The sequence below is a fragment of the Nuphar pumila genome, chromosome 7, assembly GCF_984573655.1.
Source record: "Nuphar pumila chromosome 7, dmNupPumi1.hap1.1, whole genome shotgun sequence".
NCBI lineage: Eukaryota > Viridiplantae > Streptophyta > Magnoliopsida > Nymphaeales > Nymphaeaceae > Nuphar > Nuphar pumila.
In genome coordinates, this window is record NC_143255.1 from 32472247 (window position 1) to 32585908 (window position 113662).

A 113662-nucleotide genomic window follows, 5' to 3' on the forward strand; every position below is an offset into this window, starting at 1 on the left:
ATTGCTACTATACATATACATTTAATAATTAATTAGTTTAATGTTGCTACTATTCATTAAAAATAACTTATTTCAGAAAAATTAATTTGGATTACAAGTATCTCAACCAATTGATTCAGACGAGCCAACAACTTGCATGCACTCATTTTATTAGAACCAATCATACCAAAGGTTTTTAACACTAATGGAGGAAGCAAATGAGTTGTTAAATCAAATGCATTTTCGTAAATTCTTGAAGATCACACCATGGAACATCAGTTACCCCCCACCTAGAGGTTGTTGTGCAATTTTGAAATCTGACAACCAACATATTTCGGTTCAAAGATCTTGAGATGACCATCATGTTGGAGGACATGGCACAAATCATTAGACTGAAGTATCATGGAGAGCTAATTAGTCAACATTGATGAAGAGATTTTAAACAATTGTGTGATATTTATTTGCAAGCAAATAAGGATGCGTTCAAAGGCAATAAGATCAAGTTTTCACGACTTATGAGCTATTATGACCATAGAAGGCGAGGAGGATGAAGGGAAAACTATCGTGCGTTGGAGGAAATAATGGTAGTAGGGTAGACAAGCCGGTAAGAACATTCTCGCTATACTTTTTTGGCTCATGTTTATTCATCGACACTGGTGGAAAGTTGATTCATGCATCGCACATCAAATTGTTGAAAGACTTAGATCACATCGATCAATACGCATGGGGAGCAACCACACTTGTACACATGTATGCTAGTTTGTGTAGCATGAAGAATGAAAGAAAAAACATTGCTAGGATGTTGGTGTTATTGGAGGTATTTATTTCTTTATTGTACCTAAACTTTTGATTTATAGTTATTCTTATACTTACATACTATGTTTTAATACATATTATGTATTAATATTTGTTAATCATTGTTATGCAAGTTTGGATATGGGAGCACATATCTATGGAATTGCTCAAGATACGGGACGTTGGCCATAATTTTTTACGTGTTGCAATATGAGTCGGTCATGCAACAAAGAGGGTCATGATTGAAGATTAGTGGGTCATCACATGTCGAATGTGTTGGATCGTTTCACAGGCTGACTAGGGCAAACATAAGTATTTTTGTTGATATTTTTTATATATTTTTAATAAATGCATGTTTGCAGAACTAACCATAAAGAAAATGTACATAAATTGGCGCCCCTATGAAGGCACGTTGGAGGAGAAGGATAATGCCAATGTAGTTGTGAGTGCAAAGGACATCACAATAAAAGATATTTGGTTGTGCAACATGAATAAAGTTGAGTGCCAAATGGCTATCCGAGCCATTCGACATTTTGAATTTATTCAACAACTAACCAGTCTCTCTCGCACAGTTAGCAAATTTCTATCGCATACCATGAATGATCGAGTGAAGTATTACCCCACGATATTCTTCTCCCAACTTCAAGCTTGGCATGAGGGTGATGAAGACATCATCTTGTAGTCCATGGCATGTGCCACCAATGTTGATTTTGTAGCCGCCCAACAGGTTGCATGTTCTTCAACAACAAAAGAGGGCTTTTTAGAGGGAAGAGAGAGTTGGAGAGAAGCTTAAAAAGACTGTAAGTAGATAAGAGGAGAAGTTTTCTCTTACACTTAAAAAAATATGCATGTTGAAGAATATGATATGTATTCAAAAGGATATTATACACACTCAAACTGACCTTCTAGAGAACACAAATAAGGTCATCAAGGAGCTACGATCGAGACAATCACAACATCCTTAATTGTAGGAATTCATTTGATTTTTTTTTGTATGTATTTGAAGATCAACATTGTGACTCATTGATTTGTATATAATGTCATTTGAATGTTTCTATGAATGAATTTTTATATAAAGTCAGTTAAATGTCATTGATTGGATGCTTCTATGAATGATTTTTTATATAAATTCATTTGAATGTCATTAAATGATTTGAATGTTTAAACTGAAAGCACTATTTAATGATTTATATATAATGTCATTATTTATATGTTTTCAAATCATTTGAACATTTAAATGATTTGAATATCCATTTGCATAGATTGACTGTTATTTGGGTTGTTATATGTGAAACTCCACTTGAAAAATTGAAACCACTAAAATCACAAATACTTCATAAATTTGATTAAACATATGTTCACTTAAAATGAAACTACTAAAATTGCATATATCATACTTTTTTGCACATGCAAAAATACTACTGATTCACAAAAATCTGATTATTTTGCAAAAAGCCTATTGTTTCGCATAACCACTGAAACAACTAAAATCATAAATACCTAATTCATTTATAAAACAAAAGAATTTTCATGAACCAGTAGGATTATCACAAATATATTTATGTGAAATCGTGAATTATATACAAAATTATAATTTTAGGGGTTTCAGTTTAAGTAGAAATTTGCAAATATATTTATGTAAAATATTGATATATATGCGAAAGCATAGGATATTTATGGTTTTGGTAGCTTTCGTTTCATAAAAAAATCACAAATAAATTTATGTAAGTTCATGAGTTCCACATAAAAAACTTGTGATTCTGGATTTAAGTAAGAATTGAACCTAGCTGACGAGCGATACAATTTTATTACAATAAGACCTCAATTCACAGTTGCGAAGGGTAAAAGGGTCTTAACAATGTCAGATATTTATGATTTTTGACATAGGGAGAATATAAAAAATTATAGAGTTTTTAGAGAATTGGATTAAATTAGCTGAACATTACAAAAAAAAATCAAAAATTTCAAGCCATTAATTTTTGAAATCTTACAAAAACTCGTTCAAATACATAATCAAATGATCAAAGAACAGAGTACTACTAATCAAACCATCTAGATCACATTTATAAGGTCATAATACAAAAAAAAAAATAGAAAATCAAAATTGTTCATTCCATCTTACCCAGGTAGGAGGAAGCAACCAACCATTCACATACACACACATATATATATGAGTGATTGATTCTCATTACCTTGATAGGAGGGTGAGAGCAGTTTTAATTTCTCAAATTGTTTATTTTTTTATCATTTTTTAAACAAACATTACATATACACTACAAGGATGAGGGTCAATAGCAATGATTTTCCAAGCCGCCATTGCTCTATTTCTTGCTGCTATTGGCCTATAATGATGAAAATGCTCATCGATAATTTACCGTAAAGAAATGGCCTTTGTTGACCAATAATAGCAATGAGGTAGCCTATAATGGCGAGGTTGTTTTAATAGTGAGATACCTTATAACAACGAGATCTCTAGCTCGCCATTATAGCTACCTATAGGTTATAACATTCTTGTATCGTCGTTATAGCCTATAACAATGAACATTAACTCATTGTTGTAGGCTATAACAGGGTGAATTAACTCACCATTATAGGCTGACTATAATAGTGAGACATGGATCTCGCCTATAACGACAAGACAAAAATGATGTCATTACAAGCTACAAACCTACAAATTAAAAATTAAAAATTAGTTTTAAAAATTTGTATATTAAAAAACTTGCAACTAAAACATACATTAACAAAAACTTCAAATACACTTCAAAGATACATCCTTAAACATTTAAAACACTTCAAACTATTGACATACATTTTAAACATACATTCAATAAAAATTTCAATTACACTTTAAAAATACAACCCCCCCAACATCATCTCCATGCTTGCAACAAACATACTTCAAATATGAATCCACTACATCTCCAAGCCTGCAACAAACACGGTTCAAATACAAACCCATTATGTCCTCTCTAAGCCTGCAATAAATACATATAAAATACAAACTCCTTACACTCTCTACATCCTCTCCAAGTTTGCAATAAATATATACACTTCTAATATTTACATAAATCAAAATACAACTGCAACTAATGATTGGTTACCACTAACTAATGATAATGTACAAAGTAGAATGAATGAACGCGACACTACAAAGTATGAGCTACTTACAAAAGTGTCTTTTGCTTCGCTATACATGAATGTCGTGCGATCTGAATGAGTGTACATCTCTTTGTTGAATACACTCATCGTTGGTTCCTACCCATCTAATTTAGTATGCAAATAACAAATCAAGAATCTATTAGATCAAACATATTTAGCACTATACTATATAAAAAAAACAAACTCAAAGAATATGAAACTTACTCTCATATGATACATCTAGAGGTACGAAGATGATCCATTGGTATGTTGGACCGTTTGTTTTGCTCTATTTAGCGAAATTTTCTATGATGCCTGCTATTGACCAAAGGAATATCAATTAGTAGACAAAAATATCAAAATTTGAATATTTCTTTACTTATAAACATATATATCTAATATTTATCATCCAAGAGTTTTCACTAAAAAACTTGCAAATCCCTTTTCACACTTCAGAAATGACTCCCTCGGAAGGATGTTATTTTGCAATGTCGCATCTCAGAGGCAACCTTTATCTTCCATAAAATTACGCATTAGAATATTTATCAATCATCCACTTAATCATCTCAGTGTAACAACATGGGATCTTCGTTGATGGTGTGAGGGGTAATGAATCAACCCCTCTGTAATCGGCCTCTTGATATGCATCGTTGTCCAGTTCTTCATTTTGTTCAATTGAAGATGGTAGAATTTCATACACATTTCTTGGTATTTGATGGTATTTTAGAATGTATTTTTAAAATATATTTTGATGAAATTTATTGTTGAAAGTCAGCGACCAAATAATAAAACTCCAACTCTCACTAGTAGTGAGAACCAGTTGAACTCAGGAAACAGTTTTGAATAACTTTGTATTCAATCAATGTGATTTTATTGCCTTAAAATTTTTTAAATAGGAATGTAAAAAAACAAAATGCAATTAAGAATTATTACAACACAAGACCTGGATGAAAATTAATTACAATTCTTGAATGTGGCCTTGGACCCTACTTAACTATGAATTAAAAATAACAAAAGAAAATAAAAATTAAGCTTTTACTTCTTTGCCTTCAATGGAGGTGTAAATCCTCTTCAATTCAACACACTCCACTCAGCAAATGGCCTCCACATGCAAAATATCAAAAGCAAAAATATGAAAATGCAATATCTATACTAATGGGGTTAGCACACAAAAGTATAGTTCTGCCATTTGTTATTCCAGAATTTTCTGTCAAAACAAGTTTCTATAATTTAGTAGTACATGATGTCAATCAAATTCAGATCTTTCTGAAAATTTTCATAGATGATTATAACACATGTACGAAGAGAATTTAATTTGAAGAATTAAAAAATTCTGTGTGAAACTCCAGTTATTACTAAATAAACAATAACTAAAAAAATAGGAAATTACTATCAACTATCTCACAACTTTATGTATTTGGCATTGAAAGCATAGAAAAATAGACTGAAACTAAACAAAAAATTTACAAAAGAAACTAGACTCATTTATAAATACAATACATTTTACAAATCTTGATTTGGATTTTGGAAGTTGAAGATAATTGAAAAACAAAATGCAGAAAAATCAAAGAAAACTACATAACAGAAATTACAAGATTTCTGGATAGGTGGTCGGAAAACTCCATGCCAGGCCATTAATTGGAATCCAATCTTGCTAATTTTTTGCAAAGAGAAACTATATTCAACCACAAAACATATTCAATTTACGGATCTTGATTTAAAATCTAGAAACTCAATTTATGCTAAAATCAATGTAGAAAAGAAAATCATAAAAATAGAATTCCATAATTCTAATTTTCACACTTTGATGTATTGAATTAGATCAAAGAATGGATAATTCAAAATTTATGGAATGAAATATAAAATCTAAAACAACTAACTATAGAATTGAAATCAGAAAACACAAATAAAACTACAGAAATTAGATCTATAATTTATAGAATGAATTGATCACTTCTACAATTGGATTTATTTCAATTGAAAATAGATCTTCAATCTTTTTTTGAATTTTTCAAAGAAATAAAAAGAAAACTCAGATCTAACATGGATCATTTGAATTTGATCCCATTAAATCTGATCTACAAATAAAAACAATACTAAAAACAAAATCAAAGACTAGATCTAATGAGAGGATTGATCAGAAAAGTGAAATTGAAATTGCGCCAATTCCAAAATCCCATCTATCTTCTTCTTTTTGTGCTTTTTGATTAAGAATTGAAAATTAGATTAACAAACTAATGTAAGAACTAAAAATTATAGCAATTACAGAAATAAAATCAACAAACTATGATCTAACAAAAATTGAAAAAGAAATTAAAAAGAAACACGCAATTCTATGCATGTGATAGAGGAAATGGGAGAGAAGACCGGATTCCTCATTCCGGTGATTTGGTTGAGGAAAGAATGGCTCTCACCTTGTGATTGGTGTTGCAGCACCCTTTTGAGTTGTGCTCTCCATGCCGATGAAAGGAGTGAAGAAAAATAAGAAAAGAAAGAATAAGATTGAAATTAGGAGAGAGAGAGAGAGAAGAGAAAGAGGGAAAGAAGAAGAAGGGGTTGGGGTGGAGACCCCTTCCATACTCCCCTAATCTAAATATTTATAAACTCTAAAAAAATTACAATTAAGTCCTAACATTTTTACAATATTCAAAAGGGGGTTTAAAACTACTTAAAAATAAAAAATACACTTGGCGGCATTTTCAAAAGAGATTTTTTCTAGAACTTTAAAGTGAATTTGGTTTGAAATGCTTGCTGAATACATTAACATTGGATCTAAGATCCAATTAGTGTATTTTAGACTGGATCAAGATTCAAATTGCCTTGGGATTCACAAAAAAAATCATAAAACAATTATAATTTCCTCGTTTTAACTTCGAATTTCGTAAGATTTGAACCATGGTTTCTTTATTTCTGAAACATCATAAGCATGCCATATAAACCAATAAAAGATACTTAAATACATGATTTATGTACTAAGAATAAATGCATTATCATGTATTATCAAATTCCCTCATGCTTATTGTTTGCTAATCCTCGAGCAAATACTACTCGCAGACTACAAAGAAAATAAATAATTTATTCTAAAAATTTATAAAAAGTAAAGTAAAATGTCTAACTTACTTTCATAGGAATCACACTTGTATTTAACACATGCAATAAGCCCTTTAAACCCTTGGGTTACCCCAGTGGATAACCACACGTAGCAATTTGAAACATCCATTAGGGAGATGGGTCTCGTGGGCTAAACCTCGATTTGTAGGTTTGGCTTGAGACCCACAATAAGTCTCAACTCCAAGGACTATCTTGTAATAGGGCTGCTCAACCTCTTCCTAATAGTTGATGATGCAACCCTAGTGGCAGATCTTGAACAATGTAACATGATGGTTGACATAGGCAAACAGTCTGAAACTTATCACAAAGGCTCTCTTAAAATCTTCCAAGAAGGGGTCCTCAATCGGGTTTCCACCCAGTAGAACGAGAGGGTTGTGTATGTTCGCCCCCGATGATTCACTGAATCCCACGTCTGTGTTCGGGGCTTTGAATGAGCACCACGTATACAAGCACATGGGGCTCGTATTCCCGTGTATGTTGACATAACTTTGCATCGGACTCTGGTGTTGTTGCAAAGCCTTAAGTACCCTTTCTTGCTATTCTTCTCATAAAGTGATGGTTTGAGAAAATGATAAAAATGCCCTTCATTCAAAAAAGAAAAAACAAACAGTTAAAAAAAAGGACAAACATGTCCTCCATCCAGAAAGTCGAGGATGATGTTGACTCTTCAAAGTCTTCTTCTTTTTCTGTTAAAAAAAAGGACAAACATGTCTTCTTCTTCTTTCTCCGTAAAACTCTCTCTCTCTAGAGAAGAAATCAAGGGAAACAAAGAGTTCTTCCTGAAGAAGGCCATGAACAACAACCCTCTCACTCTCTCTCTCTTCTCTCTCTACTTCTGTGCACATCCAACAGACGATCCTACATTGCTCCATCGTCATCTTCTTCTTCTTCCTTCTTTGTAAAACACTGTAAAACCCTCTCTCTCTCTCTAGAGAAGAAATCAAGGGAGGTAAAGGTTTCTTCCTAGAGAAGGCCATGAACACCAACCCTCTCACTCTCTCTCCCTTCTCTCTCTACTTATGTGCCTGATTTAGAGTTTTTGCCCTTACAGGAGGGGGGTTCGGGGGTTCATCCCAGCGTGGGTAGCATCATTCAACTAAATGAGTTGTAGATCCTGATTCAGAGTTTTTACCCTTATAGGAGAGGGGTCTGGGGGCTCCTCCCAACGTGGGTAGCATCATTCAACTTAAAGAGTTGTGGAGTCTGATTCAAAGTTTTTACCCATTCATATTTTAAGGCATTAGATCTCATTTTTGAACATCCACGCATGTGCAGTTTGCTTTCATCATATTCAATTGCTTTCTAGATTATACTTTGAATTCTTATGTATTTTAGATCTATCGATTTGTATGTAACCAGAGTTCATTTTAACTTGAATTTTTTACTGCAACTTCATGCATATGTCTTCATGCTCTCCACCAAAAATCAGATCATTCTGAGTTTGTTTGAACCACTTTAAAAATCGAGATTCAAAACCTGTTATTTTGCACCGTCAGGATTTTAGCAGAATCAGGACCAACTTGCGGAAGTGATTTCTCCCTAACCAGAGATGATTTTTCCAATCCATAAAAAAGGTTGTTTTTTAAATTGAATCTAGTTTGTTCATACCAAATTTCAGCGATTTCTATGGTGTTTTCGTACCAGTTTCGGGTCAAAAACCATAACCCTGTCACCCTGTGTCATTTTAACGGCTCAGATTTTGATACATTTTGTTTGAATTTTATTTTCCTAATGGAAGATCATTTTTCAATTCGGTAAATAGGGTTCTCTTTTTTTATGTGTCTAGTTCATCCTTGTAAATTTTCAGAATTTTTCATGGTCAATTATTATTTTATTTTGATTAAATACCAGAACCTTGTATCCAGATTTTATAAATGTTTTGATTTTGGCCCCCATATCATGACTGTTGTAGCACTTCTTCAACAAATCGTTATTTGATTGGCAATATTCTTTAGCAAATTATTGTTATAATTTTTTTGAGTCTATACTATGATTTATAGTATTTTTGAGTCTCCAACGAGTCTCACAATGATTTATAGTGTTGTTCGATATTTTAACTATGATTTATAGTACTTTGGGGTCTCCAACGAGCCCCACAACGATTTGTAGTATTTTTTGGTCTTTTAACTATGATTTATAGTGTTTTCGGGTCTCTAACGAGACTCACAGCGATTTATAGTGTTGTTGGACCTCGCTATAGCGATTTGTAGTGTTTCTTGCTAAACACTACAGCGATTTCTGATACAAATCGCTATCTGAATCAGGACCAACTTGTCAGGGTCATATCTCCCTAACCAGAGATCGGATTTCAAATCCGTAAAAAGTGGTGTCTTTGTTACGAAGTCTAATTTATTCCTGTAAATTTTCAGCGATTTATATGGTCATTTGATACCCCATTTGGATCTAAAACCAGACCCCTATCAGTCTGCCTTATTTGAGTGACATAGGTTTTTATTTCATTTTGTAAGAATCATATCTCCCCAACGGAAGATCATTTTTCAAATCCGTAAAAAAGGTTTTCTTCCTCTATGTGTCTAGTTTATATCTGGAAAGTTTTATAACTTTTTATGCTCATTTGATATTTCGAACTTGCTAAAAACCGAGACATGTTATAAAATATTATAAAACTTAAAAAGTTTGAAACTTCCTCTATGTGTCTTGATTTTTAACAGGTTTGAAATATCAAATGAGCATAAAAAGTTATAAAACTTTCCAGATATAAACTAGACACATAGAGGAAGAAAACCCTTTTTACGGATTTGGAAAATGATCTTCCGTTGGGGAGATATGACTCTTACAAAATGAAATAAAAACCTATGTCACTCAAATAAGACAGATTGATAGGGGTCTGGTTTTAGATCCAAATGAGGTATCAAATGACCATAGAAATCGCTGAAAATTTACATAAATAAACTAGACTTCATAACGAAGACACTACTTTTTGCGGATTTGAAATCCGATCTCTGGTTAGGGAGATATGACCCTGACAAGTTGGTCCTGATTCAGATAGCGATTTGTATCACAAATCGCTGTAGTGTTTAGCGATTTGTAGTGTTTCTCGCTAAACACTACAGCGTCATATCTCCCTAACCAGAGATCGGATTTCAAATCACGAATCAGGACCAACTTGTCAGGGTCATATCTCCCTAACCAGAGATTGGATTTCAAATCCGTAAAAAGTGGTGTCTTCGTTATGAAGTCTAGTTTATTCCTGTAAATTTTCAGCGATTTTTATAGTCATTTGATACCCCATTTGGATCTAAAACTAGACCCCTATCAGTCTGCCTTATTTGAGTGACATAGGTTTTTATTTCATTTTGTAAGAATCATATCTCCTTAACGAAAGATCATTTTTTAAATCCGTAAAAAAGGTTTTCTTCCTCTATGTGTCTAGTTTATATCTGGAAAGTTTTATAACTTTTTATGCTCATTTGATATTTCGAACCTGTTAAAAACCGAGATATGTTATAAAATGTTATAAAACTTAAAAAGTTTGAAACTTCCTTTATGTGTCTCGATTTTTAACAGGTTTGAAATATCAAATGAGCATAAAAAGTTATAAAACTTTCCATATATAAACTAGACACATAGAGGAAGAAAACCCTTTTTACGGATTTGGAAAATGATCTTCCGTTAAGGAGATATGACTCTTACAAAATGAAATAAAAACCTATGTCACTCAAATAAGACAGACTGATAGGAGTCTGGTTTTAGATCCAAATGGAGTATCAAATGACCATAGAAATTGCTGAAAATTTACATGAACAAACTAGACTTTATAACAAAGATACCATTTTTTACGGATTTGAAATCCGATCTCTGGTTAAAGAGATATAGCCCTGACAAGTTGGTCCTCATTCGAATGGCGATTTGTATCACAAATCGCTGTAGTGTTCAGCGAGAAACACTACAAATCGCTAAACACTACAGCGATTTGTGATACAAATCGCTATCCGAAACAGGACCAACTTGTCAGGGCTATATCTCTTTAACCAGAGATCGGATTTCAAATCCGTAAAAAGTAGTGTCTTTGTTATGAAGTCTAATTTATTCCTGTAAATTTTCAGCAATTTTTATGGTCATTTGATACCCCATTTGGATCTAAAATCAGACCCTATTAGTCTGTCTTATTTGAGTGACATAGGTTCTTATTTCATTTTGTAAGAGTCATTTCTCCCCAACGGAAGATTATTTTCCAAATCCGTAAAAAGGGTTTTCTTCCTCTATGTGTCTAGTTTATATCTGGAAAGTTTTATAACTTTTTATGCTCATTTGATATTTCAAACCTGTTAAAAATCAAGACACATAGAGGAAGTTTCAAACTTTTTAAGTTTTATAATATTTTATAACATGTCTCGGTTTTTAGCAAGTTCGAAATATCAAATGAGCATAAAAAGTTATAAAACTTTCCAGATATAAACTAGACACATAGAGGAAGAAAACCTTTTTTACGGATTTGAAAAATGATCTTCCGTTGGGGAGATATGATTCTTACAAAATGAAATAAAAACCTATGTCACTCAAATAAGGCAGACTGATAGGGGTCTGGTTTTAGATCCAAATGGGGTATCAAATGACCATAGAAATCGCTGAAAATTTACAGGAATAAATTAGACTTCGTAACAAAGACACCACTTTTTACGGATTTGAAATCCGATCTCTGGTTAGAGAGATATGACCCTGACAAGTTGGTCCTGATTCAGATAGCGATTTGTATCACAAATCGCTGTAGTGTTTAGCGAGAAACACTACAAATCGCTATAGCGAGGTCCAACAACACTATAAATCGCTGTGGGTCTCGTTATAGACCCGAAAACACTATAAATCATAGTTAAAAGACCGAAAAATACTACAAATCGTTGTGGGGCTCGTTGGAGACCCCAAAGCACTATAAATCACAGTTAAAAGATTGAACAACACTATAAATCATTGTGAGACTCGTTGGAGACTCAAAAATACTACAAATCATAGTAGAGACTTAAAAAATCATAACAATAATTTGCTGAAGAATATTGCCAATCAAATAACGATTTGTTGAAGAAGTGCTACAACAGTCATTATATAGGGGCCAAAATCAGAACATTTATAAAATCTGGATACAAGGTTCTGGTATTTAATCAAAATAAAATAATAATTGACCATGAAAAATTCTGAAAGTTTACAAGGATGAACTAGACATATAAAAAAAGAGAACCCGTTTTACAGAATTGAAAAATGATCTTCCATTAGGAAAATAAAATTCAAACAAAATGGATCAAAATCTGAGCCGTTAAAATAACACAGGGTGACAGGGTTATGATTTTTGACCCAAAACTGGTACAAAAACACCATAAAAATCGCTGAAATTTGGTATGAACAAACTCGATTCAATTTAGAAAACAACCCTTTTTACGGATCGGAAAAGTCATCTCTGGTTAGGGAGAAATCACTTCCGCAAGTTGGTCCTGATTCTGCTAAAATCCTGACGGTGCAAAATAACAGGTTTTGAATCTCGATTTTTAAAGTGGGCCAAACAAACTCAGAATGATCTCATTTTTGGTGGAGAGCATGAAGACATATGCATGAAGTTGCAGTAAAAAATTTAAGTTAAAATGAGCTTTGGTTACATACAAATCGATAGATCTTAAATGCACAAGAATTCAAAGTATAATCTAGAAAGCAACTGAATATGATGAAAGCAAACTGCACATGCGTGAATGTTCAAAAATGAGATCTAATGCCTTAAAATATGAATGGATAAAAACTTTGAATCAGACTCCACAACTCTTCAAGTTGAATGATGCTACCCACGCTGGGAGGAGCCCCCAAACCCCCCTCCTGTATGGGCAAAAACTCTAAATCAGGTTCCACAACTCATCAAGTTGAACGATGCTACAGTTAGTGTGCAGGTCAGTCGGTGTTTGATGGAAAAATGTTGGATCGTTTGTTGGATGTGCACAGAAGTAGAGAGAGAAGGGAGAGAGAGTGAGATGAGGTTTTACCCCTCTCTTGTAAGGGTAAAAACTTTGAATCAGGATCTACAACTCATTTAGTTGAATGATGATACCCACGCTGGGAGGAGCCCCCAAACCCTCCTCCTGTAAGGGTAAAAACTCTGAATCATGCTTCACAAGAGTCAATGTATAGGTCAGTCGGTGCTTGATGGAGCAATGTATGATCTTTTAATGGATGTGCAGAGAAGCAAAAATAGAAGGGAGAGAGGGAGTGAGAGGGTTGATGTTCATGGCCTCCTCTAGGGGAGATTTCTTTCTCGGATAATCCTGCAGTGCAGAGACTGAGTCTTAAATAATCATCTTCGGGGCACTTAAGTCTTTACAACCACTCCTTTTCAAGAACCGTCATTTTTTTTTGCCCCAATGGAGGAGAGGGTACTTAAGTCTTTGCAATCTTATCAAACTCCAACGCTAATTAATGCTGACAAACATGGGGATACGAGACGCACATGCTTACATACGTGGTGCTCTTTGGGACCCCCGATCATGAGATGTAGCTAACTGCCCTGTTCGGGGGGGGAACATATAACCTGCTTCGCAGTAGAACCAACAAATAGCCTTTTCCTTCAGGTAAATCAAGGCGTATGCAAGCTGATCCTCCTCAGGCGTATTCACGATCCAAAAATATTGCTCAACCTTGAACTACTAACTTGTGGGGTCCACTTTGGCAAACTTCATAAACTCAAGACTGGGTTGGCAGGCCTGATAGGGTCCGTTTATGGAACCCAAAGACTAGCCACCCAAGTTGGACTCCTTGTTATGATCATTCAACTAGTTTGGGATAGAATCCACAACTAATATGAATCCAGACTTGGTGTAGATTGAGAAAAATTTAGCCACACGACTACTATGTCGCCAAGGCTGTCCTCCGACTTCAAAAGACACAAAAAATGTCCTAGGGAATATGAACCAAATCAAATCATCGAGATTTGATGTAGATAAGCATTGAGACTAATCTAAACACCACTCATGATAAAAACCTGATGTAACTGAATAAAATATGTTTCATAAAATAAATACATGCATCAAATTGAACATGTAAAGAAATTGTAAAGGGTGTGGGCCCTTACTGTGTCATTAAAAGCAAACGGTTGGATGACGTGGTTCCCAGGATTGCTGTATGGAAACCGAGGAGGCAATAGATGCTCTGATACCACTGTTAGGATCCGAACTCCCACAAAGATCGATCATGCTGATTCGAGTTCGCTAATGAGGCACGACTAAGGGGAGACACACGAGCGCACTGCAGAAGGATTGAGCGTATCCTGAGCAGTGGGCTGGTTCACTGCAACAACAAACTTAGTGAAAGAAGAGGCATGCCTGGCATGTAGGACACGTTGTAGGTGTGAGGCCAGACACGTGTCCCAGGGAAGGGGACATGATCAGGGTTGAACTTACTAGGAGAGAGGCATGTCCCATTGTCACGATAGACGTGGTGAGGGTTGAGGCGAGGTCATGTCCCAGGGCAGGGACACGATCAAAGGAGATACCTGACAAGGAGGGAGAGGGATGTTTCTCCTGGCTGGTTTGAGTAACAATAGGAAGGGAGAAAATCATTCTCAACTGGCCGACGACAAATGAAAAAGGTGGACGGGTGAAGGAGAAGAAACGTTACTTCAAAGAGTAATCACACACACAAATAAGAACAAAGAAAAAAGAAAAACTCTCAATATTCTTCATTGAAAATAAACTGAACATAATATAACTATATATAGATTTTCTAGAGCACATAATAGTAAAATACACAGGCACAATCTCACTGTAGACAGGAATCTAAGGGGCGTCCCACCATTGTCCCAGCTTGGATAGGATTTTAGATTTGACAGGTTTCTCTAGAATGGATCCTGGGGCTGGAGATCCTGAGGCAGATCCATGACTGGGATGAATTCTCTAGGTTGGACCTAGAGCAGGAAATGATCCATAACAACCCTTAGTTTCCAATCTCACGTGTTGACTAAGAAACCATTATCATTGGTTTAAGGGTATGTTTGGCAACATCTCATGAGACCTAGGCTCTCAAACAAATGATAAAATGAATCACGTTTGTATAGTTAACCAAACCAAGGTTATCTAATTATAAAGCAACAACAGAAAACAAAAGCGATAAGCGAGGTATTTTAAAATTCATAAGAAGTGGATAGCGAAGAATCCATTTAAAACAGAAGTAGAAATAAAAAAAGAAGTGATTTGGGATCAAATAGGAAGTGAATACTAGACAAACAAGAAGGAAATGAAAACTAAAATAAAAATGACTATCCTTAAAATTTATGATTTTGTAGCGTAAGAATTAAATTTATTTCAAAATAAAAAAATTGATGGTCACCAATTTAGAGAAAAGTACATGAAAAGTAAGTAGAAAGTATGAAAGAAAGCACGTGAAAAACATAAAAAGTAAGTGAGAAATATGAATTAAAGCACATAAAAACATGAAAAGAAGTGTAAGAGAATCTCATGTAGCAAACAAGGAAGAAATACATGAGAAGAATAAAAGAAGTGTGGGAGAATCGATATTCACATCAAATTCTTGAAGCTAGAAGTATCACATTTTCGAAGCTAGTTTTCAAGAAGCCGGCTTCTCACCTATCGATTAAGCTTTCAGTAACTCTGAACCAAACATTTGAAAATAAGTCATGAATTCCACCTTGTGATTTGGAATCATATGACTTTAAGAATCACATGAGATGTAAAACAAGCTGGAATGAAGGAGATATATATTATATACATTTTACATAAATGGAAGTTAAAAGATAGGAAACAAAGGAAGAAAGTCAGATCTTATTCAATAAATGAGTAAATGCTGAATAAATGAACAAACAAAGAAGGCATGGTTGATGAGGACAGACCGTTTAAGAAGGCGAGAGAGGTAGCTCCTGTCCCCTTTAAAGCCTCGGCCTCCTGTCCCCCTTTAAAACCGAGGCAGCGTCCCCGCACGCAGACACATGAATCGAAAAGACAAGAGAGTCCGCCCACGGGTGGAGCCCCAGACACGGTGACGCAGAACCCCGCTCTCTCTCTCTCTCTCTCTCATCCCTCCAACCACGAACCAGTGAGCTTTCCCTTCCTCTCTCTCTCTTTCTCTCTTCGCGAGAAGAGGAGAAGGGGGAAATTCTTGTTCCTGTATTTTATTTTTATTTACTTCTTCGTGGTTGTTTTGTTTGTTCATCTCTCTGTACTCTGCCCTAGAATGTTCTTGTTTTCCAGGCTTTTGTTTTCCTTGGTTTGGAGATGGGAGTTTAACCCTGCTTCTTGCATCGGTCGTGTATCTTTGTGCTTTACTTCTTTTATTCTTGTGCATCTCTTTTGTTACATAAAGAAAGGATTTGTCTAGGGTGGGAAGAGTGTTTAATGGAACTAAAGAAAGGTAGAAATTTAGATTTTTCGGAACTGTGTTGGTGGTGATCCGATAATGTGGTTTTCCTGATGCAATTTGGGGTCTGTTTGGGAACCTCAAATCGGAGGTGCGTTGTGGTTTTCCACAATGCTCTAGTGCTCTCTACTGTTTTGGGAGCAGTGGTATTGCCAAAACATTGCATTGGGAATGACGTACCATTCACAAGAGGATGTTTTTGGCAACTTCATCCTCAACAACACATTTTGGCACAACCATATTTTGGCAACACATTGAAATGGTGTTTCCATCTCAATGCAAGGCTCCCAAACAGAGCCTTGATGTATTGGATTACGTGGTTTCTTATATATATATATATATATATATATATATATATATATATATCGGGCTTCGGAGACAGATTTATGGCGCAGTAAAGTGTATTTTTGCTTGCTGATATTTTGACGGGAATCATCCCTTTGTGCCTGTTAGGGTTTTCAATCGAGTGCTCTGCTGCTTAAATTGATTTTTCTCTTGTCGGTTCTGCTTGTTCATTTTTAGATGCAGCCTTGCTTTTAGCTTAGTCTACACTCTGTTTCTTCGTGCATCTGTTTGAATTATTGGTTTACATCTCGGTTTTGAGAGAGAATTTTAAGCTCAGGCAAAGGTTGCAGCAATTTCTTCTGTAGTTTAGCATTGAATTGTATATAGAAACTAGGAGAGGTTGATGTTGTTATGTCATAGAATTTTTTGAGCAAACTTTTGCATTTTCTTTTCTTGATGATGGCTGAAAAGAGTACAATTTGATGTTCAGGTAATTTGTTTTCACTGCATAACTATGGCCGTTGAAGCTACTTCCCAAAAACCATGCTTGTGTGCATGTGTAGGCACGTGTATATTAAAGTATGCTATAGCATTTAATGGAGTATTTTTCTGAGCTGATACAATGGCTCACCTGCCTCATATTCATGATTTTTGGTCTTTGCACATGTTTGTTTCTTTGTCCAAACATCAATCTTATGTAAAGTTTTTTGAGTTGCCATACATTCTCCTTTTATTATTATTATTTTCTTTTTGTTTCATTTGAACAATCTTTGTGGATAATTTTGACATGTCATCACAAATATTCAGCTGCATTGATTTCAAAAAGTGATCTCTTCCCTTCGTGCGAACGCAATAATAACTATCCTTTTATTTAGTTTCAAAAATTTCTGCAGCATAATCTGTCTCTAATTTTTTCTTTTTTTGCAGCTGCTTTGACGAAGAAAGTTAGAGGACCTTTTTTCCAGTTCCCAGAACATGCTATGGTCTTTTGAAAATATATGGGTGTAATTTACCAGCCTTGTACTAGCTGACTTCAATCTGGTAGATCCAGTTATTTATAATCAAGGGTCCTATTGTTTGTGTTCTTTGAGCCATTGTTCATCACCTTGTCAATTGTCTTTACCTTTGGTATATCATACATTTACATTATCTATTTGGCTTTGCCTTCTTGTTGATTGTTTTCATATTTGGAAATTGCTGTGACATTGGAATACCATCTTAAGAGAGAGGTCCTTATACTTTTAATTATATTTTATCATCTCTCAATGGAGAAACTCCATTATCTACATGTGATATTGTTTTTTTCTGAAACCGGTGATGCTATTAAATGCGCCTTAGACGTACAGAGTTTTTCCATTGCTTTTAAGTTGGTGTGACAATGAGTGGGGCTACTACTCGGAGCAAGAATAAGAAACCGAGGCATGGTGATGTTGGTGACAGTTTTTCTGAAATATTGAGGTATACTAGAACTGCATTTTCTTATGCTATATTAACTTGATTTTACAACTTGACTGCATTTTTCTTCTGTCTAGGAAAATCCATTCAACTGGTGAAGTGACAGAAGATGGCATTAATCAGCTGTACATGATCCAGAAGCCGGTTTGTCAGGGATGTCGTGTGAATTCAAAAGATTCTCCTAATTGCTTTTGTGGACTTGTACCTCCAGTTAATGGACATAGGAAGTCTGGTTTATGGCAGAAGACTTCAGAAATAATTGCTTCTCTGGGTCCAGATCCAACTGATGAATTTCGTTCTCCAAATGAGTCACCTGCAGGTTTGACTAATCTGGGTGCTACTTGCTATGCTAATAGCATACTTCAATGCCTCTACATGAACACATCTTTCAGAAATGGCCTTTTCTCTCTGGAGCCAGATCTTTTGAAGCAATATCCTGTCCTAGACCAACTTTCTCGCTTATTTGCACAATTGTATTTCAGTAACAAGGCTTTTATTGATTCAGCTCCTTTCATTAAGACATTGGAGCTTGACAATGGAGTGCAGCAAGACAGTCATGAGTTCCTTACCTTACTGCTTTCCTTACTGGAACAGTGCCTTCTTTCCTCAAATATTCCAAAGGCTAGAACCCTAGTACAGGACTTGTTTCGTGGAAGTTTATCACATGTTACTTGGTAAGAAAACTGTAAGATGACATCAGTTATGTGTACAAATCTTCTTTATTTTCCTATTCAAATAATTCATTATTAGCATATCTTAGTTTTTCCTTTTGCCAAGTGTGACATAATTAAGAAAAAAATGAACGTATAAACCATTTTTTGATGGATATGTGCACAAACAACCTTTATTTGTTTACTTCTGCATTTGCATTCTTATGTTATGTCTAAGTTCCTAGATGCTTCTTTGGAGTACAGCAGAATTTGGTGTTGGCCTCCTCACTGATAAAACTGCCAATGGATTGGTGTGTTTTGTTGAAGAAACCAAGAAAGCAGTAAGAGGAGAGAGAAGAGAGTTCTTTTAGGAATCGGCAGCCACTCTGATTCACATAATCGGCTGCACTAAAACACTATTAGGTTTAATAGGGTTACAACTCTTTTACATGGACAAAACTGCCCTATATTAGTAATACATATTACATAAACATACACGTGATATGGATCCTCTACTGGATCCATATCCGATCCATATTCTAATACCCTTCCTCAAGTTGTGCATGGGAGTGAACTATGTGCAACTTGTTCTTCAGATACCAACAGCGATTACTTGTGAGACCTTTTGTAAACATATCAACGACTTGGTCTTCTGAAGTCACATAAACCGGTTTAATCTCTTTGTCTGCTATCTTTTGTCTGATGAAATGTTGGTCAATTTCAATATGCTTAGTCCAACTGTGGTGAACATGATTGAACGCAATTTGTATAGCACTTCTATTATCACACATAAGATTCGAACTTGAGATATTTTCTTCCATCTCTATAAGTAGATGTCTAATCCAGGTCACTTATGCTGTGGTAGCTGCCATAGATCTATATTCTGCCTCTGTGCTAGATCTTGCCACAACCTTCTGTTTCCTGCTACTCCATGAGACAAGATTTCTTCCGATAAAAACAAGTATCCTGAAACAAACCTCCTCTCATCTGGGTCTCCTGCCCAATCTGCATCTGTATAGGCCAATATGTCATGTTTCGGTGTCCCCCATGAGGATCGTACATATGTGAGTCCATCACCCACCGTGCCTTTTAGGTAACGAAGAATACGTTTGATGGCATCCATGTGACCAGTCTTCGGTTCATGCATGAACTGAGATACTTGATTTACAGAATATACAATGTCTGGTCTAGTAAAAGTAAGATACTGTAACATGCCCACTAAACTGCGATACTTGCTTGCATCAGGATATAACTCACCATCACAAATACTGAGCTTTTGATTGACAACACTAGGTGTAGGCAGAGGTTTGCAATCTATCATTCCTGCTTTTGCCAGAAGATCAAGGGTGTATTTGTGTTGAGTTAACGACATTTTTCCATCCTGTCTGTCCTTCTCTACACCAAGAAAATATCTCAGTTCTTCAAGATCTTTTATCTTGAACCACATACTTAGCAAATCTTTAATTCATTGAATATGGTCTAGATCATTACCAGTGATCATGATATCATCAACATATATAAGTAAGAAAACTAGAGTGGTTCTATCTCTGTATATAAATAGAGAATGATCTAGTTGGGAGCGAAGGAAACCATGGTTTTGAATCTTTAAGGAAAAGCTTTCAAACCATGACCTAGAGGCTTGCTTTAAACCATACAAGGCTCTAGTTAATTTGCATACATATTCTTTTGGGTCTCCCTCTACATAACCTTGAGGTTGCTACATGTAGACCTCTTCTTTTAAATCCCCATGAAAGAATGCATTTTTAATATCAAGCTGACTAAGGGTCCACCCATGTTCAATTGTCAGGCCAAGTATAATACGAATAGTTCTCATTTTCACCACTGGGGTGAATGTCTCATCATAATCTTGACCGTATTCTTGAGTAAAACCTTTGGCAACAAGACGTGCCTTGTATCGTTCAATGCTACCATCTGGTTTATATTTAATCTTATATACCCATTTTGAACCAACAACATTTTTGTCTGGGGGACGACCAACTATCTCCCATGTTTGACACTCATGAAGTGCCTGAATCTCCTCATTCATCGCTTCAATCCATTTGTTAGATTGAATAGCTTGACGAAAACCAAGTGGTTCCTCGTGTTTTTCAATCTTGGATAGAAAGATCTGAAAATCCATAGAAAAGTTATCATAACTCACCCATTTCTCAATAGGGTGCCTTATCCTGCCTGATCTTCTTGGTGCCTCTCTGTTATTGGGCAATGCCACCTGTTTTCCAACATGTACATCTGTTTGCTCTCTGGGTCTCCTGGTATAGACATTTCCTTTGTATCTCAGACATTCTGTTTCCGATACCTCATCTGAAACGGTCTCATCATTTATGCTTTCAGGAGCCAAAGTAGTATGTTCTGCAGCATGTGAAATAAGTTCAACACTGAGCCATGGATCATACCAATCAACAACTGTGTCAATATGTTCACGATTGTGATCTGTTTTATTTCCTAGAAAACTATTTTCATCAAAAATAACATTTCTGGAGATTCTGATCTTCTTATTGGCAGAATCATAGCACCTGTAACCCTTGTGTTCATCTGCATAACCTACAAATTGGCATATAAAAGCTTTGTCCTGAAATTTGGTTCTCATGGATTTATCAACATGTACATAACATGTGCATTTAAAAACTCGTAACTCATCATAATCAGGATGTACACCAAAGATGACATAGTAGGGAGACTGATTTTCAAGAATAAGCATAGGAAGACGATTTATCATATGAGTGACAGTATGAAAAGCTTTTGTCCAAAGACTAACAGACAAGTTACAACCATACATTATACTCATTGCACTTTCCACAATGTGTCTGTGTTTACGTTCAACAATTCCATTTTGCTGTGGTGTGTACGGCAAGAAACTCTACGATGCATCCCATTATCTTGGAGAAAATCTAAAAATTCTTTGGAGGAATGCTCACCACCTCCATCACATTGAAGAATCTGAATAGTTTGGGAGAATTGAGTTTTAACGTAGGCATGAAAATGATGAAAAATAAGGAAAACCTTTGATTTGTGTTTCATAAAGAATATCCAGGTAAAGCGAGAGAAACTGTCAATAAAGGATACATAATATTTACTTCCAGAAGAAGAGGGATTGGGAGCTGGGCCCCAAACATCAGAACATATTGTCTCAAAAGGCTTGAAAGCTCTTTTATTTATTTGATGAAAAGGAAGTCCATGACTTTTGCAGACCTGACAACTGGGACACATTTTATCCTTCAATAAAAGTGAAACAAACTCTGAAAGAAAACCATTGGACACTAATTTTTCAATAAAGACTTGACTACAATGACCAAGACGGGAATGCCAAAGATCTGGCTTATTACATTTGGATAAGCGATCATGCTCTCATCGCGTATATCACGTCCACATCGTTTGAAGATCCTTGACAAAGACAAAAGTAGGAGTAAATTTCACAGATGAATTGGTAGAGTCAACAAGCTTAGAAATAGATGCATGTACAACATTATATAAAGGAATGGATGAAGACTCGGACAAAGAGACGATGACGTTGCCTACGTTTGAAATAGGGTGGTGAGTTCCATCTCCAGTTACAATATTAGATTTACCAAAATATGGGGTCAAAGTAGAGAACTTACCTGCATTGCCGATAACATGGGCTGCTGCCCCAGAGTCAACATACCATATTCCGTCATCATTCTGTTTCAAGTTTAAGTTGGCCATAACAGACATGAGAAGATCCTTGGCATTATCACTGACCCGAAAGGTACCTGCAGTTCCTGATGTAGCAACATTTTTATTGTTTTGTATCCTATTGCGATTTTGTGGGTTGAACCAACAATTAGCTTTGATATGACCATGTTTATTGCAGTGATAGCATGTAGGGATACTTCTTGAAAGGCTGACAGTGAAATTTGGCGTAGGTACTTTTCAAGGACATCTCATACTGGAACAGTTTAGCACGTAAATCCTCAAAACTGGGCAACATAGGCAAACACAATAAAGAAGTGACGAGAACATGATACTCTGATCCTAGGACACTCAGTGTCTGCTGCACCTTTTCTTTATCTGACACTGGACAACCGACAATTGCTAATTGATCTACGATGCTTTTGACTTGATTTAAAAACTCAATAATGGTCATTGTCCCATTTTTCAAAAGATGAAATTCACGCTTAGAAATAACACCTTAGCCTTTGATATCTGAGAGAAGGTCTGAGCTAGAGTCTCCCACAATACTTTAGCTCATCATGAATAGAAACTAATACTTTTTGTGACAATGTGGACGTGCTATACGCGATGAGAGCATGATCGCTCTTCATCCAAGCAACAAATGCAGGGTTGCGGACGGTGTCTGGCAATCCTCCTCCTTCTTTTGCTTCTTGTGTGATGAACTCTGAAGGTGCTTGAGTTGAGCCATCCAAGTGACCTGAAAGGTCTTGACTTCGAATGAAAGGAGTTATCTGTCTTTTTCAAGTCAAATAGTTGTTTGTATTCAACTTTTCAGAGACTAGCTGCCCCCGAAAATTAGAATAAAGACTAGAATTGGTAGAAGCATCCATTTACAGACCTTGGAAAATTTATATTCAAAGTTAAGAGAAATTAAGAACGAGGATAATGACTAAAAAAAACTGAAATTGAATCAATGAAGCAAGATTGTGAAATTGATTTCAGGTTGAAAATAGGACTAGAATAAAGAAGAAGACGTGAGATAACACGTCAAAGTCGGCTGGTGAAGTATAACAAAGATTCAGTTGCTGGTAAATGAGGAGAGAAAAAAAAAGGAATATATGAGACCTGGAAAACACAGACAGGGTCAAAAGACGAAGACAGTTATAAGAAGAAAATAGAAACAGGAAGCAGATCTGAAAAAAGGACGGCAGACAAATATATATTTTTTGTTTTATGGGAGCAATAGTTCTGAAGAAAAGGAAACAACAGCTAACGAGAACTGATCTGAATTTATTTCAGATCAGTTGGAACACACACAGCAGATCTGAATGTCTTTCAGATCTGCGATATAGATAGCTAATCTTTGCTGGAAAAGAGAAGGTGCAGGGGACAAATCATGTAGCAGACAATGACAGAAAAGGAATAGAAAGGCAACCTGATTCACGTGGACTGATTCACGTCCCTGAGGAAGACCCGATTCACGTGTTCTGAAGAGAACGAGGTGAACTCGGCTTTTTCTGCAGCAGATCCATGACCTGATTCACGTGGACTGATTCTCTCAGATCTTTGCTGATTCACGTGGTCTGATGTCGAGGAAGAGAACTCGACTTTTCACGTCCCTTAGAAAGATCCTTTTTATGCCCAGAAATACCGCTGCTCTGATACCATGATAAAACTGCCAATGGATTGGCGTGTTTTGTTGAAGAAACCAAGAAAGGAGTAAGAGGAGAGATAAGAGGGTTCTTTTGGGAATCGGCAGCCACTCTGATTCACATAATTGGCTGCACTAAAACACTATTAAGTTTAATAGGGTTACAACTTTTTTAATGGACAAAACTGCCCTATATTAGTAATACATATTACATAAACATACACGTGATATGGATCCTCTACTGGATCCATATCCGATCCATATTCTAATACTCACTAGATGCAACAGGGACAACATTATCATAGATAATTGCTGTCTCCTGTGGGTTGATATGTTTTGTATTCAAAAGATTTTATCTGAAGTGTATATCTAAACTATTAATGTCTTTATCCAGTTATTGCAAACTCCATTATTTTGGTGGGTCTTTATTTATTCTGTAGTTTACAAGAGAATTGTTCATTCTGCATGTTTAAGCTGCGGATCACTCGGACTTGCTAACTGGTTGCTGAATTTTGAATTTTGCCTACTCACATAATTTTTTATCCAAGTGAGGATATGGTCAAATGATGTAAATATCAAATATGATATTTAAGAATTGCATGTGAACTCTATGCTTGCCATTTAGAATGCCTTTACCTATATATTTTGCAGTCTATTATTTCTCCTTGGTTGATAGAACATATTGGATGGTTTAGTAGCATCAGTGCTGGACGGGTTCTTCACCTGGCCATGTGCCTGTGCTGTGAATATGGACAATGGGTCCACATCATGCTTCATTGACACTGTCCATTCTGTGTCAAACATGGTCAATGCTGTGTCAGGGACTTCGTCCATGTTTTTTCCCCTCTCCATAAGCTTTTGTTTTGTTGTTTGTTTCTATGATTTACCATTAGCATGGCTATAAGTGTATCCTATGTCACATAGGTGCGGGTGCGGCACTTTAAAAAAACTTGGGTGCGGGGGTGCGGGGAGTATATATATATATATATATATATAATTTTTAACAGTTTTAAGTTAACACTACGTGTTTGTGTGCATTTATGTATTTATATATATATATAATATAGATAAAAATGGACTTGATTAGGGTTAGCTGAATCTACTTTTGGATAGAAATGGACCTCAGTGTGGTTGATTTCACCTAACACAAAGGAAGCTGTGTCTAAGTGTTGCACCTGCCTGGTGCAGGTGCGACGCGGGTGCGGTGTCTTGTTAGAAGAGTCCGTGTGACATAGAGTGTATCTTATGATGTATTGAGGGTCTTGACTTTGTAAATTATAATCATGCAATAGAAATTTGGAGTTTGAAACTCTCCCTTTCACTCAAGCACACATTCATATACTTATCTTGCAATGCTAGATGGTAAGTAATGGAATTAACCATTTGCAGGTTTTGTAAAACTCGAATCAGATCCGAAATTTGGAGTGGTCTAGGTTGGATCAGATTGAGAAAAGTAGGAAGAAAATCAAATTGGACAAAATTCTCTTTTAATTAGATTTTTATTTTTTTAAAATACTAAAAAAGCAATAAAGTGAATATGTACAAAGATGGGTAGTTTTGGAGTAATTAGTGCCTCCTTAACATGGTAGAGGAAAATCTCTTGACCTCTTTTTGAATTCAAGGATGCTATAATTCTGGTCAAGTTGAATGGTTGGAAGAAGAATATCAGACATGGAAAAGAAGCTCCAACATGGTGGCATTAGCAACAAGGATATGAGCAAGCAGTACTATTGTAATAACTATAGAACACCTCAGCTGTCATATATGAAAGGATCCTGCATGAGTTGTTCATAAAAGATCTATGCTATGTCACATGGGTGTGGGTGCAACACGGGTGCGGCGCGATTTTAAAATTTTTGGACACGGGGCCTCGGCTATATATATATATATATAAAGTGCAAAGACACAGCACAGTCACAGTCTGTGATTGTGACTGTGACTGTGCACAGCACAATCATTGTGCACTGTGACACAACCTTTTTTTATATATATTTTTTTAAATAAAAAATATAAAAAAATCATTTTTTTTAGTTTTTTTACCTTACAAATGGATATTTTTGGACTCGGTCAACATTGACCGAGTCCAAAACAAGGATGGACTCGGCCTTGACTCGTTGACCGAGTCTGACTCGGCATTGACCGAGTCCGGGCCGTGTCCGAAGCCGCACCCCTGTCCGCACCCGTGTGGGGGCGTGTCAACTCGGATGCGGCGCCTCCCTAGCTGAGTCCGTGTGACATAGGATCTATGAGATAAAGAGTTGCATTGGTCAAATAGAAAACAATCTTCATCCTCAAGTTGATAAGATCATGTCTCTGTTATGTTAATTTTTCAAGTAGCTGTCAATACAGCCTTTGTTGACTATATGACATTGGTGGTCACTATGACAGAAAATGAAAAGCAGAGACTTTAAAGATTGCAACACTGCATTGAAAATATCTTTACTGCTTGTACGTCCAAATCTTACCTCATTAATTATTCATAATGATCACTCAAAGAACTACAAACCTGCAACTCTTTAAAATTTTGATTCATTGGCTTTTTAGATGGTCATTCTTTGATTCATCCATCAAGAGATACTTGCATTATAGGCTTAGAGCGTGATAAACAGATAAAGACCATAGTGACATCCATGGGCAAAGGTGTTAAAAATTGCTATCTTTAGTCCAAGACTTCAAATGGCTTTTTTAGTGTGAATTTTTAGATCTCTAAAGGATCAATTTTTGTAAACTGTGAAAGGATCAATAAAGTAATGTAAAAACTTTAAAAAGATTGATTCTTACCATTTTTTGCCATTTTCCCCCTAAAATTAATTTACCAAAACGACATGTTGGCTGTATCCATGAATTGGGGCATGTTGGTAATATCATCTGATTTTACCTGATTTTTATGTCCATATATATTTCTTCTTATAACTGTTGTTTTAAGTTCACAGAATGCTAAGGCGGTTCATGGTTGTTTATTCTGTCATTTATTAAGTTCTATATCTTACTCAAGAAGCAATATTTGAGTTCACAATTCTGCAGAATATGCTTGAATGATATACTAATGAATGTGTGCAGGTGTTCCATGTGTGGGAAAGATTCAGCAGCTTCATCGAAGATTGAAGATTTTTATGAACTTGAGTTAAACATTAAAGGATTCAATAATTTAGATGAGAGTTTGGATGATTATTTGACTATGGAAGAACTAACTGGTGAAAATCAATATTTCTGTGAGTCATGTGGAAGTCGGGTTGATGCTACCCATTGCATCAAGCTACAGACACTTCCAGCTGTTCTTAATTTCCAGCTTAAGCGTTATGTCTTTCTTCCAAAGGTACTTTTTGTTTCTAATACCTCAAATTCTGGGTGGTATTATTCTCTTACAATTTATGTGCTCCTCTCCAGGAAATAAAAGTGCTGTACCCATTGTGTCATCAGTATTTACTGTATTGATAATATTCCCATGTTTGAATTCTTCACCTTTCTAAGCCCTTTCTCATTTCAGACGACAACAAAGAAGAAGGTTGTGTCAAACTTTAGCTTTCCAAAGCAGTTGGAGATGGGACAAAGGTTGTGTTCTGCTCTGTCAGATGCTCTGATGTATGATCTTTCTGCCATACTAATTCACAAGGGAACAGGTGTTAACAGCGGCCATTATGTGGCACATATTAAAGATAAGTTTAGTGGGTGTTGGTGGCAATTTGATGATGAACACGTCTCAAAGTTAGGAGATCATCCTTTTGGAGAGGGATCCTCAAGTTCTCGTGCCAGAGTAGATTTAAAGGACAATGGATCTCCCAGTGATATTTCTCAACCTCCAAAATTGAATAGCTGCATTGCAGACAACCTGGAGATATATTCATCCGCAGATGCCTACATGTTGATGTATACGAGAAGAAACCCTCTTGATAGCTTGGACATGGAGGGAAAGTTGACTGGTGGAGTCAACAAGGAATTCCTTCCGCTACATCTTTCTGAAGAGATTGAGGAACTAAATAAATTGCATGATAATGCGTGCAAGGGTTATCAACTGAAGAAGCAGACTCAACTGCTGGAAGTAAAAGAACGTCAAAATGAAGTGAGGACAATTCTCTCCATGGCACCTGTTAATTCTATTAATGATCCATACTTCTGGATTTCAACTGATTGGCTTCGCCAGTGGGCTGAAAATCTTAGACCTACGTAAGTGAAGCATTTTAGTTATAGGTTTGGTTTATAGATTCTAAAAGAATGAAACTTAAAAATATTAAGTAAATTAACATACCAATTTCATCCTTCTACGTACTTTGTTTCCTGTGTTAAGAAAAGCATTATGTGTATTTTTTACATTTTTCATTGTCTTATTCCTTCAATGCAGTCAAATAGACAACAACATGATTCAATGTTCCCACCAAAGAGTACCCTTATCAAAAATTGGAGACATGAAGCGGATCTCTGATCAAGCCTGGAAAAAATTGTCCCTAAAGGTGTATAACTTTTTTTGTTTTTCCTCCATTCACTAGCTTGATGTATTGCTCATTCGTTATTAATCTGGTTGCTGAATATTATCTGTTGGAATAACATTCTAGCTGCAACTTTTAAGTGTTTCTTTCCAATATGGTCAGCTGTCACATAGCTTCTGGTGCGAGTGCGGGTGCGAAGACTGCAACACGGAAATTTCAAAAAACTTGGGTGCATATATATATATATATATATGCTACTAGTTGGAAAATCATAGGTGCAAGTTCTATCCACTCAATCTGACCTCATAGATGTGTTTAACATGGTTTGTTTGCTAGACATCGTGCTATGGATATTTTTTTCGATGTAAATATAAGATTTTTTGAGTCATGAAATTTTGGTACATTGTGGGTCATTGATTTTTAAAGCCCTTAAAAACCAACTTACTTTTTGCAAAAAGAAGTGATTTAAAAGTTAAAACCTATTTTCTACTAAAGAAACTATATAGATCACATTTGTAAGGTTAAATTTACAAAAGAAATGGAAAATTTGTAAAAAAAAGTGGTGTTTTCTATTAGATTGCATGTACAAACAATTTATATTCTACACACATAACTGTAAGTTTCTTTAGTTTTTTTTTTCAAATATGGACAATTTTGGACTTGGCCAAAGTTGATCAAGTAAAAAATTGGACAAAAATGGTCAGATACGGGGTTGACTGCACCCGACACTTGTTGACCTGCACCCAACTGTGTCGGGTGCCGCACCCGCACCCAGCAGTGTCGACGCCAGTGCTTCAGGGGTGGAGAAGCACCCATGTTATATAGATGGTCAGATATCTACACTTGTACTCCCAGTTTCCTGCATTATTAGGCCTATTTTATGGTATTCTATTATATTGCTGATGAATTTGCCATAAGCTCAGTTTGACAAGAGTCACATTTTATTGACAATCTTTTTCCTTGTAATTCTTCTCATTGTTTCATTGGCTTCTAGTGGATAAATGAGGTGATTAGTGCAATTAGCGCTGTTTCAGTGACATTGGGAAATTTCTTTTCCTGATAAGCTTTTCCTTCAATCTTTTAATGTGGATCATGGCCTTATTTTCAAGAGCATGAACTGCATTGCTTATTGTTCTCTCAGGCCTGATCATTTCTCCTCCATGTTCTCTTGTTTTTCTTCCTCTCGCAGTCACATGGGATTATGTAGGGCATGGTGTGTCTCTTTTGCTGATGCAGCTAATTTGTTCACGAGGATCATATATCATGGAATGGAAGAAAACATAATAGTATTAGGTTGTTATTACAAGGACCCTTAGATGCTGGAATTGACCACAAAATTATATTGACACAAAAATTTAGCAGTTATGTTGCTTTTACCTTGGTTTGGTTTTCTACAGGTCATATCTGGGTTTTGTTTCTATTGGTTAAACCAAGGTTATGAATAGACTCATTATACAGAACTAGAATTTTGTAAGTATTCAAAATGCAGTGGCTGATCAGGCAGTCACATTTTCATTAAGAGCTCCTTTTGTGCAGGGAGTTCTCCTTTTGCAGCCAAAGACTTGCATTATTGTCTTTATTATTTTGACTAACCCTTTTTTGTCCTTTCAAAATAGTTCTGGGGATATTGTTCTAAAGGTTCAAAGTTGGTTATTTATGACTTGAATCAAGATATTCTCTATGATAGCTACATATGTTACAAATGTCTATAATCCAGCTGACTACTTTATATGTGTTCATTAGGTGAAGAATGTGTATTCAATGTTCATGCTTTCGCAAGTATGCTTTATTTCTCCTTTACATGTTAACAGATATGGAAAGTTTTAAAATGGAGAAATCTTTGTTTGGGAAACGAGAAGCTATAAGAATATGGAAGAAAACATGTTAAAATTGGAAGTAGTTTTTTTATATTAATATGTTATTTTTATATAATGGAGAACTTTATTATGAGAAATAGCCATGTTGATTGCCTTCCTTTCAATTAAAATATAAGTGAATGATTAAAATTGTTATGGTTTTGTCTCAGTTCATGTAGTTTGTTCTCCTTTATGCTTGCTATTAATTTGTCCAATTTCATCACATCTGTCTAGTTATGATTAAAAAGTTCCATTGAATTTTTTTTGGTCTACATTTTTTCTCTGTTTTCTATAGTGTGTTTGCCAAACCATGTGACAATGTGCACCGATTTTCTAAACTTAAATCACTAATGGTTTTTTGTGTTGCCTGTTTATCTGCTTGTGCCAACTAACTTCTCTCATGGATCAACTCTGCATCCAGCATGGAGGTGGTCCAATACTGACTGGTAGAGACTGTTGCATGGATTGTCTCAAAGAAGTGGCAAAGACTATGGTTTCAGCAGATGGTTACAGGGATCGAAGAGCAGTCATGAAAGAGTTAGCAGAGGAAGTACTTAATGGACAATCTTTTGAAGGAAATCTATATTTTGTGTCTAGGAATTGGTATATTGTTTATTTTCTGTGATATCTTTACATTGTCTTGCACCTTTTCTTCCATTTGCATTTGTTATCTGAAATTTGTGGCTCTGTAGCACATTTTCTAGGTTTGGACTTTCATTGCTGTCCTGGTCTAGTTTATTAATCACTTTTTCTCTCCTGCTGCTCCTCCCCTCCCCCTTTTCCTATTTTATTTTAATAGGTTGGTGCAGTGGCTACGAAGAAAAAATGCAGATACTCCTTGTGATGCAGATGGTGATCCTACAACTTTGCTTGTATGTCCACATGGAGGACTCTTGCCTGAGCAAGCTCCTGTAGCAAAGCGTGTCTTGGTTCCTGAGAGTCTTTGGTTTTTCTTCCTTGAAAATGCGCAAAAGGTGAAGGGTGATGATCCTTCACGTTATGTTGCCTTTCCTCTGGATTCAGAAACCTGTGCTGTATGCAGTTTGAAGCAGTCTGAGGAGTCATTCTCTGAGAATCAACTTAGGTAATACTGTTATTTTGATTAAGTGAATGGCTTGCTGATACAATGGAAGGACTTACTCTCTCTCTCTCTCTCATGCTGCAGGGTGGCCAAGATGAAGCAGCGTCAAAATCATGAACAGTTATACCTGGGTAAAGGTCCTGCAGTCTTTCCTGGCTGTAAATATTACCTGGTACCTTCTGCGTGGCTGAGCAAATGGAGATCTTATCTGACAGTAAGTGGAAGAAATGTTTCTTCTTCTGCAGAGCCTGAAAGTTTGGAGGTTACTATTGATTCCCTTAAGTGTGAAAAGGTTAGTGATATCTTTCTGTTCATTGATTTTTGTTCAATGCACATATGGTGTGAGGTTGTTTGCAGCATCTAGGTCCCATGGTTTTTCCACTCTCTTTATTGAAAAAAGTCAGTGTTATACATGTTTTCCCAGTATTTCTTTGTTGTTAATTCTGCCTTCATGTCTTGTTTTTTCCTCCTCTTGGTAATGCTTTTAGTTGGGATGCATTTGAGAACTTGGTGTCCAACCCCCCCCCCCCCCCCCCCCCCCACCCCACACACACACACACACACACACACACACACACACAAACTTTGTTGCATTTATATATCTAATATGCTTTGTTCTTCACTCTTGATATCTGGCTTAGTAATCCAAATCATGTCAGCATTTCATTTTTTACATTTTGGGACGAACTCTTTGCATTGAACTGAGCCACCAAGTTTTAAGCAGTATCAGTGGGCTGGCTTTTCTTCCCTTCTTAACATATGAAAATTTGTGTTACATCTAGTTATGATCTGTTGTATAGAATAAGTTGGAGAAAGGCCGAGCTTCCCCTGCCCTTATTACAATGAGTCAATAATGTTAAAATCATTTTCAGTGGTTGGTATTCTGTCTCTTTTTAGTGTGCAAAACTTGTTAGCATGCCTTTACTTAATGATGCTTATAGGATAAATTATGAAGAATGGAGTATATTAGAACTGCCTCTTCTTAAAGTGGAAGAAAGAGACTCCATTTATCATAGTTGGCAAACCCGGTGAGTCGACTCGGATCGAACCCCAAATGGGCCACCGATTCAGGTTACTGATCCTAATGCCTATTATAAACTTTTTATCATGCATTTTATGATTTTAATGCACAATTCTTATACAAAGGCACTTGTTATGAAGAATCTAATATTGTTCAATGAAAAATGTTAATGATCATCTATAGTTATATGTTTCTGTAGCTTAACTGTTGACATATTACAGCTTGAAGTTTAGTTATTTCCATGTCTTATTCATGTGCTAACACTATAAAATATAGAGTCCTAACTCGTCTGAAGCACTGAGTCAACCTGCTGACTCACGAGTCAAGGGTTGGGTGATCTGAGCCCGAGTCACGACTTTGCCAACTATGCCATTTATACTCTTTATTTCCATGGTTTAGCTGAATCTAGAAGTTGTCATTGTCATGGTATTGCTAGGAAAAGGGTCTTACTTTTTCTCGTCCTTTGTCTTTCAGCACTCGTGGTTGCTTCTGAGGCCTTTCGATCTGATTAACAAACGGGGTGAACTTATCCAGAAGGTCTCAAATGTAAGTCATCATACTTTTTTTATCTTAATAGGCAACATGTAAGGGTTTCATGTATTGATTGTTCTGTTGATTCAAGTGTTCTTGCTTCTACTTCTGTTGAGTTAAAATGTATTGTGATGACTTGATTTTTTTTTCCATGTGCCTCTTATTTGTTTTTGATGAATATACTTATTGATGTTCATAATTTGTATTTTGTTATTATGGGGGACCTGTATCTATGTGACCTAGAGTCCGGTAAAGTTTTAGTTTTGGTCATTGTGGTTGATGCTGAAATATTTGTATATAATCCTTCTATAGGCACTAGAAATTACATTGGGAGAAATGTTTTGTATTCTTAACATGTTCATGCTAGCTTAGTTGGAAGGTTTAAGTGGACAGTCTAAACTGCACAAGGACTTGAATGGTTTACTTGTAATTTGTAACTTTTGTTAGTGCTCAAGTATCCCAAGCACTGCTACTCTGCACATTTCCTGTTTTTATGAGTAACCATTTTTTTTCTTAATTGGCCATGATAACAGAATCAAACACTAGAAAAGTAGAAATTAGTGACCTGTGTTTCCACACTTTCCTTCTCCATAGTCATTAATGGCAGCCTTGGTAATAAATTTTATGGTTCACATGGTTTGAGACATGGAGATCTTCGTAATTTTTTCTTGCTGGTGATGGAGAAACTCTCTAGATGCCTCCTTATGGCATAAGGAGAGGGTGAGATTGGGTACATTGGTTTTCCTTGCTTTGGAGCAATGCTTTTCATATTTTCTTTGCAGATGATGTTCTCTTGTTCCGTAGCGCTTATCATGGATATCTGCAAAAAATCAGGTTACTTCGTGAAGATTTTGTGAAGAGCACATGCATGAGAACCAGTTTACAGTAAATCTCTTATCATTCCTTTGAATATGTCTGGTAAAGAAGCAATCACTTATAAGGACTTAATGGGTTGGAATCTTAGCAAGCTGGCAATGCAGTATTTAGGCCTCTCTTTATTTCATGGGAATTTGAATCCTAACATGTGCTTTGTATGTGATTTCGAAAGTTCTGAAGAGGATCAAATTTTGGAAATCACAGTTTATCTCACGTAGTAGACTTTTACTTATTAAGAGTATTTTTAGCAGCATCTCCATTTTTTGGCTGTTAGCCTTTGGACTTCCTCGTTGCACCATTCACGATCTTGAAGGTATCTTCAGATAGTTTTTGTGGCAGGAAGGCAAGAGTGGTGAGCAACCCCCACTTTGTTAGTGTGAGAAATCACACCAGAATATGTCAATGCAAAAGAGGGAGAAGAATAGTTGTGTAAGGGGGGCCGACTGGTGATACGATTCTCAACTTGAGAGTCGTGCCCTATAATCTCAATATATATATTCAAGGTACAACGTGGGTTGGGTCTGGTATGTTACATCAGACCCAAATACAATAAAACAACCCAGACCCAATAATAACATATATACATATGGATCGGGTCCCAAACCCATATCCGAATGGAAACAATACACAATCTCAGTACACTCCCTCAAGTTGTGCATGGTGTTGCACCATGGACGACTTGCTCTTTAAGAACCAGAATTTTACACTTGTAAGACCCTTGGTGAACAAATCAGCTACTTGATCTGCTGTTGGGATGTAAGCTGGTTCAACCTCTTTGTCTTCAATTTTCTGTCGAATGAAGTGCTGATTAATCTCTATATGCTTCGTGCGACTGTGATGAATATGATTGAAGGCGATCTGTATAGCACTCTGGTTGTCACACAAGAGAGTGGTGGGCAGAACATTCTCGCCTAATTCAGTTAGAAGATGTTTCAACCACGTAGCCTCTGTTGTGGTTGCTGCCATAGATCGTGCAACGGCTCGTTGTTTCTTGCTGCTCCAAGCTATTGGGTTTCCATCAATAAAAACACAATACCCTGACACCGATCACCTGTCATCCGGGTCTCCAACCCAATCTGCATTTGTATACACAACTAGTCGGTGTCGTTCACCTTTAGTTTTAGTTTGATGATAAACTAGACCATTCCCAAGAGTTCCTTTCAAGTATCGAAGAATCCTCTTAACGACATTCATATGCTCTGTGCGTGGTTCGTGCATAAACTGTGAGACTTGATTTACTGCATGTACAATATCTGGTCTAGTAAAGGTGAGATATTGAAGCATACCTACAAGACTACGATATTATATGGGGTCTCCATATGTTTCCCCGTCCTAGGAACTGAGCTTATGATTGAGTACACTGGGGGTAGAAAGATGTTTGCAGTCTTTCATCCATGCCTTATACATTAGGTCCAAGGTGTACTTATGCTGAGTTAATGAGAGACGTTCACCTTGTCTATCAACTTCAACGCTCAAGAAATACTGCAAATCACCCAAATCTTTCATCTTAAATTTTTGACTCAGTAAAACTTTTGTGATTTTTATGTGGTCATTCGAGTTCCCAGTAATGATAATGTCATCCACATATATAAGGAGAAAAGTGATTACCTGATGAGACCGAAAGAATCCATGCCTTTGAATTTCAAGAGAGAAACTGTCAAACCATGAGCGAGATGCCTGTTTTAACCTATAAATTGACCTTCGTAGTTTGCAAACATGTGTGCTGAGACTGTTTTCTGCATAACTAGGGAGTTGCTCCACACACACCTCTTCTTTCATACTGTCATGCAGAAAGACATTTTTAACATCTAGTTGACTGAGAAGCCACCCATAATTGACTGACAAAAACAAGATTACTCGAATGGTTCCCATCTTGACCACGTGGTTAAAAGTTTCTCCGTAGTCTTGTCCGTATTCTTGTGTGAAGCCCTTGACTACTAGCATTGCCTTGTATCGTTCAATAGATCCATCAGGTTTATACTTTATTTTATAAACCCATTTAGACCCTACGACATTTGTGTCTAAAGGTCTAGGGACAACCTTTCAAGTCTCGCATTCATGTAAAGCCTTCATCTCCTCATTCATAGCCTCCACCCATTTGACTGATTTAGATGCTTATGAAAAGGTGATAGGTTTATCCTGCTTTTCAATTTGAGAAATAACAACTGTAATTCTGTGGAGAAGTTATCATAACTGACCCACCTTTCAATGGGATGACGAGCCCTCTCAGACTTTCTGGGTAGCACATCAAGTCGTTGATCATTGTTCTTGTTTCGCCGCGTATACATAGCTCCTTGAAACTTTGTGACATCTGAAATGGGCCCTATAATAATCTGTTTATCTGGCAACTCTTCCCTTGGATACGATACGTTTGTCCCATTTTGTTTGACAGGTTGTATAGGGTTTGGCGAGGTACCTTGTGTTTCTATATGATCAAATAGCTCAGCAACAAGCCATGGCTGGTATCCTTCGACATCTTTGTTGTGCCCATCTGCACTCATTGAGACCTCATTATTAGTCTCATCAAGAACAACGTTCTGCGAGACATTGATGCGGTTAGAGATGGGATCATAACAACGTTATTCTTTGTAATGATCAACATATCCCACAAATTTACATCTACACGCTTTATCCTGGAACTTGTTACACTGGGAACTGTCAATATGAACATAACACAACCAAACACCCATAATTCATTGTAATCAGGGTGAACTCTAAATAGTGTAAAATAGGGAGATTGATTTTCTAGTAACTTCGTTGGCAGGCGATTTATAATATACATAGCAGAATGGAAGGCTTTCGTCCACAAACTGAGAGGAATATGGCTATCATGTAACATACTCAATGCACTTTCCACAATATGATGATGTTTTCTTTCCGCTACACTATTTTGTTGAAGTATATGTGGACAAGATATACGATGACTTATTCCATTATCTTGGAAAAATTTAGTAAATTCTTTTGATAAATACTCTCCCCCACCATCACATTGGAAATGTTGAATTTTAGACGAAAATTGATTACAAACTAGAAGATAGAATGAGCGGAAGACTTAAACACTTCAGACTTATGTTTCATAAAATAAATCCAGGTATATCTGGAATAACTATCGATGAAGGTAACATAATATCGACCTGCAGATAAAGAAGATTGCAGATAAAGAAGATTGAAGAACAGGTCCCCAAACATCAGAATAAATAATTTCAAAAGGCACAGAAATTCTTTGATTTATTGAATTGAAAGGGAGAACATGACTCTTACACAATTGGCAGATAGAACAAAGTGAAACATCTGGCTCAAGACTTAAATTGGACTGTAGGACAAGTCCTTTTGACACAAGTTTTTCAATAAATGAATGATTACAATGAGCCAAACGACGATGCCAGATTTCTGACTTATTACACTGAGAGAGACTAAAAACATCTTTAGCCGATAATGACAGAACTGATTGAGCACTCTGTGAGTTTGAGGAAGTATCACGAACCGAAGAAGTTTCCTTGAGGACATACATATTTTCCTGTCGTTCTCCTTCAATGAGTGTCTTCTTCGTGAGAAGATCCTTGACACATACAGAAGAAAAAGTAAATTCGACAGAAGAATTAGTATCGTCAACAAGTTTAGAAACGAAAACAATATTTTTGATAATACTGGGAGAATGATAAATGTCAAATAAATGTAGGGAAGAATTAGGTAATGGATGAAAAACATTTTCAGCATGAGAGATAGGGTGAAGGGTGTGATCATCACAAATTTTTTTCTCTCTTGGTATTCTCTCTCTTTTCCTCCTCTTTTTCCTTTTCAACCTCTATTTCCCCCTTTTTGAAGGGGAAAATAAAAGACAGAAAAGAAGAGAGAAGAGAAAAAAAAAGAAAGAGAGAGAAGAACTCTTTTGCGAAGGTCTCACTTGACCTCAATTTTGAAAAGATTTTGAAAGATTACTCGCCTTCGTTTTAAAATATTTGCGGGAAAAAGGGAGAGACGGGATTCGCTCGTCGGTACGAGGTTCGACCATTCCTGGCGCCTTTACCAGGGGGTAATCGAACCAAGGATCAAATTTATGCCTTTTGCTTTGTTAAAATATTATCTAAGAATTTATTCTAAGTCTAAGGATGCACAAAGAATCATGCTTGTGTATATGCAAATGCAGAGATGTATGCCTTTGAGAAAAATAATTTAGAAACTTCTGGATTTATCCAAGTGATTTTTTTTTAAACTATGAAGAATATAATTGAAGAAATGATTTTTGAAAGTTGAAGATGGATTTGGAGAAGTTTAGATTTTTCTAACTTTTAAGATTTAGAATAGATCTTGAGTTTTGAAATAATCAAAGATTGAGATGAACCTGAATCTGAAGAAGGGAGATTTGAAAAATGAATATAGACTTCAAAAATGGATTGAAAGTCAAGATGGAATTTGGGAAATGGATTTTGAAATCAGAATGGATCTTGGGTCTAGTTGGAATTTGAAAATAGGATTGGATTTTTAGATCTGGATTTCAAGATGGATTTAAATCCGAAATCTAGAATCCTAAATGGCATTAGATCAGAAGTCTGGGATCCAAGGTGAGATTGGATTTGAAATCTGGAATCCTAAATGAATTTGGATTCGAAGTCTGGAATCCAAGATGGAGTTGAATTCGAAATCTAGAATCCTAAATGAAGTTGGATCTAGAGTTTGGATTTTGAATGTGTTTTTGGTTTTCAGTTCTAAATTGAATTTGGGTTTGGATCTTTAAAATATCCAAGTTGAAAAAGTGGAAAATCAGATTTTGAGAAATCCGGAATTGAATTTGAGAATCCATATTGAATCTGAAGTGGATTTGAGAAATCCCCATGGAATTTGAAGATAGAATTGGATTTCAGAAATCCAGATGAAACCTGGAATTGGATCTGAGAGGTCTAAATTAACTTTTGAAATTTGGAAGGAAGGATAGAGAATGAAACTTGAATCAGGGGATGAATCTGAAAATTTCAAAGTTAAATTGAACTTTGATCTGAAATGTTGAATTTGAAATTGAATTCTGAAGATGAATTTGGAATTTCAAAGTTGAATTGAACTTTGAAATTTTGATTTTGAATGAGAAATTGAATTTTTGAATGTAAAAATGAATTTTGAAATTTCGAAGTCAAATTGGACTTTGAAATTGAAATTTGAATCTTAAAATGAGTTAGAATTTGAGCAAAAATGAAATTAAAATAAGAGTTGAAGGTTTGATTTAAGAAATGAAGAAGATATTTAAAAAATATATCTCAAAATCACTTGATTTTGGAAAAGAATGTTTTGAAAATATGATATAATTCTATCCTAAATGATGAAATGAATGAAAGAATTTAAAGTTTGGTTTTGAAAATCATATATCATTCTTTAAATGAATTGAAATAAGATTGAAAATATAATACATTTCTGACTATGGTCATAAAATGTATTATATAATAATCATATTTAAGTTCAAGTGAAGAATAAAACATATTTTTGGTGCCTTTATAGAGTTTAAAATGAAATTAACTCTCAATATATCCTGACTATGACCATTGATATATATTTTAAGTTAATTTCGAGTTAAACTCTGATAAAGGAAGAAAAATTCAGAAAATATGATGAGAAAATATGATGATTTTCGAAGGAGACCCAATGTGGATCTAATGTTATTCCATAAAAGATGAAAATCCTAAGTTTTGTTCACACCTTGACTATAGCCATTGATGCAAATCGTCAACTTAAGGTTTAATCACCTCTTATAAAATGGTGCACGTGCCATTCATGTTCCCATTCATGAATTTTCGAAATAAAAGAACAAAAATGATATGAAACGAGTAATTCCAGAAGATATATATGCTCATACATTCTAATCTAGTGCAAGGAATGTAAATTCTCATTATATCTAGCTATTACATCATTTTGATAGAATTTTGACAATCAAAATTTCTAATCTAAGAAAAGAAGCCTGGATTTCCATGCATGCCTGCAGAAGGGTTAGTGTAAGGCAGAAGACTATATGTAGAAGGGGATGCAAGCACCTATGAATACATCTATCCTAATGCGAAGTATATGTATGAAGTAGTATATTTATGCCAAAATAAAAATTATATGTATATATATACCTAAATGTAATGCTTATATTAGTGAAATAATGCTTATATACTTGTAACAATACGTTGGACAAATACCCCTTTGGAAGGGATATGCTGTTTTACAAAGGACAGGGAAAATGCGGGGGCAGCTGGACAGCCTCGGAGGGAAGCTGCTACTTTCATCATCATATGCGATGGAACATGGTGTAGGAAATGTGGATGGAGACAGTGCTGTGAAACATGTAGCAGGGAGAAGATGGAAGTGTGGTAGACAACAAAATATATAGATGTGGCATATACACAGTGGGTGAACAATGCCAATTGCAGGAACAAGTTTGTTTAACAAGTATACAGTGTGGGCTAGATGACATATGTTGAGCATTGGTGGAGTTGGAATGGAGTGAGATTATGACTGCATCAATACTTGCCGCTGGGCTTACATCTGTTGCAGAACTTGAGAGTTGAGACTGTATCCGTGAAAGGTGAATTGCTAATATGACTTGACGGCTGTGGGGAAGGGATAACAGAAGCAGCAATAGCAAGTCATGTAGATGGTAGCTGTGGGTTGGGGAGCATACATCAAGTGGGGTGTTTGCTGCGTGGGATGGTGGCGTTGGAACATATAGCAGCTGGGTGTTATGTGAGTGAAGGTAGCTGGTATGACTGTATATGCAAGAAATGAGTGAACATGCATGCAAAAGTGAGTGAAGCCACAACTGGTGGACAGAGGACGGTGCGCACTAAAAAAAATTCAGTGAAGGTTGTGTTGTGTGATACATGGTATTGGGTGCACCTATGCTGCTGGTGAGTGGGGAGGCAATATGGGTAATGCTGAAGGTGCAGTACTGCAACTGGTACTGTAGCAGTGGGAGGCTGAAGTGATGGAGTGCGAAATGTGGTATATAGTGATGCCACAAAAGCATGGGAAGCTATAGCAGCCTTAGGACTGCTGTGCTATTAAAGCACAGGAAGCCACAGTGGGTGCAATAGGGGTAGAGTGAGTGCAGTGCAGTGAGGCAAATGAAGGTGTATTTGTTGGAACACAGGAAAATGCAGTGTGTTTATGCATATGATGGAGTATACACGAGAATGTATATATATATATATATATATATATATATATATATATATATATATATATATATATATATATATATATATATAAAACGCAGAAAAATCGATGAATCTAATACAGGTGCACAAGGATATTTACAAAAACAGGAAAGTTGTTATCAACAGGCATACTCCCCCAACAAAGCCGAGGTACTGTCCCGAGGGATGATGAAGGATTTGGCTTTGAGAGAGAAGGAATTTTTACAGTAGGACATACCTGAATTTACAGTAAATCATACCGTAATCCTGCTGCAAACAGCTGCCATTTTCAGAATAAGATAGATGGAAGTTCCAGATCAATGGAATGTTGGATGATTTCTTGATGGGTCTTTTGCAATACTCTTCAGCCCATTCACTGTCTCTCATTGCCTTTGATTTGATGGCTTCAAGGGATAAATCACATATACAGGCAACTCTTTTGATGTATGGTAGCATAGACCCTCAAAGTAAAATAGCCTCAGGTTTTTGCTTAGAGAATCAGTTGCAGAATTCATGAGCAAATGGAATCACCCTGTATTCACGTTAACAGCAATACACTGCAATTTTCTCTCAGAAGGTATAGCTTACCACAATCCACCTTGGGATTATGCTATGCCATAATTCATACATTTTCTTCCTACGGCTTGGGATATCTGAAGCAGACACCTCTGCTGAAGAGAAAGGAGGTCTTACACTGGCTGGAATCAGAATGCTTGACATAGAAGCAGTGTGACAGATATACTGAAGTAAAAAAAAAATGGGGGAGCACATGCTGCAGGTATGGGCAAATGGTGATATAGAATAATGCGCAAGGGATGAGAACAAATGCAGAATGAGACACGATACTCCAATTACAGCTAATATGCGATGAAATGAAGGCATATTTATCTAGATCCAACACAGAAAATGCGGATTAAATCCACCAAACTGTCTTAATTTATGAAACAATGGATTATGACCGGTGAGATCAATGATCAATTATGAAGGATTGGATCGAACAAATGAAATTAACTGATGGAATTAATAAAGGAAATGCAACAAATTAAATGAACAAAGGAAATTAGTCGACAAAATGAATATAAAAGAGGAATAAATAACGGAATATGGTGAATTCAAGTAAAGCAGGAAAAAAAATAATAATAAATAAAATTTACCGAACAGTGATTTAAAGCAAAGCAAGGAGTATATATGGCACCGTTTGAGCCATCGGGAATAAAATCTTAACAGATGCAATGGAATACATCGGGGTGTTATTTTTCAACATCTGAACGAACTTCAAATATGAGCATTGTATATAATATGATGTTACGGCTGCTAATCTCAGACTTCATCCCTTCCAAAATGAAAACGACAATGGGAATATAAATCAAAAGGTCGGGTGCTAATTACTGACGATTGTTAAAATGATGACAACATGCGATGATGAAATACGATGCACAAAGCAATTACATAGCGAAAGAGGGAATGCTGAAATAATAATGCTATGAAATCAATGGCAACAACTTGGTTGGGATGCCCTTTGGGTAAATCGGTGATGTCATTACGAGGCATCACCGATTACCAGTAAGGCAATCACAGATGTAAACCACTTCAAACGATGCAATGCGATTTTAACATCTGATGCCAATGATGATGTCGATTGCTCAAGGGCACAGATGCTCATCACAAGGGCGATTCATATGAAGCGATCCAACTATTGGATCCAAAAAAGTAACAGGGGAAATACCGATCATAAACAGATGTTCAACTGTAAACTAGAGAAATTCGGCAAACGAAGTAAAAAAAAATGTTGGAATGAACCTTTCGATGATATCGCAATACGTAGATCGACACTGCTATATGCAGGTTGATCCTACGAATTATGCTCAGGATGAATCAACAGAAAACAAATAAAAAAAAGTGCTATGAATGGAAATTTTACAGAAAAAGGGAAGAGAATTGGCTACTTACCGTGACTTGCTTGGCTTGGAAAAGTGAGCGCTCTTTTGTTCTACCGCTGAAATTATCTACTAGTGAAGAAGAAGAAGAAGAGGGAAAGGGGGAGAACGAGAGGGGAAGAAGGAGAAGGAGAACTTCGTAATGCTGGGTGGAGGAAGAGGAAGAAACTTTGAGTGATGCAATGGTGAAGATGGATGAAGAATGCAAGTAGAGAGGTGAAGGTGGATGCTGAAGGGAGAGCCCTGGGAGAAGGAAAAATCTGGAAGGATGGCAGTTGGAGATGAGCGGGGGAGGAAGAAGAGGGCGCGTGATCGGGAGAGGGATCGAGAGAGGGTGGAGGGCCGTTAGAAATTTTTTAAAACGAGTCCCTCTCTCTTTCCAAATTTTTGCAAGGGAGGACTCTTTTATAAAAATTTTCAAAAAGAGGGGAAAATGCTTTTTTTCTAAAAAGATATTTTTGAGGGAAAATGCGAGAGGAATGCAAGGGAAAACCCGAGGTTTTTAGAAGATGGGATCCAGACGAGGTCTTTTTGAAAATACTTAATTTGAAATCTTGAAGTTTTTACAAAATGAGGCTTTTGGAATAACATAATTGTTTCAAAATGGATCTGGATCCAGAGTTTTTGATAAAGCTTTAAAATTCGGATTTTGGATTGGGTTTGGACCCTGAATTGAGAAAAACCTCAAGAAAAATAGGAAGAAATTGATTTTTATTTTTTTATTTTGAGAAGAGATTCAGGATCAGAATTGGATCCAGATATCCGATTTTGATCAGAAATTGGGTCAGAAGTAAAAATTTGAGTCCGGATTCCAGTGAATCCGAGAAATGAATGGAGATTTGATCAGAAATTGACCTGATTATTTAAAAGATGGGCCCAGGGGCAAAAAGGAATTTTTTTGGATTTTTTTGGAAAATTTGGGGTGTTCACAGAGGGTACCATCTCCAGTTTTAATGCTGTATTTACCACAATAAGGAACAGGTTTCGAAATCTTACCAACATCACCTGTCACATGTGCGGCAACTCCGGAGTCAATGTACCAAGTCCCCTGCTCACTTTGTTTGAAGCTCAGTCCTGAAAGTGCAAATATTAGGAGATTCTTTATATTATCCTTAGATCATTCCCCTGACTTTCCTCTAGCAGAAGACCTATCACCATTAAATTTGCCTTTATTCTGTGGATTAAACCAACAATTCGCCTTAATATGCCCCATTTTGTTGCATTGAAAACAGGTTGTTACATTTTTGGACTTTTGGTTCCTTGAGAAAGCATTAGGTGGCATGTTAGGGGTGGGCAGTAGTTCATGACCCTCTTGACCATCCCAGAAACCTCCACGGTCCCTTCCTGACATCATCATTGTGACTAGCACATCATGGTTGTTCGAATTCAAGGCCATCTCCTCGCCTTTGATGGAAACTTCATACTGTAATAACTTTACACGTAGATCTTCAAAACTAGGCAATGAAGGTAGACACAAGAGAGATGTGACTAACATGTGATAATCATAGCCAAGTTCATTTAGTGTCTGCTGAACTTTATCTCTGTCAGAAATCTTGCAACCCACCATAGCTATCTGTTCTGTAATGGTCTTGACTTTATTCATATACTCTGTGAGAGATAGAGAGTCCTTGCTCAAAAGTTGAAACTCTCTTTTCTCATCCACACCACAAAATCTGGATTCTGAACCAACTTGCTACAAACCTCCCTTTTATCATCTCGCTCTTCCTGCAGAACAAATTCTGGCAGGACATGAACTGTCCCATCAAGGTGTCTAGAGAGATCCAAACTCCTAATAAAAGGCAAAATTTGCCTCTTCTAGGTTAGGTAATTCGAATTATTGAGTTTTTCATAGATACGTTGGCCAAGGAAGCTCGATGGGAGATGAGAGACCATAAATAAAGTGTAAAACTATGTCACAGGGATTCGGCTAGTAAGGTGTCACTGTCAGAATTCTCCAGAACGATGAACAAGGAACTGCAGAGAAGAAAGATAATGGGGCTGCAACTGCTCACGTTTTTCCTAATTGGAAAAATCGTGATCTGATTCTTTAGTTTATAAAACAAAACCTAATATATGGTACTTTACAGGTAACTCTAATAGGTTACAAGAATTTACAAGTATGCCCCAATATTGGTTGGATATGTTGCAAGTAGTTTGGATCCAGATCCGGATCCAAACTTAAATACAAATACAAATGCACGATATCTGCCCTGTCTAACAGTCCCCCTCAAGTTGTGCATGATTTCGAATCATACACAACTTGCTTTTTAGGAACCAAAAACGACACTTTGTGAGTCCCTTAGTGAACAAATCAGCCACTTGGTCTTCTGTTCTAACATAATGAGGCTCAATCTCTTTCTCTTCAATCTTTTGCTTGATAAAATGCTGATCAATCTCAATGTGTTTAATCTTGCTGTGATGAATAGGATTAAGAGATATTTGAATAACACTTTGGTTGTCACAAAGAAGAAAGCAACTAGCAATCGGTTCCTTTAATTCTGTTAACAAATGTCTAGTCCATGTTACTTCTACCGTAGCAGCAGCCATCGCCCTGTATTCGGCTTCCGTGCTAGATCTAGCCACTGCCTTCTGTTTTTTTACTACTCTAGGAAACAAGATTGGCACCAATGAAAACCCCATATCCTGAAACTGACTTTCGATCATCAGGATCTCTGGCCCAGTCTGCATCTGAATAAGCAATGATGTCCTGAGCATTATTCAGGGATTTGCTTTTGGTATACAAAAGTCCATCTCCAACAGTACTCTTCAAGTACCGCAGTATCCTTTTTACTGCATCCATGTGCCCCGTCCTTGGCTCATGCATGAATTGAGAAACTTGATTGACTGAATATGTGATATCGGGCCTGGTAAAGGTGAGATATTGAAGCATTCCCACTAGACTCTGATATTTGGTGGGATCATGATATAAGTTTCCGTCTCATACACTTAGTTTCTGGTTAATTACACTAGGAGTAGCAAGAGGCTTGCAATCTTTCATCCCACTCTTTTCTAACAGATCCAGAGTGTATTTATGTTGAGTCAAAGTAAGTTTATTTTCTTGATTATCCACCTCTACTCCAAGAAAGTACCGAAGATTTCCAAGGTCTTTCATTTTGAACCTTTGACTCAGAAGATCCTTAGTTTCTTGAACATGGTTCTCACTGTTTCCTGTAATAATTATATCATCAACATATATCAACAAGAAGGTAGTAAATTCCTTACCTTGAAGAATAAAGAGAGAATGGTCCAATTGTGATCGATAAAAACCATGCCTTTGAATTTCTAGGGAGAAGCTCTCGAACCAAGATCGAGACGCTTGTTTCAGTTCATAGAGTGCTCGATTTAGTCTGCATACACATTCCTTTGAATCTCCTTCTGTATATCCTGGCGGTTGTTCCATGTATACTTCTTCCTTCAAATCCCTATGAAGGAAAGCATTCTTCACATCCAGCTGACTTATTCTCCAACCATAATCTACATCCAATGAAAGAACTATACAGATTGTGCCCATTTTCACAACTGGACTAAAAGTTTCATCATAGTTCTGTCCAAACTCTTGGGTGAATCCCTTTGCTACGAGACAAGCTTTGTATCGTTCAACACTCCCATCCAGTTTGTATTTGATTTTGTAGACCCATCGTGACCCAACAACATTTTTATCTGAGGGTCGAGGAACAATTGTCCATGTTTGACACTGGTACAAGGCTTCCATCTCTTCATTCATGGCTTGAATCCATTTTTTGGAATTAATGGCTTCATGAAAATGTCTAGGCTCAGTCTCTTTCTCAATCTGTGATAAAAATAACTGAAAGTCCATGGTAAAATTCTCATAACTGACCCATCTTTCAATGGGATGCCGAGCTCTTTCAGATCGCCTGATTGGAAGTGCTACTGTATTAGATACTGGAGAAGTAACGTCATTGGATGAATGGAGCGTAGGAGCTTCTTGTTCAATACCATCCGGAGTCAAGATTGAGTCCCTTTCTCTTCTCCTATAAACTTGTCCAACAAACTTGTTAATCTCTGGAGGATGTTCTATTTCAAGTTCTTGTATGCCACTGTTTCCATCTTGACAGGATATTCCTTGATTACAGGAGGAAGAACACTCATTGTTTGTTTCAGGAAAAAGGTCTCTATTGAGCCATGGATCATAAAATAGCGCACTTATATTAGTTTGTGCAGAAACATGTTCTCTATCTCCAAAATCACTTTCATCAAAAACGACATTCCTAGATATCTTGATTCGTCTGCTGTCAGGATCATAACACCTGTACCCTTTGTGATGATCTGCATATCCGACAAATTTGCACTTTGATGCCTTAACTTGAAACTTATTTCGCAGAGAAGAGTCAATATGAACATAACACGTGTAGCCAAAATTTTTTAGTTCATCATAATCAGGATGTTTCCCAAACAGGACAAAATAAGGGGATTTATTTTTTAAAAGCTTCATGGGCAGGCGATTAATAATGTAAACAGCAGAGTGAAAGGCCTCTGTCCAGAGTCCTATGGGAGTACGACTTCCGTGCATCATGCTCATAGCGCTCTCCACAATGTGACGGTGTTTTCGTTCTGCAACTCCATTCTGTTGGTGCGTATGCGGACAAGATGCTCTACTATTTATCCCACTATTTTGGAGATAATTGATAAAATCCCTAGAGGAGTATTTCCCCCCAACATCACATTGGAAATGTAAAATATTACAAGAAAAATGAGTTTTGACAAATGCATGAAAGCAACGAAAAATCGAGAAAACTTCTGATTTATTCTTCATGAAATATATCCAAGTGAAACGGGAGAAATTATCGATGAAGATAACATAATATTTGCTGCCAGAGTTAGAGGGATTAGGGGCTGGTCCTCACACATCAGAACAAACGATTTCAAAAGGCCTTGAAGCTCTCTCATTTATTGAATGGAAAGGAAGAACATGACTCTTACACATTTGACAACTTGAACACATTTTATTAACTGAACTAGGAATCAAGCTAGATTCAGGAATAAGACCATCGGATACTAATTGCTTAACAAAGACTTGACCACAATGACCAAGACGCGAATGCCAAAAATCAGGCTTATTACATTTATTCGAAGATTGCAAACTAAACACATGAACATTCTTTGACGACATAGACTGAGGAGAGGACTTCAAGGTAGGTCGAACACAAGTAGAAGGATCCTCCTGGAAGACATACATATTTCCCCGGCGTTCCCCTCTAGCGAATGTCTCATTCGTTTGTAGATCCTTGGCATAAACAGAAGACAAAGTAAATTCAATGGAAGAATTGGTATGATCAACAAGCTTAGAAACGGAAACAATATTTTTTGTAATATCTGGAGCATGAAGAATATTGGAAAGATGAAGTGGAGATTTAGGCAAGGGAATAGAAACATTTCCAATGTGTGTGATGGGATGGTGTGACCCATCTCCAGTGACTATACTACTTTTTCCAAAATAGGGAGTTAAAGTAGAAAATTTACCTGCATTACCTGTGACATGAGTAGCTGCCCCAGAATCAATATACCATACTCCTTTATCATCGCGTTTCAGATCAAGTTCGGACAACATTGCCAAGAGAAGCTCTTTCACATCTCCACCAAACTTTGAAGAATTATCCTTGCGTCCTGACGAGCTCTCACCCTTTTGAAACTTTCCTTTGTTCTGCGGATTGTGCCAACAATTGGCTTTTATATGGCCTCGCTTGTTGCAAATATAACATGTGGGTACGTTTTTCATATTATAAAGAGGTGAAACATTCGGGGTAGGCAATAGTCCACGCCCCCCTGGAGTACCTCGTCCTCTGCCACCACCAAAATTATTATCACCACGTCCTTGACTAAAGGAAACACCAGTAGCAAGAACCTGTCCACTAGTTTCATGTGACATCTCCTTCAGAGTCATCTCATATTGAAGTAATTTTGCTTGCAAGTACTTCAAATGATGGTAGATCAGGTAGGCATAGCAGTGAAGTCGAGAGAATATGAAATTTCGGTCCCAATTCATTCAAGGTTTGCCTGACCTTGTTTTTATCGGTTACTTCATACCCTACAGCGGCAAGTTGGTCACTGATAGTCTTAACCTTGTTCAAGTACTCCATGACAGACATGGAGCCCTTAGTCAGAAGTTGAAATTCACGCTGAAGAAAGGAAATTCTAGCTTCTGATATCTGAGAATACGTCTTCACTAGTCTGTCCCACAATTCTTTTGCTGAGCATTCGTCTGGAATCCCCACCAATACTTCTTGAGAGATAGTAGAGATAATAAAAGCAACTGCAGCCTGATCACGCTTCATCCAAATCTCGTACTGGGGATTTGGAATTTGTTGTATAGAATCAACCTCATTTCCATCCGTAGTTCCTTGTTTAATAAATTCTGGAGGGGCTGAGATTGATCAAGTGAGATGTCCAGAGAGACCTTGACTTTTAATAAAGGGAAGAATTTGTCTTTTTCAGATCAGGAAATTCGAATTGGTAAGTTTTTCAGAAATAAGTTGACCAAGAAAATTAGATGAGAGAAATGACTGAGAAGGAAAATCCATGAATAAATTTTTTTTGGCGTGTGCAATCACGATGCAATAGAATAAGACTCGTCTCCTTTTTTTTTTGTTACAGGAGAAAGCTCGAGTACTTAACGTGAATGAGAAATCACAGCCTGGTGTACAGATGTAATCTGATTTCAATTTTTTTTTTATGATTGCACACAGCAGTAACGAATGCAAGTAAGCAGCATCATAAATCGAGGATTAGGGAAGAAAAGCAAATCTAAACTCGATATGGAAATGTGAAACTGATAGAAAAGGTTTTTGTGAAACTGATTTGACGTAAACCCAAACCAGTTTCAGGGAACAAAAAAATCGTGGATCGTGAAACAAGTTTATCTAGGGAAGAAAAGCCAATCTAAACTCGATATGAAATCGTGAAACTGAAAGGAAAGGAAAGGTTTTCGTGAAACTGATTTGACGTAAACCCAAATTAGTTTCAGGAAACAAAAAAATCGTGGATCGTGAAACAGGTTTGTCCCAGACCCAACTGGTTTGAGGGGGATAATGGTTACCGTGAAACTGGTTTGAAAAACAGACCCAATCCAGTTTAAGAGAAATGAAGATTAGGGAATAAATTTAACACAAATAAGAAGGGGGTATTCTGGAGAAAGAAATAAATTTAACGCAATTCAGTTTCAGAGAAAGAAATAGCAGATGGGGAAATAAAAGAGGATATTTAGAAAGGGGAAGGCGCAGAACAATGAACAAGTAGAAAAAAAATGAGGGGAATAAGATCTCTTAGAGACGTACCTGTTGGAAAAACCTTCAGCCCTCGGATCAGAGCTGCTCTGATACCATGTCAGAATTCTCCAGAACGATGAACAAGGAACTGCAGAGAAGAAAGATAATGGGGCTGCAACTGCTCACATTTTTCCTAATTGAAAAAATCGTGATCTGTTTTTTTAGTTTATAAAACAAAACCTAATACATGGTACTTTGCAGGTAACTCTAATAGGTTACAAGAATTTACAAGTATGCCCCAATATTGGCGGATATGTTACAAGTAGTTTGGATCCGGATCCGGATCCGGATCCAAACTTAAATACAAATACAAATGCACGATATCTGCCCTGTCTAACAGTCACACCCGCGTCGACGCGGGTGCGGCACCGGGTGCGGTCAACACACCTAGGGTCATTTTGGTCCAATTTTTCGGACTTTAAAAAAATTGCCAAGAAATATTTTTTTTAATATATGTCACAGGGATTCTCCAACTAGGTGCTGCACCCGCACCCGATGCGGTCAACCTGACCCTGGGTGCAGTCAACGCACCCAAGGTCATTTATGTCCAACTTTTGGACTTTATATATATATTTTATATTTTTGCCGCAACCCCGCACCCCCGCACCCGGGTTTTTTGGAAGTGCTGCACCCGCACCCGCACCCATGTGACATAGGTGTAAAAGAATTTGAAGGAGGCAAATAATAAATTAGCAAAGCAGTCCAAGAATTAAGAGGAGCAATCGGACGCAGCAGTCTATCTGTCATCTTTTCCTATTTGTCTTTTTTTTTTGAAGAAATCAGACTCGCTGCTCAGACGTTAAATGAGAGACGTCCAGCAATGGTGCTGCTCAGACGTTAAGTGAGAGGCGTCAAGCAATGGCCCCTCTCACGTGGTTGAAGGGCTGCACAGGCAATGGTTCTGATCTGCACAGAATATGATCAGACTTGCCACCAACTCCAAAAGTGACAACACAGATCTGAAAAAAAAAAAAACTGAAGAAAGGAATTTAAAACTGACGTAACTTAGAAGACGCCAAAGACATATTTACGGTAAAGAAAGGTGTATGTATATTTTTGTTTTGATTTTGACATAAACAATCAGATCTCGTGCTAAGAACGAGACACAGATCTGATAAACTGGTCAGATCTTGAAGAACCGACAGAGGCAGATCTGATGAACTGATCAGATCTGGAAAGGACGATAAAAAATGTTTAAAATCAGGATATAAATCTGAAGGAAACAATGCCAGAAATAGGAGAGATAGAAAGACAGATCTGAAGCCGAAATCAGATCTGAAAGGTGAGATAAAATCTGAAACCGAGAATCGACAAATCGGTCCTTGAAGAGAAGAAGCTGATTAGAATAAGACCCACGATGAAAGATTAGTGACAAAATTACGATAACCTGGAATTCGAAGATCGATCTCTCAAGACATGCCTTCTGGGATCAACTTCACGCCTATGTCACATGGGTGTGGGTGCGGCGCAATTTCAAAAATTTTCTACACAGGGACTCAGCTATATATATATATATAGTTTTTTTTAAAATATATATATATATATATATAATTATATACATAACAATAAATTAATAATAAGATTGTAAATTTTCAAGCAAAAATAAAAGGGAAGAGACGCAGAGGGGGGGTCTCGGCCCCTCCCTGCGTACGGAAGGAACGGAGAGGTAGGGAGGAGCTCGGCTCCTCCCCTATGGAAATAGGGCAGCAGCCCCTCCCTTGTGAAAATGGGGCATCGGGGAGGGGCTCAGCCCATCCTTTGCGAAAACGGGATGGCAGGGAGGTGCTCAGCCCCTCCTCTGTGCAAACAGGGAGAAGAAGACGAGAGGGAGAGAGAGATATTACTTGAGAGGTGGTCGGAAAAAGAGGAGTCGCCGACGTTGGGAGATGGCGCACGGGGGGTGTTGGCGTCGACTGTCGGAATACGACGAGCGGGAGGGAGAGTCGAGCGTCGGGGGTTGTCGGGTGGCCGAGAAACGGGAGAGAAAAGGGATGCTCGAGGGGCGATGGCAGAGGGTCGCCGATGGCTTGCTGGAGCTCGGATGAGAGAGGAAACCCTAGAATTCTGTAAAAAGAATTCGGGGCAGCCCCTCCCCTCCCCCTGCGCCTCTTAAGGGTCGGGCCCTGACCCCTCGATTGTTTTGGATCCGGGTCCGGACCTGACCTAAATCCAAATCAATTTTTTTTAAAAATGGACGAATATGGACTCGGTCAAAGTTGACCGAGTCCAAAACGTGGACGGACTCGGCCCCGATGCGTTGATCGAGTCCGACTATTCGTTGACCGTGTTCGCTCCGTGTCCGAAGCCACACCCATGTCTGCACCCGTGTCGAGGCGTGTCGACGCGAGTGCGTCGACCATAAAGCCGAGTCTGTGTGACATAGCTTCACGCCCTTGGACAGGGATCAAACGGAACCGTGCTCAGATACCATGTGAGAAATCACACCAGAATATGTCAATGCAGAAGAGGGAGAAGAATTGTGTAAGGGGCGCCGACTGATGATACAATTCTCAACTTGAGAGTCGTGCCATATAATCTCAATATATATATATATATATTCAAGGTACAACGTGGGTCGGGTCTGGTATGTTACATCAGACCCAAATACAATAAAACAACCCAGACCCAATAATAACATATACACGTATGGATCAGGTCCCAGACCCATATCCGAATGGAAACAATACACAGTCTCAATAGTTAGCTGGGATGTTCTTTGCATTCCGAAATTAGAGGGCGATGTGGCTCTCAGGACATTAACAAACATTAGTCTAGCCTGCTTGGGAAGACTAGCCTTAGTGTGCAGCAAAAACTCTGTGGATGATTTTATTAGGAGCAAATATTTGCACAAATGGAGACTTTAGACTGTCGCCAACACTTATGTTGGGTCATCTGTGTGGAGGGGATTCTACGGGGGTGGTTGGCCTAGTGATCATGTGGAGTGATTGGAAACTGAAGATCTTTGAAATTCTGAACTGATCCTTAATGGGTGCTCCACCTCTAGGATTCTAAGAAAAGATGCGTTAGAAATCTTAGAAGCTCTATAGTGGAACAGGGCTTTCAACTTTATTGCTTGGTGCTATGACCCATATTTCCTTTCAATGATGATGAAAATATTTGCATATATTAGTCAGATGATAGAACTGATCTGAATGATGTTTTGAGGAAGACAATTTGGCAATTGGTGTTCAGTGAGGCAAGATGCCTTACAACAAAATTGGAGTAACCTGATTTTGTCCAAGGCTTTATTCCTAGAGCACACTGGATGGTATATCTTGCAACTAATGCTACTCACAGTGGATAGGCTCCAAAAATTTGGGATTGCAGTGCAAATAGATGCTGCTCGTGCAAAAGGCAAGAAGAGAAACACAATCATATATTCTTCGAGTCTTCTATGGTTGCTTCCATTTGAGGTGATGGTTTGAAGATTTGTCCAAGGAAGATTCCTTGTAGAACCTTTATTTCAGAGCTGTTATTGGTGGTTTTATCTACAGCATAATAGAATGGCTTCGAAGTGTTGGGAAATAATTTTCCAGCTAGTTATATGGAAAATTTGGTCATTGAGAAATAAGATTTTGCATGAGGGAAAATATGTCTTTGCTGTTGTGGCTAGGCAGTAAATGTGGAGATCATGTGCAGATTTGTTTTTGAAGGAAAGCTAGCTGAGAGAGTCTCCCATTCATGATGATTTTCGCTGCAGGAGAGTTGCTAGTAGGATCATGTCTTAAGGCCCTGCTAAAGTCATGCTGATTTCATTTGCTTTTTGTACCATAGCAACAGTATGTTGATTGCTTTTGCTGCTCTTATGAGGTGGATTTTCTGTACATTGGGGGTTTACAGGCTCATGAAGGCCTTTTGTATCCAGAAATCTCTCCTTTGAGCCAGCTCATGGAGGATGTTCCTGAAGTTTCTCATCTCATTATCCACTCAAAACTGCAAGCGGTGCCTAGCTGCAGGCGAGACCGTCCTTGGAGGGTAGATGCAGACTTGATCTTCTCAATATGATGCCAATGAGCTTTTATTGGGAAAATTGCTTTTGTGAATCCTTTTTCAGCATTAGGTTATGTTTCGTTGATATTAAGTAGTAAAAGTAAATACAAAGAACGGGGTCCTTAAGCCCCCAGCTTTTCTCATTAGAGAAAAAGAGTTTTACTTGCCAAATAGGAAAACATTCCGCAATAACAAAATTCTGGCCTTGGGGCCTAGGCCTGGACCCTATGTCACATAGACACGGCTATTGAGCAGCCGTACCCATGTCGACATGGCCTGACATGGGCACGGGTACCGGATGCAGCATGGGTATGTGCTAGTATGGATCGGGTTGGGTCCAACCCTGACCCAAACCATTTCTTTTGTTTGATGTCGGTGAAAGTCAGAGAGGAAGAAGAAAAAAAAGGAAAATGAAGAAGAAATAGGAAGAGGAGGTGGAAGAAGAAAAAAAGAAAGAGAAGGAAGAAAAAAAAAGAAAGAGAAGGAAAAAGAAGACGAAAGAGGAAGAGGAGGAGAAGAAAGAAGAAGTCGAAAGAGGAAGAGGAGGAGGAGAGGGAAGAAAACGAAAGAGAAAGAGGAGAAGGAAGAAGAAGATGAAAAAGGAGAGGGAAGAAGACAAAAGAGAAAGAGGAATAGGAGAAGGAAGAAGAAGAGGAAAGAGGAAGAGGAAGAGGAGGAAGAAAAAGAAGTAGAAGAGAGAGAGACCTTTTTATTAAAAAATAAAATTTCATTCCCCTCCCCCTTCTTTTAAAAATTACAGTCACCCCCTTACAGACGTTTTTTTAAAGTTTTTTGATATGGACCCTAATATAGATCCATACTTGATCCAGATCCAAAACTCTCTCTCTCTCTCTCTATCTATCTATCTATATATATATATAGCCGTGTCCCTGTATCCTCATTTTTTGAAATTGGTACCCATGTAACATAGCCTGAATCATTGCCCAACACTAGGAATGGTGCAGCCACAGGTTTGACCAACAAACAAGTTGAACGTATTATTACATTCTTGTCAGGATTTTCACATCTGATGAACCTATCACGATCAAATTGCATTTAATCCAAGATTCCAAATTATCTCCAATATCTTGTGCTATGATTAGCGGTTTCTGTGGCCTGCAACATCTTGTGAATTTTAATGAAGTGTATGATGCCATCTTCCAGTTAGTTTATGGTGTATGAACTCTGTGATCATGTACCCGAGATTGATGCATCCTCTTGCTAATCATTTGTATGATTTGCATGAAACTTAAACTTGTGTTTTCCTTCTTATAATACATACCCAAGGTTTTTGCCAATTTTAGTAATCCTGTTCTTTTTCTTTACTCCAGACAGATGGTTTAGTGGTGATCACTGAAAGTGATTGGAATCTACTCTGTGAGGAGTGGCTAGTTCCAGAAGGTAAAGGTATTACTGCTGAGATTGATTTGGTTGCTGATTCCAGTCAGATGAACAGATCCAACATACAGATGGTCGCTTCAAATGATCAAGCCAATCCTGAACTGGATCCACCAAAACCCATTATTAGGACTTTTCCTGAGGTAAGGGAGCATGAGCAGACCCTGTTTTCATGATGTTAAAGAATGCACTAAAATTTTGAACATTTTACAATATTAGGCTGCTGTTTGACTTACCATCTCTTGTAACTTGAGCAGATATGTGAAGATTGCATTGGTGAAAGAGAAAGTTGTGAGTTAATGCAGAAGCTTAATTATTGCAATGAAGATATCTGTATCCATCTTGTCCGTGGCAAAGAGCCCCCAAGATCAATTTTGACAGTTTCTGGAGCCATTTCTGAACGCGATCGCCGTACCTCAAAGCGTTCTAGGAGGGCCTCAAGTGGCGGGTCAACCAATTTCAAAGTCTCAGGATTCACATCCATCTACCAGTTGAAAATGCTGATATGGGAGTCATTTGGGGTATGTTGCTTTCTTTCGTTCAAGTGATCTTTTGCAGTACAGTGCTACTGTCTCTTCCATATGCACATTATCTGTGTTGTCAAACTTGAAAAGTTGAGAACCCAGATCTATGGCGGTACTGACATTTCATTCAGAAATACATCCACCAACTACGCCACATGGATACACCACTGGATATGGGGATACAACCAATTTTTATTGAGTTTTCATTGTGAATAGTACATTAAGAGATAAAGTTCCGGAGTTAACATAGAGTATTCCTGTGACGTAGCCTACCAAAATGTCATATGAAGACCATCCCACGATTGCTTGGTCCACATCATGGGTTCTACTATGTGCAAGAAATCGATGATCCTGTAATCACAATTCTTTACTTTTTTATGCCTATTGTATACTTATTGAGTCTGCCATCAAATAGCCCAGTATCGGGTTTAGCATTTGATTGATGACTTTTGTTATGGATTTCTTTCTTATCAGTTTCCCTTTCTATTTATCAAACAAAATTGCTGCAGGGTGTTTTTGCATCAGTTGCTGTTCAGTGCTTGACATGGCATTTGTTACTTTTATAGTTTATTGAATATTTAGATGAGAATGATATCCGGGCATGCTATGAGAGAGTTATCTGTAGGTCATCTTCTATGAGTTAGTTCAGCGTATTGTCATTGTTGTGGTAGCTGGTAGGCTGTTGTTTCCTTTAACCAGCATCATCGCTGATATGTGTATTTGATTCAAAATAGTTGATGATTATACACGTGCCACATATTAGTGTTATAAAACGGACTTAAATGTAAGTGGTGACCCTGTATTACAATTTATGAAGAATATCTTTTATTGGCTATATTAGGTTACTTAGGGGTGAGCATTGCAATTTCAATTGTTTTATCTTTTTTATCCGAAAAATGTTTAAATGAATACAGAAGAAGAGAACGAAAGTTTAAGAAAAATAGGTTCTCAATAATGCAGAAATGTGGGATATTTGAAATCTGTAGATAAGATATGGCTTAAAGTAGTAAAGATGAGGACAGAGAGAAAGGATATTAATGTGAGGGATGTAACTTCTTGGAGTGTTGCTTTTGTGTTTGAGGTTTTAATGCAGCAAGGTTTTTCTGTCACGAAAAGGTGGCTTTCCCATGTGACTAAAACAGTGAAGAATTTGCAAAGTGCTGCAGCAACCATGATTGTTTCCATCAGAGATACTGAAGATTCTATTGGTTGTTTTGTATATCCATCTGTTGGCATACAAGATATCATGGCATTGCTCTGTGTGGTGATTTTCCCACCTGGATGGTTGGATGTTTTTAATGCAGCTTATTGTGTGATGGAACCAAAAACTGGAGTTAATTCTTAATGATACCTATCTTGGCGCACAGTTAATTCACTAATATCACAAATGGAATTTATATCTTTAATTTACTATGCATTTCAATGACTGGGAAAGGGTTTGCAGATTGTGAAGGAGAATCAGAAACTGCACAAGGGTTCTATGGAAATTGATGACGACTCTGCTACATTAGCTGATATGAACATATTGCCTGGAGATGTCCTGTGGGTCACAGACACAGAAATGCATGACAATCGCGATATTGCAGGCACTTTTCTTTTGCATCATCATTGAAAAACTTATTTTTTATTTATGATCTTCCATGACTTTATCTTTTTAACATCTTTAAATTGTGATGACATGCAGATGAACTTTTGGAACATAAGATGAAGTTTCAGCCTGCAGAAGAAGGGTTTAAGGGAACTCTTTTGGCATCAAATGCCCTGGCCAAGGTCCTTTAAGAAGCAACTGCTTTGTATTAATAAGTCTGCTTTTTATTGAAGTCTATCGATTATCTTCAATTTTACATGAAACTGTTCTAGTTATTGACACAGGAAAGATGAGGCTTAAAATATGTGGAAGATGAAAACTAGGTAATATGTTCTTTTCCTTTCAGCTCATTGCTAAATGCTAATACAAGCATCGTATTTTTCATTACTATTTCATGCAAAGATAACTCCACACTGTTTGATTGGAGCTGTAATGCATCAAAACGGCAGATTTGACAACACAATTGGACATTAATATTAACAGATCCCTTCTTTTTCAAAGTTTTTCCTTTACATTGGAACTCAGATTAGATTGCCTGAAACTTCATCGCATTTCTCCAGTCTTGCCATGTTTTTCTGTCTCTCTCTCACCTTGGTGTAGGTCAAAAGATAACCATAGTAATGAAAGAATCGAGCTACCTAGTTTGATTAGTATTGTTCTTATATAAAATTTTAATATTGTTTCATTTCGTTAGGTTTCCTGTTAAAATTGGCCGACTGACTAGGAATTGAAGCTGCACACATCATGTAACAGAACAGGTCAATCGGAGGCCTCCAGGTTTGCTGGTAATGAGCCGAAGTTTTAGATTTTTTATGACTACATCAGGAACAAATGCTGTTTCATGTATTCGCAGGTAGCATTCTCCTATTATATGCTTTGTGTTTATGTAGTATATTCATGTTTCCATATGAGCTTGAATTTTGGGTTGGGAGTACCATTCACATCTAATTATGTGATTTTCTGTTCATGTAGTATATTCTTGTTCCCATATGAGCTTTGGTTTTGGTCTGGGATGTGTCTGTTCTCGTCTGCTGAATGCAATTCACCTCTTTGTAGTACCGGTAATTCCTGGGACCCCCTTGCCTGGAGAGAGAGAGAGAGAGAGAGAGAGAGAGAGAGAGAGAGAGAGAGAGAGAGAGAGAGAGAGAGAGAGACTCATGCAGTGTTTTGGGATGTCTTTTCTCTAAGAAGAATGGATTGTGTGTGGTGTCAAAGGGTTGAAATATGGAAAGATCTGGAAATTCGCTGGAATTAGTTAACCAAGGGAATTTGAAATGTCTTGCGAGTCTAATGCTTGCGTTGTGAGGCATGGTTTACCCATGGGCTTGCGTCCCAGGATATTATGAATTCTTCACCGATCCATTGTGTAGATTCTCCATCTTGGATAGGTGACCAGGACACAGACCTGGCCTTCATGCCTAGCTTAAGTTGGTCGTAGTATCTTCTGGGCAAAATAACTTTCTAGATAATGTGTAGTAGGTTTTATTTTTATATTTCTTTCATTTATCTGTTTATGCATTTACTCCCTTTGTTATTTTGACGTTGATATGCTTGCAGTTTGTGGCTGGCAAGACGCTGATGCTTCTTCACCAATGTGGTTCACCACAATGCTTTGTTAAGGCTATACTCGTCATTTTTGTTCTTCAGTTATCTGGGGAAATTGTAACATGTTTTGTAAAGGTGTATGTATCCTGGCCTATGTATACTTCAAGTTAAGCAAGGGTATAGAAAGTCCTCTTTTTGTGCTTTCAAGCTTTGCTTACATCAGACTTTTTTCTTGGATGCTGTTTTGACCATGCATGTAGTTGAAAATTGTTTGTTTGGTTGTTTTTATACATGATTCTCCATTGACAATCTGCACCAAACCAAGTTTTTGGGGTTGTCTAAACAACTCTTTTTTGGCGCTTCCTATGTAATAGAGATTGATGCTGCCACTAAACCAATCTTTTACACTTTATGGAGGCTGCCCACACAGAGTTTCGGTTCCACTCATCTCCTATATCATTCATATCGTCATACCCCCATCTTGGGATCTCATCGATGCAAGTTGTTTTGATCAAATCTGACCCATATAAGCGATGTACATGATTTATTTAGTGAATATCCTCATTTGAATAACCAGACATGGCTAAAAATGCTATAATTTGTTGTTTTAGAAAGTCGTTTTTTTCTTGTAAAAAAGGTGCAATCCAAGAGTTTAAGCGTATCAAATTGACCACGCTCAATCTATCTATGGGGTCAAATTTGATGAAAACAACTTCCAACAATGAGATTCACCAGATGGAATATGACAGTGGGGATGAGTTGAGCAATTGTCCATTCAGTTGGCCTTGCGCAATTAATTTGTTTTTTAGCATAAAAGTACGAACTTTTGAGTGGTAAAAATCTGGCATAACGTAGCCCATTGATTTTACAACTCTTAGAAAATCCAATCTACACAATTTTTTACTAAAAACAGGTGATTGAAAAGTTCAAATAACACAAACCGTTTATCTACTATCGTACCTAAAACAAGTATGAACAAGAAAGAGAAACTAACTCTAGCAGAACATTACCTCGGACCTACATTTGAATTATTAGCACCCGTAACAGTAACTTTTTAGCTGTGCATTAGCAAATCAAGAACCAGGAAGGTTATAGAGCATATGGTTGTCAAGCAAGACATCATCTGGGTCATAGTAGAACCAGTTTCTTCTTTTTCACCAAGACAACTTCAAAATGATTGAGGGGATATTTCTTGTTGCAAATTTTCAGCGGCCCCAAAAATTTTTGAGGATCCATCCATATTTGATAGTTTGGCTGTTGGCCCTTTTAGAATATGGAGACTACCCTCGTTTGGCACATAGCCTGACAAGCCTTTCTAGCAACAACAGTAATATCATCTCAAAATGCTTGAGGTGCCAAATCTTGGGGCGCATAGGTCATTTTCACACACACACACACACACACACAGAGGTGCGCATTGGCACCATGTTTCAAAGTTTAAAGGCTCCAAAACAAGCCAAACTTTTCATTTTCTACCCATTCCTTCAAAAAGAAAACAGAAAGACATGAAGACATGCTGTTCAACAATTTCATGAGGGCAAGGGGTAAGCCCACTGAGTTTTATGTTTGCCAGGACAGTGACAGTAAGTACGGCAGGCAGAGCCAGCGATCCTGGGGATGGTTTCTCCGTGTAAATATTAAAAAAAAAATCCTTAAGACTTTCCCATCCGTTACCAGTTGAGAACAAATAACGCATAAAAGGCTGCTTCAGTCTCCCTGCCAAAACTAACAGATAAAAACCCAGACGTCCTTGAAATGAAACAACTTCCCATCCTCCACCATCTCTCTCTCTCTCTCCCTCAAAAAAAAAGAAGAAACCAAAAAAGGGGGGGCGAGGGCTTTTCTCCACCAGCAGTGATAAACTCATACCGACTTGTAATCTCTGAATTTTAGCACTTGTATCTCGTCCAACTCATAGGCTTTGCATATAGCAGTAACAATACTGTTGCTGATGCTAGAATTTGCATCCCTTGCCACAAGAAGTTTCTGAAGCTCGCATGAGGGCTCCAAGACCTATTGAATAAAGGAAAGAAAAACACATTAACCAAAGCATGAAGTGACATCACATAAGCTAGGCAAGCAAATACTACCTTCAATCAGTTCAAAGAGTAAATAAACTACCGAATGGTGCAATTTCTATCCAGAAGGCTGGCATTCATATGAAAAATTGCATGCCTTACCACCTCGTCAAAGGACTACAAGGTTAAGAGCCATCTAGTGTTGTCACTGCACGTATGAGCCAGTGTGTGTGTGTATGTGTGTGTTTGGCGGGGGGGGGAGGGAATTACAGTAGACACATGCTGTTCAACAACTTCATCAATGAGAGATCAATACGCTCATCCCTGCATATTTTAAATGTCCGGTTACACACAAACATGTGGGAAAGGCATTTCAGGCGAAAGACACTCTCCTGAAGGATGTATGAAATTTGCGGGACCTATTAAAAATGTGTATATATATAAATATATATACATATATGTATGTATTCTTTATATACATACATATATGTATGTATTCTTTATATACATACATATATATATGTATATATTACAATGTAACTAGGTTAGAACTACGTTTTTAGTATTTTCTTTTTTCTAGTTTCTTTTGGACTAGTCAACACAAAGTTGACAAGTCAAAAGAGACGTTGGGACAGGCCAACCAGCCCCAATGTCTCTTAGAGACTCCCTCTTGTGTATATAAATAGGGGATAACTCCCCTTATATTATATGCCTTCTTGCATAGATTGTTCAATAAAATATTATTTTATTCCTTGTGTTTTTGCCCCTTTAGTGGGTGTTTGTGTGTAAGCTCATTTTGTGGCTTGTGTATTCTTTTGGTGCTTTGGTGGAACTCTTTGAGTGTCTACTCTTGTTGTTTCGGTGAATATATTTTGGAAGACCTTGTTTCCTTACATGATATCAGAGCTTGGAGATCAAGCTGATTTTTGGTGCATTAGAAAGCGTGCCACTCAAGATTTTGAAGAGATAAATTCTCTTTTGTAAAATTCATTCAAGTGCTTGTAAGATTGTTGTGCCTTCTTGGTGGTGTAGTGCTCATGTGTTCATGCTCTTCATTGGAGGTGCTTTCGTGGTGGTGGAGTGCTCGTGTGTTCGTGTTTCTCATTGGACGTGCTCTCTTGGTGGTGGAGTGCTCATGATACTTTTGATTATCTCCTCTCTTTCTCCTTTCTATCTTCTATTCTTTGTCTCAGCCCTTGTAAACATGGATGACAATGATAATGTCACCCTAAAACCCATCAAACTTAATGACACAAACTTTATGACATGAGCTTAAATCATGAAGCATTTCATATGGTGAAAGGGTTGTGAGGATTAGTGGAGGGATCTGATTTGGAACCCAAACTAATCCTCACTAAGATAGAAGGAGAAAAAGAGGTACCTCTTACAGAGGCAAGACCAAGGCTATAGCCACGTATGAGAAAAAATGAAAATAATGGAGCATGCCAAGATTATATCTTGGTTCATTAGTAGTGTTGATATCAAGAATTGCTCAAGTTTAACTAAGTTTGAATTCACAAATAACGCATGAGGATATCTCACGATAATGTATTCTCTTAAAGATATTGCTTACATTTGTAACTTACAAGACAAAGTAGGCACTATGACTAAAGGAGGAAAAAGTATTAGAGAATACTTTAGTGAGTTGTCCGACCTTTGGAATGAGTTGGCTCTTCTTGAGCTATAATGGCATTGTTTCGTAGACATAAAACTCCGTTAAAGATAAATTGATGCAGATCATTTCTATCAATTCATCAATAGTCTAAGATCGGAGTTTGAGTTTACCAAATCGACTCTTCTTTATAAAGGAAAAGTTCCTTCTATTGAAGAGCTAAGTATGAAAGAAAATAGACTAAAAAAAAGACATCAAGAGAAGATGATTCAGTTCTAACCGTTTCTTAGTCGGGAAACCATATCCATGCTTACAAACCATGGGTACAATGTTTTCTTCTCTTCTATTGGTTGTCGAGTGTAGGATCGTCAGTCAGGAAAGCTGATTGGGGAAGGCCATAGGGAAGGAGGTTTATACACATGAATTTTTTGAAAATACCAAAAGATACCTTTTGTTATAATGTTCAGAAATTGGATTTGGATTTATGGTACAAAAGACATGGTCATCCTAACGTACCTAAAATCCAACACTTTTCAAATATGAAAAAATTTTGTAATTTTGAAAATTTTACATGTGAAAATTGTATTCTTGGCAAGATGAAAAGATTGCCATTTCAAGAAAGAACTTTTGTCTCTATACAACCGCTTGAGTTAGTGCATTCGGATGTTTGGGGCCCGACACCTGTTGTATCTAAGGGTAGGTTTGTATATTATGTAATCTTTGTTGATGATTTTACTAGAGACACGTGGATTTATTTTCTCAAACATAAATATGAAGTTTTTTCATACTTTCAAATATTTCACAAATTGATAAAAAATAATTTTCAAAAGGATATTTCTATTTTTCGCACTGATTCAGAGAGAAAATTTTTATCAAAAGATTTTAAAGATTACCTAGAATCAAATGGTATTACATATAAACAATCTTGTCCCTACACTCCACAACAAAATAGCCTAGTCGAAAGAAAACATAGGCACATCATAGAAACCATAAGAACATTGCTTATCTCGAAGTACCTAAAGAATTTTGGGCCGAAGCCACTTTGACAACAATTTATCTTATTAATAGAATGACATCAGTTATCTTGAAAAATATATCACCAGTAGAAAAACTTTTTAAACTTACTCCTGATTATTCTAGGCTTAGGGTTTTTTTATGCAAATGTTTTGTATTCACTGATAAAAATGATAAACTTTTACCTCATGCTATTCCTTGTGCCTTTCTGGGATATGCAAATAATAAAAAAGGTTATAGATGTTTTGATTTTAAAAATAAGAAATTATATATTTCAAGAAATGTGGCTTTCTTAGAATTTCTTTTTATTTGAAAACCTAGTAACATATCTATGTATTATTTTTTGTTGGATCTAATTCCAAAGATTGGTGATTGTAATGCTGATCTTGACGAAGATCAGGATATCAGAAATGGTATGGTGAGTGAAGAAGAATCTCATGACAACGAGATAAGTGAAGAACAATCTCAAAATCAGAACTGTATTCAATATTCCAGGCGTATTAGTTATGAACGCCCATGTGCCCTTGAAAAATATCCTAATGAAAATCATGTAGAAACACAAACTAGAAGGTCATCGAGAGTATCAAAACCCCCTAAAAAATTTGTGTCCTCCTTTTCACCTAAGTATCAAACGTAGGTTGCATTGATACATTCCTACATAGAACGCTCAAACTATGCTGAAGCAAAAAAACATTCTAAATGGATAGAAGTCATGAGAGTACAATTAGATGCTTTAGAAAAAATGAATACTTGGACTATCCAAGATATTTTCCTATGAAAGAAACCTATAAGTTGTCGATGGGTCTATATGATAAAAAAACACAAGTGATGGAACCCTTGAAAGGTACAAAGCTAGGTTAGTTGCCAAGGGATACTCTCAAGAGTATGGAATAGATTATGAGGAAACCTTTGCACCTATTACTAGGATGACGACATTTAGAACCGTAGTAGCCTTTGCCTCTGTGAAAAAATGGCATATATACTAAACAAATGTTAAGAATGTGTTTCTCAATGATAAATTGGTTGAAGAAGTTTATATGAAGGCACCACCTGGTATAGTTATTCCTAAAGGAAAGGTTCTTCGCTTAGATAAGGCTCTGTATGACCTTAAACAAGCTCCAAAAGTTTGGTATGTCAAGTTTAGTCAAGTTATACTTGATGTTGGATTTCAATCTTGTTTAACTGACACAACCTTGTTTGTTAAGATTTTTGATGTAGGTATTATTATTATTATTCATTATGTGAATGATATGATCATTACAAAAGGAGACAAACAGGAAGTTGAAAATATTAAAAGACTTCTCAGAACACATTTTGAAATGACTAATTTGGGGTTTTTAAAGTATTTTGTTGGTATAGAAGTTGCTTAATTTTCTAAAGGTTATTTGCTAACTTAATCTAAATTTATGTTGGATATTGTTGCTAGGTCTAGTATCTCAGATGATAAGGTTGACACTCCCGAAGTTGTAAATGTCAAAATAAAGATTGATGATGGGGGAACCACTTGAAAATCCAACACCTTACAGACAACTTGTCGGGGCAATGTCATGTCTTTCAATTATGAGGCCTGATATTGCATATGCAATTCACACAGCAAGCTAGTTTCAGCATGCTCCCACCACTGTTCATATGAGAGCAATTTTGTGCATTATTAGATATATTAAAACTTTTCTTGTCTGCTTCTTCATCATTAGATTTAATTGCTTATACTGATGTTGATTGAGGAGGTGATTCCAATAACCGGTGCTCAATAATTGGTTTTTTGTGTTTTTAGGTGACTCATTGATTTCATGAAAATGCAAGAAATAACAGAAGGTTTCTCTTTCTTTAACTGAAACAAAATACCGAGCCATGGCTACAACCACTATGAAAGTGGTCTGGCTACGAAGATTACTAACTGACATGGGAGTTCAGATTAAAGGAGCATCAAGGATGTGTTGTGACAACAAAAATTCTACCTATATTGCCAGCAATTAGATATTTCATAAACACACCAAGCATATTGAGATAGACTGTCACTATATACGAGAGGATTATCTACAAAGCACTATGGATCTTCCCTATGTCACCTCTGAATATTAATTGACAGATTTCTTCACCAAACCTCTCGTTGCTCCTAGATTTCACTTTCTATTGGACAAACTTTCGGTTATCCAACCATAAGTTTGAGGGAGTATTAAAAACGTGTATATATATATATATATATATATATATATATATATATATATATATATATATATATATATATATATATATATATATATATATATATATTACAATGTAACTAGGTTAGAACTATGTTTTAGGTTTTTCCTTTTTTCTAGTTTCTTTTGGACTAGTCAACACAAAGTTGACTAGTCAAAAGAGACGTTGGGACAAGCCCAACGACTCTTAGAGACTTCTTGTGTATATAGATAGGGGATGACTCCCCTTATATTGTATGCCTTCTTGCATAGATTGATCAATAAAATATTATTTTATTCCTTGTGTTTTTGCCCCTTTAGTGGGTGCTTGTGTGTAAGCCCATTTTGTGGCTTGTGTATTCCTTTGGGGGAACTCTTTGAGTGTTCACTATTGTTGTGTGAATAGATTTTGGAGGACCTTGTTTCCTTGCGGGACCCACCAATCTCCACCGTGGGTGCATTTGTTTCAGCACCCACAGGAAAAGACCCATTTTCATACCAACGGGGGCCTTTTTCTCATGACTTAGGGTGAAATAAACGTGCCCCTAACAGAGCCACTAGCCAACTTCACGTGGATAAGTATCATCAGGTTGTAACAATCAACATACGCATGTGCATGCACATACACATACACATACACATACACATACACATACACGGAAAATATTTGTTACATTCAATTGTCTCTATCTATTAGAAGCCATCTTTTTTTTTCCTATTTTCATGTTTTTTCTTTTCGAAATAAGCCCGATGGATATAATCTACAAGGTTTGTTTAGCCAAAAAAAAGTGTATTGTCCTACTGTGTGTTGTTAGCAGGTTGTTTAAGAGCTTTAAAAAATTCAACACCCAGAATGAGCCAAAATGTTATGATTCAAAAATCATGTTTTACAATGGACACTTGGTCCAAAGTATGATGCTTAATAAGCGAACCATGAGCATGTGTGTTGTTAGATCGACCACATGAAGCTCACACCTATGACTTAGTGATACAAGACTTAGAGAAGTCATCCATCCAAACGAAGGGATCCTGATTTCAAATCCTATGCGAGTTATCCCCCAACTATGTCCCACGGACATGGGTATGGGACACTATCGATACACAAGCTATGACATGAGTTTTGTAAATGTAGGGACAGTCACACACATTATATATATATATATATATATATATATATATATATAGGAAAGCATTTGCTACCCTCATGGGTAAGGAATAGGACCCCCCTAATTGGAACTCATTGGTTGATATTGGTTTGAGACTTTTGACCAAGTCTAACCTCATGGATGTGTTTAGCATACCCAAAATAGTAGGAATCAGCACTTGGATCATATTTTCTCAATAGAAAAATTCAATCTTTTGAGGGCTGAAAATTCGGTATATTGTAGGCCATTGATTTTTCAGCCCTCAAAAAATCAGACATACACATTGGAAAAACATGATCCAAGGGCAGGTTTCTACTAAACCAAACATGTACAACACATCTGGAGGCTAAGATGTGCAACAAAATAAAAAATAAAAAATTTACAGTTTTTCTCTAAGGGGTTCCTTACCGATGAGGACAACAAACATTACCTCTCTCTCTCACACTCTCTCTCTCTCTCTATATATATATATATATATGTGTGTGTGTGTGTGTGCAATTATAAATTCTTAATATAAAGAAGCAAAACATGAATATCATCTCAAGTGCAAACTCTTGCACATCATATTCAAAAAATGAGTGTAGCTGAGAAGTGTATGCTTAGATGGATGTGTGAAAATACAATAAAAGCTATGTCACATGGGTGCGGGTGCGGGGATGCGGCACTTCAAAAAAAACCCGGGTGCAGAGGTGCGGCAGGGGCAAAAATGTAAATAAATAAATAAATAAATATATATATATATATATATATAATTTTGAAGTTTTAACATTTTAACATTTAACAGTTAACATTGCCATAATATCATTCATCATGCATGCAGTATATCAATCTAAATATCAAATTATCAATCAAATAAGTAAAGCAATTACATAAATCGACCTAAATATAATTCAAATAAGTAAAGCATAAAAGAACTAAATTACATACCAAAGTATATCCTGATAAAGTAATGGGTGTTAATAATTTTCTTCTTCATCATCAAATGCATCATTAGAAGGAATACTGGGCCCAGCTAAATCCATGTTTGTTATGTTGAAATCATGTTCTCCCTCGAAGTCACACTCTACCGGGTTTACATTCCAAAATTTGAATGTTCCTTGTCTGCGTTACAAAACCAATTTGAAAATGTTAAATATAATACAAGTATATTTAAATGAAAACTAAGAAATAATCAAATAACTAAGAGAGCAAATTAGTACATGTATTCATCATTGGTTCGCGAAAGTAATCGAAGATTTGAATGAACATATACTAAATCCTCTGCACGCTTGCTGGTGAGTTTGTTTCTCTTCATGTTGTGGATTTGAGAATATGTGCTCCAATTTCTTTCACAACAAGATGAACTAGCAGGTTGCGATAGCAATATTAATGCAAGACGTTGGAGAAGAGGTGTTTCGGATCCAAATGTTGACCACCATGTGATAGGATCTATATTATCTTCTTCTCTCGTGAATAATGCCGGTCCATATAATCTCGAAGATGAAAATTTTTCAAACTCTTGTGTGACTTGACGTAGAAGATATGCTTCAGGAAAAAGTTTTATCATACACATATTTCTATGTCTTGATAGCTCTGGGTCTAGATTTAGAGGGACACGACAAATACCACCTGCTTGCCACTTTTTTGCATAATATTTTGGATTAAGAGAATGTGTCATGCAATGCAAAGGAGTGTTGCTATTATCCATCTTCTAACTAAAATTGAATGAATATGGTTAAAAAATTCTGAATCATCCAATGCATGGTTTTTTTCTTCATGCTTGAAAACAACTTGTATTTTTTCAATCATATTATCCCACATTTCATAAACTCTGTAAAGCATGAGTTCATCCTTATCAATTTCTCTCAACATTTCCCAAATAGGTTGGGTAAATTGAAGAAAGTATACTACTTTGTCCCAAAACTCATCATCAACAAACAATGAATTTCTTAATTTCTTGAGCCTTGACATCATCATCAGCACGATAGAATGTCCAATTTTCATCAGTCACCATGCTAACCAAAGAATTCTTCACTTTTTTAATTCTCTTCACCATCACAATGATAGACGCAAAACGTGTTTCAGCGACCTTCAATAATTTCAAGTCAGAATGCCTATTAAATATAGCATTAGCACGATGGTGGTTAACAACAAAATTTCTAATGCTTTTGACATTTCTTTCTAAATCTTCAATCTATGAACATAAAGCATATGCTTATGAATTTTCTTCTTCTTTGGGGTTGCATATGCTCTTTAGGGCTAGATTTAAGCTGTGTCGTGCTACACAAGGAGTCCAAAAAATATGAGGGTAGTCACTCTCTAAACTCAACGCTGCATTTTTACAAACTGGAGCGTTGTCTGTAATAATTTATACAACATTTTTATCACCCACCTCTTTTATGACTTCTATAAACAACCCCTTCAAATACTCTGCATTTTTATATTCCCCAGATGCATCAACTGCTTTCAAGAATATTGGGCCACTAACCGAACAAGCAATAAAATTGATTAATGGACGCCTTTGAATATCTGTCCATCCATCAGACACAATAGAAACTCCATTTTGCTCTCATGAATATTTTTTAATCTCCAGCAACCTCTCCACATTTGCCCTCTCTTATGCAAGAAGTGTGGTTCGTATTTTTTCTAAACTTGAAGGCACATAACTACTCAAATTACAATTTGCCAAGGATATTACTAAATCCTTCCAATAAGGATTTCTAGCCGCATTAAATGGGAGTGAACTAGAATAAAAATACCTCCCAATTTTTTTTCAGCATCTTCTTGGTGGCTTGCAAATGACACACTAACTGCAGAAGAATCAACCATTGCCTTTCTCTTCTCATATTCTTCTTATATTTTGTTGTATTGTCTTCGCATTGCCTCATCAACTTTTCTGCAAGCTAAAATGCCATGTCCTGGTATCTTCAACAAATGAGACTTCACTCTTGTGTAAGACCCAACAAAATCTCTTTCACAGAGCTTGCATCGAAATCTCTTGTTTCCACCACCTCCTTCTCCAGTTTTTACAAGTTTATCTACATGTACCCATAGTGGCCCCACATCATCAACCCCATTGCAACTATTAGCAAAACTAGCAGCATAACTCACATGTTGGGATGAGGATGGCACAAGTCCTTTCCCTTTATCCGTCATTTTTATCCTGAAAACACAAAAAAAAATACATTCAAAATTTCAAATCAATTATACTCGACCCCCTCCCCCTATCGAAAACACAGGGAGAAGGGGGGGCTCAACCCCTCCCCTGCCGACCCAACAAGAGAGCGAGAGCGAGAGGGGCTCGGCCCCTCCCCTGCCGAAAACAGAGGGAGCAGGGGGGGCTCAGCCCCTCCCCTGCCGACCCAACAAGAGAGCGAGAGGGGGGGCTCGGCCCCTCCCCTAAAATCAAAGGGAGTAGGGTGGGGGGCTCGTCCCCTCTCCTGCCAAAAACAGGGAGGGGCTCAGCCCCTTCCCTACCGAAAATAGAGGGAGCAGGCGGTGCTCAGCCCCTCCCTTGTCGACCCAACAGGAGAGCGAGAGGGGGGAGGGGCTCGGCCCCTCCCATGCTGACCCAAAAAGAAAGCCAGAGGGGGGGCTCGGCCCCTCCCGTGTCGAAAAAAAAGGGAGCAGGGGGGCTCAGCCCCTCCCCTGCCGACCCAACAAGAGAGCGAGAGAGGGGGGGGGGGGGGGGCGCTTGGCCCCTTCCTTGTCGACCCAACAAGAGAGCGAGAATGGAAGGGGGTGCTCAGCCCCTCCCCTGCCGACCCAACAAGAGAGTGAGAGGGGGGGGGGGGGGAGGGCTCGACCCCTCACCTGTTGAAAACAGAGGGAGCGAAAGGGGGGGCTCGACCCCTCCCCTGCTGACCCAACAAGAGAGCGAGAGGGTGCAGGGGGGGCTCGGCCCCTCCCCTGCCGACACAAGAAGAGAGCGAGAGAGGGTATGTACCTGCGAAAGGAGAGGAGGAGCTTGGGAGGTGGAGCTGGGGTGTCAGTAGGAGAGAGCTCGAGCTGAGGGGGGAGAGGAGAGGAGAGATTAGGTGCAAATTTTTTTTTTTTGCCCTAATCCTACTTTTCATTAGGGATTTTTTTTAACACCAAAAAGTGGACAAAAATGACCCTGGGTGCGTTGACCGCACCCGCACGCGCACCCACGTCGCGTCGATGCGGGTGGGGCACCTGTTTTGCCGAGTCCTTGTGACTTAGAATAAAAGATGAGATTCAAAACGAGGAGATACGTAAGAAGGTAGGTGTTGCATCCATTGAAAATAAGATGAGAGAGAATCGTTTACGGTGGTTTGGACATATTCGGCGAAGGTCTAATGATGCTCCAGTTAGGATGGAGAAATGGAAAAATATATCAGTTAAAAGAGGTTGGGGTAGGCCTAAGAAGACTTGGATGAAGATGATAGGAAAGGATATGAATGCTTTGAACCTCTCCGAAGACATGGCATTGGATATAAATGATTGGAGAAGAAGGATTCATGTGGAAGACCCAGAATGATTTTCTTTTTTGGTTCATATTGCTGACCCCAATTGTTTTGGGATGAAGGCGTAGTTGTTGTTGTTTTGTTGTATGATTAAAAATATCAAATAAAAAATTAAATCAAAATTGAAATGTAATATAATTGATGACAAATTTTAAAAGAAAAAACACACAAAAGAATACAAAATAAGCATTCAAGATCATAAAAGGAAATAGATGAAAATAAGGACACTGTTAACTTTGTACACACTAATTTGACTGTGTCCATGAAGTGTCATGGTGTGTCCAAGTATCATATTGTATCAACATGGGATACACATGCTAAGGGCTCATTTGTTTCATGCAACTTTCATGGGAAAGTGTTGAGCTGGCAATCCTGAAGCAATCCTTTCCCACCATGAATGAAACAAACATCAAATCATTATGGTGGGAAAGTGCCATGCTGACATGAGTGTTGAGCTGGCAATCCTGATGTAATCCTTTCCCACCTACAACGTTTTATGTGTAAATCCTTTCATACCTCTCCCCCCATGAAAGCTTTCTCATAGGAAGACTAAGCTGGCAGGATATTCATGCCCATTTCCATGAAAAGCATTTCCTTTACATGGGAATGAAATAAACGGAGCCTAAGTGAATTGTCTGTGTGACATATCCCCCAGCTTGCGTATCCAGATAAAAAAGAAAAAAGACTTAGAGAAGTCATCCAGCAGCTGATAAGAATGAGCGTTAGGTAAAATAATAGTTCCATTAAGAAATGAACCCATCTTGCAAACTTCACATTAAGCGACTAAGAATATTAACACCTTCTAAATCAAATAATATATTTAAAAATAAAATCAGTAGGAAACTAGGTCTAACAACTACTTGAGATATGACCAGAATCAACTGGCTTCATTCATATTCCCATGCACCCAATCCAGGTGAAAGACCCAAATACATCAGACAAAAAAAAGTTCTTGTGCGGTCAATGAAGCAAAAAAATATCCTTACCCAAGGACAAGAAGGTGTCTGCAATGGCGTATCATCTAGCCTCTTGCTGACAATTGAACTCCATGCCTTTGAACAGTCTGATGCTAGTAACAGAAGCCGAGCACTTCCCTGTAAAACAAGAAGCACCAGCAAAACAAGTCACGCATATGAAATATACATGGAACAGGACAAGCTCATGAGAAAGAAGACTAGATGATTCAAGCTAGGTTTTTCCACATAATGCAGAAACTAGTGTAAAGATAGGTGAAACACCTTTAAACACGAACAAAGTATCCACCAACAAGCGCAAAATGCACAAGCACAAATGCCTCCAAGGGCACAATCACAAATGCTACCAAGAGCACAATCACAAGTGCCACCAAGGGCATACACAAAGGATAAAAAATAATGTTTTTATTGAAGAACAATATGCAAGAAGCATTACATTACAAGGGGGATGGACCCTTGTTTATATACACAAGAGGGAGAGAAAGGAGACAAGAGAGAGAGGACAAACCCAACGGCTAGAAATTTAGCCGTTGGATTCAAGTCAACAAGGGTTGACTTGGTCCAACCTTATATATATGTATATTTCTGTACATATACGTATTATATATATATATATATATATATATATATATATATATATATAGAGAGAGAGAGAGAGAGAGAGAGAGAGAGAGAGAGAGACAGTTTTATGCATTAAAACCCATGTAACATAGTTAGAGTCGTTAAGCTTGATGGGTTTAATGGGGACATTATCATTGTCATCCATTTTACAAGGTTTTGAAAAAGAGTAAATAAAGAGAAGAGAGACAAAAAAGGATAAGAGATGAAAGAGATAATAATTACTCCACCACCGATGATGAGTACAAGTGATCCTCCAAGCTCTTCACACGATCACGATTTTGAAAAGAACTTCACCCCTTTTTCAAGCTTTGAATGGCACATTTCCCGATGCACCGAAAAATAAACTTAGGTTGATCACCAAGCTCTCATACCATGTAAGAAGATGAGTTCTTGGATCATCACCAAACGAAGATCATTCATATAAACCACAAAGGTTCATACACAATACCCAAAAAAGGGTATACAAAAACAAGAGAAGAATATATATTTATTTGAATGGGAAAACACCCTTGCAATTCATACATGAGTGAGGGGGCTTTGCCCCATATTTATAATACAATGAGGGAAGTAGGAGAGGGAATCGTTGGGCTCCCAACGACTCTATTTAGAGCCGTTGGGAGTCCAACGACTCTCTTGCTTTTTAATTTAGTCAAACATTGACTAGTCAAAAAGCCTAAAACAGTACAAAAATGAAAAAAAGTAAAAAAACCTATTCTAACTAGATTAATTCTATTCTAACTAGACTTAAACAATTCCTAGTTAGCCTAGGATATTACATATAATTTAACAATGATCGCACCCATAAATCAGGCATAGATTTCAAGAGCATAGATTGAGTGGGCTAAACCAGAGTTACCGGAAACGCCTAGGTAACTGGGGAAGCGCGCTTCCCCGAAGAGCGTTTCGGAAGCGCAAAACGTTGCGCTTCCAAAACTCATTGGGAAGCGCTTTTCCCCCTCGCTTCCCCTATTTTTTCCATTTTTTTTTGTATTTTTATTTTTGTTTTTTTCTCTTTTTTTGCTTCCCCCTCGCTTCCTAGGTCACTTCTAAGACGCTTCTTGATTCGCTCTTAAGTCATCCCACGCTTTCCGCTTCCTAAAATTTTGAAAGTGCCTCGCTTCTCGCTTCCGCTTCCCGTATCGCTTCCCGCTCCCGCTTCCTCGATTGGCAACCATGGGCTAAACAGACAGCAATTTCAACTTAATACAAGTTAGTGGACCCATCAAAGGGACTGCCAACATTTTGCTGCCCATGTCCAAACCATCCTTGAGTGAAACAATTAAGAGATCCAACTCTTCACCTATAATCACTACCATCCACCAAATACCTGTCTTTAAAGACCCTTTTCTCATGAATGGATTGATCAACATTTGCAGATGAATGAGACATAGAAACGCTAAATCATCCTGAAATCGGCTTGACTTGGTTTAGTTACTATGGATGTTCATGAGTACCTGTGCAAGCTTACCTTTAGGAGGAATGAGATGATATAGAAAACTTTATCAAATGGCCAGAAAAAAATTTAACCCCAAAGAATTAGAAAGATCGAGGACAATTCCAAAAGAAAATAGTCAATCCTGTGTTATTTGCTCTAGTTGGATTTCATAAGATCAAATCTCAACAAACTTGTCACATGGATACAGCTGCAGATACGGGGATACAGCCATTTTTATGAAGTTTTCAATATGACTAGTATATAAGGGGGATATGGAATGGGAGCCAAAATGGAGTATCGTGTGACAGCTACAAACTGATATTATCACAACCTAAATGTGACTTTTTTTCATATTTTTTATTCAACTGGAGCCTGAAAATGGATAACCACCATACCTATGACACTTTGATCTAACTGATTTTTAGGTTGGTTTTCAAGTTTCATGACTATTTTCTTTTGGATTGATCAACATTTGCAGATGAATGAGACATAGAAATGCTAAATCATCCTGAAGTCGGCTTGACTTGGTTTAGTTACTATGGATGTTCATGAGTACCTGTGCAAGCTTACCTTTAGGAGGAATGAGATGATATAGAAAACTTTATCAAATGGCCAGAAAAAAAATTTAACCCCAAAGAATTAGAAAGATTGAGGACAATTCCAAAAGAAAATAGTCAATCCTGTGTTATTTGCTCTAGTTGGATTTCATAAGATCAAATCTCAACAAACTTGTCACATGGATACAGCTGCAGATACGGGGATACAGCCATTTTTATGAAGTTTTCAATATGACTAGTATATAAGGGGGATATGGAATGGGAGCCAAAATGGAGTATCGTGTGACAGCTACAAACTGATATTATCACAACCTAAATGTGACTTTTTTTCATATTTTTTATTCAACTGGAGCCTGAAAATGGATAACCACCATACCTATGACACTTTGATCTAACTGATTTTTAGGTTGGTTTCAAGTTTCATGGATGAAGGAAGTAAAGAATTGCATATGCATCAAAACCTCAAATAAAGAGCTAACCAAGAGTGCAAATTTGGACATGTTTTTCAATACCAAGATGTTTAAAAAAAATCATTTTTGTTTGTTTGGAAAAACAAATTTTAGATTCCAATATATATCCTTAATTTGCATGAAAGACATAAGTACCACCTAGATTATGCACATCTAGTAGATGCACTAGGATAAATAAATATATAAAAGAAAAGGCACCAACTATATCCATCCAAATGCTAATCAACCAATACCAGACAAGTACCTTTGATCTAACTAAAATTAGCAATGACACGAAAGCCACAGATTTCCAATTAGTAGCAAGTAAATATATATTTTTTTGAACGAAAAGTAGCAAATAAATAATCCATACATGGAGAGACAGTCGTGAATGACTTCTTGAACAAGACAAAACACTGCAAATCTGCTATTTAAGAAAATAATATTACACACCTGAAGCGCATGCCAGTGGGAATAGGCACGAAATAATATCCAAAAGAATGGGATGTTTGGTAAAGGCAAAACCTACAACAATTTTAGGAACATGCTCAGTTAATCCTTATATATCACAAAAGGTTCAAATTTCATGCATGGATAAAAAAACAAAGTGATCACAGACATTATAATGCATGAAGGGAGGATCATGGTTCAAAAGATCATGCAAATGTTGTAGATTCAGAAGCAGAAAGGTGTAAATGATATAAAGCTGTACCTGTCAATAACCTCCACTGCAAAATTTGCCAAAATCTCTGGATTCAGTCAGCAAACTGACTAGAATTCGATATTTTGGTAAATCTTTTTTTTTCTTTTTTAACAAGATGTGGGCAATGTGGAGGATATTCAAATTCAACTTGAAACATAAAAACTCTTTATCCTATCTATCTCAGATTTGTTAGGGCTTGCTTTTAATATTAACAGCTTTAATGATATTATATAAAAACTTATCTATGTGATCACAAATTTAAGATGGAATATACACATCCAATGAACAGTCCATGTAGCCATACATTCAAGTTGGAAGTTTTTTATGAATATGTTTAAACCAAATGCAGGGACTTATCTGATTTTCACCTAGAATAGCTCGGTATTTAGGGATGGCAGTGGACCAGGGCGAAACGGGGCCCCGCCCCGCCTCGCCCCGTTTGGACCAGTGATGGAGGACATGAAACGAGGATGGAGGTTAAAATCAAAACCCGTGTGGGGATGGAGGCGGGGATGGACTTACGCGTTCCCCCACCCCGCCCCGCCCCGACTCTGATCCCAGTTAGTAAAACAACTAAAATACTCTTTGACGGTTCAACCTCCTTCTTTAGGGATGGCAGTGGATTGGGGGGAAATGGGGCCCTGCCTCGCCCCGTTTGGACAAGGGATGGAGGACATGAAACGGGGATGGAGGCGGGGATAAAGGTTAAAATTAAAACCCATGCAAGGATGAAAGCGGGGATGGAGGGCAGAATTTTGATACGGGGTGGGGGTGGAGACCTTGTCCCCCGCATCCGCCCCTGTTCACTGCCATCCCTATCAGTATTGTTATCATATCATCAACTTCAAAAAGAAAGCATATACTCACAGTGAATACAGCTGTAAATGGAAGCATCAAAACTGAACCATAAAAGCATCTCCTATGGTACACTGATCCCCTGAAACCAGATAGTGGACCAGCTCTTTTCAGTAAAATGCATGCCACCTAAATCACAACTAAAAAGTATCAGAAATTTCATTTTTCAAGATTGTCAAAGTCATATTTTGATCCTTAAGAAAGGTAACCAAACACAGCTAGTAAAACTTTTGTTATATGTAAAAGATAAGGAGATAAAGTAGGTGACCAATAGCATGATCCCTAAATATATATGTGAGAATTTGTGAAATAAGCGACTGTGTGTGAATACCATCATCCCTAGGTATGTCGAGTGAGTACAAGCATTATACAAGATATAGAAAAATTACAAGTCACTTACTAGAGGGCTTTCATTTTGTGTTGTTTCAAATGAATTCAAATGGAAGCACAACTTCGGAAATGTAATAGCATACCATTACATTTTTTCTACATGCAATAGATATCATGAAATGAAAGAAGGAAAAACACAAATATCTAATCAATGTAATGTTCAAATTATGTAGATCAAACAGATGATGATGTAATTCCACAACTTACATGAAATAAAAATGCATCACAATGATCAACATTATCAATGAACTGAATCCCACTTTCATCCAAAGTCTAGTTCTTGGTTGTTTTCATTTCATTTCCAACACATGATTTTTAGTCCTTCATACCTCAAATAACCATTTCGAAGACCAAAATACCCTGTTTATATTTGTTAGTATATCATATTTGCAATATTCCTTCATGTATTTTTCATGCATATATTTTTTAAAATTATCATGTAAAGCTTTTAGAAACCTGGAGCTCAAGTAGCAACACACATCACATATCACATAACGTTTCTTAAACTAAGCACTCACCTTATTGCCACATGCCGTAGCCTTCTACGAACAAGACGTGGATTTAAGCTGCAGGAGTTTTGGACAAGGTCAATCAATGTTCTATAAATAAAATTAAAATAAACTGCTAAATGAGACTAACTATGCATAACAAACAACATAAATATCCTTAATAGTTGTTGCATGAGTTTTGGACTTTATCAAGCAGCTACAAAGATGCTGGAGATTGAAGGAAAACTTTATTTTGGACTACATGTACAGCGTATTGCAGACTTAATGCTTAAAGACATACAAATTTAAAAACATAGCTGCATGGACAGAAAACGGAAAGAAACTGACAGTTTATTTATAACCACCATACATCTGTTTTGAATTTGAGGACTTAATTTGTCAACAAAAAGGAGATTCTAAGACCTATTACTATAAGATTTGCAACTGATTTCACAATGCTTCATTCTTTGCTGAAACATCGGACTTTTCCTAAGAAAATGGACACATCAGAAGAATGGAACAGGTCAAAAGTACACAGAATGGGCTGATCAGAAAGAGAGGACATTATATTAAACATTAGCTTTTGGATGGTGATGGAGACTCTTGTCAAGGTTCTAAAAATGGTTGATAGAGGGGAAAGCTTAGAGCTATGTAGTCAAAAGCGCTAGGCGGTGCCTAGTTGGTGGACCCCTAAAAAGCCTAGTCTGAGACTAGGAGGATTAGTTGGTACCTTAATTAAAAAAATAAAAATATATAAAAAATATGCAAATGAACTGCTAGAATTAGTAACAAACATGTATGCAATATAAAATCAATCAACAATAAGCAATAGACAAAAAAAACATGTCCAACATTACAAAACCTGCACAAATATTAAAAATGATTGAATAAGCAAAGCAAACAACTATCAACAAAATGCCAAATAATATAAAAAATAATCTAAATTCTTAAAATAAAGTGCTAAAACTAACAACAAACATGTATCCAATCTAAGTCACATGGGTGCGGGTGCGGGGGTGCGGCACTTTCAAAAACCTAGGGTGCGGGGGTGCGGCAGGACAAAAATGTATATATATATATATATAATTTTGAAGTTTTAACAGTTAACATTATCATAATTTACAGTTAACATTGTCATAATATCATTCATCATGCATACAATATATCAACCTAAATATCAATCAAATAAGTAAAGCAATTACATAAATCAACCTAAATATCGATCAAATAAGTAAAGCAGAAAAAAACTAAATTACATATTAAAAGTAATGGATCTTAATAATTTTCTTCTTCATCATCAAATGCATCATTAGAAGGAAGACTGGACTTAGATAAATCCATGTTTGTCATGTTGAAATCATGGTCTCCGTCGAAGTCACACTCTTCTGGGTTTATATCCCAAAATTTGAATGTTCCTTAACTGCGTTACAAACCCAATTTGAAAATGTTAAATACAACAAAAATATATTTAAATGAAAAATTAAAAAATAAATAATCAAATAACTAAGAGAGCAAATTAGTATCTGTATTCATCATTAATTCGCGAAAGTAGTTGAAGATTTGAATGGACATATACTAAATCCTTTGCACGCTTGCTTGTGAGTTTGTTTATCTTTATGTTGTGGATTTGAGAATATGTGCTCCAATTTCTTTCACAATAGGATGAATTAGCAGGTTGCGATAGCAATCGTAATGCAAGACGTTCGAGAAGAGGTGTTTCTTATCCAAATGTTGACCACCATGTGATAGGATCTATATTATCCTCCTCTTTCGCGAATAATGCTGGTCCATATAATCTCAAAGATGAAAATTTTCCAAACTCTTGTGTGACTTGATTTAGAAGATATGCTTCAGGAAAAAGTCTTATCTATGTCTTGATAGCTCTGGGTCTAGATTTGGAGGGACACGACAAATACCACCTGCTTGCCACTTTTTTGCATAATATTTTGGATTAAGAGAATGTGTCATGCAATGCAAAGGAGTGTTGCTATTATCCATCTTCTAACTAAAATTGAATGAATATGGTTAAAAAATTCTGAATCATCCAATGCATGGTTTTTTTCTTCATGCTTGAAAACAACTTGTATTTTTTCAATCATATTATCCCACATTTCATAAACTCTGTGAAGTATGAGTTCATCCTTATCAATTTCTCTCAACATTTCCCAAATAGGTTGGGTAAATTGAAGAAAGTATACTACTTTGTCCCAAAAACTCATCATCAACAAATAATGAATTTCTTAATTTCTTGAGCCTTGACATCATCATCAGCACAATAGAATGTCCAATTTTCATCAGTCACCATGCTAACCAAAGAATTCTTCACTTTTTTAATCCTCTTCACCATCACAATGATAGATGCAAAACGTGTTTCAACGACCTTCAATAATTTCAAGTCAGAATGCCTATTAAATATAGCATTAGCACGATGGTGGTTAACAACAAAATTTCTAATGCTTTTGACATTTCTTTCTAAATCTTCAATCTATGAACATAAAGCATATGCTTGTGAATTTTCTTCTTCTTTGGGGTTGCACATGCTCTTTAGGGCTAGATTTAAGCTGTGTCGTGCTACACAAGGAGTCCAAAAAATATGAGGGTATCACTCTCCAAACTCAACGCTGCATTTTTACAAACTGGAGCGTTGTCTGTAATAATTTATACAACATTTTGATCACCCACTTCTTTTATGACTTCTATAAACAACCCCTTCAAATACTCTGCATTTTTATATTCTCCAGATGCGTCAACTGCTTTCAAGAATACTGAGTTACTAAGCGAAGAAGCAATGAAATTGATCAGTGGACGCCTTAGAATATTTGCCCATCCATCAGACACAATAGACACTCCATTTTGCTCCCATGAATATTTTTTAATCTCCAACAACCTCTCCACATTTGCCCTCTCTTCTGCAAGAAGTGTTCGTATTTTTTCATAGCTTGGAGGCATATAGCCACTCAAATTACAATTTGTCAAGGATGTTACTAAATCCTTCCAATAAGGATTTCTAGCCACATTAAATGGGAGTGAACTAGAATAAAAATATCTCCCAACTTTTCTATCCAATTCTTCTCTTCCATATGTATTGAATGCAACTTATATCGTTCCTCTACCCCCTACATTGACTTTTATTTTTTTTTTTCAGCATCTTCTTGGTGGCTTGCAAATGATACACTAAGTGCACAAGAATCAGTCATTGTCTTTCTCTTCTCATATTCTTCTTGTATTTTCTTCGTATTGCCTCATCAACTTTTCTATATCCTGAAATGCCATGTCCTGGTATCTTCAAGAAATGAGCCTTCACTCTTGTGTAAGACCCAACAAAATCTTTTTCACAGAGCTTGCATCAAAATCTTTTATTTCCACCACCTTCTTCTCCAGTTTTTGCAAGTTTATCTACATGTACCCATAGTGGCCCCACCTCATCAGTCACACTACAACTATCAACAAAACTAGCAGCAGAACTCAAATGTTGGGATGAGAATGACGCAAGTCCTTTCCCTTTATCCGTTATTTTTATCCTGAAAACACAAAAAAAAAACACATTCAAAATTTTAAATCAATTATACAAACATTATCTTGATATAAAAATATTATATATATATATATATATATATTATATCCCCTGCCAAAAACAGGGAGGGACTCAGCCACTCCCCTGAAATAAGAGGGAGCAGGGAAGGGGGTTCGACCCCTCCCCTACCGACCCAACAAGAGAGCGAGCCGAAAACAGAGGGAGCAGGGGGGGGGGGCTCAACCCCTCCCCTACCGACCCAACAAGAGAGCGAGAGGGGGGCTCGGCCCCTCTCCTGCCAAAAACAGAGAGAGAAGGGAGGGCTCAGCCCCTCCCCTGCCGACCCAACAAGAGAGCGAGAGGGGGGGGGGGGGGGGGCGCTCGGCCCCCACTCCCCTGAAATCAAAGAGAGTAGGGTGGGGGGCTCGACCCCTCCCCTGTCGAAATCAGAGGGAGCAGGGGGGGCTCAGCCCCTCCCCTGCCGACCCAACAAGAGAGTGAGAAGGGGGGTGGGGCTCGACCCCTCCCCTGCCGACCCAACAAGAAAGGGAGCAGAGGGGGGCTCAGTCCCGCCCCTGTCGACCCAACATGAGAGCGAGAGGGAGCAGGGGGGCTCAACCCCTCCATTGCCGACACAAGAAGAGAGAGAGAGGGAGCTAGAGGGTACCTACGACGAGGGAGAGGAGGAGGTGGCGTCAGGAGGACTCGAGCTGAGTTGCGCGGGAGAGGAGAGGAGAGGAGATTAGGGCAATTTTTTTTTGCCGTAATCCTCCTTTTTCATCGGTTTTTTTTTAGTGTCCAAAAAATTGGACCAAAATGACCCTGGGTGCATTGACCGCACCCGCACGTGCACTCGCGTCGCGTCGACGCGGGTGCGACACCTGCTTTGCCGAGTCCCTGTGACTTAGTATCCAATATAAAATTAATCAACAACAAATGCACGAAGCATAAGATATTGCTATCATCAAGCATAGTAAACATGTTATATTACAAAACCTGCCCAAATATTATTAAGACTAACAACAAAGATGTATCCAACATAAAATTAATCAACAAATGCACAAAATACAAAATACCACTATCGTGAAGCATAGTTGCATAGTAAACCTGTTATATTACAAAACCAGACAAAAAATTAAGACATATCTACATACATAAACAAACACATAACAATTCAATGTCACATCTACATAAACAAACACACAACAAATTAATTAAAAAAAAGCAAAAAATGCACATAACAAGTTAAAGGGTACCAATTTTCCCGCCTAGGTGCCTAGTCGGCGCCTTTGACTACATAGGCTCAAAGCCAAAGCTATCAAGGATATTGATGGCACTGATGAAAAAAATATATAAACCATATTGAAAAGTAATAGACAATTGATGGGAACATCAACTTAATCCTCCTCTACACGTGGCTGCATACGATCTGAATCCCTAAGTACAAAGATAGTCCACACTTCTCCAAGGTATACAACTGCAACTACATCTTGTTTCATTATTGCATTATGTCTTAAGCCTTTTTTTTAATTCTCTAATGTATATTTTACATTATTTCTAATGTTTTACTAAACAGTCCTGAGATACATGGTTTAACTCAATGTAGTGAGCAGTTGGAGCCAAATACGCATGCTAGAAAAACGGTGTGCAAACAGGTGCACCTTTGTGTTTATTTGTTTGTGTAAATTTTTTTAATATATTTTACTAAAGCAAGTAATTTCAATATTATAGCTAAACCCAGTCACTCTTTATGATCACCTTTAACTTGAAATGTTTGAGGACAGAAGTGGAGACTTTGGTACTTTGACGGATATTATCATCAGAGATGAACATAAACCAGGTGACAATGAGAAATAGAATCATTGATTCTTCTAGCTAACAAATAGCTCTTAGTCTTTTATTCATGTTCAGTTTTCCACTTTAGAGCCACAAATTTGTAAAGACATAATTACCTGTTAACATTTATGTTGGGTCCATTTACAGGAGTGGGAGGTGCCTGAAAAATCAACATTGGAAACTAAAACGTGTAATAATAATACACCTATATTCAACACTAGTTTTCTTTAGTTGTCCTTGCAGATGTAAACTATAGTGGATAAATACTAGGTCATTTAGATTCTTTTGAGCCATTTTTTTGTGCAAATTTGGTCAAGGGTATTCCAATTACACTCACACCGCAATGAATAACATATTTGGCTGAGTATAACCATACTTTGAACATTATGTAATGAAACAATAGTGCACTATTACAATGCCAATGAAAGGCTCCACAAGTGCAAAAATATAAAATGGTCACTAATGGACCAACAACAATCTCACAAAGGAGATACCGAATATCACATTCACATGTAAAACAAGGCTCAAAGCCTTAATAAAAGAGGATTTTATATATTCACACAAAAAATGCTTCAAAGAGTATACTTTACAAGGAGTGAGGCTCTATTTATAGAGCCTCACTTGCTCACAAAGGGGGCCAGTCCAACGTCAGGTTGGACTGTTAGCCCCTAGCCCCCCAACGGCTACACAAAAATACATTTAATAAAACAAAAACATAAAAAGGACTTTTCAGTCCCTAATGGACTCTGTTAAAGTACAATACATGAAATGACCAAAATGCCCTTGATATACTTATATTTATAAATATATGTATATTAGGGATTACATACTATTTTAATATTCCCCCTCAAACTTACGGTGAGATCACCGAAAGTTTGCTAAGAAGATACAAGAATCTTGGTAGAAGAAGGGCTTTGGTGAAGAAATATGCAATCTGAAACTCAAACTGAACATAGGGTAAGATAACTGTCCCCTTCAAATACACTTCACAAACGTAGTGACAATCCATTTTAATATGTTTCGTTCACTCATGAAATGTATGATTGCTGAAGATGTAAACTATAGTGGACAAATACTAGGTCATTTAGATTCTTTTGAGCCATTTTTTTGTGCAAATTTGGTCAAGGGTATTAAAATTACACTCACACCGCAATGAAGAACGTATTTGGCTGAGTATAACAATACTTTGAACATTATGTAATGAAACAATAGTGCACTATTACAATGCCAATGAAAGGCTCCACAAGTGCACAAATATAAAATGGTCACTAATGGACCAACAACAATCTCACAAAGGAGATACCGAATATCACATTCACATGTAAAACAAGGCTCAAAGCCTTAATAAAAGAGGATTTTATATATTCACACAAAAAACGGTTCAAAGAGTATAATTTACAAGGAGTGAGGCTCTATTTATAGAGCCTCACTTGCTCACAAAGGGGGCTAGTCCAACGTCTGGTTGGACCGTTAGCCCCTAGCCCCCCAACGGCTACACAAAAATACATTTAATAAAACAAAAAAATAAAAACGACTTTTCAGTCCCTAATGGACTGTGTTAAAGTACAATGCATGAAATGACCAAAATGCCCTTGATATACGTATATTTATAAATATATGTATATTAGGGATTACATACTATTTTAATATTCCCCCTAAAACTTACGGTGAGATCACTGAAAGTTTGCTAAGAAGATACAAGAATCTTGGTAGAAGAAGGGCTTTGGTGAAGAAATATGCAATCTGAAACTCAGACTGAACATAGGGTAAGATAATTGTCCCCTTCAAATACACTTCACAAACGTAGTGACAATCCATTTCAATATGTTTCGTTCACTCATGAAATGTATGATTGCTGAAGATGTAAACTATAGTAGGCAAATACTAGGTCATTTAGATTCTTTTGAGCCATTTTTTGTGCAAATTTGGTCAAGGGTATTCCAATTACACTCACACCGCAATGAAGAACGTATTTGGCTGAGTATAACAATACTTTGAACATTATGTAATGAAACAATAGTGCACTATTACAATGCCAATGAAAGGCTCCACAAGTGCACAAATATAAAATGGTCACTAATGGACCAACAACAATCTCACAAAGGAGATACTGAATATCACATTCACATGTAAAACAAGGCTCAAAGCCTTAATAAAAGAGGATTTTATATATTCACACAAAAAACGGTTCAAAGAGTATAATTTACAAGGAGTGAGGCTCTATTTATAGAGCCTCACTTGCTCACAAAGGGGGCCAGTCCAACGTCTGGTTGGACCGTTAGCCCCTAGCCCCCCAACGGCTACTCAAAAATACATTTAATAAAACAAAAAAATAAAAACGACTTTTCAGTCCCTAATGGACTGTGTTAAAGTACAATACATGAAATGACAAAAATGTCCTTGATATACGTATATTTATAAATATATGTATATTAGGGATTACATACTATTTTAATATTCCCCCTCAAACTTACGGTGAGATCACCGAAAGTTTGCTAAGAAGATACAAGAATCTTGGTAGAAGAAGGGCTTTGGTGAAGAAATATGCAATCTGAAACTCAGACTGAACATAGGGTAAGATAATTGTCCCCTTCAAATACTCTTCACAAACGTAGTGACAATCCATTTCAATATGTTTCGTTCACTCATGAAATGTATAATTGCTGAAGATGTAAACTATAGTGGACAAATACTAGGTCATTTAGATTCTTTTGAGCTATTTTTTTGTGCAAATTTGGTCAAGGGTATTCCAATTACACTCACACCGCAATGAAGAACATATTTGGCTGAGTATAACAATACTTTGAACATTATGTAATGAAACAATAGTGCACTATTACAATGCCAATGAAAGGCTCCACAAGTGCACAAATATAAAATGGTCACTAATGAACCAACAACAATCTCACAAAGGAGATACTGAATATCACATTCACATGTAAAACAAGGCTCAAAGCCTTAATAAAAGAGGATTTTATATATTCACACAAAAAACGGTTCAAAGAGTATAATTTACAAGGAGTGAGGCTCTATTTATAGAGCCTCACTTGCTCACAAAGGGGGCCAGTCCAACGTCTGGTTGGACCGTTAGCCCCTAGCCCCCCAACGGCTACACAAAAATACATTTAATAAAACAAAAAAATAAAAACAACTTTTCAGTCCCTAATGGACTGTGTTAAAGTACAATACATGAAATGACAAAAATATCCTTGATATACGTATATTTATAAATATATGTATATTAGGGATTACATACTATTTTAATATTCCCCCTCAAACTTACGGTGAGATCACCGAAAGTTTGCTAAGAAGATACAAAAATCTTGGTAGAAGAAGGGCTTTGGTGAAGAAATATGCAATCTGAAACTCAGACTGAACATAGGGTAAGATAATTGTCCCCTTTAAATACTCTTCACAAACGTAGTGACAATCCATTTCAATATGTTTCGTTCACTCATGAAATGTATAATTGTTGAAGATGTAAACTATAGTGGACAAATACTAGGTCATTTAGATTCTTTTGAGCTATTTTTTTGTGGAAATTTGGTCAAGGGTATTCCAATTACACTCACACCGCAATGAAGAACGTATTTGGCTGAGTATAACAATACTTTGAACATTATGTAATGAAACAATAGTGCACTATTACAATGCCAATGAAAGGCTCCACAAGTGCACAAATATAAAATGGTCACTAATGGACCAACAACAATCTCACAAAGGAGATACTGAATATCACATTCACATGTAAAACAAGGCTCAAAGCCTTAATAAAAGAGGATTTTATATATTCACACAAAAAATGCTTCAAAGAGTATACTTTACAAGGAGTGAGGCTCTATTTATAGAGCCTCACTTGCTCACAAAGGGGCCCAGTCCAACGTCTAGTTGGACTGTTAGCCCCTAGCCCCCCAACGGCTACACAAAAATACATTTAATAAAACAAAAACATAAAAAGGACTTTTCAGTCCCTAATGGACTATGTTAAAGTACAATACATGAAATGACCAAAATGCCCTTGATATACGTATATTTATAAATATATGTATATAAGGGATTACATACTACTTTAATATTCCTCCTCAAACTTACGGTGAGATCACCGAAAGTTTGCTAAGAAGATACAAGAATCTTGGTAGAAGAAGGGCTTTGGTGAAGAAATATGCAATCTGAAACTCAAACTTAACATAGGGTAAGATAATTGTCCCCTTCAAATACTCTTCACAAACGTAGTGACAATCCATTTCAATATGTTTCGTTCACTCATGAAATGTATGATTGCTGACAATGTATATGACACTTTTGTTGTCGCAGCATAATTTTGAAGGTTCTAAAATATCAACTCCCATATCTAAAAGTAATGCTCGCATCTTCACAACTTTGGTGGTTGTTGTAGCCATTGCCCTATATTCAACTTCAGTGGAGGATAAAGACACATTTTGTTGTTTCTTGCATCGCTAAGATATGAGGAAATCACCTAAAAAAAATACAAAAACCAGTAGTTGAGTGACGGTTATTGGGATCTCCTCCCCAGTCAGAATAAGTATAAACAATAAGATTTAAAGATAAGAAAGATGATAAGAATAACCTTTAAAAATAATTTTTTAGAGGTATCGAACTATTCTTAACATGACACTCATGTGAACTGATGTAGATGCATGTTGAAACTGGCTGGCATTGTGTACAACATGCACAATGTCAGGTTTAGAAATAGAAAGGTACATTAGTGATCCAATAAGTTACCTATAAGGAGTTAGATCATCTAATAGTACTTTATCTTTAGCTCTCATTTTTACATTTATCATCTCAGGTGTGTGCGCACACTTTGTGTCAGTGATTCCCGAACGTGCAACAATATCTGCTACAAACTTGATTTGAGATAAAATGTATCCCCTTGGCGAGTAAGTTACTTTAATTCCCAAAAAATATCTCAAAAAACCAAGGTCAGTAATATCAAAAGACCTTTTAAGCATAACTTTAATTTCTTCAATTTCCTTATAATCATTGTCAGTGATGATCATATCATCAACATACAAAAGAATAATAATAGGTGAGGTACCTGTAGATCTTACAAACAAAGCACTGTCAATGTAACAGGATTTAAAAGCAAAGTTCAATATAGTATTACTAAACCGATCATACCATGCTTTAGGGGCTTGCTTAAGCCCATACAAAGCCTTTTTAAGTCGAAGAACCATACCCTTTTCGATAGTCAAACCAGGAGGAAGATCCATGTACACTTCATTTAAATTTTCATTTAAAAATGCATTTTTAACATCTAATTGATAAATAGGTCATTTTTTAATAGACGTTACTGCAACTAGAGTTCTAACTGTGATCATACGGGCTACTGGGGCAAATGTCTCCTCATAATCTATTCCATATTCCTGGGAGTATCATTTTGCAACTAATCATATTTTATACCTTTCTAGAGACCCATCACTTTTTGTTTTGATTTTAAAGACCCATCTACACCCTATAGTCTTCTTTTTCTTAGGAAGATGTTGAATTGTCCAAGTATGAGCTTTATGCAATGCATCTAATTCTATCTTCATGGCTTCTACCTACTCGTCTATGTTTTTAGCTTCATTGTAATTAGATGGTTCATGATATGAATGGATAGCTAGGCAAGCCCTATAGTTTGGATTAAAAGATTCATATGACACAAATCTAGTTGGAGGCCTATAGATTCGTTCAGATCTCCTAACACTAGTTTCCTCAATATTTGTTGATTGATTATATCTTTCAATGGCACATGGATGCTCCCCATTATCTCGTTTAGAATGCTGCAATAGATTTTGGGATGATTCTCTTTTTTCACTAGAGTCATTAATAGACTCAAAAATTTTAAAGTCATTAACAATTTCATTATTTGATTTAGGTAAAAAATCAAATAGAAAGGCATACTCGGTTTCTTCCTTGGGTTTTTCAAAATCAAATCCGTTTTCTTTTTCAAGAAAAGTAACATTTCTAGAAACATAAAGTTTGTCATTTGTTTGATTATAGCATCAATAACCTTTTTTATTCTTGACACATCCAAGAAAGACACATTTTATGGCTTTGGGAGAAAGTTTGTTATATTTTTCAAGAAGCACAAAACACTTACATCCAAATACCTTTAGTCTTTTTAAGTCAGGAGAAATTAAAAAAAAAATCAATTGAAGATTTGTTTTCCAAGACTTGAGAAGGCATTCTATTTATTAGGTATACTGCGGTAAGTACAACTTCGGCCCAAAATTGTTTTGGAATATTGTTTGAGATAAGAAGGGTTCTAGCAGTCTCAATAATGTGACGATGCTTTCTTTCAGAAATTTCATTTTGCTGAAGAGTCCTTGGACAAGATCGTTGGTGTAAAATTTATGGGTTTTTAGATATGATTGAAATTCATTTGAAGGAAACTCGCCCCTTGAGTCAGAGCGGAAGACTTTAATATTTGTTTTAAATTGGTTTATAACAAGATTATGAAAATTTTTAGAACTCGGAAAAACTTCTGATTTAAGCTTGAGGAAGAAAATCTAAGTATGTCTACTGAAATCATCTATGAATGTAACATAATATAAATATCCTCCCTTTGACATGACAGGAGCGGGACCCCATACATCCGAGTGCACAAATTCAAAGATTTCACTAGATGAAGAAGTTCTTGATCCAAAAGGTATCATTTGCATTTTTCCAAGTATATAATCTTCACATACAAAATCTTTATCTTTACAAATTTTTTCCAAAAATAAAAAATAAGATAGTTTGGATATACTTGGATGTCCTAATCTTTTATGCCAAAGATTTAAATTCATATCTTTGACATGATTACAAAAAGAGATTTTGGGTAGACATAAAAAGTCCATGTAATAGAGATCTTCTCTTCTATGGCCTTGCCCAATCAGCTCCCCTGACTGGAGATCCTGCACCCAACAAGCCTTAGATAAGAAGAAGACTTTACGCCCATTATCAAAAATTTGAGAAACTAAAAAAAGGTTAAAATATAATTTTGGAATAACCCTTACAATTGAAAGAATTTTTTTTTTGAAGTGTCTTTAAGATTTCCTATACTTTTGACTTTTAAAGAAGTGCCATCGGCGGTTGATACATATGAAAAGTATGAATTGGTGCAATCGGATAATAGGCATTCATTATATGTCATATGAAAAGACGCTCCTGAATCCAAAATCCAAGTGGACTTACCTGGAGAAGAAGAGGACAAGATGGCGATACCGGATGTAGGAGTAGCTTTAAGGATATATGAAACGGCCTCCGCTATTTGATCAATTGTCAAGTCATTGAAATTACTTTTTTTCTTGATATCTTGAGTTTCTTCACTTAGAGCGGCTACCTTCTTAAATATGGGGCAATCCGGTCTTATGTGTCTCGGTTCCTTACAATGATGACAAATGATTTTGCCCTTGTATCCTCTATGATGTCCTTCCACATTATTTTTTCTCTCAAAATAAAGGGGTTTATATGTTTTTACAAAGTTTCCGAGTCTCGCCATGACAAGAACCTCATCAATTGACTTGTGCATGTCAAATCTTGTGTTCTTTTGGCAAATTTGCGCAAGAGCATCACTTATAGAAGAAATTGAGGTCCTATGAAGCAAAGAGGACCTAATTTGTTCAAATTCCGTTTGGAGTTCATAAAGGAAAGAGAAAAGGTTTTCTCTTTCTATTTGAACTTTTCTCATTTCAATAGTTGAACCTTTCCATTTAGGTTCTAACATGACTAATTCATCCCAAATAGAGAATAAAACCCCATAGAAATCTCTCACGCTTTTGTCTCCTTGTTTAGCATTACATACCTTGTCTTGGAGATAATATAGTCTAGTCATATCTTTTTGAATGAAGGAATTCTTTAAGAAGATCTATGCATCACAAACCTTCTTGAACTTGATGGTGTTGGTGGCAATCTTAAATTCCATGGTATTCATAAACCATGAGAGAATTTGAGCGTTGCTTGCTCCCCAATCTTCCAACTTATCTTGGTATTTTTGTAAATCCTTTTCCTTTTCTTCTTCGGACAACACTTTGACTTGATCTCCTTCTCTTCTAGTCAATTTGAGTTGGGGTTCATTAGTGGAGCCATTAACAAAGCCCCATAGCTTTTTGCCTTTGATGTGATTCTCCATTTCCGTGGCCCACATCAAATAGTTGTTCTCATTTAGCTTGTATGTGATGACAGAGGCAAAATCTCTTCTCCCATAATGAATTGCAAAGATTTGAATAGGGGAATGACTAACACGAGCGTGAAGAGTACTACCACAAGAAGGATCACTAAGGAAGCTTTTTCAAAGACCTTAGCTCTGATACCATGTAATGAAACAATAGTGCACTATTACAATGCCAATGAAAGGCTACACAAGTGCACAAATATAAAATGGTCACCAATGGACCAACAACAATCTCACAAAGGAGATACCGAATATCACTTTCACAAGTAGAACAAGGCTCAAAGCCTTATTAAAAGAGGATTTTATATATTCACACAAAAAATGCTTCAAAGAGCATACTTTACAAGGAGTGAGGCTCTATTTATAGAGCCCCACTTGCTCACAAAGGGGGGGCAGTCCAACGTCTAGTTGGACTGTCAGCCCCCCAACGGCTAGACAAAAATACATTTAATAAAACAAAAAAATAAAAAGAACTTTTCAGTCCCTAATGACTGTGCTAAAGTACAATACATGGAATGACCAAAATGCCCCTGATATACGTATAATTATAAATATACGTATATCAGGGATTGCATACTATTTTAACAGATTAGGAGATAAAATTGTTACAATAATGGTGTACTTAATAGATTTAAATCATGCAACCCATGTGGTAGGAGCAGGGAAAGTCAAGAGTCAGAATGTTTGCATGCAAGCTTTCTACAATTACCCACCACAAGAAAATGAAATGAAACATTGTATAATCTACTTTTTGCTTCTTCCCTTTGTGTATTTTTCATTTAAAATATGTATGACATTTATCTGGATTTAGATGTAAGTTGTTTGTTTTTGAGATTTTGAAATATTTGACCAAGCACAACCCAAAGAAAAATAACCCACTGAGAAGTCTAATTATCTTTCACAAGCTTAATTTGGAGTGTACATCAAGTTCCTGATTAAATGCCAATTATATTTCCGATCATAGTAAACCTCTATTCTCAAGACATTGACATAAATATCCGTGGAGAAGGAACCAGAGTCGTGATTTTACATTCTCATAAAAGAAACAAGTAACATAGATAGCTCCAAAGCTATTGCATATCATCTTGCAACATCAATATTGGAAATTACTCCAAGACTAGTTAATATGAAAAAAATGCATCTATAGAAGGGAGAGAAGAAAAGGAGGTTACAATTTCCAAGCTGCTCTTGCAAGAACCAGCCACCGTGCACATGGACAGATTATCAAGCAATTGAACGGAACACATATATGCAAAGAAGTATAAATAAATGCCAAAAATCACAAATACTGGCACCATGCACAAAAAAAACAGATTATCAATCGGTTGAATAGAATTGGTAATACGCAAAAAGGTATAAATAAATGCAATAATCACAAGTGCCTAACAAGTTAGCATCTGACATATAATATGCAAATCTGAATCTAACCTTATGGGAAAAGTAATTTCCAACCCTGTAATATCCTTAGATATTGATTTAAGAAATAGTTCTGATGGTTGAACACGTGCTAATAGTCGCTGCCCAAAACTGCAAGAAAATATACTATTAAAAGAAGATATCAACAGCCGTATATAATGAATAGAAGCATGAAGAAGAAAGAAAAATACCCATAAATCTTATGCTTGGTGCTTCCAACGGAAGCTTTTCCAAGAGAAGTCCATGCTCGATTCATCTGGAAAGCTAGAAATGTCAAAACCCAATTGCTAACAAACAAATCATCCGAATTAACTTATATGATTTGGCAAAAAAGATAATTATATTTAAAGCCAACCCTGACTTTAGATTATTAAAGTAAAAAGTCGTATAACTAGTTCAATAGCGGCATTTTATGAAATTCATGCATTCATTGGCCCTGAAAAAGATTCAAGTCCAAGTATTAGCTAATGCATCTTGAACTTTCTGTAAATAGAGAAGTTTGTTTAACATCTCACACTAATAGGCATGACACATTGTAGAATTATTAAAAATGCAACAAGTTCCTTTTAAAACTCTCAGTGAGTGAATCAGTTTATGAAAAAAATAAAGGCAAAACCACAGGTCCCACCAAAATTGATAAGATCCTAACCAAACCTAAACCTACGCATCCTGACCTACTTCCACATAGATCTACTTGGACCAACCATTGGTCAATTGAAATTCACTTGAATCCACCATATGACCAAAATTCCAATCTCCATATCTACTAGGGCTAGAAATAAATCCATCTAAAGTACAGTAAGAACCAGTTGGTCCAATCAGAATCCATTCAAATCCACTATTCCTTGGTACAGGACCACCGGAATGCACTTAAGCCTGCTCTTACAAGTAATATACTAGGGTTTTCTTGGGAATACCCAATATGTATCACATGGTACACCTCATATCTTATTGGACTTCTTTTTTTAAAGCAATCAAAGTCATGTTTTTGGCCATCTCTCTCTCTCTCTCTCTCTTCTTAAATTTTCTGAACACTTTGATTGAGTTTTAGATTCAAATGGTGTGATTTTGACCATCTTTTCATATCCATACTCAAAAGAGGACATCTATTCCGTCATCCTGAACATCCCCAAAATTGGATGCAGCCAGCTGATTCTTCTATTTGGGTCACAGTCTTGACTTATAGTCTTCACTCCAGCAACTCAGGATCCAATTACATTCCAAACAAGATGGGAGCAAGATGACATGAATTACATTGTAGAAACAAGGCACATGTATTTTGTTTTATAACAAATTTATAAAGTTAATAAACTCGACAAACTCAAGTACATGTATTTTGTTTTATAACAAATTTATAAAGTTAATAAACTCGACAAACTCAAAGTAGATTTCTTTTCTAGGCAAAAGATTTGGATGGCTTTAGAAAAAAAAAAAAGATATATGCAATCTGCATAGAGTAATAAATACTGAGTCTTTGTTCTTTTAATATCATGAAAATCCTGTGACATTTTTGTCAGCTGTTCAAATGACCAAAATATCATGATATCACAATACCTTTTTAATATAACAATTTCATCATTTCTATGTTTTTATCAGTTGTATATGGAGAAATACTTTTTTTTATATTTTTATATATTTACTAGTTATTTTTTTACATATATTTTCTCTAGGTTTTTAAATTATTTATCTCAACTGATATTTTGCTGACAAAAATTCAAGGAACATAGAAGTTCTCAATTTCTCACAAGATGTTGGTTGTCATTATTATGCCTAGGGCTGGTATACAAGCTGAACGAGCCAAGCCTGGCCTGTTTAGGCTAGGCTCGTTTACCATTTAAGTTAGCTCAAGCTCGGCTCATGTTCATAAATAGACAAGCCGAGCTCAATCATGAGCCAACTGAGCGGAGCCACGAGCTGGCTCGTTAAAAAAACCCATGTATATTACAATGACAACAATGATATTTGAACTGCAAACCCCTTGTTTACATGCCATATGTCCTTACCAACAACACAAAGCTACCTTTTTATGACAGATGTTACACTAAAATTTTATATATTATAATCTTATGAGCTTACACGAGCTGAACCGAGCCAAGCACTCTTTGTTCGTTCTCGACTCGTTTTTGGTTAATGAGCTGCTCGTGGCTTGGCTCGGCTCGCCAGCTACATGAACCAAACACGATCGGTTCATGGCGAGCCAAACCACGAGCGAATTGGCTTGTTTCCCAGCCCTAATTATGCAGCTTAAAGCTTTTGTCACTGTGTATCTGCATAAATGTTGTGCATCCTATAAATTCATAAATCTAAAAACAAACTCCATAAACTAATAAACTCACCTCCAAGGAAATATGCATAGGCATATAGAAACACAATAACCAAACAAGTAACTGCCTTTGGGTTGATTATTTTTGACATATGTAACTGGTCCTTATCCTTATATTTATTTATTTACACATAATGTGAAAGCATTTTTTTTCCAAGAGTGCGCTTGGGAATGATAGATCTACGAACGTGTGGAAAGAAGCGAGAGGGAAGTTACTCCGTTCAATCCTTTTCATATGAGGTCAGCTGGGTGTTGAGAAGATGAACAGATATATGCAACATGACAATTTCATAGAGCGGTCGATCCAACAATAAGGGTTTGTTTTGTGCTCCACTATGTTTAATGATTGGAAGCAAAAAACCGTTGTTATTGATTGTGAGATGCTACATTAAGTCATATCTACGTGCTACGGATGGGAGAAACACATCGCCAGCAGAAACTAAAGAAATTTAAGGCTAACCGTTGTTACCACAAGGGGAGAGTTTCAGTAATACTATTGTGCAACTTGTCCCTCTCGGTATCAGGACCTCAATTCAGATGCTCTTTAGTTCTATCTGTCAGATAATACGCAACAGGATATCGCTTTCAAGGAGTTCACTGGGAGATTGAAACCAAGTGAAATTCCTAGCAATACCAATTCCCTGATTATTTTCAGAATGTCGCAAATTTAAAGCGAAAATTATAGATATTTCTCCTATTTTATTTAGTCTTGTTCTATTTTCTCAATTCATTATTCTATCTATTTCTCCATTCCCCTTTTCATAAAATTGTAATTTAAAAAAAAAAATCCTGCATTTTGAATTTTCAGCTATCCGCTGTTTCCTTTTCGATGCTTATTCGAAAAAAGGTTTCCCTTTTTACATGTTCATGAAGATTATTCCCAACAAACGTTTACAAGTTCTCATGATAAAACGGTACTGGCTTTCATTCTCGATTCGCTCACTCTGGTGCATAACAATCTATGATCTTATGATGATTTTAGTACATATATCAGAATCTGTTTTCTCCATATTTTCTACTATCCTCCAAATCGATTCCTACCATATAAAAAAAGCATCACACGACGAACTCGAGTACCAAAATATCCCAATATCAAAAGCTTCAGAAACACAATGCGAGCAGACCAGGGTTTCAACTCAATGCCGATATCCAGAACCACCAAACACTCCAGATTTCTATCCCTAGCTCCACAGAAACCAGGAAAAAAAAAACAAGGGAACAAACAAAGTGAAAAGCAGAAAAAGATAGAAACGAGGATTCAAACGGAGGAAAAGCCGCACCTTCTCGGCAACGAAATCCACGACGAGCTCGGTGCTCCCGCCGACCCCTCCCCGGCTCGACGCGATCCTTCTCCAGAGGTCCCTGAGCGTGAGCGGATCGCCGGCCGATCCCGAACCCGAGGTGGCGCGATCCGCCGCTCTGGCGAAGCACCAGTTCCTCCCCAGAACGGGGAACACGACGAGGCGAGCTCTCATGCCGGCGGCGGCCCACCGTTTCCTTCTCGGCTGAAGCGGACAAACCAGAGAGGATCCGAGCGAATCTTACCTACCGTCCAAGGAGAAAATTTCGTCGTCGTCGTCTTCGTTTAACGAAGAGGCCAAGAGGGTGGTTTTCCCAGAGAGCAAATTAACTAACGTGGTAATTTTCAAACGCACACAGATCAACATAGTTTTTTAATGTTTGCCAAGTGACCCTCAAACTTTTGCGATCTGGCGCGTTTGGAAAGTGGGAAATCGATGGGAAAGTGAAGGTGCGAAAGAAAATGTATCACTTTTTCTCATCTTTTCAAACAAACGATGAAAGTTTTCAAATTTTCCGTCTTTCGAGATGGACAAAATTTTCATGTGAAATAATGTGTATGCTTGGGCATATATATTTTAATTAATTTATTATATTTATATAATATTTTATATATTATTAAATAATATTATATAGTTCAAACTTATTATATATAATATCATTATATGTAGATTAATATTTGATGCTATTGAAGGCCGAAACTATTGAAGTGGAAAGCATAGCTTCACCTTTATTGATTTAATCTAACCACATAAATGTGTTTAAAATGGTGTGTTTACTAACAACCAAGCCTTGGATCATGCTATTTCGATATAGGGTGTTTGAGTCATGGAAATTTTAGCGCACTGTGGACCTCCCTTGATTTTTGAAGCCCTTAAAAATCTGTTCACATATCATAATCGTTTGATTCAAAACTTATTTTTTACTGGAAAAAACCACTTTGTATATTACACCTATAAGGGATGCCACTCATAGGTTTCAATCTTGTGATGACTTATCAACTGGGTGATATTCACAAGTCACCCCCCCCCCCCCCTAGCTAGGGGTGTCAACGGGTCAGGTTTGGTTCGGACTTAGGTGAAATCAAATTTGGATCAGATTTTTGAGTATGATATCAGGTCCAAACCCGAGTCTAATCGGATCTACTATAAAAGAAACCATACAGGACCCGATAAGAACTACATGAATCAAACATGAACTATACCTAGTAAAATAATATTTTATTATTATTATTTTTTCATTGAAAATTTTCAGTCTTAATCGAAACTTGGGTCAGGCTCAGGTCTGATATAAAATTTCACAAATTATACTCGGGTCCATGTATTAATTGGACCTTTGGGTTCATACCCGAGTCTTAACCGGGTTTTCTTATTAACCACTATACCGGGACCCTATAGGGTTTGGTATGGGTAAATCAGGCCCGTTGATACCCCTAACAAATGAGCAAAACCCGTGAAAATATGAAAAAAGGTAATACGACTCTAAATATTAATCCATTATATATATATATATATATATATATATATATATATATATATATATATATATAGAGAGAGAGAGAGAGAGAGAGAGAGAGAGAGAGAGAGAGAGAGAGAGAGAGAGAGATTTTCTTGCTTCAATTTTATTGTCACACATGGGGAAAAAAACTCTTCTATTGTTCCTTTGATTTGATTTTCTCGCCACACAAACATAAGAAAACCTTTTATGGTGAAAAGTTTACTTTTGCAAGATCAAAATGGGCCAACCTGCATGTGCTTAGTGAGTGGGGGTTGGGAGGGTATTTGAAAAGTAAAATAACTTTTGAGGATATAATAATTAAAAAGTAAATACCTTGGTGGGCATCTGACAATGACCCTTTGAATAAGTTGAATCGAACGCGACGACAGGAAACCTCGCGCCGAGGGTGTTTTGGGTATTTCATAATGCGTCTGGGAAAAACCCAGGACTCGTGCGTACGGGATGCAAACGGGTTGGATCCTGAACAGCTATACATGGAAAAGTTGGATCCCGTCGTATGGAAAACAGCTAAAAATTGCAAAACATTCATCCTATATCTGATTATAATATGGTACACATCCAGTTTTGAGTTTTGCATCTGAATCCGATTATGATTTGAATACGAGCATGTGTAAATGACGGAATTTAAGCTAGCCAGATCTGGGTTATGTTTTTTAACTGATCCAATCAGAATCTAATTATGTCGGATTTGGTAATACATACATCCAACCTGAGCCCGACAGGTTTATGGCTAGTGATGCAAACGGTTTGGATCCAAAACAGCTAAATATATGAGGTATCGGATCCAGATCACATCAGTAGAACAAAAAATTGCAAAGCCTCCACCCTGGATCTTATCCATTTGCATTCCTACCTATGGCTTGGGCCATTTTATTAAAATTTCTGATAACTCGTGTTGATGATCTCTTATTTAATGAAATATAACTTATTTGTTTTCAAAAGCGCAAATAACAAAATTTACTATTTGGCTCCTATTTTTATTTATGTTTTAGTAGCTACATCTTCTCAAAAGCCCCAAAGGAGTTTGACGTAGTGGGATGTGGCATAGGCGGTTAAGCAGGCGGTCTAGGTTCAAATCTCATGGACGCCACCTCTTGCACAAGCCGAAACATGGTGACTCCCTAGGGGTAAGGGGTATTCCCATAGAGTTTTATGCTACTAGGAGAGCGACCTCCGTAAGTATATATGACATGCAAAGCCAACACAACTAGGTCTCTCATCTTGTAAAACCTCCAAAATTTTGAGATTTTAAATAAATAAAGAGATTTTTTTATTTTCGAGTTAAAAATGTATTTTTATCTTTTAAATATCAATTATGGGTATTTTACATGCTTATTTATTATTTTCTGATCAATAAGGATAAAATAGTTATTTCAATGACTATTTTAGATAAAATATTGTTAAATATTTAAATTATCACGAAAACTAATTGTTTTAGTGAGTCACAAACTCATCTAGGTGTTTTCAAGGTGTTTTGAACTTAACTAGATATATTTTGGTAGTTTCATAATAAATTCTTAAAAAAGGTATTTTGGTTAAAAATAATTAAAGTAGGTATTTTAATATAATACAAATAGTAAATTAATAAGTTTTTTAAAATAATGATTGGCTTAAAGATTCGATTGTGTATTTTGTTAGCAAAATATAGGATTTTAGTTAGTAAAGTTAATAGATTTACATATGGACCCGTAGTCCATATGGGTTGGACCCAAATGGGTTGACTCAATTAGGGTTTTAGAATTTTTAATAACTAAATAAAATATCAATTAACTATAATTTGAACTTTAAAACAACATTTGAAAAAAATATAAAAATATATTAAGTATTCGAGTTCTAGTTTTATTTCTTTTAGAAAACATTTTTTTTAGGGTTTGAGAGCGAATTGGACCCAAACCAGACCAAATTGAATCCAGTTTGGATGGGCGCAAGACTTAAGAGGAGTCAAGTGGAGTGGGGCCCACAAGGGCACCCGACTCCCTGTATTCCCTTTCCATTTACCCCTATTCCGCTAAGTTTTTTCTTTTCATTAAACCCTTACCCTAAGTTCGCGAACTCCCTCTCTCCCTTTTCTTCTTCTTCTTCTTCTCATCCCCATCGTATCTGCATAATTGGTAGCAACATCGTCGGCTCGTCGGTAGCACACTTCCTCTGCAAGTACTCCTATGAATCCTCCCCCAACTCGCCTCCCATTGAACTTTGCATATTTGAGAGGAGTGGCACCGTCGGCGATCAGATGACCACCATCCACCTCGACGATGACACCTTCAAGGCGGGCACCACGATCCTCTACCCCAAGAACTTCCACACCCTCAACTTCACCTCCTTGTTCAATCTCAGCACCACCATCCGCAGAAAAGACAATGATGATTGATGGTTTGGAATTTGGGACGACGAGCGATTCGTCTTCGAGATGCTTTTGCAGGGAAATTCCCTTATCTCAAAGCGGATCATTCGGTTTCTGAATATGATTGCGTTGTTTCATCGATATGGCTTCGCATTGATCCAAATATAGAGGTTCGTTAAGGTATTTAATCGATTTTAGGACTATGTTGGAGAAATTCTTGAGGTATTATGAAGAAGATGGGCCGGTTTTCAACTCGGTTGAGGAGATATTGAAGTGGGCAGGGTTGTACTCGCTCACATAGCGTACATTGCGGGAGGAATTGGATGACACTGGCTTGTCTCCTCTACTGATATGTGAGCTTGTCATACTCATTATAAGAATAAACTATGGCCAAGATATAAGCATGAGTGAGCTTGCTGGGGCAGTTTCATTAGCAGGTTTTGGTGGTGGATTGTGGATCGAAATAGCTTGTTTGTTGTCGGGATGGTTTACTGCGATGGTGAAGGTTGTCTAAATAAGAAGTCAGTCATACTACAATGTAGGTATATGGATAACTATGGTGCACACACCTTGACTTAGCTTATGATCCTAAAAATATTGGTAAGAGAATTGCAATACTTGGAATAGCCACACTTCTTGCTTCCTTGTTGCGACAATATGAGCTTTTGGCATTTTTGATCATGCACCAAGTGTTCGTTGTATTGCTTGGGTAGTTGTCTTTGTGGTTTGTGAAACCCCAAAGTTTTTTTTGTTTCGCTACACTCAATTTACCGGATTTATGAACTAAGTTTTCTTAACTAAACTTATAGAGAGCATGTTTAAGCACTAATTACGTAAGCATGATATTGTTGTGCTAAATACTTAACTAAATTGCAAATAAAAGTTATGCGCACACACTGTACCTAGTTGTGGATATCTAGGACAATTATGTATGCGTAACTACCTATATTTTGTTTCAACCTCATTATGTGCACACACACATAGATATAGATATCTAAGGATGCTATGATTGCCTATATGGTTAATTGATTTGAGTGCAGAAAATACAAAAAATGTAGTACTTATGCTAAGTATTAAAACAACTAGAAGCCAATATGCATTGAATGCAACGCAATGCAAAATGCAAATCGGGTAAACACCCATGGTAAGTATACGTGATGCAAATGCATCACACAATAATTTATTTTATTGTATGCAACACCTTCATGCTCACATACTTTACTTAGTTGCGGATATCTAAGACTTTTGTGACTATAGTTCGGAGATCATGTTGTTCATGATTTGAATGTATGAGAATAGAAGTGCTTTTCTTGTTGTGGTTCAGGAGATCATGCTTGTCATGATTGTAGTTAGCAGAATATGAAGTGTGTTTGTTGTAGGTACATGTTTGAGCATGCATTTGTGTGAATGCATGTTGCATGCTTGATGTGATAACATAACTAAATTAAATTCCTTGTATGAAATGATATTTTTGTGAAACATGCTATGCATGTTATGAACGAATCATGCACAAAAGCATATACGATAGAATCATGTTCATGATAGGATTATGCAAATACCATTATGCATGGACTAATACATCCCATGCTCTTATGAATGAACTATAATTTAAGTAAATTATATGTGAATGCTATTAATATATATATATATATATATTATGTGTGAGACACATTATGTATGAAATGCTTGTTTTGCATATCGATTCATGTGGTGAAACATGCATATATGACTTTTAGACTATGTAAAAATCTTGAAATATGTAGAAGTTACATATGTTGAGGTTTAGTTGCTTTGTATTATGAAATATGTATGTTCACATACACATGCATGAAATTCATGTTTTGTTTACGCAGACTTCAAGGTTTAATCTACAAACACATGTGATAAATTTTTAAGTTCAAAAGTGAACTATTGTTCTTGAAACCTGATTGAGGATATTATACATGTAATATGATATATGATGTGATGCTTGTTGATTGAATGCATGAAAGAAAATATGTGATAGATCTTGTTGAGATCAATTAAATGTTTAAGCCTAGATAGAGGCTCATGACCTTGTATTCGGTCGATTGAATTGATATGTGTTGGTGCCCTGAAGTGGTAACCTGAAATTGTGTAATTTGTTAATTGATTTTATACGTGCTTGTGCCCGTGTTGGCGGCTATCGACCCTAAAAGTGGTCAATTATATTGATGCATGTATGATAATGGTTTTCTCTTGATAAGGTACCCTTTAATGAACTATTCTCAAAGGATTCTCTTCGAGGGTTTGCATGACCAGATCAGGTAATCTGGCTAGAGTGGTAAGTCTCTATGAGAAAGTGCATTGTCCAAGATCAAGTAGTCCACAAAGATGGTATATCCTTGTGAAGAAGTACATTGTCTAAGACCAGACAAGCCATCCGTCTAGGGCGGTAACTCCTTATGAGGTTATAAATTTTTCAGACTAGGTGATCCAGCATGGATCATGTAAATCTTTATTATGATTAAATGAAATGTTATGATAAATTGTGATGATCTTCTGAGTTGGTTGAGATAACCAGTTATGAACCTATAGACTTGACTTTTCTGTTATAACATGATTATATGTTGAACTCATATGTGAGAATCCGACTCTTATAGATTTTAGATCATTATATGAGGTTATGATTGTGACATTTATGTTAGCGTATAGGTGAATGACACATCACACCTATAAATGTCTAGGTTGACTTATTAAGTGAATAATACATCATGCCTACATAGTTTCATTGCAAATGATTGCATTATGATTGTCTAATTCGAATATATCATACCTATGTATCATAATTGATGTGTATCATGAATATCTAACTGATTTACTTAGGAAGTATGTGTGTGTGTTTCATGCTGGAATGGTCAAATATGATTTAACTTATGGTTTATAAGAATTATGAATGTATATGAAAATGATGCAATGATCTGAATGTCGTAAATGCATTATATATATATGTGATGAGTTATATGTCTAGAATGCATATAAATTATGCTTTATGATGTGAGTTAAGGTTGAATAGAATATTAAGTGATGAAATATTTTTAAATGCTTGAAATGAATGACTTATGGGATGGTGTTCCCTTGCCTACCATTTTATATTTGATGAATAATATATCATGTCTTTACCTTTAAATGCTTGATATGTTTTCTTTAAGTTTAAGTTTATGTTGCTCTTTCAAACTTTAGCGAGTCTGACCCCATTTTATGGGGTACAGGTAATGCAGGTAAAGTATAATGAGTAGTTGAAGCGAATGACTAGTCGAGCTGCATTCTCGAGGGCCCACTCTTACCTTACGATCTTGGTGGACATAGTCTTTTTATTTTAAGTACTTGATCATGTAAAGACTGAACTGTTGTTTTTAAACTCGGATTTAAAATATAATTAAAATTGTTTATATTTTATTCTTATATTGACGTGGTTTGAAATGTGTATATCCTATACATTTTGATTTAATTATTATCTTTAGTGTAACCCCACCCAAAGTCATAATCATTTTTAAAATCATTTCCATATTATAAGATCTAATTTACTTATAAAAAAATAGTCTTAAAATTCTAATATTTGAACAATAATAAACATTAAAATTTTTGGGGTGTTGCACATCTTGAGGATGATTTCTTGGTGTAAATATAAAAAAAAATAAAAAATGATCATATTGTACGAATAATTTGACTTGGTTCCCTAAAACCCCTATAAATTTTGATATTCTTTTGATGTCTAAAATCACTAATATCCGATATCGTTAAGACCCTTTTACCCTTTGCAACTTTGAATTGAGGTGTTATTGCAATAAAATTGTATCGCTTGTCGGCTAGGTCCAACTCCCACTTAAATCTAGAATTGCAAGTTTTTTTATATAGACTTCACGATCTCATAAAAATATATTTGCGAATTTTTTGTGAAACTGAAACCACCAAAATTGCAAATATCCTATTTTTTTGCCTATACTTCTCAAAATCACTTAAATTTATGTGCAAAACTCCACTTAAAGGAAAACAACAAAATCATAAATCTCCTACTTAAATATTTGTGAAAGTTGTATTATATGCGCTTTTTCTTAATATTTGTAATTTTGTCAAATCATATATATATATATATACTCATTTTTTATTTGAGGGTTTCTTCTTATCATTTGTGTCTACAAAGAACTTCTCTATATAACCCTTGCGGTGATTCTTGCATTTCGAAGAGGTTATGGTATCATCCTTGTAATCGATTTCCCCATCTATAAGTTCAAAATGTGAGTTTCATATAATATATACATGTGTATCCCCATGAGTATTTTTGTTTAATATTGTAACTTACAATAAGCAGTGTGGACAGATCCAGATCACGATCATTGAATATTCTCATGCGTATTTGTGTTTGGTTGTTGATATGGATATTTTTTTTATGTTTTCTTGTATTATCGTCAACTTTCCCAACCATTGGATTTATCGTTTAAGGTTTATTATGTTTATGATTTTTTCATAAAAACATATATTGTCGTAGATGATTTATGATTATTTATTTGTCCTTTAGTTAATATTTGTTGTTTTTGTGTTGGTGTAATGGTGCTAGGGTTCACTATGTACAAGCATTGAAAGGGCTAAAGTACACCATCATGGTTGTTATATGCAGGCAATGATGACATCTGAAAGGGCTAAAGTACACTACAATAAGTTTGATTACACTAATTGAAAATCTATAGTTGTCTCTAAAAATATTACCTTTAAGGAATTTTCAGCTTTAAAGTCTTATAGAACTGGATATGCGGCATACTTATTGTAACGCCCCAAAATTTTAACCCAAACTTTTGAGGATTTTTTTTATAACAACGAAAACAACCATTTCATTGGGTTAAGCATTCAGGCACATTACAGGAGTAATCAAAGCAATAACATTTATTTTATTTCAAATAAATAATGACATCAGAGTTCCAAATAACATGAATTCTAATAAATTTAAATTTAATCTGAGACATTCCGAAAACACAATAAATCAATATCTCAATCAATGCCCCATCCTGCAACAGCTCATGACATTCTATTCTTCACCTGAAAAATGATAAATTTATAGGAATTAAACTATAACTGTCTAAGTAGAAAATACTATAATTTTTCTTGCAGGTATATCATGTGTCAAGTATGTGATGTGAGTGTTGTGTGTGATTTTCAACATATACAAGAATAAGTAAAGGATCTACACAGTGACAACAACAGTTTATAAAAACTAACTAATAGGTCAAAGCATTAACAAGATTTAAATATCTCATAGCCACAGATTCCATTGCATGCTAAAAGCAAATGACCACCTTTCAAAAGTAACTGTTTATATATAAAATTGCAAACCTGTTATTCCCCACTCAAATGTGATACATAAGATGTTCTAAGTTAATATTTTTCTTTAATTATCCCGCAGGTACACGCGTGCCAAGGCAACCGTAAAAGAAGAGAATATTCGGGGGTTAATTATTCATTGGTGTTTTATTAACCCGAATATTTTAACTGAAACTGTAAATCCTAAGAGAACGATCAGTGACCGAGAGAACCTCTCAAAGACCCAAAACCAAAACAGGATGTATCACTAACTTCTGCAGAAGAACAAATAGCTACCACCTAAGACACATTGGTAGTCTAGGCTCCCAACTCCGATGAGTGGGAACCAACGAACCATTGCTGCTCGAAGCAAGAAAATACATGTCTCTGGAGTTTTGTACCACTTACCCTCTCCAAGGTAAGCCCGAATCTGAGTGAGTTGCTCTCTTATTAATTTGTATTTCTCGACGTGTCAGAGTTTTTTCTTGAATTGAACCCAGTACTCAAAGACACTGGAGTTCTCCAAATCTTTGAATCATACCACATTAGGGGTAGATCTCCAATTATTTATATCTTAAATATGTATGTTACCCAAAACTTTAATAAGTTAATTGTGCAAACCCACTCAGAGAGCTCCGATACCTAAACAAAACAAATCTGTTTTTTGAATAAGAGATCTTATACAGAGCAACCCTTAGATGAGAAGAAGATTTTATATCCATGATCAAAAATTTAAGAAACCTAAAAGAGATTTAAATTTAGTGGTGGAACAACCCTAAATTTTGGTACATAAAAATTTTGAAAAAAATCTAAAGTTTCAATACTTTTAATTTGCAAAGATGTTTCATTGGTAGTGGAAACATAGGTAGTTTTTGAGTTAGTGCATAAGTCGGATAAACCATTCTCACGAGGTGTCATATGAAAGGATGCTCCCGAATCAAGGATCCAAGAAAATATACCTGGAAGAGAAGATGAGGATATCATGACACCTGATGAAGATGAATATTTGAGTAATTATTGAAGTGCCTCTGATAGTTGAGCAAGTTAAAAAGAATCTCTTCATTTAATTGATTCATCCTTCTTTGGTGTGGATTCTTTAACAGAAGCCACATTGTTCTTTGGAGAGTTATTTAACTTGGGACAATTGGGTCTTATGTGCTCTGATTCATGGCAATGATGACAAATAACCTTTTTATAACCACCACCATAGCTATTTTGCCTCTCGAATATTGGAGACTTGTAAGATTTCACATGATTGCTGGGTTTAGAAACTGCTAACACTTTATCTTCTCCCTTAATCATACCAAGATGAATTTCTTCTTGGCATATTTCGATAACCGCATCTTCCAAAGAAAGCAGTTTATATTGATGGAGGAGAGAAGGTCTTACTTGCTCAAATTCGATCCTCAACCCATATAAAAATTGAAAAAAGTGCTCTTTTTTTATTTGTTCTTTTCTTAACTCAACAACTTTACTAGCAACCTATTTGAGTTCAAGAAGGGATAATTCATCCCATAGAGGACTAAGAGTACTAAAGTAATCTTGGGCATTCATGTCCTCTTGTTTGATGGTGCATATTTTTTCTTGTAGAAAAAATTGCTTTGCAAGGTCTTTTTGGGTATATATATCCTTCATAAAGAACCATGCTTCATTAGTTTTATGAAATTTAACAATGCTGACACATTTTTGAGCTCAACATTGTTCATAAACCATGAATTTTTTTTTGCATGTTTACTTCCCTGGTCTTCTACTTTTGATTGATGATCTTTAATGACTTTAATATGAGTATCTTCTTCCAAGGCTTTTTCTTGATTTCCTTCCAACTTAATGAGTTTGAGTTGATGCTTCGTAATAGAGCTCATCACGTATTCTCAAAGCTTCTTGCCTTTGAGGTTATTTTTCATGGTGGATGCCCACATCATGTAGTTGAAACCATTTAATTTAAAAGAAAAATCTGTTTTTTTTATTTTCTATTTTGGCTTGATAGAAGAAGGAAAAAAAATATGGAAGAACGTGAAAGAGCCCCTCCACCTTAAGTTCCGCAAACACCACGAACCCACAAACACTTTGAATGCTATCCCATAATTACGATCCTTTAATGACCATTTTTTTAATGAACCAAGAGCACTATGACTCTCATACAGAATTATAAGAGCAAAGTGCAAAAGCACATACAAGTCCAAGATTGGACAATACAAAGCATAAAGGCACAAGATAAGCACAAAGTCCACTATGAGACAATACAAGGAGCCAATAAAGGGCAATACAAGAAAGTAAAAAATAGAATCTTTATTGAATAAATGCTTGAGAAAAGCATAAAAAGAATAAAGAGAGAAGACCCTTATTTATACACAAAGAAAGGCAAGAGAGGGAGACCCTTGGGAGCTCCCAAGGGTCATATTTGTGACTGTTGGGAGCCCCAATGACTCTGTGGTCTTAAAAGACCATAGAACTCCCAATGGTTTCCCTAATTACAAAATAAAAAATAAAAATAATAAAATAAAAAAATACTATTTTTAATAAATAATATTTATTACACATGAAAAGACAAAAATGCCCCTATAGGGCATTTAACTATTACAAGACTAAAAAAAAAAAAAAAAATATATATATATATATATATATATATATATATATATATATATATATATATATATATATATATATATATATATATATATATATATATATATATTAACACTAGTATGATATGCACCATACTAAAACAATATGATATGTGGTTGTTTGCAATGCATGTAGCAGTTGTCAGAAATACGCTCTATGTTGTTCATGGTCTTTTCAGCATGTCTCATATTGATGACAGCCTATGTCACCGCGACAGAACAGATTGGCTGGCGTACCCGTGTCAACACAGGCATGTACGTACCAAACGTGGTACCGGTACAGGTCGGTTACAACCATTTTTTTTTCAAATTTTTTATCCAATAACCCCTCTTCCTCTCTCTCATCTCCCGAAACCCTCTCTTATTGTTCAGAGAGAGAGAGAGAGAGAGAGAGAGAGTCACCGATCATTGAGGCCCGACTCTTTTTCTTCTTCTTTCTGCAACTTTCGAGAGAGGAAAGGCCGAGAGAGGGGAGAACGTTTGAGAGAGAAAAACCAAAAGGGGGAAGGGGCGGAACCTTTCCTCTTTTATAACACGTCTTCCTAGACCAGGTTTGGGCAAGTCCAAACCTGGTCAATGAAGGTTTTTGAGTTTGGATAGGTCCAAACCTGATCCAGACCCAAACTCTTTATATATATATATATCCATGTCTTCGTACCCACATTTTTTGAAATTACTGTGTCATACCCTTCGTACCCACAACCGCACTCATAAAACATATTTTTAGTTTAGGATCATTGGATCATTTTATGGTTGAATTTTTTTTTATATCTAAGTATGTAATTCATGGTTAGGTTGCATGTTTTACATGGGAAACTAATAGGAATATAAATATGAGAATTGTGACGGTTCTTGTAGCTTTTCATTTTGTATTGTAAGTTCTTATTTCCTTTTCTTTTTTGTTGTTACCATTGTAATATGTGCATGTTATTTTGTATTGATGAGAGTTTGAAGCTCTAAATTATGTTAGATTAAGGAATGTTTCTCCATTTGATGTGGGTTCTGCTGTACTGTTTAATGTATTAGCTTTTCAATGGCCAAAATTACGTGAATTTATGTTAGTTACAGGTGATTGATGTCTGGATTCATGTAACTCTTAATACTTTGACATGATCATAAAGTTTTTGCAGTTGTCGTGGCATAGGAGTTATAATAATGTTCTGGCGTCCAAGCTTTTAGGCCTGCTCAAGTTTGAATGGTCCTAAGCGAGTCTATGCTTGGTGGTCAAAGCTAAAAATAATGTGATATTTTCTCCCTAAAGTTGAACTAAGTCAAATAGATACTTGATCATGTCACGCAAATCTTCCATGACTCTTGCATAAGCTTATCCAACTTTGCCAGGCTGACCGAGTCACATGATTTTATGATGTTTTGAATTTTTATAAAATTTAGCTTCTTTTTTTTAGTTTTAAGAAAGGCTGCAAAAACTAAAGACAACCTTGTATCATGATCAAATCATGATAACCACCATGCAAAAAATTTTAAGTCATGTAACACCTTTTGCAGTCTCTTTCATTACACTAGGGTAGAGAAGGCTGCTGGACTTCTGAACTCATCTCGTGGCTTCATGCAGCAGCAATTTTCCTGATGGTAACAAATGTATGGTTTCATTGGCGCTGATGAATGCCAAAATTTAGTGGAAGACCTGGTTCGAAATTCATTCTAGAATTCTTAACAAAAAAATGCAGTATCTCTGAAAGTGCTGGTAAGTGGGAGATTAAGAATTGACAAGCAGCTTTCATCGAAGGCCTGATCATGGCCTTTCCTTGGTTTGGGTCCTGCTTTCCAGGAATGACATTGGTATCCATGATAAATGTTGTTATGGTTACATTTGTAGTTATTTTCCTCTTCCAAATACAGGCCCCACCACCACCCCCTCCTTTAGCCCCCTGCTTGACTTCTGTTTACTGGTGTGCCTGTACCAACTGATGATAATTAATTAATTAATTATTTTATCTTAGAAAATCTTGATTGATTTTGTAAAAATAAGTATGTCTGGAATCATATACCCTTCTTATTCTTGCCACTTCATGAAAATTGCTTTGTTAAAGAGTTAATTGAATTCTGATACAACTAGGGTGGCAATAGGGTCGGGTCGGCCGGTTGACTGGTCAGCATAGCCCAACACGAACCTGACCCGTTTATTAAACAGGTCGGCTGTGGCAAACACGAATCCGAAACATTTATTAACACGTTAACCCGTTTAATAAACGGGTCGGGTTGGGTGAACGGGTTGGCGGGTCGGGTTCAGGTAAACGGGTTGGCGGGTCGGGTTTGAGTAAATGGGTAAACGGGCGGGTCGGGTAAATGTGTTGGCGGGTCGGGTTCGGGTAAACGGGTTGACCCACCCGCCTAACCCGTTTAATAAATGGGTTAGGCGTACCCCTAACACGAACCTGACCCATTTAATAAACGGGTTAGGTGGGTCGACCCGAACCCGGCTAAGAAGCGGGTTGGCGGGTCGGGTTGGCCGGTCGTGTTAGATTTTGCCACCCCTAGATACAACCAGTTTGGTAGAGGTCACATACGCAACTGACCTCGATGGGAGGAGCAGATTCAGTGATGGGTACTTGGTCCAATCAGCGACAACGGCGCCCCCAGACCAGTCCCCTTCCTTCCAAAGGGGAGGGTGGGTGTTGCTGTCAGTGATTGGACCGACTACCTCGGAAGGTACTCAGTCCGATCACTGTAATATCCCTCCTCTATAGGATGAGAACAAGAAAAACTCAAATGTATTAATATTTGTTTATGGGGATCTAGAAGGGGAAGTTCATATGAGACTTTTACCCAGTTGTCCAGATAAAAACCAAAATCTCAGTGATATGACTATCGGCGACAAGAGGCAATCTCCTAAAGCATGGCGAGTTAACTGCTGCCTTTCTAACAGAGCTTAAAAAAGGCACAACTTCATCCTTATTTGTATGAAAATTCACAAAAGAATGATCAGGGTGTTAATTTATGACGACATTATAATAATGATATAACAAAAATAATCAAAACAAGCATCACCTCCAACATGAATTTGAAATGGACTTAGGTTAGCTAAGATATTTTTTTGGGTTAGAAGTTACTCAATTAAAGTCTGGTTAATGCAGGCTTGGATCAGGAAGCTTTTGTACCAGGTGATGTTTGTCAAGATCGCATTGATGCTCAGCAAGCGAGTTTATTGTCAGATTTAGTAGAGAACCGGCAGATGAACATCCTTGAGGTTGATAGCTTGGTGAGTGCTAATTCCTCTGCAGAGAAGAATTATATGGTGATGACAGTTCTACAGGAGATAATTCAGCTCTTCCTGTATTGAATGAGGAACATCTCACAAGAAACTTGGGAGCGAGACCAAGAAAGATTGTGTTAAAGGCAAAGATGAGAAGAAGAAAGGAAAGGGACAAGCAATAAAGTGGAAATCTCAATATGGATCTTAATTAGATCATGTTTGATTCTAAGTGATGAGATGGTTTTTGAAGTTTGTGATTCTAAGTTCAACTTTACCTAGTGTAACAATTGAAAATGGAGGGGCAGTGTCCAGTCCAAACTAGATAAGTGCCTTGTAAATTATGATTACTTTGATGAGGTTAGTCTATGTAATTATTTATCTATATTGCCCGGTACAAAATTTAGGAAACCTATCACACACTCACACAAGGGGAAATGTTTACGTGGTATGGTTCGGGTTTTGGACCTACGTCCGCAGCCCAAATGATCATCTCTCTTTCACCTTTGAAAGAGGCTCCATTATACAAGGAAGATAATACAGATATTTGTTCAGGTACATAATTGTATTCAAGACAGAAATCTTTAGGATATTTTCTCCCATTGTATTCAAGATAGCAATCTTTAGGATATTTTCTCTCATTGTTGAGTTACCATTTAGTTTCACTTTTGTTTTGGCCTTTTCATTGGATGAGTTTTCTTCATTTAACTGGATACAATCAATATTTCATCTATTAAAAAGAATGAAAAATAACCGTATTGTCCTTAGAAAATGACATGTTTTTCAAAATGTTCCATAATTTGCATTAGTTTGTCCCATGTCCACAATCGTGGATGCCTCGTACCAGTGAACCTCTTGAGGTTCGAGTGCAATCATGAAAATCTTCTTTAAGTAATTAATTGTCAAAGAGGTTCACAAATGTGTGGTGACATTCATACTATATATATATATAGTATGACATTTACGAGCTATCATGTGAATTTCTTTTAAGTATTTGATCGTCAAAGAGGTCTCCAAAATGTATAGTGATATTCACGAACTATCATGTGAATCTCCTTAAGTAACTGATCGTCAAAGAGAACCACAAATATGTGATGACATTTGCATATATATAATACGAGATTCATGCGCTACCATGCGAATCTCTTTTAAGTAACTGATCATCAATGAGGTCCGCAAATGTGCAGTAATATATATATATATATATATATATATATATATATATATATATATATATATATATATATATATATATATATATATATATGGTACAACATTTGTAAACTACCATGCAAATCTTTTTTAAGTAACTGATTGTCAAGGATGTTTGCAAATGCGTGATGACATTTGCATATATATAGGGTGACATTCATGAGCTATCATGTGAATCTCCTTTAAACAACTGATCATCAAGCTAACAACTTAAATGTGCTAGTGAGGAGATCTGAAAATCTAAATAATGAGTCAAAAGATTTTTATGAACATCCTTGATGATCAGTTATTTAAAGAAGATTCACATGATAGCTCGTGAATATCATTATATATATATATATGTGTGTGTGTGTGTAACCATACATTTTCAAGCCTCCTTGATAACCAATTACTTAAAAAAGATTTATATGGTAGCGGCAAATCCTTGTACTATATATATATATATGTATATATATGCGAATGTCATCACACATTTGTAGGCCTTCTGGATGATCAAATCTCATTTCCCCAACATTGTAGAGAATCTGGTAAGATAGCTTGCATTTTTCCTTTGAGAGAGAGAGAGAGCCGAAAGAAGATCAATATTACCACTCATGAAGATCAACAAAATGTTGAACCCATGAACCGAACAAGATAAAACAAGATAGAAAACAAAAAAAATATAAAAAAAAGAAAAAGCTAAAAGAAAC

The 113662-nt window shown here is 36.6% G+C and overlaps 2 protein-coding genes across 3 annotated transcripts; one reads left to right on the forward strand and one right to left on the reverse strand.

Annotated features, from left to right (window-relative positions):
* Positions 1-15966: 15966 nt before the first annotated feature.
* Positions 15967-59578, forward strand: LOC149831806 (ubiquitin carboxyl-terminal hydrolase 26-like). 2 transcript variants are annotated; one of them, XM_090014152.1, is made up of 18 exons: positions 15967-16062; positions 17596-18126; positions 18201-18797; positions 27136-27391; positions 27563-28239; positions 28415-28523; positions 30777-30958; positions 31155-31439; positions 31521-31728; positions 32932-33003; positions 55569-55778; positions 55893-56156; positions 57604-57745; positions 57844-57929; positions 58032-58070; positions 58442-58600; positions 58720-58808; positions 59305-59578. In XM_090014152.1, exons 2-15 carry the CDS (start codon positions 18047-18049, stop codon positions 58038-58040), a joined length of 3177 nt encoding a protein of 1058 aa, XP_089870278.1. In that variant the 5' UTR covers positions 15967-16062; positions 17596-18046; the 3' UTR covers positions 58041-58070; positions 58442-58600; positions 58720-58808; positions 59305-59578. The 2 variants fall into 2 exon arrangements, with proteins under 2 accessions (XP_089870278.1, XP_089870279.1); XM_090014153.1 differs by lacking the exon at positions 58720-58808 and having other exon boundaries at positions 57844-58070.
* Positions 59579-60741: 1163 nt separating this feature from the next.
* Positions 60742-96927, reverse strand: LOC149831807 (uncharacterized). Its single transcript, XM_090014154.1, has 8 exons — positions 96733-96927; positions 93321-93385; positions 93142-93240; positions 78233-78280; positions 77337-77406; positions 76220-76291; positions 72717-72824; positions 60742-61305 (listed from the first exon to the last, which is right to left on the reverse strand). The coding sequence occupies exons 1-8, from the start codon at positions 96925-96927 to the stop codon at positions 61156-61158; spliced, it is 807 nt and encodes a 268-aa protein (XP_089870280.1). The 3' UTR covers positions 60742-61155.
* Positions 96928-113662: the final 16735 nt, after the last annotated feature.

Excerpts from the sequence above, each read along its gene's own strand:
- LOC149831806 (XM_090014153.1), top strand. The coding sequence starts at position 18,047 with ATGAGTGGGGCTACTACTCGGAGCAAGAATAAGAAACCGAGGCATGGT. Across the intron at positions 30,959-31,154 it reads TATTTTGTGTCTAGGAATTG|GTTGGTGCAGTGGCTACGAA; the intron begins GTATATTGTTTA and ends TTATTTTAATAG. Across the intron at positions 31,729-32,931 it reads ATTCCCTTAAGTGTGAAAAG|CACTCGTGGTTGCTTCTGAG; the intron begins GTTAGTGATATC and ends TTTGTCTTTCAG.
- LOC149831807 (XM_090014154.1), bottom strand. The coding sequence starts at position 96,927 with ATGAGAGCTCGCCTCGTCGTGTTCCCCGTTCTGGGGAGGAACTGGTGC. Across the intron at positions 93,241-93,320 it reads ACCAAGCATAAGATTTATGG|TTTTGGGCAGCGACTATTAG; the intron begins GTATTTTTCTTT and ends ATTTTCTTGCAG. Across the intron at positions 72,825-76,219 it reads CCCACTGGCATGCGCTTCAG|GGAAGTGCTCGGCTTCTGTT; the intron begins GTGTGTAATATT and ends CTTGTTTTACAG.